Below are 122311 nucleotides of genomic sequence, written 5' to 3' on the forward strand. Positions count from 1 at the left end.
AGGGGGAAAGGAGAGGGTGCAGAATATAGTGTTACAGTCATAGGGTGCAGAGAAAGATCAGCTGAATATATGATAGGTCCATTTAGAAATCTGATGGCAGCAGGGGAGATGATGTTCTGGATGCGGTGGCACAGTGGTTAGCACTGCTGCCTCACAGTGCCAGGGATCTGGGTTCAATTCTGGCCTCGGTTCACTGTCTGTGTGGAGTTTGCACATTCTCCCTGTGTCTGCGTGGGTTTCCTCCGGATGCTCTGGTTTCATCCCACAGTTCAAAGATGCGTGGGTTAGGTTGATTGACTAAGCTAAATTGACCCTATTGTCGGGGGATTAGCAGGGTAAATGTGCTGTGTTACGTGAATAGGGATTTGGGTGGGGTTCTAGTCAGTGTAGACTCGATGGGCCGAATAGCCTCTTTCTGCACTATTGGGATTCTACGCGAGTTGGTTGGTACATGAGCTCGGACTTTTGTACAATTTTTCCCAATGGAAGAAGGTGGAAGAGAGTATTTCCAGGGTGCGTGGGGTCCTTAATTATGTTGGCTGCTTTTCCAAGGCAGCAGGAAGTGTAGGCAGAGTCAATGGCTGGGAGGCTGTTTTGCAGTCTTGGTCAAAGCAGGAGCCGATACTAAGCTGTGATGCAACCGGAAAGGATGCTTTTTATGGTGCATCTGTAAAATGTGGGAGTCATAGCGGACATGCCAAATTTCCTCAGCCTCCTGATAAAGTAAAGACATTGGTGGGCTTTCATAACTACAATGTCAGTGTGGAGGGACCAGGACAAGTTGTTGATGATCTGGACACCTAGAAACTTGAAGCTCTCGACCATTTTTTCCTGTGAAGTTCAGTGTAAGCTTGAGGAACAGCTCCTAATCTTTCGATAGGCACTTTGCAGCCCACCGGACTCAACACTGAATTCAACAATTTCAGGCTGCTCTGTATATCTTACCCCCACTTTGCTTCCTTGTCTTGGCATATTTTGTTTTCTTTCCTCTTATTTTTGCATCGAGACAGCAGCACTACTTTTCCAGGCACGTCTTTTGTTTCTTTTCTTACCCCATGACTTTGGCCCTGTAAGACTGTGTCTATTCAATCTCGATCTTCGGCATTTTCTGTCATCATTTCAAGAACCTTCAAGCCTAGTTAGTAAGAAACAGATACAAGTGGTTTCCACTTACTCATAATCAAGTTCATTATCTTCAAAGTTATCTATTTCCGAGAAGTGAGCCAGATTTAACTCCGTGATTAGTGTGAACTTCCTTATTTATGCAGCAGCATCATTTTTATTTATTAATCAGCTCAAGTTGATTTCACCATCGCAGCAAAAGCCAAAGTCAAAGGAAAATTGCAATAAAGTAGTAAAACAAAAGTATTAAACAAATTAGCAAAAATATATAATACACACACACACACAAACAAACACGGTATTAATATTTTCATAAGAGTTGAAGAGCAACAGACTCATCTGCCTGGTAAGCTTTAAAGTTAGGCGTAAATGTTGATACAAAGCAGATTAAATCCTTGGATTTATAAATAAGGGCATTGTGTAGCGCAAAAAAAAGGTATTGCTAAGTCAAGACAAATCATTTACAACATGGAGATGGGCCAGAACAAATTTGAGAATGAGCATCTTCAGCTGTAATGAGAAACCAAGAAAACTGACTGTTTTCAACTAGTTGATTGGTCGTACAGAACCTGTATTGCTGAAAAAAGAAACACATTATCAAAGTTTATCTTCACCAGGATGGCTCACAAGAAAAGGAAACAATTTATAATGAATGAGAAGAGAGTGCTGATTGGTTGCCAAGTGGACTGTGATGGGTAGAGACATTACCATGGAGAATGTACCTGAGGACAGTTAACTGCCAAGCTTTATGTTCTAATTCAAAGCAAGCAGGTTGACTCTGGTCAAGGCATTGCCATTGGGAATGAACCAGAGAATGGCTGTCCCCAAGCTTTTGTTTGACTGAAAAAGGCACAATGCATGGACATGCTACTTTGCTACTTCTGTCTGCAAAGTACAGAGCACCATGTGTGAATATAAACGTCTTCTTGCATGCATAAGTGAGCCACACTATGAGCCTAAATTAAAATCTAAAATTGGTTCTCAGTGTAATTCTGAGCACAATCAGGATTGTTTAACAAATGGTGTCCAATTGCACAATCACATCTAATATTGGACACTATGGCCACAATTGTACCAGCTTGCCCCGCCCATCGATGGGCAGAGTGAGCCAGTAAAATTGCACGAGAGCCGAGAAATCAGGATCACACCCGATTTCCTGGCTCACACAATCTTACCGGCACCGGATTACCGGAGAGAGGCTGAATATTATTTAAATTCATTCAAATCTTCATTTACATCTGTTTAGCGAGCCTGGAGCGCAATCGTCCGGGCTTGCTCGCCTTTATGGCCTCACCAGGAGATGGCCTCCCCGGCAAGGAAAACACCTGCTCCCCACGAATGGGGCACAGTTGTGTTGGCCTCGCCGGTAGAACCTTTGAGACCCCCTTGGGGTGGTCAAGAGCAAGGGGGTGCCTCTTGGGCTTTGCCAGCCTGGCACCTTGGCAATGTCCACTGGGCAATGCTGGGGATGAGGCCCATTGCCGCTCTGCATTAATATCAATGGGGGGGGGTGAGGTGGAGGGGAGATGGAGGGAGGGGCGTCCCATTGCCACTCTGCCTGCGATCAGTGGGGATGGGGGGGGGCGGCGGGGGGGTTGAGAAGAGGAAGGGGCGTGATCTGTCTGGGCAGTGGGGGCTATACTGTTGGGCAGTGTGCAGCCTGCAACCGACCCTGGGCCCCCGCAATTGCGGGGGCAGGAAGAGGGGGGGCTACTGAGTTGAGGCTGGCTCCAACACCAGAGGCCTGACAGCTCTCTCTATGGGAATGAACCAGAGAACATGTGCAATAGCTCCCTCTGCTGGCTGATCAGGTTGGCTGGTGATTTAAGCCCCGTAAGAAGTTTTACAACACCAGGTTAAAGTCCAACAGGTTTATTTGGTAGCAAAAGCCACACAAGCTTTCGGAGCTCCAAGCCCCTTCTTCAGGTGAGTGGGAATTCTGTTCACAAACAGACAATATACATCTTTTTAGCCTGTCTTGATGCTCTCTCCACTCACGTTGTTTGTATCTTAAAGACTTGATTAGCTGTAAGTATTCACATTCCAACCATTATTCATGTAAATTGAGTCTGTGTCTTTATATGCCCTGTTTGTGAACAGAATTCCCACTCACCTGAAGAAGGGGCTTGGAGCTCCGAAAGTTTGTGTGGCTTTTGCTACCAAATAAACCTGTTGGACTTTAACCTGGTGTTGTTAAACTTCTTACTGTGTTTACCCCAGTCCAACGCCGGCATCTCCACATCATGATTTAAGCCCCACCCACTACCTCTAGAGTGGGTGGTAGAAACAGTCTAGCCCATTTTTAAAAAGTACTATGTGCATAAGATTGGGAGTAAAACCCGTCAAAAAAATGATTCTGCAATTCTCACATTTTCACGCTAGCTGGACACTTAGGCCAGAATGTTACCATCCTGCCCGCCACTGGAATCGACACGGGTGAGGAACAGACCATGGAATAGTCTGTTGGCCGTGGGCAGGATTTTATGCTTTCGGCATGAGCGAAGCCGTAAAATCCCACCCTTAAAATTTTTCTCATAAAATCCCACCCTATGTTTTGAGTTTTGTAAACACAGGCTGGTTAGGTGTGATCAGTGTCTGTTGGGAACAGCTGAAGGGACATGTTATATGATATGATCCACCAGTCATTGGGATATATGGTCCACATACCTGACATCACACTGCACTGAAATTCATACATTACATTACTCATTTGAGAGATAGGCAGAATGTCTTTTTGGCTTGATGGCGACATCTTGTTCACGGAAAATACCTTGTGTTGTTAATCTATTGCTCAAATGTTTGTGACACAACCGTCCAGGTATTCTAAGGTACACTGGGTGGCACAGTGGTTAGCACTGCTGCCTTACGGCGCCAGGGACCTGTGTTCGATTCCGGTCTCGGGCAACTGTCTGTGTGGAGTTTGCACGTTCTCCCCGTGTCTGCGTGGGTTTCATAGAATCCCTACAGTACAGAAAGAAGCCATTCAGTGCATCGAGTCTGTACCGGCCACAATCCCACCCAGACCCTATTCCCGCAACCCCTCACATTTACCCCGCTAATCCCCCGACACTATGGTCAATTTAGAATGCAGTAAGAAGTTTAACAACACCAGGTTAAAGTCCAACAGGTTTATTTGGTAGCAAAAGCCACACAAGCTTTCGGAGCTCCAAGCCCCTTCTTCAGGTGAGTGGGAATTCTGTTCACAAACAGAGCATATAAAGACACAAACTCAATTTACATGAATAATGGTTGGAATGCGAATACTTACAACTAATCAAGTCTTTAAGAAACAAAACAACGTGAGTGGAGAGAGCATCAAGACAGGCTAAAAAGATGTGTATTGTCTCCAGACAAGACAGCCAGTGAAACTCTGTGGGAGTTACAAATAGTGTGACATGAACCCAATATCCCAGTTGAGGCCGTCCTCGTGTGTGCGGAACTTGGCTATCAGTTTCTGCTCAGCAACTCTGCGCCGTCGTGTGTCGCGAAGTCCGCCTTGGAGAACGCTTACCCGAATATCAGAGGCCGAATGCCCGTGATCGCTGAAGTGCTCCCCAACAGGAAGAGAACAGTCTTGCCTGGTGATTGTCGAGCGGTGTTCATTCATCCGTTGTCGCAGCGTTTAGTCGCAATTTAGAATGGCCAATCAAGCTAACCAGCACTTTGGAGTGTGGGAGGAAACTGGAGCACCAGAGGAAACCCACGCAGACACGGGGAGAATGTGCAAATCCCACACAGACAATGACCTGGATCCCTGGCACTGTGAGGCAGCAGTGCTAACCACTGTGCCACCATGCCACCTGTTTCCTCCGGGTGCTCCGGTTTCCTCCCACACTCCAAAGATGTGCTGGTTAGGTGGATTGGCCATGTTAAATTCACCCTGTCAGGGGGATTATCAAGGTAAATACGTGGATTATCAGGGTAAATACATGGGGATATGGGGATAGGGCCTGAGTGGGACTGGTGTTGGTGGAGGCTCGTTGGGCCAAAGAGCCTCCTCCTGCACTGTAGGGATTCTATGACTGGGCACTTTTCAGGAATGAAAGTGGCAGCCTTGGGTTCATTGGAACCTCCAAAGTCTGCGATTTCTTTTTCCAGACAATTGTCCAGGGCAATTGTCCAACCAGAATTTGAACTTCCAGGCCAGTAATCCTAACCTGCGGACGTCCTGGGCGGGGCGGGGGGGGGGGGGGGGCGGATTCCCCAGAACATTTTGGGGTGCTCCCCACTTAAATCAGCCGGAGCTTGAAAGTTACAGGTCATTATATTGCTAATATATTGCTCATGTTTGTCTCCTTCCTGGTTTGAAGTCTACATAAACAAATGGAATAATTAAACTTTTGATCATTCCCCTCACGTACCGTCCTGAAACATAGAGCAGCGCACATGCTTGAGGTTTGGACGGAAAAAGCAAATGCACATACTCGGAGGGTACTGTACAAGATTTGCTGCCACAAGTTCTCAATTTCAGTGATACACTGGATCCCAATATTTCATAGACAACACCAATGCACATTTTTAAGTTTCAGGACATTTTAATAGTTAATTTTAGTCATGCAGATGGATACAAGTTGAATTCAATGGCATGCCACAGTGTTTGTTGACAGGAGAACATTGTAACATGATGTTTAAAAACAAAATCATCATTCACTTGGCCAGTGTTGAGCCTTATTTTGGTTTTATTACAAAACATTTCAGTCTGTTCTAACTAAATGGCAATTGCTACAGTGGAAATAATTTTATTTCACCCTTTATATAAATATAAACATAGTAAAACAAGTATAATTACAGAAAATTCTACATTCTCTTAAAAATGTGACCACTGACCACATGGTTCAGAACAGTCCCTTGCTAAGGTTCATAAGAATCTGGTGTAAATGGGGATTCTCATTTTAGATTAATGTCACTTCCCATTTACAGGTAGGCAATGGACATCTCTCACTTCTGGCACCAAACACATTCAACAAAATTAAAATTATGATACTTATATACAAGACCCTCTTTATTGATAAGAATATACTGCATTGGTATCCATTGTATAACAACTGCATTTACATAGTGCTTTTAACATAAAACATCCCAAGGTGCCACCTAGGGAGATATCGGAACAGATTACCATAAGCTTGGTTGAAGAGGTAGGTTTTGGGGTGGATCTTGAAGGTGGTGGTGATAAGGCAGAAAGGTTTAGGAAGACAATTCTCTGGTAACTAAATTCACAGCCACCGATTGTGAAGAAATTTAAATCAGGGATGCTCAAGAAGCCAGAATTAGATGAGTGCAGATAACTGAGGGCTTTGAGGAGGTCACAGAGATAGGAGGGGTTTGAAATTAAGGATGAGAATTTTAAAGCTGAGGTAAAATTTGGGTGTCAAGTGTATGTGTATCAGCATGGAGAAATGGGCAAGTGGAGATTTAGTCAAGGCTAGAGATAACAAAGGAATGGGTAAGGGTTCAGAGGCAGATAAGCTGAGGCAAGGGAAGAATTGGACAAATGTCATAGAGGTGGAGGTTACCAAAATTAGTGGTGCCGTGGATATGTGGGGGGAGAGTCCATCGCAGTGTCAAAGGACACCAAAGCTGCAAATGATCTGGTTCAACTGCAGATAGTTGCCAGGGAAAGGGACAGAGTCAGTGGCTAGGGAACAAAGTTTGTGACGGGGACTCAAGACAATGGATTCTGTCTTCCCAATATATGGACAGAGAAAAGTTCAACTGATCTAGTATGGATGTCAGGCAGGCACAGAGACCGTGAAGGGGATGAGAGAGGTGGCAGTGAGGTAGAACTGGGTGTCATTAGCATGCAGAAAAACTAACTCTGTTTTCGGTTATGTCACTGAGGGGCAGCAACTACCTGAAAAATAGGAGGGGGGACACGGATGGAGGGGGACATCAGAGGCATATGCGATACACTCAAAAATACACATCAAAAGAGTAGTGCAGCACAGAATCCATTTTTGAAGTGTGTTATTGTGCAGTATTTCCAACACTGAGTAGTTCCTAATGCCTTTAAAAGTCAAAGTTTACACTCCCTGGCTCAGACGAAGAGTCAATTGTTAAATTTAGGTGAGTAGATCAGTACTTGACAAAGGAAGAAGTTGAAGTATCAGTTTGTTCCCAAACTCTGTGTTATATCTCTGGGTGACAACAATTTGAAAAGTTAGCATTCCAAATCATACAAAACTTTCAGTGAACACAAAGAAAGGTCTGACCTCCTGGCACATGGCTGTCGACAGCACAAGTTAACAAAATTCACAGATTGCTGTGGAGGTATTTCCCAGATTAGTTTTTCTGGTCTCCACACATCGCAAGGTCGGGCTTTATTCATGCTAAAGTGGTCAGTCGCTTAGTTCTGAACTCTGAGGGACAAAACATAAGCAACAAATTTACCCAGTTTACTGTAAACTAAAAATCAGAAAAAGTCTGTCAGTGCAACACCACCAGCACTTTGTTCTTAATCACCGGATATTTGCATCTGTAGCTACAAATGCAGCAAAGTTATATTGGCAGAAGTTACCCTGGCAGAAGGTCACCATGCTACATAATAAGGTTACCTCTTTAAAAGAGCTTGATTTGGGCTTGAGGGCACTGTTTTATGGATAATGTGATGTGAATTGCAATCCACATTATAAATATGAAAGTCACAATTAGTAAGGTTTACCCATCATTTGTTACGCCGTTGTTTTGCACTTTATATTTGCTCATGCAGTAGCGCCTGCTGCTGCACATTTCCACCACAAGATGGAACATCGGAAGCTCCCGACCCCTCCAGCACCAACAGTGCATTCGGAGGGAAATTCAATCAGGTTTGAATTCCTGTCGGCAAGACCACTTGACAACCACTGTTTTTTTTTAAAAAAAACCCCATGTAATTAGTAACATGATTGAAAGTCGGAAATTCTGAACGGGCTTGCAGCAGATTGGTTCTCAGACTCATAATTTCCAACCAAGGAAACATTCGAGTCAACCTTGGAAGTCAACTTACACGGAGAATTCAATGGCAGGTTCAGTTAGTCATATTGGTGGTGCTGTGGCGAGATTGATATGACACCATGCTGTTTGTTGCAGCGGTGATTCCAGTCCTGTTTTATGTGCTTGCGCCTTTCCTGACTTCAAAGTGCAGACAGCCAAACAACCCAACAACAAAAAAGATACAATTCCAAGCAGAGTCCAATTACATCAGCTGCTTCATTCACCTCATTTGGCATTGCTGGTTTCCCAGTCTTCCCAACGGCACAATTTATTGCTCCTTCCCTTCCATTAATTGTCACGGAAAACCTATTCCAATAACACAGGTCAGAAACGTTTACAGAACTGAATTGCAAAATATTTAGAAAAGACAGTAAACTTCTTAACCAAGCTCATTAATCTGTCAGAGTAACTCTACTATCTTGGCACCAAACTTACATTTTTTTAAAACTAGTAAAATACAAGTTATTATGGAGAACTTTGCGGTGCAGCACGCCATCATTTCCCTTTATCTCTGGGACAAGGATTCAATTCTGATGGGGTAAAAGTCACTCCTGCTGGATATACGGATCCTTTGTAGCATCCGTTTAGATTTTAATGGAACAAAGCTTGTATAGGTTATATAAAGCACAAGGAATGCCCTCCCTGAGGTGGCCGCAAAAGTGGGAAATTAACCCCATTGTATGTACTCATGCATCAGCACCTCCACAGATAGTTCATTCTGCAACGTCGGAAACGGCGTACCGGGACATCCAGGAGGGTATGCACATAGCATGATGATCAAAGTCCACAAAGCTATCCCTAATATTGCAACACATCTAGAAAACAAATCTAGTTACCTCATCTTCCAATTGCGTGAGCTTCCTCTTTGGAGAATTAAATTTCTTTCTGTTGGAGTTTTGGAGTTTAACAATAAGGAACTTCTTGTCCTTTCCCTCCTGTACCAAAAAACATCTGTATATTATGTGCTGACATGGAATGTTACAAACAGATTAATTTTTGAATTATCTTCCACCAGTGCAAAAGAGCTTGTTTTACCCAGCTGGAGCTCCGGGTCAAATCTAGAACCTTCCAAATTTGTGCTGAAATCTCTCTGTTTAGCTCTGACTGTTACCAGTCACGGAAGCGGCACAGTGGTTAGCACTGCTGCCTCACAGCGCCAGTGACCTGGGTTCGATTCTCGGTTTGGGTCACTGTCTCTGCTTGGAGTTAGCACGTTCTCCCCGTGTCTGCGTGGGTTTCCTCCGGGTGCTCTGGTTTCCCCCCACAGTCCAAAGATGTGCCGGTTAGGTGAATTGGTCATGCTAAATTCTCCCTCAGTGTACAGGCACCGGAGTGTGGCGACCACGGGACTTTCACAGTAACTTCATTGCGATGTGAATGTAAGCCTACTTGTGACTAATGAATAAACTTTATTTTATCAGTGATTTAATTTGTGAGCTAAGTATGAGGCAATCTGATTTTTTAATACAACGATTCAGCGGCAATTCAAATCCAAAACTATTTACAAATTCTGACCAGCATACTCAATGCATTAAAAAGAACATAAAAAGCTTTCAATTGAAATTATAAATTAACTTGGGGAATTATAATTCATAAGGGTTTTAATAGAATCAATAACTATTTCCATTAACAGATGAGTGTTAAGATAGTTGGATAAAGAACCAGAGGGGTACTTAATAAACTGGTAAGATCCTGGCATGCATAGAGGATTGGTTGACTGGCAGAAGGCAGAGAGTGGGGATAAAGGGGTCTTTTTCTGGATGACAGCCGGTGACTAGTGGTGTGCCTCAGGGGGTCGGTGCTGGGACCACAACTTTTCACAATATACATTAACGATTTGGAAGAAGGAACTGAAGGCACTGTTGCTAAGTTTGCAGATGATACAAAGATATGCAGAGGGACAGGTAGTACTGAGGAAGCAGGACTTGGACAGGTTAGGAGAGTGGGCAAAGAAGTGGCAGATGGAATACAATGTGGAAAAGTGTGAGGTTATACACTTTGGAAGGAGGAATGGAGGCATAGACTATTTTCTAAATGGGAAAATGCTTAGGAAATCAGAAACACAAAGGGACTTGGGAGTCATTGGTCATAATTCTCTTAAGGTTAACATGCAGGCTCAGTCGGCAGTTAGGAATGCAAATCCAATGTTAGCATTCATGTGGAGAGGGCTAGAATACAAGAGCGGGGATGTACTTCTGAGGCTGTATTAAGGCTCTGGTCAGACCCCATTTGGAGTATGGTGAGCAGTTTTGGGCCCCGTATCTAAGGAAGGATGTGCTGACCTTGGAAAGGGTCCAGAGGAGCTTCACAAGAATGATCCCTGGAATGAAGAGCTTATCGTATGAGGAACGGTTAAGGACTCTGGGTCTGTACTCGGTGGAGTTTAGAAGGATGAGGGGGGATCTTATTGAAACTTACAGGATACTGCGAGGCCTGGATAGAGTGGATGTGGAGAGGATGTTTCCACTAGTAGAAAAAACGAGAACCAGAGGGTACAACCTCAGGCTAAAGGGACGATCCTTTAAAACAGAGATGAGGAGGAATTTCTTCAGCCAGAGAGTAGCGAATCTGAGGAACTCTTAGTTGCAGTAGGCTGTGGAGGCCAGGTCATTGAGTGTCTTTAAGACAGAGATAGATAGGTTCTTGATTAATAAGGGGATCAGGGGAACAGGCAGGAGAATGGGGATGAGAAAAATATCAGCCATGTTGTTTATGGGCAGCACGGTGGCACAGTGGTAAGCACTGCTGAATAACAGCTCCAGGGGCCTGGGTTCGATTCCCGGCCTGGGTCACTGTCTGTATGGAGTCTGCACGGAGACTGCACATTCTCCTCATGTCTGTGTGGGTTTCCTCCGGGTGCTACGGTTTCCTCCCACAGTCTGAAAGATGTGCTGGTTGGGTGCATTGACCCGAACAGGTGCCGGAGTGTGGAGACTAGGGGAATTTCACAGTCACTTCATTGCAGTGTTAATGTAAGCCTTACTTGTAACATTAATAAATTAACTTTTGATGGAAACAGATTCAATTGTAATTTTCAGCAGAGAATTGGATATATACTTGTGAAGAGATGAATAATCAGGGCTTTGAGGAAATATTGGGGGAGCAGAACCATATAAATAGCTCTTTTAAAGAACTACACAGGACTGAAGAGCTTATCAAATTATCTCCTTAAGATGGACTATACATTCACGTCATAAAACCATGAGTGTTCCATTTTGCAGTATTTCCACATGCTAAATTCAAAATGTTAATGGAAAAGAAACTAAACATGACACCAACAATATAGTGATGAAAGTTTAACGTGGGCAAGTGTGAGGTTAGGTACCAATTGGCAGTTTTGGGCCTCATACCTAAGGAAGGATGTGTTGGCCTTGGAGGAGGTCCAGAGGAGGTTCACAAGAATGATCCCAAGAATGAAGGGTTTGTCATACGAGGAGCGGTTGAGGAGTCTGGGTCTATACTCGATGGAGTTTAGAAGAATGAGGGGAGATTTAATTGGCACTTTAGTAGGAAGAATAGAGGCGTAGACTATTTTCTAAATGGGGAAAGACTTCAGAAATCTGAAGCACAAAGGGACTTGGGAGTCCTGGTTCAGGACTCTCTTAAGGTTAACATGCAGGTTCAGTTGGCAATTAGGAAGGCAAATTCAATGTTAGCATTCATTTCTAGAGGGCTAGAATACAAGAGCATGGTTGTACTGCTGAGCCTGTATAAGGCTCTGGTCAGACCCCATTTGGAATATGTGAGCAGTTTTGGGCCCCATACCTCAGGAAGGATGTGCTGGCCTTTGAGGGGGTCCAGAGGAGGTTCACAAGAATGATCCCAGGAATGAAGGGTTTGTCACACGGGGAGCGGTTGAGGAGTCTGGGTCTATACTTGATGAAGTTTAGAAGGATGAGGGGGGGATCTAATTGAAACTTACAGAATACGGAGAGGCCTAGATAGAGTGGACGTGGAGAGGATGTTCCCACTAGTGGGAGAGACTAGAACTCGAGGGCACAACCTCAGAGTGAAGGGACGCTCCTTTAAAAATGAGATGAGGAGGATTTTTTCAGCCAGAGGGTGGTGAATCTGTGGAACTCATTGCCACAGAGGGTTGTGGAGGCCAGGTTATTGAGTGTCTTTAAGACAGAGATAGATAGGTTCTTGATCAATAAGGGGACGAGAATCATACCAGCCATAATTGAATGGCAGAGCAGACTCAATGGGCCGAATGGCCTCATTCTGCTCCTATATCTTATGGTGTTCTTATCAAGGTTGTTTCTCTACCAATATTGCAGATCTTATTGCCGAGACTTTCTGGCCCGCCTCGGTGGGTATCCCATTGGTTGGTGCGGGGATCCATTTAGATCTTCATTGACTTCGGCAGGACAGCCAGAGAGAGGGGCCGGAAAATCCCGCAGATTGAACGAACAATGTTAACAGTTCCATGTAAATGATTTATACAGGAATTTGATACGAGCTCCGCAATGTTCATTGACAGTCATTTTTAGCATTGTGCTTTTTACTCATTTTTGATTTATTCGTGTTACATGTATTAGCATTTGGTATGCCAAATAAGCAATCACTTTAGTGAAAAGGGGGATTGTCCACATGTATAAAGTAAATAAAACAATTAAAGGTACAAAAATTCGGATACTTACATTAGCGATTTGTTCGGTTAATAATTTAATCACCTTCCTTTGACCGTCAACAACTTGCCAGTGGAAATAAATCACTATCCTGAAAGAAAAGTATAGAATACCAATGTTGACCTTTAACCACAAAACCTGGAAATCATGACACTGGATTCTAATCCATGCAACACATTACGCTGAATATACGGTCTTTAATTTTTTTCACTGGTGCAATAATCAGAAATCACAACAATCTTTTCATTTCAGTACAAATTTATCATGGTGTTGACTCTGCCCAAATTCCACATCTAAAATTATGGCAGTGACTCTCACTTTACTGATAATAAACAGCACAATAAAAATAAATGCCAATTTCTCATCTTTACAAAAAGTTATAAACCGAAGAATTCGTTCACATAACACTTCATCAAATAAACTAATTTGATTAGTTTATCAAATTGATTAAACTAATACTCTAGACAATTTACAGCTTAACAAGGGCAAATTAAAGTGTACTTATTAGTCACAAGTAGGCTTACATTATCACCGCAATTAAGTTACTGTGAAAATCCCCTGGTCGCCACACTCCGGCACCTGTTCGGGTGCACTGAGGGAGAATTTAGCATGGCCAATGCACCTAACCGGCACGTCTTTCAGACTGTGGGGGGGAAACCGGAGCATTCGGAGGAAACCCACGCATACACGGGGAGAATGTGCAAACTCCGCACAGGCAGTGAACCAAGCCGGGAATTGAACCGGGTCCCTGGTGCTATGAGGCAGCAGTGCTAACTATTGTACCACCGTGCTGCCCTTATATCACATTTAAATGACCAGACTGTTCAGCTGTGCTGTATTGAGCAGTTCTGAACACTGCAGTGTGGTGTTGGTTTTCTGGATTTTATAAAATATTCAATGAGCAGATAGGAATTGTGTTTGAAGGGGAAAGATTATTAGTATTATCGGGTTATGCTTAAACCACTTGTCCATCTCCGAGTTATTTGCTTAGTGCACAAAAATCATACACCCCCTGAAATGCTCAATTTATCCATACCCAGCTTTAACAAGAACACCACAGGAAGATGCGATACTAATCTTTACATAGAGTTTGCTTTCAAAGAATATTAATGAGATCTGCTGTTACTATGGCATGTTCTTTTTGCCTGTGGACAAATCAACGATTCACTAACTTTCCTAACTATTAATTTTTCTCTTGCAACCCTCAGATGTTACAGCACCTAAGTAAGCCAGTCAGCCGTCCCTGCACACAAAAAATAGCCTAAATCTTAGTATCCACCCTGTTCCCATACCCGTCACCTCCTTCTCCTTCATCCAGTTATCCAATCTATACTTGAAAGCTGGCAGTTTTTACATTAGCCATGAACCCTGCAACTGAACTCCACAGCCTCACAACCCACCGAGTGAAGAAGTTGTTAAATATCACATTCAACAATGTGTCTATGGCCCCCATCCTAGAGACTTTCTGGGGAATTTTAATGTGGGTGAAATGTATAGGTTCGAGCGCTGGTGAAATACAAGTAAGTTCGAGTGTGCCAGGAAACCAGCTCCAACCCGTCAACTTAACTATAGTATGTTAGGCTATGTGCCACTTTCAATATGTTAATTGCTCAAAAACAGCAATATTAACATGGGTTTTGGTGTTTAACTTTGGCTCCAAATGTTTCCCAGACTTCCTGGATTTCACCAGTCAGTGGTCAGTAGAACTGAACTACAAAACCAAAGGAAATGGGTAAAATTAAATATCACCACTGTCTAGTTATTAGCCCGATCATTGTAGTTGTAACCGGAGTAACTTGTAAAAGGGGGAATTTAGTAAAACCTGCCAAGAGGTTAAACAACAATCAGGAACAAAGGTCAGAAATCAAATATAGATTGAAAGTTGGTGTTTTATTTGAAAAAGTAGCAACTCGTGGTTTAAATACAAACTGCCTCGATTTATGATTGGTGAGGTTGGCATTATTGCAATTTTAAAAAGATTCATTCATGGGACATGAACGTTATTTATTGCTCATCCCTAAATGCCCTGAACTGAGTGGTTTGCTAGACCATTCCAGAGGGCATTTATGAGCCGACCACATTATTGTGGCTTTGGAGTCACATGTAGACCAGGTAAGGATGGCCGATTTCCTTCCCTAAAGGACATTTAGTGAACTGGATGGGTTTTTATGATAATCAACAATGGTCTCATGTCCATCATTAGACTTTTACTTCTGTTTTTTTATTGACTTCAGATTTCACCATCTGTCGTGGTGGGATTCGAACTCGTGGCCCCATAGCATTACCCTGGGTCTCTGGATTACTAGTCCAATGATAATATCATTACACTGCCACCACCACAAATCAGAGATTTTGTGCTGTACAGTAAACCCAAAGAAGAAGAGCGATGCGATCATACTGGCCGTTCATGCCACGCTCCTGCTGCGAGGTCAGAGAACTTGGCGCTCAGCCAAATTTTCATTCACTGCCGCGGATGGAAAAACAGTGGTAACATTCCAGCCGAATGTTTTCCAGTCTTAAGCTGGGTCTAGCAATTTCAACCTTAAATACATCTAGCACATTGAAAGACAATTCAAGGTGCCTGGTAAATATCAATAATTAACACTTTGTACTGCCCTTAAAGTTGTTTCCAACATTGTAAAAATAAACATCAAAATTTAAAGATATTGCTAATATCACTTGAAACAACAGAGACAGTTCATCACCAGTTCTATTCAACACCTGTAAACTTTATCAGCAGTTTTTATAGCTACTGTAGAATATAGAAACCAGAGACGTTGTTAAAATAATTAAACTTACAGTAGGATGCTTGATGCCAAGAGAAAGATGAAAGGATTTCTCACTAAGATCCATGAAAGCTTAAAAAATTTAGAACCATTTTCATCCAGTTGATGGACCCACAGCAATGCAGATTCATACATAGAGTCCAGTGTTCGGAAGGGCCCACAAGTTAATGATGGCTTTATGCTGATTAAAAAAAAAATCAGGCAAACAAAAATTTTGTTTTGTTAATATTCACTGTTGTTAAGTAAATTGCAGTGGAATATGGAAAGTGGGTATTTGGCAGTCATTATACATCATTTTAAATCACATAACAGTTGCATTATTATCGTCCAACTCAACTTGAACAATTTTTTTGTATTTATTAGTGTGACAACTAGGCTTACATTAACACTGCAATGAAGTTACTGTGAAAATCCCCTAGTTGCCACACTCTGGAGCCTGTTCAGGTACACTGAAGGAGAATTTAGCAGGGCCAATGCACCTAACCAGCACGTCTTTCGGACTGTGGGAGGAAACCAGAGCACCCGGGAGCAGATAGGAATTGTGTTTGAAGGGGAAAGATTATTAGTATTATCGGGTTATGCTTAAACCACTTGTCCATCTCCGAGTTATTTGCTTAGTGCACAAAAATCATACACCCCCTGTATGATTTTTGTGCACTAAGGGGAGGATGTGCAGACTCTGCATAGACAGTGACTCAAGCCAGGAATTGAACCCAGGTCCCTGGCACTGTGAGGCAGCAGTGCTAACCATTGTGCCATCATGCTCCCCTACAATAATCATTAATTGAAAATGGGGTTAATGTTGTCTCATATTACATAAGAATTGATCAGAAAAGAAATATGACAGGGACTTCCTCCAAAGGTTCATTGTCTGTAATATCTGATAGGTAAGTTCAGCGAATAAATGGCCTGACAAGTGTTAATTTTACACTGGTAATCAATAGGCCAAAAATATCAACGACCTCTGGGTTAATATCTAACTATATACACAGGGCGAATGCAGCAACTGCAAGTGTTTTGCACCGCAATAACCAACCTTTGCCCTACTGTTCTGAAGCCAGAACACTAAATCAGCAGACCATGGATTCGGACATCTCCAACCCTGGCACCTTTAACCATCCTGTAATTCACCACGGAAAATAGGACATCCTGCAACTTATCAGACAGCCCATACAATTATTTAATTTAGAAGTGTAAAATTCAGCCAAAGCAGGTTTGGACACATTGTGGTATTGATTGCAACAGCATCTTAATGGCTCCACTAAAAATTTAGTTCCTGAATTTATTCCGATGAATTGTGCAAGAACAAAAAATGAATCCACTTTATTCTGCTGAATCATAACTTGCACCCACAAATTTTGATTTGATTTATTACTGTCACATGTATTGAGTTGCAGTGAAAGTATTTTTTTTTGCGCACTGTACAGACAAAGCATACCGTTCATAGAGTCCATAGGGGAGAAAGAAAGGAGAGGGTACAGAAAAGAGTGTTACAGTCATAGCTAGGGTGTAGAGAAAGATCAGTCATCGGTACGGTGGCACAGTGGTTAACACTGCTGTCTCACAGAGCCAGGATCCGGGTTTGATTCCAGCATTGGGTCACTGTCTGTGTGGAGTTTGCAAGTTCTCACTGTGCCACGTGGGTTTCCTCCAAGTGCTCCGGTTTCCTCCCACAGTCCAAAGCTGTCCAGGTTAGGTGGATTGGCCATGCTGCATTGCGCCTTAGTGTCCCAAGATATGTAGATTAAGGGGATTAGAGGGGTAAATGTGTGGGATTACTGGGATATGGCAGGGGATTGGGGTAAGTGAGATGCTTTGCAGGAGAGTCGGTACAAGCTCGATGGACCGAATGGCCTCCTTCTGCACTGTAGGGCTTCTATGATATGGTATGTCCATTCAAAAGTCCGATGGCAGCAGGGAAGAAGTTGTTTTTGAGTCGACTGGTACTTGATCTCAGACTTTTGTATCTTTTTCCCGATGGAAAAAGGTGAAGAGCGTATGTCTCAGAGTATATTTGGCTACAAAATTAACCATGCGTATACTTACTACCATATAGTGTAGGAATAAGCAACAGTGGCTCCAAGGAATGATGGGAAACACAAAAGACTAATAAAGATTGTCATCATATGAGATGCTCGCCAGAAATTATGTGGAGGCTGACAGTTCTTCATCAAGCTTAGCTGAAAGAGACCCGATAACTTGGTTAACATATCTCCGGTATAGTGTACTGCACAGATCAACATTCACTGATTGCACAAGTCACTGAACATTTTGTAACAACTGGGCAAGTTTTGGTTCTGAAGCAACCTGTTAGAAGATATTGCACATTGCCAAAATATGTACAAAAGTTGCCAAGGATGATGCCTATTCTGACTATGAAGGGCAAACACGATCATCATAAATCAACTAATAGCAGAGTGGAGTCAAAATAAACTTAAAACTGAGTTCAGTTGAAACTGAACAACTAATCTATCTCCTGTGCATTCTATAATCTTTAGCCGTTATGAAATGTGAAAATTACCTTTTTAATATAGAAGACAACAAAAAATTTGATTATTTGAATTGCAGGCAGCAGTGGCGCAAATAGAAGGCCCAACCTACAAAATAAACAGAACTGGATTAAAAGGAAGTCATTATAATACTGTTGTCTTTTTTCCTCTCTCTCTTCTCAAGGATAGATGCTTCACGGTTACTGTTGCTCAGGACTAGCGGCTGATTAATATGTTGCCCGAGTACCCATTCATTCCTTTGTGAACCTAGCCAGTGAGTGTCAGAGGGTTATTGCATGTGGGGAGCATCACAGTCAAACCTAACCTGGTGCCAAGCTAGAGACCAGGTTTTCTGGGCAATGAAAAGGACACTACAGTCGGCTTCAGCCAGTACAGCAGCGCTATTGTGCTGGCAAGATCAACTGGCTTATCAGAGACTGACCCAAGCTCGAGTTTGTCCCAATAATGTGGAGTTCACCACCACACCAGCTGCTCCAGTTACCATGAAACCACTGGTGAAGCTTTTCAGTATATGCTGTTTGCTTCAAACATCAAACGTAGCATGATCAAATATGCGATTACCATGTGATAGTCTGTCCAAAGATCAAATCCAACACGTTTCTGGCAATGTCAAACTCAGGCTTTCTTTTCCTTTTCAGCAGTTTAATGCAAATTACTCTGGATAGTGGAGGAAGGAGAAACGATCATTAAAATAATATTGTAGATTATACTCCAACTGTACTGGACTGCTTTCTCTTATACACAAAAGGATCAGATCAATGGAGGAGGGCAAACAGAATGCTGACTGCTGGCTATTCAGACTCGAACTGCAAGGATTGCTCAGGAACTTTTGCCAAGTTTCTCCCAGTAAACAGAAAGGTGGCTAACAGCCAACCACACTCATTATGCAACTGTCTTGCAATCCTTCCTGCAGTGCACAATCTTGAAGTTTAATGCATTTTTTTTTAAAAAAAGGACACATAGTGCTTTGCAGCACAAACAAAGCAGTGGAAATGAGGAAATATATAGTGGAAATAAGGGTAGATCTTCACTCCACTGAGCTCAGTGTCCTGACTCTGAGGGAGCACTGAGCCAGGTCCATAGCAACTCCATTTCCCACTCCCTGGGAGCGAAAGGAGAGAGAGAGATAAAACTGGATAGCAATTCCCCCTTAGAACAATCTTCTACAATGCTTAAAAGCCAAAACAGGAACAGGCTGGACACTGGATAAAAGCAAATTACTGCGGATGCTGGAATCTGAAACCAAAAGAGAAAAAGCTGGAAAATCTCAGCAGGTCTGGCAACATCTGTAAGGAGAGAAAAGAGCTGACGTTGAGTCCAGATTACCCTTTGACAAAGCTTTGCCAAACGGTCATCTGGACTCGAAACATCAGCTCTTTTCTCTCCTTACAGATGTTGCCAGACCTGCTGAGATTTTCCAGCTTTTTCTCTAACAGGCTGGACACACTAGCAGCATTCCGTGGAGAGAGAAATGGAGTTAATGGGTGGAATTATAAGCCCCTCTCTCTCATTCCCATTGGATTCAATGGAGTTTTGAACAGCTCACCACAGTTACAGTCCCGCCCTCATCACCATGGGACCATAAAATTCCATTCAACATTTCAGGCCTGTGACCTTCTATCCGAAGAGTTTTGAAATGCGAATCCTGTTTTTACTCCTCAAATTGCCAGGCATGCTGAGTATTCCCAGCATTTTCTGTTTTCAGTTTGGATTTCCAGCATCTGCAAGCATTTTTCTTTTGTGTAGAATAGACACATTATTCAATTAGATGCAGCTGACTGTGACTCACAGGGAAGAACTTGGAATGGAGGAAAGGATACACACACAAATTTTTCTGTATGAAATTAATCTGTTTGTTTTCAATGTTCGGTTAAATTGGGTGCAACATCTGGGAAAACATGAGACAGCAACATTCTCACAAGTGAGCCTATACCATGACCAAAAGGAACCCGAGTTAGTGATGATCATTTCAGGTTCTTCACACTGTCAGTATCACCTAATTATACCAAAGGAAAGGTCCGACTTGATGAAAGAAAGCAAAAGTCAGTAAGGTGTATTGCCCCAAGCCAGTTCTGCACGCCTCTCAGTGCAAAGACTATGGCCAGAATTCTCCGGCCGTTCACGCTGGCAGGATTCCCTGGTCTTGCTGGCATGGGGTGACGTCAATGGGAATTCCCATTGACAGCGGTGGGACCAGAGAATCCCGCCGCTAGCAAACAAGGTGCCATCTCCCGTCAGTGGGAAATAAGTGCCGGGGGGACGGGACGGGACACCGGAGAATCTCGCCCTATCTGCTTGGTATCAGAATTGGTTAAAAACCAGTGCGGCCTTCAGACTGTTAAAACAACATAAATAAGTCAATAAAATAAACTTCTCATTGCATGAAACTCACCTCCAGACATATTCCCCAAAAACTGTATCCAGTATGATGAATATAAAATCTATCACCTTCAAGCGGTATAATTCTTGTCCTACGAAAGTCTCCCAGCACTGAAGGAAAAAGCAAACAAGGATGATTAAGTGTTTGACATTACATAATATGCAACTCACAATACAAGTGCTGTACCATCCTATCCTCAAATGCAAAAGATTACAAATCAATCATTCCAATGATTGATACTGTCAATATCACACAGAAGGTTATTCAAATTGAAAATGGGTCATCCAGCTATTCTGTTCAAAAGGTGTTCTGTCTAAAAAAAACATCAGCTGAGACAAAAGAGGCAGTAAAGACACACAAGTGGCCTTGGTGCCAACACAAGTTAGCACAGTTTTGGACACTGGTCTTCACTGAAATTCCAGGAGGGAGCTTTAATAAAGCATTACTTTCCTGAAATTAAAGCACCAATTCAATAACAGCATTTCTGTTTTACCTCAGCATTAATTCAAACCAAGCTTTTTAAATAGAGGCAATAATGAAAACCAGATAACTATCATCTCTATGAAGCAGCTGATTTATGACAAATGGGGAGTTGAAATTAAAGTTAAAATGACCAATAACAATTAAGATGTCACCCACATTTCAACATGGCTTTTTAAAAAAATTGCACCATTCTATGACTATAAATAAAGGCAAATTTATGATGTTTTTTAAGATCCAGATGGGTTCCATTGAGTATGATATCTAAATAAAATTACCAGAAGAACAAGTATCTTCTGTATTCTTAGAATTGAAGTGAGTATGTAGAATCCAGAGAATCTCTACAGTGCAGAAGTAGCCCATTCGGCCCACCAAGTGTGCACCAACCACAATCGCACCCGGGCCCTATTCCCATAACCCTACATATTCCCATTACCCTAGCTAGTCCTCCTGAAACTAGAGTCAATTTAGCATGACCAAATCAACGTAACCCGCACATCTTTGGATTGTGGGAGGAAACCGGAGCACCCGAGAGGAAACCCACGCAGACATAGGGAGAATGTGCAAACTTCACACAGACAGTGATCCGAAGCTGGAATTGAACCCGGGTCACTGGCACTATGAGGCAGCAGTGCTAACCACTGTGCCACCCATGCTGCCCCTATATTCAATGAAGACAACCTCAAAATATTCAAGATAAAAGCAAATTACCGCTGATGCTGGAATCTGAAACAAAAACCACAAATGCTGGAAAATCTCAGCAGGTCTGACAGCATTTGTGGAGAGAGAATAGAACTAACATTTCAAGTCTGGATGACCCAAATCCAGACTCAAAACATTGGCTCTGTTCTCTCTCCACAGATGCTGTCAGACCTGCTGAGATTTTCCAGCATTTTCTGTTTGTGTTTCAAAAATATTCAATTTTTATAAACAAGTTGTGTAGGAGCCTCAGTGATATTTTGGGCTAATCCATTCCTGACATTACTTTTTAAACTTACTGGTATTTCTGCTATATTCTTTGAATTTCCAGTTCTTCCTATCCAATGGAAACATAGTACTCCTAAAATGGACATCTTCAACAGCAGATTTCTGTATCAAAAACAAAATCACACAACGCCATTAGAGAGAAGATACAATAATCTATTGCGGACTTCTATACCACAGGGACTATTTTGCTTGCATAATAAGTTTGGACTGGCATTTAGTCTGCATTTGCCACCTTGAATGAATTGCTTCCATTCTACAGACCAATCCATAGCGTAAGTCACAGAAAACATTTTACTGTACATTCTAAATAATAATTACCATTGTGCGTGTGTGTGTGTGCGCATGCACATGTGTGTGTGTGGTGTGTGTGTGTATACGTGTCATGTATCTGGTGGTTAGATTACCAACCTGTACTAGATAAAACGAATGCCACCAAGAGTTGCTGAAAAATAAACCCTTTGAAAGAAGTATATTATCTTGTATTTACCTAACAGCATACATAACCTCAGCCAATACTGTCCTTTTCAAGTGCAGCCACTCTTGTAAAATTTGTACACAGCAAGATTCAGCAAATTGCAATTGGATAAGGGACCAAGCAATGTTGTCTTGGGAGTAATTTGGGTCAGGGCACTAGGAAAACTTCCTTGACCTTCTTTGAATTGTGTCATGGGATCTTTGGAATGCACCATGTGAGAGTACAGGGCCCTTGTTTAATATCTGATCCAAATGGCAGCACCTCCTCCAGTGTGGCACACATTGTTTTCATTGAAGAATCAGCCTAGGTTATGAACTCAGGTTTCTGGAATGGGCCTTAGATCTTCTGCTCGTTCAACTCAGGTTCCCAGGGTAGAAATGTCATTTACTAGAGGACATGGGTTTGAGGTAAATGGGGGAAAGGTTAAAGGAGACGTGAGAGGCAATTATTTTTACAGAGGGTGGTAAGTGTCTGAAATGCGCTGCCAGAAGAGATGCTGGAAGCAGTTACAATATCAATGTTTAAGGGGCATCTTGACAGATAGATGAATAAGTTGGGAATAGAGTGATACGGATTGCGTAGAGGCAAAAAAATGGTCGAGAGCTTCAAGTTTCTAGGTGTCCAGATCACCAACAACCTGTCCTGATCCCTCCATGCCGACGCTATAGGTAAGAAAGCCCACCAATGCCTCTACTTTCTCAGGAGGCTAACGAAATTCAGCATGTCCACTACAACTCTCACCAACTTTTACAGATGCACCAAAGAAAACATCCTTTCTGGTTGCTACACAGCTGGTATGGCTCCTGCTCTGACCAATACCACAAGAAACTACAAAAGGTTATGAACGAAGTCTGGTCCATCACGCAAACCAGCCTCTCATCCATTGACTCCATCTACATGGAGCTTGGTGGGCTAAAGAGCCTCTTTCAGTGTTGGACTGTTCTTTGACAGTTCAAAATTACCAAACTTGCACATTTAACTCAATGAGCTTTCTGATTTCATGTCATTTAGTGATTTCAGTAAGTTTAGTTTTCAGTAAGCTCCCCCTGTAGGTCAACCCCACAGAAAGAGACATCCGTTAAGAACTATTTTTAAATTTGTGACTATAAGAAGTCGAGCAATGACTAACTGTCCATGACAATGTTGCTATAACCTGCAAAACTTTAGGATATCCCTGTAATTTGATTCCGGAGATTTGGAGATGAGGGGGTTGGCTTATGAGGAGAGATTGAGCAGACTGGGCCTGTACTCCTTGGAGTTTAGAAGGTTGCGGGGAGATCTTATAGAGACATATAAGATAATGAAGGGGCTAGACAGGGTAGAAACATAGAGATTGTTTCCACTTACAATGGAAACAAGAACTAGGGGGCATAGCCTCAAAATACGGGGGAGTCAATTTAGAACAGAGTTGAGGAGGAACTTCTTCCCACAGAGGGTAGTGAATCTTTGGAATTCTCTGTCCAATGAAGCGGTAGAGCCTTCCTCATTAAACGTGTTTAAGTCACAGATAGATAGGTTTTTAGCCAATAAGGGAATTAAGGGTTATGGGGAGCGGGCGGGTAAGTGGAACTGAACCCACTATCAGATCAGCCATGATATTAATAAGGTTGAAAGAGTGCACAGAAGGTTTACAAGGATGTTGCCGGGACTTGAGAAACTGAGTTACAGAGAAAGGTTGAATAGGTTAGGACTTTATTCCCTGGAGCGTAGAAGAATGAGGGGAGATTTGATAGAGGTGTATAAAATTATGATGGTTATAGATAGAGTGAATGCAAGCAGGCTTTTTCCACTGAGGCTAGGGGAGAAAAAAAATAGAGGACATGGGTTAAGGGTGAAGGGGAAAAGGTTAAAGGGAATATTAGGGGGGGGCTTCTTCACACAGAGATTGGTGGGAGTGTGGAATGAGCTGCCAGATGAAGTGGTGAATGCAGGCTCACTTTTAACATTTAAGAAAAACTTGGACAGGTACATGGATGAGAGGGGTGTGGAGGGATATGGTCCAGGTGCAGGTCAGCGGGACTAGGCAGAAAAATGGTTCGGCACAGCCAAGAAGGGCCAAAAGGCCTGTTGCTGTGCTGTAATGTTCTATGGTTCTATCTTATTGAATGGCGGAGCAGGCTTGAGGGGCCAGATGGCATACTCCTGCTTCTATTTATGTTCTTATGTTCTCATTCTTGGCTTCCACATAAAGAGCTACTTGCTATTGGTGCAGTTTCACAGAGCAAATAACTAAATTAACACATAACATTCACATTTATATATAAAGCAAGAATATGCAATTCAAACTCAGATTAAATTGGAGCTTTAAATTAAAGTGATGAACGATGCAAATGTGAGAGAGAAAATATGAGGAACTGAGAAGACATTAACCAACATCTTAAAAATAGTCTGTTTTCAGCAAGACCTTTCATCAGAATTACTTTTAACAAAAGGTTCCATGTGAAACATTAATCCACCTTTCCCTTTTGATTGCTGGATACTCTACTGTGCATTTATCAATACTATCAAGTGTTAAAACACAATTTAACAGCAGAGGTCACAGGTAAAGTATACATTTGCGATCATCTTTAGGCCTTCTGTTGGTATTTTATTTGGCAAATGGCAAAACAGTGGATTTTTATTTCACATCTCATGCACTTACTGCTTCAAAGGTGGGCCGGCACCACATGCTGCCCCAACGTGCTGTGCAATGGTGCGGCTTAACGTTGTAGCTTTCTTCACCCACATCTGCATCTAGTGGATTTCCAATCACAATTTACTGGGGAGTGTGCAATATGAAAAAGCAGGCACTTTGTTGTGATGTATGGTACATATAATATGTTGGGGTTTGGGGTGAAAACTGTCCCTTTAAGAGTAAGGGTCAGGTGACCCCTGGACTATTAGCTCCAGTAAGAGTTTTAACAACACCAGGTTAAAGTCCAACAGGTTTATTTGGTAGCAAATAACAACACCCAGCTCCACCCAGTGTGAGACTCTGTTGGGCAGTCTTAGACCTGACTGTGAATCCGTGCACACCTTCAATAAACAGCTCCCAGTACTGAAGTATTCAAGCCTACCTCGTGATTCTTTATGCCCCTTAGTCCACAGGGGCATACATAACATTTATGACACAGACACAGGAATGCACCTGAGCATCCAGGACACATGCAAGAGAATGATACAACTACGGACCTGGGTATCCTTGTCCTCATTTGGATAAATGACTTGCATAACTCAGCAAAAATAAAACACTACGTAAAACACTGCTTGAAATTTTCGGAAGAACAGGCCATCTCCACCATTAGATTGAAAAAAAAAACAAAGGGCAGGATTTTCCAGCTGCGCTCACCCCAAGACTGGAAAATCCTACCCAAGGTCAATGGGTTTTTGCATGGTCCGTGTCCCGCATGCTACAATTCCCGTGGCGGATGGGATGGGAAAATTCCACCCAAAATGTTCATACCTGACAATAGAAACGTAGATCTGTTGCTGAGGGAAGTCATAATATTCCAGTAACCCAATTAGGTTATAAATGTATGGCATCACGAGATTAATAAATGACACAAGCATGGGAAGTGTGAGCAAGCTGCTCTCCATTAGCTTCTTGGGTATTTCCTGTTGGATGTTTTTTGAGTAATCCTAAAACAAAAATAAATTTAATCAGCCTAAATTTAGTCAGACTTCCAAAGAAACAAGTCTTCAAAAGTTAAACTTGTACGATGGCTAAGCTCCATCATATAGTCTGCCTCCTTGAAATTGGAAAACTGACGTGCGAGACCTTGTCAAGGTCACAAATTTCGCAGTGAGAGATTTCCCAAAATGTCAGAGTTTTGTTCATCTGCGTAAATAAATGTTGCAGTCTACATTTCTTGGTAGGACAAGCACAGTTTCCTGATGCTAGTTATTTTAAGAAGAAAAGGAGAAGGAAGAAATTCTCATCTGGCATTGAAACCTCACATTGTAGACTGGTCAATTTAACATAAGGAAAAGTGAAGAGAGTTCAGCAACAGTGAAGTCTTTGAGTAGCGCAAATAACTGATCATATTACAGCATTCGCCCATTTGATTTGATTTATTGCCACATGTATTAAGATACAGTGAAAAGTATTGTTTCTTGTGCGCTATACAAAGCATAACGTTCATAGAGAAGGAAACGAGAGAGTGCAGAATGTAATGTTACAGTCATAGCTAGAGTGTAGAGCAAGATCAACTTAGTGCAAGGCAAGTCCATTCAAAAGTCTGACAGCAGCAGGGAAGAAGCTGTTCTTGAGTCAGTTGGTACATGACCTCAGACTTTTGTATCTTTTTCCCGATGGAAGAAGGTGAAAGAGAGAATATCCGGGATGCATGGGGTCCTTAATTATGCTGGCTGCTTTGCCGAGGCAGCGGGAAGCGTAGGCAGAGTCAATGGATGAGAGACTGGCCAAAAATGTACAATCCCCAGAAATGTTCACTTTGAATTAAAATTTAATAGAGCAAAATAAGTAATTGCAACACACACATGGGGTTAAGGCAGCAGCTGTCAGTCCAGCCATATAATACCAAAGCAATACTCTTCATAAATCACATGTTTGACTTGAAATGTTAATATTTAGATCGAATTGAGAAGTTTGTTTTTTGAAATGAATACTGTTTGGCATGGGCTGTGGATCACAAAGTTACAAAACAATTTCAGACCACAAGATCTTGGAAATCTTTTGACGTTTACACTTGTGGCCTATCACCCACTCAACCCTTTTTTGTGCTATGATCATCTAACTCATTATCCAATGAATGGGCATGAGTTCATGCTCAATAAGATTGCAATAATATTCAAGCTTCGATTTACCACTCGTTACTGGAGTATAAAAGGACATGTAAAGAATAGATTTATTGGATTCAACACATTACAAGATTCAAATTTAAATTTTTTTTCACAGCAACAACTGGAGTGTAAACGATTCTCTTTTATGGCCACGTGTGGTATGTGTGTGGGGCAAAAGGAACTGCACCAGCCCCAGCTTAGATTCCTTTAGCTTCTCCCAAAAAGTATAACCCAGGTCAGACTCTTCACCTAGCAACATGCTTTGATGTGCTGTGATGTTACACATGTGGCCATCTCCAAGTAACACATTCCCCAGGTAAGGAAAAAGAAAACCAAGGAGGGCAGAATAAATTCTTTTTAAAAATTGCACTATTTTTTTTCGACTGCTCAGTTTGCCGTGCCTTAGGAAACATAGGTTGGACTAGGAGATTACAGGGACTGGGAACGTCCGACATGTGGAGTTTTTTCAAGGAGCAGCTACTGCGAGTCTGTGATAGGTATGTCCCTGTCAGGCAAGGAGGAATTGGTAGGGCTAGGGAACCGTGGTGCACCAAAAAAGTTTCTTTGTTGGTTAAAAAGAAAAAGGAGGCTTATGTTCGGATGAGACGTGAGCACTCGGGTAGTGCACTAGAAAGCTTTAGATTGGCTAAGAGGGAGTTGAAGAGCGAGCTTAGAAGGGCTAAAAGGGGACATGAGAAGACTTTGGCGGATAGGGTTAAAGAGAATCCTAAGGCGTTCTATAGGTATGTCAAGAACAGAAGGTTGGTTAGGGCAAGTTTAGGGCCAGTTATAGATGGCAGAGGGAAGTTATGTGTGGAACCGGAGGAGATTGGTGAAGCATTGAACCAATATTTCTCTTCGGTGTTCACGCAAGGGGACATGAATATAGCTGAGGAGGACACTGGGTTGCAAGGGAGTAGAATAGACAGTATTACAGTTGATAAGGAGGATGTGCAGGATATTCTGGAGGGTCTGAAAATAGATAAATCCCCTGGTCCGGATGGGATTTATCCAAGGATTCTCTGGGAGGCAAGAGAAGTGATTGCAGAGCCTCTGGCTCTGATCTTCAGGTCGTCGTTGGCCTCTGGTATAGTACCAGAAGATTGGAGGTTAGCGAATGTTGTCCCATTGTTTAAGAAGGGGAACAGAGACTTCCCCGGGAATTATAGACCGGTGAGTCTCACTTCTGTTGTCGGCAAGATGTTGGAAAAAATTATAAGGGATAGGATTTATAGTTATTTGGAGAGTAATGAATTGATAGGTGATAGTCAGCATGGTTTTGTGGCAGGTAGGTCGTGCCTTACTAACCTTATTGAGTTTTTTGAGAAAGTGACCAAGGAGGTGGATGGGGGCAAGGCAGTGGACGTGGTATATATGGATTTTAGTAAGGCGTTTGATAAGGTTCACCATGGTAGGCTTCTGCAGAAAATGCAGATGTATGGGATTGGGGGTGATCTAGGAAATTGGATCAGGAATTGGCTTGCGGATAGGAAACAGAGGGTGGTGGTTGATAGTAAATATTCATCATGGAGTGCGGTTACAAGTGGTGTACCTCAGGGATCTGTTTTGGGGCCACTGCTGTTTGTAATATTTATTAATGATCTGGATGAGGGTATAGTTGGGTGGATTAGCAAATTTGCTGATGACACCAAAGTCGGTGGTGTGGTAGACAGTGAGGAAGGGTGTCGTAGTTTGCAGGAAGACTTAGACAGGTTGCAAAGTTGGGCCGAGAGGTGGCGGATGGAGTTTAATGCGGAGAAGTGTGAGGTAATTCACTTTGGTAGGAATAACAGATGTGTTGAGTATAGGGCTAACGGGAGGACTTTGAATAGTGTGGAGGAGCAGAGGGATCTAGGTGTATGTGTGCATAGATCCCTGAAAGTTGGGAATCAAGTAGATAAGGTTGTTAAGAAGGCATATGGTGTCTTGGCATTTATTGGTAGGGGGATTGAATTTAGGAGTCGTAGCGTTATGTTGCAACTGTACACAACTCTGGTGCGGCCGCACTTGGAGTACTGTGTGCAGTTCTGGTCCCCACATTACAGGAAGGATGTGGAGGCTTTGGAGAGGGTGCAGAGGAGGTTTACCAGGATGTTGCCTGGTATGGAGGGGAGATCCTATGAGGAGAGGCTGAGGGATTTGGGATTGTTTTCGCTGGAAAGGCGGCGGCTAAGAGGGGATCTTATTGAAACATATAAGATGATTAGAGGTTTAGATAGGGTGGATAGTGATAGCCTTTTTCCTCTGATGGAGAAATCCAGCACGAGGGGGCATGGCTTTAAATTGAGGGGGGGTAGTTATAGAACCGATGTCAGGGGTAGGTTCTTTACCCAGAGGGTGGTGAGGGATTGGAATGCCCTGCCAGCATCAGTAGTAAATGCGCCTAGTTTGGGGGCGTTTAAGAGATCCGTAGATAGGTTCATGGACGAAAAGAAATTGGTTTAGGTTGGAGGGTCACAGTTTTTTGTTTTTTTTAACTGGTCGGTGCAACATCGTGGGCCGAAGGGCCTGTTCTGCGCTGTAATGTTCTATGTTCTATGTTCTATGTTCTCTTCATGAAGTATCGGCCAAGCCCGCTTCCTCTCTCCACTGCTTTTCATTTAATTTTTTCCAACCCAGCAAAAATGCTTTTCTTTTTGTTTTCAATTCTTACGTCGGGACACATTACACCCACAAACTAGCCATTTATTCCTTGCGGATCCTATGCATTTCCTTCAAATGTTTTAGACTTCAAATATTGCTGAGAAACAAATCTTTGCTTCTGGATTCTCATATTTTATCTCCATACACTCCACTATTGACTCTGACATGTTCTGTCACCATAATACATTTAAGATACATCTACGGAATAAGGGAATAGTTGGGATAAAAGGCAAAATACTATGGGTGTTGGAATCTGAAACAAAAACAGAAAATGGTGAAAATTCTCAGCAGGTCTGACAGCATCTGTGGAGAGAGAACAGAGTAAGAAGTCTCACAACACCAGGTTAAAGTCCAACAGGTTTATTTGGTAGCAAATACCATAAGCTTTCGGAGCACTGCTCCTTTGTCAGATGGAGTGGAAATGTGCTCTCAAACAGAGCACAGAGACACAAAATCAAGTTATAGAATACTAATTAGAATGCGAATCCCCACAGCCAGCCAGGTCTTAAAGGTACAGACAATGTGGGTGGAGGGAGCATTAAACACAGGTTAAAGAGATGTGTATTGTCTCCAGACAGAACAGCTAGTGAGATTCTGCAAGTCGGCCAACATTGTCTACCTGATACGCTGCAGGAAAGGATGTCCCGAGGCATGGTACATTGGGGAAACCATGCAGACGCTACGACAATGGATGAATGAACACCGCTCGACAATCACCAGGCAAGACTGTTCTCTTCCTGTGGGGGAGCACTTCAGCAGTCACGGGCATTCAGCCTTGGATCTTCAGGTAAGCGTTCTCCAAGGCGGCCTTCACGACACACGACAGCGCAGAGTCGCTGAGCAGAAACTGATAGCCAAGTTCCGCACACATGAGGACGGCCTAAACCGGGATGTTGGATTTATGTCACATTATCAGTAACCCCCACAGCTTGCCCCCTGGACTTGCAGAATCTCACTAGCTATTCGGTCTGGAGACAATACACATCTCTTTAACCTGTGTTTAATGCTCCCTCCACCCACATTGTCTGTACCTTTAAGACCTGGCTGGCTGTAGGGATTCGCATTCTAATTAGTATTCTGTAACTTGATTTTGTGTTTCTGTGCACTGTTTGAGAGCACATTTCCACTCCATCTGACGAAGGAGCAGCGCTCCGAAAGCTAATGGTATTTGCTACCAAATAAACCTGTTGGACTTTAACCTGGTGTTGTGAGACTTTTTACTGTGTTCACCCCAGTCCAACGCCAGCATCTCCACATGAGAGAGAGCAGAGCCAACGTTTTAAGTCAGTGATGAAGAGTCATCCAGACTTGAAACGTTAGATCTATTCTCTCTCCACAGATGCTGTCAAACCTGCTGAGATTTTCAAGCATTTTATATGTGTGGGTGAAGGAAATAACTGCGGTTGATTACAAGGCAGGGATTTTATCAAGATGCTTATATGATTATGACGCAACACTGAAGTATATCAGAGTCATTTAGAATAATTTTCTAAATTCAAGATATCATTATTCCCTCATTTCACGTCACACCATGAAATACACACTCTGACTTATTCAATGCTTGATTATCTTTTCCATTGTGGCTGCCATGGTCAATAGAAGTTGTCATTACACTTTATCATGCGAGGTTAGCCACAATCTGATGACTGATGATTATTATAAGTAAAATGAGCCATTAGGGGAGGCACTGACAAATCTGAGAGTACGATCTTAACTTTCACATTGCTTGATTATACCCCCCCAAAATGATCAGATTTTTCCACTCGGTAGATAAATTAGTTTACCCTGACTCATGTTTAATGATCACGAATGCACATTTGTGAAAAGTCATTGTTTGACAGAATTACATCAGGTGAACACAAGACCCACCTTCAGCATCCTTTCTGAGTAGTAGTAAACTGCAAAGCTGCATCCAACAACACTCCCCAGGGACAACAGCCAACCCAGAAAATGGATTGACAGATTAAACAATCGCTGAGAAATACTTGCATGAGTTGAACGGAAATTATGTTCAGTAAGATATTCCTAATTGAGAAAAAAAAGTAATATTTTAGCAGGATCATAATGTATACTTATGACAATCCTTAACATAGAAACGTAGAAACTAGAAGCAGGAGTAGGCTATTTGGCCCTTCAAGCCTGCTCCGCCATTCATTTTGATCATGGAATTCAATATCATGATCCTCCCTATGTCCCTTGATACCTTTAGCCCCAAAAACTATATCTAATTTCTTCTTGAGATCAGACAACATTTTGGTCTCAACTACTTTCTGTGGTAGTGAATTCCATACATTCACCACCCTCTGGTGAAGAAATTTCTCACCTCAGTTCTAAAACCTTGCTGGCCACTAATTGGCCAATTCAGTGGAAGTCACTGTCGGGTGAGTGTTTCCTACATAGACTGGGGTGGTGACCCCGATCTGACTCCAACAATCCAAAACCCTGCCTCACATTTCTGCTAAATTTTGCCTTGTAACAAAACGTCCTTGAAGCCCTCAACATAAAATTGTGATATGATAATTTGATTACGTTATTGTTTCCAATTTTTAATAATAAAAATTATGAGAAGGCAACAACAGAGGGTAGCGTTTTGGTAGTTCATCAGGGCAGACGGCAAATTTCTCTGACCAATTAAAGCACCGTCTTGAATGACTGCTACGGCAGAATATCGGACATTTTGACTGCATTGCCCATTATGGATTAAAATGAATGGACAATTAATGGAATCAAATGAGAGAAAAGTGAGGACTTGTGTCATGGACTCTGGAACCCGATAGCTAATCCCAGTCAATCCTCTCCGTCATCTTGTGCAGTCTGCAGTGGAGACTGGAAAACCCTTCTCTGCTTTGTATACAAGTAAATAACAGGTTGATGGAAGGCTTAAAAGAGCTACCTGTCTAGTTGAGACTCAAGCATGCCAAGCTAACAGACCGACAGATGCATGAACATCTGGTTCAACAGCACAACACAATGGTTAGCACAACTCACCTTTAACTGGGTGTTGATGTTCTCGTAATTTGACTCAATTGACTGTTTCTGTGTCACCTTAAAATCCCACGCGCAGAACAATTTTGCCACCAGATTCCCATTGCCGCTGCTCACTCTATAACTCTCTCCAAAAGCTCTGGATAAGCTAAAAAAGGTTAGAATTCTCAAGTTATTTGTAGTTGTCACAAGCTGTGAAACCATTTCTGTACCTAATTAGGAAATGATGTGGAGACGCCGGCGTTGGACTGGGGTAAACACAGTAAGAAGTCGAACAACACCAGGTTAAATTCCAACAGGTTTATTTGGTAGCAAAAGCCACTAGCTTTCGGAACAGGCTGTCCCTTCGTCAGATGGGAGTTCTGATTACAAACAGGGCACAAAGACACAAACTCAATTTACATGAATAATGATTGGAATGTGAGTCTTTACAGCTAATCAAGTCTTAAAGGTACAGACAATGTGAGTGGAGGGATTCCACTTTACATCCTTCTTCTTAGAGTTTCGACTAATTTCAAGCATTGCTAATGGCACCAATTTAGGAAGAAAAAACTGTTTTGGGCCTTATTGACATGATTATCAAACAAAGGAGACCATTCCGGATCCTCCCTCAACTGCACTCTTTTTATTACCAAAGGTAGCAGTTGAACAATCGTTCTGCACATTTTCCCCAAGATCATTTGTGTATAATGATGAACAGTAAGAAGTCTCACAACACCAGGTTAAAGTCCAACAGGTTTATTTGGAATCACGAGCTTTCAGAGCGCTGCTCCTTCATCAGGTGAGTGGAGGTTAGTTCAAACATGGCATTTATAGGCAAAGACACAATTGCAAGATAATTACTGATTGGAATGAGAGTCTAATTATCTCGCAATTGTGTCTTTGTCTATATATGCCATGTTTGTGAACTAACCTCCACTCACCTGATGAAGGAGCAGTGCTCCGAAAGCTCATGATTCCAAATAAACTTGTTGGACATTAACCTGGTTTTGAGACTTCTTACTGTGCCCATTCCAGTCCAACGCTGGCATCTCCACATTGTAATGATGAAGCATGACTAGAGTTTGGGTTAGACCTATATATTATATATATATGGTTAAAGTTTCAATCAGTAGAAGAAAATACACATTAAGTTGTCGATATTTCACTTATTCTCTAAAAAACACAGTGGTATTAGTGTCAAGTAGTGTGTAGATTAAGAAGTGAGGATTTCTATTCTCCAGTAAAATGAAAAAAAAACCACACGATTTGATCTCGACAAATTGTAATCAATTGGTGTGATAACCCCCATGAATTCCATGGGGAATCTCTAATTGATCTCCCTGTGGGCCTCGTTGAATAGGAGTTCAATTGGTAACAGGCAACTGTCTGCCCAAGTGAAACTCACCACCCGAGTCCTTTATAAGGCAGACACTGGGAAGGGTTTGCAGAACTGTTATCCTGGTTGGGACTTGTGTATGTAAACCATGGAGTAATGGCATTAATTTATGTTTCACAATAAATACTGTTCCTTTCCAGTCAGGCTTCCTGAGTTTTTACAATTGGCATTTGACAGTGCTATTTATTCCAGAAAAAGGCCAAACGGTGTGAACAATTCTGGTTCATAAATGCAGAAGAAAATTAAAAATGTGCTGTCCCGAATTTCGTAAACACAAAAAAGGATTAACATGGGGACTTATAGTGCATTTCTACACAGAATCTGTTGCCGACAGCAACTTAAACACCAATGGTAAATTGTGAACATAACCCAACGTTTACTTGTATCACTGAAGACTGTAAACCCCAATGGTAAATTGTGAATATAACTTGTATCACTGGAGACTGTATGCACCATCAAAACCGGAACCTCCACGTCAGGCAACAGCCCAAATGGAGAGCTTAGTACTTTGAGGTACGGTGTGGACACCAGATTATTTAGTGGTTCAGATACAACAAGATTCAATCACTGTTGTCCTGAATGAACATTCTTCAACTACACAGCAAAAGATTATAAGCTCTGCAAAATACCTCACGTTTTTGACTTTCAAGAAACTAATTGTTTTAACACGGATTGAACTGTGTAGAAACTGCCCTGCAATATTACCAAGAGGTTTGCTTTCGACGTTGGGGAGAGTAACAGGCAGAGCACTTCAGCAAGCAGTTATTGAATATGAAGCACAACATCTGGCATTTATAAATATAAACATTAAATGAGGAAGTCGATGGTGATAAAGGCAAAATAAGCAACTCAGGCACCAGTAATCACGAGAGCCCCATGATCCTGCAAGCTGCAGAGACTGCAGGTGCCTGAAACCATTCTGAACAAGGTCTCATGCAGACGGCATTATTTTCCTGCACAGTTTATTTTTACATCACATATAAATCAATGATAAGTGGCTTCTCTGATCTATAGTCCCACCGTTCAAAATCAGTTCTGGCGAAAGCTCATTGACATGAGATGTTAACTCTTATTCTCTCATCATAGATGCTGGCTGAATATTGCCACCATTTTCTGTTCAGGTGATCAAGATCTGCAGAATTTTGCTTTTGTTCAAATTCAAGGTCCCCGGCATGTAAACATATGTAAAGTATAAATGCAACCTCAAAAGCAGCACATTCATCTCCCACAGAAGATGAAAATTTAGAAGTCCACTGATTCGTACAGAGTTTTAGCACAAGTGACAGAAGTGAAGAAAGATATTTTACCAATGGACCAGGATAATGCAGGTGACGAAGAAAGAAGTTCCAAGCGTGTAGATATATGCTATCGGCATATTATACCATATATTAAGAGCACCAACGGTGGATGCCTCACTGCCCGAAATATTCCAATTGCTGTTGGATTTTCCACTGTCCAAAATATTCCAAGAGCTGTTTGTATAATATCCATAGTATAGAACCGTGTCTGTGAAATGACCCTAAACAAGAAAATAAAACACAATTTAAACAGCCTATGGCAACATTTTAAGGATGTTAACCCAGTCAGCTATTTTTTTTGCAGCGAACAGCATTACACTTCCCCTGAACTGTATGTAACTTCTTGGAACATCAAACATCCTCTGCTTTGTTCCTTCAAAGCCATTTCTATTATCAAACTCCTGTAACATTAAACACTGGGGCAGCTCAGAGACCATGTACTGGGTTCCCAAGTTAGGTAACTATGCTCTTTCATTGACAGCAGTGGAGTCTTGATAATACACTTTACAGATATTAAACCAGTGACCATCAAAACATGTTCTCACATCAACACTGACTTTGATTTCTGATACTGTCCACATTTGATCTCGATAGGTATTCCTTTCTCATACAAGGACTAGGCAGGAGTTAACAGGTTTGCTTAACCCCTGTCCCCCCCCCCCCCAACCCACCCTCCCCTATAAAACATGTGGTTTACTTCAGTAATTTTCCCTTTTTGATTGTTCAGCCAAGATCTGGAATGCACTCAAGGAGATTTACAGAAACCAATCTGCAGCCAACTACGATGAGCGTCAAGTTATTACCAAAATCAGGTTTTGCTGTTTCAGGCACATGCTGAAATCTTTATACTCGAACCATCTGAGAAGAAAACTTTGCATCAAATTAAATTCCTCCCTAACCCTTCCATTCATTTCTGGAGTGCTACATCACTGACCAAAGCAAGATTTTTGCTTAAATATCGGTTTCAGGCACAGTTGGAGTGAAGAGGTCTATGATAGCTTTGTCCTCATTCATCCTGTCTGCCCATTTATTCACCCACCCAGTTACATAGACATCTGCAAACTGTCTTTATATTCAGACAAATTTAACATTAACTCTACCAGCTCGTCTGCCACGGAATTGGCGTGGGGGAGGGTCTGACAACGGAAATCTCCGTTGACCTTGGGCAGGAATTTCCGGTCTCCCCTGAGCGAGGCCATAAAATCCCGCCCATTTTGAGCAACTTAATGATGAAGTTTACTACTGTTTGAATAATGTTGCAAAAGAACAAATCATGATAGATAACTTCAGGTTTAATCGTGAAAATAAAAATCCCAAGAACTTCATCAAATTTAATTTTAAAAGGTGTTTTCACTATTACACTTTTCCTTCTGTCTTTGTACACCACATACTAAGTCTTCAAAGGAGAGAGCTGCCTGGCAGGTGACCTACTTTGCAGCCAGAGAACCTTCTGTACTGGAGTCTAAGTTCAAGGGGAGGGAGCAGAGCTGAGAGTGATTTGAGGGGGGGGGGGGGGGGGGGGGGGGGAATGGGAGTGGGAGGGAAGGGGACAGGTGCAATCATCCACGGTTCAGCTGATTAAATACATCTGCGAGGAGCCCGGCCATTCTCACGGCAGGGGTAGGCAAGAAGTCATTGTCACCTCGTGGGGGTCAAAGGGCTGGGCGCCATATTTAAAAAACATCCGGACAGCCTGCATTATCCCATCCACCATTGCCTGGCCATTGTTTCATCCTTCCCACACCAACAAGATGAGCCCGTAGTGAGCATGGCACCTGTTGTTCTTGGTTTATATTCTGCTAAACTAATTGTTAGGATGGTTGAGCAGACCTTGGGCAGCAAATGCACCCGAAGCAAATGTTGGACTGTGTAAACTCTTCATTTTGCCAAGTGCAAAAATGCACGGTAACCTTTCCATCCAGGAAAGCTGGGGAGCAAGGCCATTTCTGGATTTTAGAATTTTGCGAACTATAGAAAAACATTAGATGCCTAACTTGTGACTAAATGTATTTGAGACATAAAACATGCCAAAGATTAAGACAAAGGAGTACATGTTTTTGAATCCATTCATTTGAAAACATTGGCTGAAACACAAACATATATAGAGGTCCAGAATAAAATTGAGACACGCACGCACGCACGCACACACACACACACACACCTTTCCCACATTCGCACAGTATTCAGCCACATGCGAGTGACCGAGTTACAGTTGTCTGTCTCTGCCTGCACCAAATCAGATGTGCAAACATCCAAGGCCCACGCAGCAGCACTCACTGATAACAGTGTTCCCTAAAGTTAAACAGCACTTTGGGCATCCATCCATCCCTTTGACTTCTGGTGGGCATCGATCCAGTGGGTCGAGGGACGTCCTGTCAAAAACTCTGGACCAAGTTGTCCACTCTCCACAGTTTGCATTCCTGCCCAGAGGAGCCGAAACTCATTTCTTTTTATCTCTGTGACCCCCTCAATTTTCCTGGGCAACTAACGTTTCTGGCTTTCTGGATTGGAGAGCTTGGAGTGCAGTAAGAAATGTGCATGCTTAATTATAAAACTAATTTTCACAAAGACCCGTTGAATCACAGGCAGTGGGGGTGGTCCCTAATTTTTTTTTCTATAAGATGGGATCAGGGTCTTGAAGCAAAAGCAGTTCAGAATCGCCCTTCTTTTTATCTCACTTACAATGCCCGTCAGGAGTTCCAGCCCAGAGAAGCTTCCTCTTGTGGTCACAGGAGGGTGAGTGGCTTGGGGAATGACAATGAAGGAAATATTCATGACAAGGTGGAAAGCATTCAGCATCAGCAGCATCTTGAGGAAGATAAAGTATGAAAGCACACCCGTTCCAAAGCGACCACTGATCTGTTTCTGGGCAATCTGCCACAGGTGAAGCGAATGCAGAAAGGAAAGGAATCCATACCAGCATTGCCTGACAGCCTAATAACCAAACACAAAAATGGGGTTAAACAATGTGTGGCAAGAGAATAAGCCATTTAGCTGACGAAAAAAAAACATTTCCTTGACTTACAGGATAATTCTAAAGATAATATTGGTAGGACAGTCATTCACAACAAAATATATTACATGCATCTCTTTGAACACCACATTTGGGGAAACATTTAAAACATTGAGGATGCAATATTTTCTACAGCTGCAGTTTCAGAGATGTTCTCGTTTTTAATTTTAAAAAAAAATCCAAATATTACTTTAATCAACCAAGTGCAAATTGAAGCTTTTGTAAGAGGGACCTGAGCGATTGGACAGAAATTATACCTATTACTGATAAAAATATGATTTAAAATAATTAAAGAACAAATATCTATTGGGCATGACAATTTTTAAATAAAGCTATTTTCAGCTGCTTACAATGATCAGATTGTACTTTGTGCGACTCCAACAGGATAGATGATTCTTTTCTAGCGGGCCACGACTCCAATCTCGAGAGTTTGATGTCATATGCCTGTAGGAACACAGAAACATTAGAGGAATTATAGCCTCTCTAAACAAGTTAAAACAACCAACCTCCACACTTCTTCAAACACCATTTTTTGGTCCACATGTACCCTCTCTTCACATTACTTACTAACACTGAAAGTACAGTCAAGTAACTCGTTTCAACTTGCTGCAAGTGACTTGCTCAAGAACATATTTTGCGTTCTCTTCTTCGATCTTTCAGGTTAAACTTAGAAGCGACACACTAATTTTATTTTTAAGAGTGTGTTGGTGATTTATTTAAGTGCATGGACCTTTTAAATTTCTTTGCATAACAACTGCGGTGAGTGCAGATAACTGAACAGCCATGCAGTTTGGAAGGAACACGACCAAGAACCCCTCCTGTCACCCTTTGGAAACAGTAAGAGTTTTAACAACACCAGGTTAAAGTCCAACAGGTTTATTTGGTAGCAAATATCATTAGCTTTCGGAGCACTGCTCCTTCGTCAGATGGAGTGGAAATGTGCTCTCAAACAGGGCACAGAGACACAAAATCAAGTTACAGAATACTGATTAGAATGCGAATCCCTACAACCAACCAGATCTTAAAGATACAGACAATGTGGGTGGAGGGAGCATTAAGCACAGGTTAAAGAGATGTGTATTGTCTCCAGACAGGACAGCCAGTGAGATTCTGCAAGTCCAGGAGGCAAGCTGTGAGGGTTACTGATAGTGTGACATAAACCCAACATCCCGGTTTAGGCCGTCCTCATGTTTGCGGAACTTGGCTATCAGTTTCTGCTCAGCGACTCTGCGCTGTCATGTGTCGTGAAGCGCAGAGTCGCTGAGCAGAAACTGATAGCCAAGTTCCGCACACATGAGGACGGCCTAAACCGGGATGTTGGGTTTATGTCACACTATCTCCACATCATGACCCTTTGGAAACACAGATGAGACTGAGCATCTATCTGCAAGCTCTATAAAACTGTTCTTCAATAGTAGCACATTATCCTCCCAAAGGTCGAGCTCACCATCATCATTTCTTCCAATAGCTTATTTTTTGTGTCAATTTACTTTTTTGGACATTAGTCAGCCTGGCTTCAGCTGCTCGGCACTTTGGAAGGCAGGAGATCGGTGCAGGTAAGTGGGACATTTGATTCAATTTGTCACCAGAGTTTACATCAGTCACTCTCGGGTACAGAGCAATGTTATAGTTACACTGACCCTGAAGCATGTTCCAGCATCCAAACAATCCCAATACACTGTATATTTTTACACTTCCCTCGCCAGTAATAATTATGTGCTTTTGCATAGCTAGAAATATCTCCGTGCCTGTATCAAAACCACAAAGTCACATGCACATTATCATAGAATCCCTACAGAGGCCATTTGGCCCATCTAGCCTGCATGGACTCCCTGACAGAGCATTCCATCCAGGCCCTATCCATGTAACCCCACATATTTACCATGCTAATCCCCCAAATTTACACATCTTGGGACACAGCGGACAATTTGCCATGTCCAATCCACCTAACCTGCACGTCTTTGGACAGTGGAAGGAAACCGGAGCACCCGGAGGAAACCCACACAGACACAGGGAGAATGTGCAACCTTCACACAGACAGTCACCCAAGCCGGAATTGAACCTGGGTCCATGGAACTGTGAGGCAGCAGTGCTAACCACTGTGCCACCATGCCACCACTGATCTTGTCAGTGATAAGTGCAATTTATGAAAGAATTTCTGTTGGAGACAATTTGAGACTTGTTTTTTGCTGTACATCCACAGACATTATGAATTGGGTCAAATTATCGAAACTTATAAAGTCGTAAGTGTTTTACAGCACAGAAAGAGACTCTTTGCCCATTGTCTGCAATGGCCATCCAGCACCTATCTATTCTAATTGCATTTTCCAGCACTTTTGTCCATAGCCTTGTATGCTATGGCATTTCAAGTACTCATCTAAATACTTCTTAAATGTTGAGGGTTCCCACCTCTACCACTCACTCAGGCGGTGAGTTCCAGATTCCCACCCCCCCTCTGGATGAAAAAGGGTTTCCTCAAATCCCCTCTAAATCTCCTGCCCCTTACCTTAAATCTATACCCCCTGATTATTGACCCCTTTACCAAGTGGAAATGTATGTTTCGTCCTATCAACGTCCTTTGTACATCTCAATCAGGTCCCCCCTCAGCCTTAGTGATGGAAAGGGATAGGCATGAACCTCGGGCCAGTGGTTTTAGCTGGGGGAAGGGTAATTATGAGGCTATTAGGAGAGAATTAGGAAACATAGGTTGGACTAGGAGATTACAGGGACTGGGAACGTCCGACATGTGGAGTTTTTTCAAGGAGCAGCTACTGCGAGTCTGTGATAGGTATGTCCCTGTCAGGCAAGGAGGAATTGGTAGGGCTAGGGAACCGTGGTGCACCAAAAAAGTTTCTTTGTTGGTTAAAAAGAAAAAGGAGGCTTATGTTCGGATGAGACGTGAGCACTCGGGTAGTGCACTAGAAAGCTTTAGATTGGCTAAGAGGGAGTTGAAGAGCGAGCTTAGAAGGGCTAAAAGGGGACATGAGAAGACTTTGGCGGATAGGGTTAAAGAGAATCCTAAGGCGTTCTATAGGTATGTCAAGAACAGAAGGTTGGTTAGGGCAAGTTTAGGGCCAGTTATAGATGGCAGAGGGAAGTTATGTGTGGAACCGGAGGAGATTGGTGAAGCATTGAACCAATATTTCTCTTCGGTGTTCACGCAAGGGGACATGAATATAGCTGAGGAGGACACTGGGTTGCAAGGGAGTAGAATAGACAGTATTACAGTTGATAAGGAGGATGTGCAGGATATTCTGGAGGGTCTGAAAATAGATAAATCCCCTGGTCCGGATGGGATTTATCCAAGGATTCTCTGGGAGGCAAGAGAAGTGATTGCAGAGCCTCTGGCTCTGATCTTCAGGTCGTCGTTGGCCTCTGGTATAGTACCAGAAGATTGGAGGTTAGCGAATGTTGTCCCATTGTTTAAGAAGGGGAACAGAGACTTCCCCGGGAATTATAGACCGGTGAGTCTCACTTCTGTTGTCGGCAAGATGTTGGAAAAAATTATAAGGGATAGGATTTATAGTTATTTGGAGAGTAATGAATTGATAGGTGATAGTCAGCATGGTTTTGTGGCAGGTAGGTCGTGCCTTACTAACCTTATTGAGTTTTTTGAGAAAGTGACCAAGGAGGTGGATGGGGGCAAGGCAGTGGACGTGGTATATATGGATTTTAGTAAGGCGTTTGATAAGGTTCACCATGGTAGGCTTCTGCAGAAAATGCAGATGTATGGGATTGGGGGTGATCTAGGAAATTGGATCAGGAATTGGCTAGCGGATAGGAAACAGAGGGTGGTGGTTGATAGTAAATATTCATCATGGAGTGCGGTTACAAGTGGTGTACCTCAGGGATCTGTTTTGGGGCCACTGCTGTTTGTAATATTTATTAATGATCTGGATGAGGGTATAGTTGGGTGGATTAGCAAATTTGCTGATGACACCAAAGTCGGTGGTGTGGTAGACAGTGAGGAAGGGTGTCGTAGTTTGCAGGAAGACTTAGACAGGTTGCAAAGTTGGGCCGAGAGGTGGCGGATGGAGTTTAATGCGGAGAAGTGTGAGGTAATTCACTTTGGTAGGAATAACAGATGTGTTGAGTATAGGGCTAACGGGAGGACTTTGAATAGTGTGGAGGAGCAGAGGGATCTAGGTGTATGTGTGCATAGATCCCTGAAAGTTGGGAATCAAGTAGATAAGGTTGTTAAGAAGGCATATGGTGTCTTGGCGTTTATTGGTAGGGGGATTGAATTTAGGAGTCGTAGCGTTATGTTGCAACTGTACACAACTCTGGTGCGGCCGCACTTGGAGTACTGTGTGCAGTTCTGGTCCCCACATTACAGGAAGGATGTGGAGGCTTTGGAGAGGGTGCAGAGGAGGTTTACCAGGATGTTGCCTGGTATGGAGGGGAGATCCTATGAGGAGAGGCTGAGGGATTTGGGATTGTTTTCGCTGGAAAGGCGGCGGCTAAGAGGGGATCTTATTGAAACATATAAGATGATTAGAGGTTTAGATAGGGTGGATAGTGATAGCCTTTTTCCTCTGATGGAGAAATCCAGCACGAGGGGGCATGGCTTTAAATTGAGGGGGGGTAGTTATAGAACCGATGTCAGGGGTAGGTTCTTTACCCAGAGGGTGGTGAGGGATTGGAATGCCCTGCCAGCATCAGTAGTAAATGCGCCTAGTTTGGGGGCGTTTAAGAGATCCGTAGATAGGTTCATGGACGAAAAGAAATTGGTTTAGGTTGGAGGGTCACAGTTTTTTTTTTTAACTGGTCGGTGCAACATCGTGGGCCGAAGGGCCTGTTCTGCGCTGTAATGTTCTATGTTCTATGTTCTATGTTCTCTGCTCTAAGGAAAACAACTCCAGCCTAACCAGCCTCTCTTCATAGCTGAAACGTTCCAGCCTAGGCAACATTCTGGTGAATCTCCTCTGCACCCTTTCTAGCAATCACATCCTTCCTGTCACGTGGTGACCAGAACTGCACACTGTTTTTACATAGAACATTTGCAGCTTGAACACGAATTCAAACCTAACTTAGTTACATGAAATCAGAGTCCAAGCTAAGACTGCAGAAGCAACACGGAAGACAATATTCTATTGATTCTTACATTCTGTTAAAGCATTAAAAATTTGGTTCTTAAGAGCCTGTCGGAATGCTATATGCTGAGCAGAGAAAATTCTTAATGTGGTGAGTAGTTCTGAGGATGATGAGCATTTCTTTTTGACAGTACAATTGACCTACCAGCATTAAACTGAAAATTCATCTGATAAATGAAGGCCCAAAACTAAACCAGTTCCAGTTCAAGAAGAAATTAGATATTGCCCTTGTGGCTAAAGGGATCAATGGATATGGGGGGGAAGGCAGGATCAGGATATTGAATATGATCAGCTATGATCAAAATGAATGGCGGAGCAGGCTCGAAGGGCCGAATGGTCTCCTCCTGCTTCTATTTTCTATGTCTGAAGGAAGAGGATTTTTAAAAGGACACATTGTAAAGGGCCATACAGTGAGAGGATGGATCACCATGACCATAAAGGTTCGTACCTTTAACACAGTAAAAAGTTTTTAAAGTTTTAAGGTTTAAAGCTTACATTAACACCGCAATGAAGTGACTGTGAAATTCCCCTAGTCGCCACACTCCGGCGCCTGTTCGGGTCAATGCGCCTAACCAGTACGTCTTTCACTCTGTGGGAGGAATCCAGAGCACCCGGAGGAAACCCATGCAGACACGGGGAGAACGTAAAGCATCCAAAGATGATTTGCAGGAGGGTTTCCAAACAAAATTCGACAATGAGCTGCATAGTGAGATACAAGGACAGATGACCAAAAGCATGGTCAAAAAGATAGATTTTTACTGGAGTGTCTTAAAAGGAAGAAAAGTGAGGTAGAGAGAGGGAGAGGGTTTAGAGGGAATTCCAAAGCTTGAGGCTGAAAGCACAGTCACCAATGCTGGAGAGATTAGAATGGAGGATGCTTAAGAGACCAGAACTGGAGCAACACTGATACCTCAAGAGGAGATAGCAGAGATTGAGGGGCAGGCCACAGGGTATGCCATGGAAAGATTTGAAAATAAAAGAGGAGAATTTTAAAATGAAGGCATTTCTTAACACAATGAGTCCAGATCAACCCTGGGTCATTTGAACACCTGCATACAGTAAGTGTGGATCCAGAGAAAGGAAAGGGTGTGTCAAACAATCATGGAATGTTTGTAGGAACTAGTTGAAAAGTAACCACATTTCTACATCTTTTTAAAAACTAGGTGGCTTGCAGAGTGGAAATAGTCACTGCTCCAACATCACCTTTGCTTTTCTGGTGGTGACATTCCACCTAGTACCTTCTTGACATTTTGCTATCTCACAGTTTCATGCCTGTGTGTGCTTACAGATTATCCGTGAAGCGGAGGACATGTCTACAAAGGAAAGCCACATTACACTACGAATACCTTTAAATACCTGGGGCAGCACAGTGCTACAGTGGTTAGCACTGCTGCCTCACAGTGCCAGGGACCCAGGTTCAGTTCTGGCCTTTGGTGACTGTGCGGAGATTACATGTTCTCCCTGTTTCTGCGTGGGTTTCCTCTGGGTACTCCAGTTTCTTCCCACAGTCCAAAGATGTGCAGGTTAGGTGGATTGGCCATGCTAAATTGCCCCTTAGTGTTCCAAGACGTGTAGGTTAGGGGGATTAACAGGGTAAATACTTGGGGTTGTGGGCAAGGGCCTGGGTGGGATCCTCCATTGGAGAGGCGGTGCAGACTCAAATGGGCTGAATGGCCTCCTTCTGCACTGTTGGGCTTCTATGATTCTCTTCTATGATCTTCCCAACAAGCCAGAGTCAACAGTGATTACATAACTGGAATCTTGGGGTTAACCTAAAGTAGACCGTTGATTTCCAAAAGGTTCAGTCTTTTGTGAACTCAGAAGATGCATTCTATTTTGTTAAATCAATCATAATATGTGCATATACCACGCATTGATTAGATTTTAATGTCAATTTTTTAATGTATTAATAATAAAGTTTAAAAAAAAATAAAACCAAGATTTGTGCCTGAAGTTTCTTTGAGGACAGTCATAGAATAGAATCCCCGCAGTACTGGAGGCCGCCATTTGGCCCATCCTACCCAGGCCCTATTCTACCCATATTTACCCTGCTAATCCCCCTGACACTAAGGGACAATTTAGCATGGCCAATCAACCTAACCCACACATCTTTGGACTGTGGGAGGAACCAGAGCACCCGGAGGAAACCCACGCAAACACGGGGAGGAAGTGCAAACTCCGAACAGATAGTGAACCAAGGCTAGAATTGAACCCAGGTCCCTGGCGCTGCGAGGTAGCAGTGCTAATCACTGTGCCACCCAGTCCATTAAGTTAATATAAATAAATCTTAAAGACAAGCTGATTCCTCATATTGAAGTTTAAAACCATTTTGCGCCTTTTTGCTCTTCCAACATTATTAGCTTTTTATAATGTGGCTGAAAGATTAATAGTTCGGGATGGACCAGGAGAAGGCTTCAATTGCATTTAAATCACTCCCCTCATTTTCTTGTACCCTGTCCTGGAGGTGTACAGGTATTGACAGTTTGGGATTTTGCCTAAGAAATCGTTTCCTTTTGGAGTTGAATTGTATTATGATTAAGCATACTTTATATAAGCAAGTACTTCATGTCGCCTCACATGCTTTTTTAGCAGAATTGTCAGGAATCCTTTCAAGGCTAATTGTTTCTTTTTGCTTCAGCCTAGATTCTGGAGTCGTTTCTGGTAATTTTATTTCCAGAAAATGGTTGTTGGAGGTGAGCAATCTCAGCTCCAGGACATTACTGCAGGAGTTCCTCAAGGTAGTGGCTTCAGCCCAACCATCTTCAGCAGCTTTGCCAATGACCTTCCTTCCATCATAAGGTCAGAAGTGGGGATGTTCGCTGATAATTGCACAATGTTGAGCACGTTCATGATCTCCTTAGATACTAAGCAGTCCGTGTCCAAATCCAGAAAGACTTGGACAATATCCAGGCTTGGGCTGGCAAATGGAAGATAACATTCACACCATGCAAGTGCTAGATAATGACCATCTCCAACAAGAGAGAATCTAACCATCACCCTTTGACATTCAAGGGCATTACCATGGCTGAATTCTCAACTGTCAACATTCTGGGGGTTACCATTGACCAGAACCTGAATGGACTAGCCATATAAATATGTTGCTACAAGAGCAAATCAGAAGTTAGTGATCCTGTGGCGAGTAGCTCACCGCCTGAGGAAAGTAACCCACCTCCTGACGCCCCAAAGCTTGTCCACCATTTACAAGGCACAGATCAGAAGTGTGATGGCTATTCCCTCCCTTTGCGTGGATGAGTGCAGCTCCAACAACACTCAAGATGTTCAACCATCTGGGACAAAGCTGCCCTCTTCATGGGCACCCCACCCACAAACATCCACTCCCTCCATCATTGACACAATGGCAGCAATGTGCACTGCAGGAACTTACAACGCATCGTCCAAATGCACGAGCACCACCATCGAGAAACACAAGGGCAGCAGGTACATGGGAAAACCATTGCCTGGAAGTTCCCCCCCCAAACCACTCACCATCCTGACTTGGAAATATAATCGCTGCTCCTTCGCTGTCGCTGAGTCAAATCCTGGAACTCCCTCCCTAACAGCAAAATGGGTGTACCTACACCACAGGAATTGCAGCAGTTCAAAAAGGCAGCTCACCACCAGCTTCTCAAGGGAAATTAGGGATGGGCAATAAATGCTGGGCCTAGCCAGCGATGCCCACTTCCTGGGAATCAATTTTTAAAAAAATTGATCTCAAATCTGAGTCATGTTGGGAGAATTTAGATCATTTTTCTTGGGGTATTTGGGGGTGAAAAATTTTACATTTGAATGTTTTATTTTAAACATTTTTTGAAAAGACAGAAATGAATCATAGAATCCCACATTGCAGGAGGTGGCCATTCGGCTCATGGGAGGTCAGTTAGGAAAATGAAGTGGTTTCCTCATCAACTTGAAAACAATACACAATTTGTTAACCTGCCTTGATAATCAATAATGATCTCACATGGTCTCCCTCTTGGAAGGTGTCTAGTCGTGAGCATTCAATAAGAGCTGCCTAGCATAGGCCAACCTTTCTGCCACCGAGCATAGCAGCTCAAAGCAGTAGAAGGGCCATGCACCAATGATCCAGTTTTTAAACAAAGTTACAAGAAAAACATTTCACCAATCTCAGATTGAAATGTGGGGAAGTTGTCAGAAATTACTTTAAGTCATGTAAAATCATAGAATCATAAATGTCCCGACAGTGCGGAAGAAGGCCATTCGACTCATCAGGTCTGCACAGACTCTTACCCAGGCTTACCCATGTATTTACCCTGCTAATCCCCCTAACCTATACATCTTGGGACACTAAGGACAAATTTAGCATGGCCAATCCACTTAAAGTGCACATCTTTGGACTGTGGGAGGAAACCGCAGAACCCAGGGGAAACCCACGTGGACACGGGGAGAAGGAGCAAACCCCACACAGACAGTCACCCAAGACCGGAATTGAGCCAGGGTCCCTGGAGCTGTGAGACAGCAGTACTAACCACAAACGACTGATAGAAGAATTTAACTTGTTCCTTATTTTGCTTTGCTGTGTCAAGAGTGAACTAAGTGAGACCGATACTGTTGTGCTGTACTTGCTGTAGAATAAAGCAGTGCGTGAATTCATATCTGACTACATCTTAGCAAACGTTTCCTAGCTCTGACTTTGAAAAGACTGGAAAACACATGCAAAAGAGTTGAATGTCCAAGTTAGGTGATGAGACAATGTTATTGTTATACCCCTACATTACATTGTTTTACTGTTACAGACGGTGAATATGCTTACCCCCCATAGTACAATAAAATTGTTAATGGGAGTGACACGCATCACTGTACTTGAAAGCATATCAGATTTAAGACTTAGCTTATACAATGTTTCTTTCGTTTTTAACAAATAATGCAGTTTCACAATATACACTGTTTTAAGCTTAAAGTATTAAATAGATGTATTAAACTATCAAAAAATACAAGTGATGCAATATTATATATGTACAATATTATATATGTACAAAATTTATCTTCTGGGAGATGATAAAATAAGAAAAAGATTATGGTTCTGGAGCATTAAACGGGACCTTTGTCAAACAACTTTGGAATCCGAATCTAAACAAAATTTCAAATAGATTCCAGCATCCAGCAGATTTGCACTTCTTATATTACTGGGTCTTCCTCAATTTTGAATACGTGACCACCAAATGTAATAAGGAACTCTTGAAGAAAAACTGAATCAATCACGCAGCACTGTTAAAGTCTAAACTATTCCTCCCTCAAGTTTGCACCCAATAAGCTTTGCAACATCACATCCAAGTACGGTTGACATAGGAATCTGAATTATATACTTCTTTTAAAAATCTTAAAAAGCACCCATGTGAAAACCACCCATGCACTAAACTTAAAGAAACAGTAACCAAAATAAAATTAGACACAGGTTTTGTCATAGCTTTCTTCTGTTGACTGAAACAGTATAAATAAAAGAATAGAGACAGGAAAAGTACACCAGTTTAGTACGGCACATCAAATTATCCATCTGACCTGAGTTCCCGTTTCATAGAGAGGTTCAGTGGCATATTCCGCAATGTCTTAGTGCATTCACTCCCTGTCAATTGCTGCAACTCAGCCAATAATTTTTTCTTTTCTGGAATATAGAATCAAACGTGACACAGCCATTTCTTGGACTTTTTGCAGCAACACAGCAATCAATACATACCAATCCAAGACATGGAAAATCCTCAATTCTGAGGAATTAAAGTGTTTTCCTGCTTTTAAAAGATATATTGCAATTCTTCTCAAACACAACTGCTGAACATTAGTTTACAAATTCTCAGTGTTCAGAGTTTGGTGGAGGAATGGGCTCACAACAAATGATACTGGGGCCTTCCTGCATAATGATAACACTTGGGGACAAAACGTATTTCTCTCTCTGGGAACTCTGTCAGAAAAAATGCTTATTTTTATTCCATTGAGAAACCACATCATTGAATACTGAGTTTTGAAGTGAAAAAATCATTTCGCCAAGCCAAGTGAACGAGGGTCTTATTTTAAGAGATGGCAAAAAATTAAATTGGGTTATATCAGGCTTCGCTTTTGCAAGATTGCTGCACAGTGGTTGGCACTGCTGCCTCACAGCGCCAGGAACTCAGGTTCAAATCCAGCCTCGGGTCAGTGTCTGTGTGGAGTTTGCACATTCTCCCCGTGTCTGCGTGGGTTTCCTCCGGGTGCTCTGGCTTCCTCCCACAGTCTGAAAGACGTGCGGGCTAGGTGGATTGGTCACGCTAAATTGTCCTTCAGTGTCAAGGGAATTATCAGGGTAAATACAGGGGGTTAAAGAATGGGGCCTGGGTGAGATTGTACTTGGTGCAGGCTCGATAGGCCGAATGGCCTCCTTCTGCACTGTAGGGATTCTATGGATTCTATGAATTCAATATTGCGTTCCAGAGTAATGCAAGGCAACCAATCTGAATTTGGGACCTTCAGAGGAGTCAAATTCAGATGTCTTTGATTTTCTAATTGCCACAATTATAAATAGACAGCTGAGCATGTCTAAAGAGATTAGCTTTGAGCAACTGTTAATCATTTTGACGTAATTCTGAACTTTATTTTTTTTTAAAAAGGGAAAGACAGCTGTAAATTCTATGAACCACTTTGCTCTTTCATGAAAGTGAACCATAAATATAAATGATACTAGCACATTGTTGCACCAATTATCAAAGGTGCCAAGATCAACATTATATAATAGGACATTTCTTTGGGCAGAAAAAACAAGAAACAGATGACAAAATCCCTGACGAAGCTTTTAAAACAAAACAAGAGAAAAGCCGTGAGGAAGTACAATGTTTCAACACAGTCAGAGATTTTAGGATCACAAATGCTGCTTTGCCAAGTGAAACCTAAAGGATCTCTTTATTCTAACTACAATGGCGCTCCTTCACATTTTTCATAAATGAAGAGGCTTATTGGACAGCAAGAACATAAGGCTGATAGCTCAATAATCATATTGTTGCTTTGTTCTTTTAGAGTCTAACAGACCACCCTTTGTGCAGCAGGTTGTTGTTTAAAAGTCAAGAAAAAGCAAAGGCAATTACTCTTGGTACCTACATTTTTTCTGATCATTTCCATTGTTCCCATCACTCCTCTTTTCTACACATACTTTGAGCTGAGTATGTCTCCCTGGCTAAAGGACAAGATAAATAACACACTTGGCAGATAGTCATTGCTGTCATGTGCGTAACTGAAAAGTGAACAGCAGCAGCAAATCAGGGCAATTTGTCTTCCTTCTCATTTACCCTCCCTTTCTTTGGAGTCACACCCAGCCTCTTGTCGGTGATGCAGCCAGGTTTAAAATTTCACACTGGAGACACAAACTTGCGTCACACTGCTCTGCCACAACCAAAATTAAAATAGGACAGCATGGCTCAGAACTTCCAACCTCCAGATGGTCCTAGTCCAGGAGTACCCCGCAAGATGTGCTCTGGGACCTCTGGATTGTGCATTAAGTTTGGACTTCCAATGGTCAATTCTCACGTGTCTGGAAAACACTGAAAAGTCTCCAATGCTGAATTAAAGTTAGAGACCTAGGGTAGTTCCAGCTTATTTAACTGGAGAGTTACTCAGGAAACGTTAGACAGAAAAAAAATTTCTAACTGCTGGGTACATCCCTGAAAAGACTACACATCTCACCTCCCGACGCACCCCTCCCCTAACCCTTCGACTTGCAATCCTGACCAAATCCAACTCAACCTCATCACCCTGTCACCTACCATCCTACTTCCTGCTGCCACACCACCCAGATGTCGCCCTACCAATGTAACCTCACTCACACTCAAAAACTAACGCACTGCAAAGGTACTTAAATGTCCCAGAGCTTTTCAACGCATTAGTGAATGAAGACTTAGCAGAATCCGGCAGCTAGTGCCAGGAAAAGGTGGCTTCCCTGATGATCCTGCACTATGAGGAAGGACTCAGGGACACTTCATGCTTCTGAGGTGGCCCAGCTCCAGTGCTGTGTTAAAAAAAAGAGCGGAGTGGCAATCCAGTGGTGATTGCCACTCCTTGGATAGGCCCATTGTGCGCCAAATTTGATCCAATCATCTGTGTGCTACTACCAAAATATGAATTATTCTCCGAGAGCGCTGTACCACCATGTAACAAGTGGGTAAGATAAGCATTGGCATTAATTAAGAAGATAGTTCATAATTCTCAACAAAGATAAATCCCATTGAGGGCAAAAGGCTCAATGGCAAGGATGCCCCATTGGTGACTGACTGGGGATCACAGAATACTACATCGCAGAAGAGATCCTTTGGCCCATAGAGTCTGCACCAACGCATGAAAGGCCCTGACCTTCCCACCTATGGATGTTCAGTACAGAATCAAATTGAAAGGAAAGATATACAATATAGCAAAGATTAGTGGTAGAGCAGAAGTTTGAGAAAATTTTAGAAACCAGCAAAGAATGGTTAAAAAAAAAAATACATGAGAACACAGATGAGAGTCAAAAGTAACCAAAAAAGGAAAAGATTCTGCAGGTATATACAGGATGAGACAGAGAATTTAATAATAGAAAATGTCATTTGCCTTGAGGGTATAATTAAATCTACCTTCGTGGTAGAAAATACCATTCTCAAGATTGGTAGAAAATCAAGGTTGAGGGACGGAATGAGGTACAATTTGCACAACAAAATTAGTATACTGTATCACTCAAATCAAGATTTCTTCTATAATCTCCGTACAACTTCACTCTTGCACTCATACTTGCCTACTTCTTCTTCACAATTCTCATCCAATGCAGCTACATCTCGGATGCTGGGTCTCATTGATCGAGTCATGTCGCTCAGAGCAGGCCGTGTCCTTTTTCTCCGTAATCTTAGTGTGCGGTTACAGTACTCGGAGATAACTGCGCCTCGGGAACGACCTGCAGTGACATGAAATCCAGTTGCTAACATTGTCCTGGTGCTTTCATTGGCTTTGCAAAATAAGAACATTAGCCTTGATAAGCAAACATTTGTACTAATTCCTCATAGCCTTCTGGCTCACACACTCTGGTCTTGGTCTGAGGGGTAAGAGAGATGGTAGAGTTTTTGTTAAGACAGCCTGAACCACACTCCTTCCCTCCACCAAAAAAAAAGTGTTGTGGTCCCGGCTATCTATAAAGCAAAGTGGGGGTGGAGATGAATTCTATAACAAATGTGTTTTTGTATATTTTTTTCATTTCAGGTCATTTCTTTTCAGTACAATGACTGGGGAAGAATCCAAGTGGGGGTGTGATCAGTCTTCTTTTCTCTGTATACCAACCTCAAAAAGCCACTTCTTACAGTGTTAACTGTATCATTTTTGAATTTCCGATGATTTACTGAGGTATTTGTAGAAGTACAAAGTTGGCATTGTGTACTCTCACCACCAGGAACTAGTACGTTTCTCCTGGGTGGAGATCTGAATCAAAACATTCAAAATTTGGCCTCTTGTCTATGAATTTTCTCCACTTTTTACTGCCAGATGATTCAAGTCGAGATCTTTTTTAAGAAGTGCGATGAATTATAAATATGGCAACCTTTTCTTTTGCTTCCTTTTTTTTTTAATTAGCAAGGTGAAATCTCTGAAGTGCGCGTATAATTGACCTCAGAATTGGTTCTGAAGAGTAAAACGCTGGAACCAGAGGCTGGATTTTCCTGACCTCCCCTGGAGTCAGAAATGTGGTCAGGAATTCCCAAAATTTTTGTATATTTTACAGCACATTTAAATTTCACATCTAAAGATGGGCCAACATGATCATCCCATTGGCAGGAAGAGGTTTGAGTTAAGAGTTGGGTCACAACCCTGCGTGCATGCCCTCGAACATCAGGGTCGCCACTGACAGCCCTCAGGGAAAATCGAATTGCCCTTTTCCCCATTAATTTTGTTGAAATGGGGGCAGGTGATTTTGAAAGACTTCGGAAAACCTGCTTTGTTTGAGAGTTCATGAACATCGGGGGAAGCTTGCCGATGGGTTGTAAATATTCTGACGTGTAATTGTTAATTTCAGATGACGTTATTAGATGCTGTCTTAGAAGTTAGATTTTCTTTTAGTGCAGTAATTGATCATAGGACTACTTCAGTGATTGATCATAGGGCCATGTTCTGCAAAAGTAAGTTGACATTGATCAGTATTATTTAAGTTGTGAGATGTGTTAGAGTACTTTTCCCATTTGGAAAAGTGCTATTTTGTATTCAAATCTGAAGAAAACAATGCTTGGGAACTCTTGTGTCATGATTTGAAGTGACACAAATGTCCACAGTGGTTTAAATTTGGAAAACAATTGGTCTGCAGCTTTCACTTAGGAAAACAAACAGCCATCCTGGACAGCTTTGATTGACAAAAAACAGCCATCCTGGACAGCTTTAATTGACAGGTCATCCGGTGTGGTTTAGAAAAAAAAACCAAGCCATCTATTTTTCCAGGTTTTAACAGGCTCTATTGTTTGGAGCTGTAATAGTTTGTTTTGACAACTGAGCCTATTATGGCTATTTTGCCGAGTTCCAAAAGCTTCAAACCACACATCTCAGAAAGGTGAATTTGATTACAGCTTCAAGAGGTTATTATGTAATATCTGTCTTTAACGTGGTTACTGAATACTTTTTTTAAACAACTGAATGACTACTTGAGAGATTTAAGATTTTTTCATTGGGTCTGGAGTTTTATTTTCTGTACGAATAGTCATGCTTTCGCGTGACAGTTGTATTAGATTTTTTTTTCTTTTTAAACTTTTTTTTCCCCCCCACATTCATTTCAAATACATCTTATTGCTATAACATGGCTCCAGAGGTCTGTGCATAGCAAATACTGGGTGAGTGGTTATTGAAGGTACATGGAAGGGCATGTGGGATATAAGGCGACAATGGAGGATATGAGGGGACATGGAAAGCATCATTAATACAATAGTCGAGAAAAATACAATGTTCTTCCTAATTCAAAAAAAGTCAATGTGCCAGTCATATTCTATTGGCATTGGTGGTGTGATGGAAGCACAAAGAAATATTGCACCTTGCGGCACCTTCCACCCATGTGGCACAGTGGTTAACACTGCTGCCTCACAGCACCAGGGACCTGGGTTCAATTCCTGGCTTGGGTCGTTGTCTGTGTGGAGTCTGCACGTTCTCCCCGTGTCTGCGTGGGTTTCCTCCGGGTGCTCTGGTTTCCTCCCACAGTCTGAAAGACGTGCTGGTTCGGTGCATTGACCCGAACAGGCGCTGGAATGTGGCGACTAGGGGAATTTCACAGTAACTTTATTGCAATGTTAATGTAAGGCTTACTTGTGACTAATAAATAAACTTTACTTTACCATGTGTATTTATATGAAGTGATACAGAATATAGTTCATGCAAATAAACAAGTACAATAAAAAATATTAAACATCACCTATAGTTCTGCTGGGCATGAAGGAGAGCACCCTCAAGGTAGCTGCATCATAGTCATCACTGGGCATGCATTGTGCACGAGGAGGTGATCTGATATAACCTACATTTTCTGAACAAAATCGGAACACAAATCATTTGCAGCAGTCAACATAATCAGCACTTGTTTTATTTTCTTTTGTAACTTCCACATTCTCTCCATCACAATGTATGTGTCACAAACATCACATATTTCCACCTCCAATATTGCCTACTTCCATCTACGTCTTAGCCCATTGTCAGCTCAAACCTTGTCTATTACAATACCCTGGAGATTGGACTCCCATCCTCTCTATAGTATTAAAAGCTATTTGACTTGTTGCCTATTGGGTTCACCCATCACTGTTGTCATTGCTGATTTGCATTAATTCTCAGGCCCCGTGTCTCAAATGTACAATTTCAATCTTCATATTAAAATCTTTTCATGACCTGGTCTTCCCCTGTTCTCCAAAACATCCTCTAGCCCTCCAACTCTCCAAGAGTTCACTATTTCTTGGACTCTGGCAACTTGAGCATCCATCCATTCCTTTGCCCCATTTTAGGGGAGGCAGTGCCATTGTGGTATTGGCACTGGACTAGTATTCCACAGACCCAATGTAATGCTCTGGGGACACAGGTTCAAATCCCACCATGGCAGATGGTGAAATTTGAATTGAATAAAATAAATCTGTAATTAAATATCCAATGATGACAATGAAACCATTGTCAATTGATGGCACGGTGGCACAGTGGTTAGCACTGCTACCTCAACACCAGGGACCCGGGTAAGATTCCAGCCTTGGGTGACTGTCTGTGTGAAGTTTGCACATTCTCCCCATGTCTGCGTGGGTTTCCTCTGGGTGTTCCGGTTTCCTCCCACAGCCCAAAGATGGGCAGGTTGGGTGAATTGGCCATGCTAAATTGCCCCTTAGTGTCCCAAGGTGTGTGTGTTAGGCGGATTAGCCTTAGTAAATGCGTGGGGTTACGGGGATAGGGCAGGGTGGTGGGCCTGGGCAAGACGCTCTTTTGGAGAGTTGGTGCACACTGGATGGGCTGAATGGCCTCCTTCTGCACTGTAGAGATTCTATGGAAAAACTCATCTGATTCACTAATGCCTTTTAGGGAAGGAAATCTGCTGTCCTTACCTGGTGTGGCCTACATGAGACTAGAGATCCACGGTAATGTGGTTGAGTCCTTAAATGCCCCCCCAAGGGCAATTAGGGATGGGCAATAAATGCTGGCCCAGCCTGAGACATCCACATCCCATGAAAGAATAAAGAAACCACAACATCAGACTGAGGAGTCAGATGGAATTGCTGGAATTCTCCTCCAGGAATTATTTGCGGAAACCCCTCTGAACCTCCCAATCCTCCTTTAAGACCCTCCTTAAAATCCACCTCGTTGGTCAAAATGTTAGTCATCTCTCCGAATATCCACTACTTTGGCTCAGTAAGTAATTTTCCATGATTACATCCATGTGAAGCACACACATTTCCATAATAAAAGGTGCTATGTAAATTCAAGTTCTTAATGGAGCAAATCTGGACTATATACAAAATAAGTGTTCATTGCAAAAGCAGTAGAACGCAACTCTAATTATAATCATTCGGCTTGTGAATACATACAAGAAAGAGGAAATTATTGCTTTATAATACACAAACAACATTGAAATTTTCTGAATCTCGTTACCTATCCCTGCACCCGACTGATCCTCCAGCTCAATCATCACTGACAATTCAGATGCTGCAGCACTCTGTTCAGAGATAAGATCAGCAAAGGAATGGTGGACAATATCTTCTTCAAAGCAGGAAACCGGAGAAGCAGGATCACAGTCACTGGAGGAAAAAAAAACATTTTTCATTGGAAGAACCACCCCTCTTGGATTCTCAAAATAATAAGAATGTTTAATCATTTCTCCTTAAGAAACAGCAGGTCTTCTCATGCCCAAAAGCAGAAAATTGGATATGTGAGATTTGTTTGTGAAGTAATCCGGAACATCATGGCTTGGACAAATCTTGGACACATTTATGGATTCATAATACATGCTTAGGAGTTTTTAAGTATTGCCTCCTGTGGTTTATAAAATGAGTATCGATAAAACCAGGCATTATCATAATGGACTAATGTGCCAAACGCACATTTATGAGTTTTAACAGAAGCAAGCTTTAAGTGAGAATTATTGGAGGCAGTCCAAATAAGACAACTTGGAACCATTTTATGAAATGGCTAACAGATAAACCAATTCAGTTGGTTGAATTTCCTTGCAGAACTCCTTTTCTAAAGAAAACCACACAAGCACTCTTTGAATGTGGGGGGCAGCTACGAAATTCTCGTCAGTTCACATATTTCTCAGAATTACTGATGCTCCTGTTCAGGAACTTTGTCACATAGTTGAATCTGGCAGCAGGTTAAATACAGTTTTCACTAGAATGCAGTGACTAACACTATTGCCTCATAGCACCAGGGACCCAGGTTCGATTCCCGGCTTGGGTGACTGTCTGTGTGGAGTTTGCACATTCTCCCCGTGCTACGTGGGTTTCCTCCGGGTTCTCCGGTTTCCTCCCACAGTCCAAAGATGTGCGGGTTAGGTGCATTCACTATGCTAAATTGCCCCTTAGTGTCCTGAGATGCGTAGGTTAGAGGGATTAGTGGGATAAATATGTGGATTACGGGGATAGGCCCTGGGTGGGATTGTTGTTATGGGCGGCATGGTAGCACAGTGGTTAACACTGCTGCTTCACAGCTCCAGGGTCCTGGGTTCGATTCCCGGCTTGGGTCACTGTCTGTGTGGAGTTTGCACATTCTCCTCGTGTCTGCGTGGGTCTCCTCTGGGTGCTCCGGTTTCCTCCCACAGTCCAAAAGATGTGCGGGTTAGGTTGATTGGCCATGCTAAAATTGCCCCTTAATATCCTGAGATGCATGAATTAGTGGATAAAATATGTAGGGATAAGGGAGTAGGGCCTGGGTGGGATTGTGGTCAGTGCAGACTCGATGGGCCAAATGGCCTCTTTCTGCACTGTAGGGTTTCTATGATTCTATGATCTATCCTGCAGACTTGATGGGCCGAATGGCCTCCTTCTGCACTGTATGGATTCTATGCCAAAAATAGGTTTTGGATTGCTCTGTCTATAAAATCCAGACTCGCCTTCGAGAGGTCAGTCTGCCAGACAGTGATAACTCATTCAAGCAGCAGATGGCAAGCTTTCCAATAGAACCACAAAAAGGATGCCGACTGCCACCTTTGGTGCTCGTCTAGACTTGTTTTCATCGGGAGTGCCTTAGTTAAATTATATTTATAGCTAATTATTTCTCCAATACAGCTGCTTCGCATCAAGTGGCCTGGATTCTTACACACTTCACACACACATTGAAGAATCAAAACCATTTCCTCAGCATGCAGTTCCAGAAGTCATTCCGAGGGTGGTAAATTTCTTAAAACAACCCAATTTTAAGCCAAAATGTAGACAAAAAAATAATCCAACTCCTTGTTGGAAAGTTATTTGTTGGTATGAATATTGCAAGCATAGTACACGTCCTCTTTCACGCAAGCATGAGCCAAGAACATTGTAATTGTCATTTCCAGGACAGTCAAAACAAGCTGTAATTCCATCCTCGCCAAAATTCAAGTACAAAAATCAAAAATTCCAAAATTCAATGAAGCAAAAATGCATTCACGTTTTTGACCTGAAAGATCGGAGAAGCACTGACCACAATAAAATAAGAACACTACAAAGCATTTGTTTGTGGAACGTAAACAGCATAGGGATCCCCCAGTGGACAAGCTTTCTTCTCTGCCAAGACAGTGCCATACTTACAGTTCAAGTCTGCACTTCTTATTTGGGCAGACGAGGGAAGGGTGGGGAGGAGGACTGAGAACCAACATGGCGTGCAAACGTTCAAGGATCATTCATTAAAAGACTACAAGATCAACAGACACATTCAATTAATTAATCCCAGTTCTTACAAAGAAAACAAATTTAAAAAACTGTGAATAGAGTTTAAAGCAATTAATGTCAAAATATCATTTGTCTGCAGAGAATGTCTAACTGCTGTGACATACTGTTACCCTCAACACGTCGAGACCAAAGGGCTTGGGGTCTAGCAGACAGAATTCCCCCCTCTTATCTGATTAATAACGATCTATTTTAAGGAAAGTAGTCTTCCCTTTGATCCAAATTATTCACAACTGAACATTGGTTGGGAATTACAGTCCCATTTATATTCATTACAATATCTAAAAAGGAACCATTTAAAAAAGGGTGGGGGCGGTCCTGCAATTTCTCGTGGAGCAGGTAGTAACTCTCCAGAAGAATAAATTACTCACCTAATTCCTGTGATAGTATCATCTGCATCGAGGTAAAAGTTCACACTGTGGGCCATGGTGTTTAAGTGAACCCTTTAAAGGTTTACAAATTGGACAAGGTTAATGCTTTCTCAATCAGCTTCTGTCACCTCTTTCAATGAGCCACTTCATAGCTTTATTCCCAGTTTTATTGCCACCTAATGGAAGAAGGTTGAAAAAAAGATGAGTTATTATACTTACGCAGGTCCTTTCATGATGTACCACTGGATTAAAAAGTCACTTCAGTCAATTATTCTCCAACAAATAAAATAATAAATTGAGTTGCACCTTGCTCCTATATGGGTGCGCTTGATGTTGGAAAAAATCCTGCAGTTCTTCAGAGGCATAATCAGATAAAATGGGTGCTGAACTTGAAATTAAATGGCAATTACAGACCCACTGAAATCAACATCCAAGCTGTTGGTTGTTTCCACATTTCAACGTGCCAGAAAATGCTTCAGTGAAGAATTGGTGATATCCGCATCAATCACCTGTATGTCTCAATGAAGCACCATCTTAGCATCTAGGGTATTTCAGACAATTAAATGTTCGACAACAAACTGAACAAGAGTAGTGTGAAAATTTCTCTTTTCCTCATGAAGAACGATTCTCAAAGCAACGCTGTACCAGAATTAAAAATGAAATTATTTTTAATAGAGGCAATAGTCAGATTTTGCTGTAGGAACAAGAAAAAGGTTATCAGCATTCAGTAATTAACACACAAATCGGATAGCAACTTGTGGTGACAGCACACTTGCAATTCAATTTGGGAACTGGGGAAGCGAACGAGCCACCTCACTCCTTCTGAAGCTTCACTACAAGAATCTCTCTAGAGATTCTGCATTGAAATATATGGAACCACGTGAAGTTGGAGTCCTTAGGTGATTGATACTCAATAGCCTCGTCTCATTCCAATGGAAGTAGTGTTTTTTTAAAGAGCTCTCAATTAATACCAACCTCTCTAGTTGAAAATTAACTTCGACAAATTGGGAATTGTAATCCTTCAGATTTTAATTGTTGGGAGATTTTTTTATAAAATACGGAATTGATTTTGTCACTTTTTCTTTGTCTTATCTTTTTATCTTAATCCCATCTTTCTTTCCCTCTCTATTTGCCTTTCTGTATCTTGAATTGAAGTATTCAAACTGATACTCCTGGTTTTAGACTACGCTGCTCATCAACAATTGTCCAATCTGATCAGTTAACAAGATACATGTTCACTCCATGTACTGGGACCGGGTCATGGACCATAGCACAGGTCATGGATCTTCTGTCGATGGCATTGCGCTATTCTGCCTCTCAAATTCTAATTTTATCAGATATGAAAACTGCACTCAAGAATGTCTATTTAGTACTAAAGAGCCAAATTACTTTAAAGACTGTTAGCTATGGTTCAGTGCAAACAAAATATGTGGGAAGACCTCGCACAAAAATATTTTCAAATCATTCCTCAAGCTAGGGCAGTCCTGTAAGAATAAACTCCATTCCAGCAACCAGAAATTAATCTGCCCTTCTTAGCATGGTTTGTGTTTTTATTATTATACTTTTATAAATTATATTTAGAATCCCAACAGTGCAGAAAGAGGCCATTCAGCCCATCAAGTCTGTACCGGCTTTCCAACAGATCATCCCACCCAGGCGCTATCACGTAGCCCCATGTATTTGCCCCACTAATCCCCCTAACCTACACGTCTTTGGACGTGAAGGAGCAATTCAGCATGGCCAATCCACCTAACCCGCAGATCTTTGGAGTGTGGGAGGAAACAGGAGCACCTGGAGCAAACCCGCGCAAACACAGGGAGAATGTGCAAACTCCATGCAGACAGTGATCCAAGGCTGGAATTGAACCCGGGGTCACTGGTGCTGTGAGGCAGCAGTGCTAACCACTGTGCTTCCCAAAGCTCAGAGGTTTCAAAACCATACCATGCTACTTTTAGCAGAAAATAACGCTTAGTGCCAACTCAATGAGGAAGTAACAAAGCCAATAGAGTATCTTCACTATTCAACAGTTGGGTTGCAAATATAAAAGGCAAGAGTAATCAGCTTGAACTTGTACTTACTGTCCAACATGAAGGCATTACTCAGCTGACGTAAATAAGATGGGGATTGATTGAACATTCAATTGTTTGCAGTATTCAATGGAGTGGAGGCATCAGGGGTGCAGAAACCAAATAACTACTAAAAACTGGAACGGAAATCCTCATCAGCTGCAGGAAAGTAACTAACTATGTTACTTCCTGCTGATATCGGCTGTTTACCTTTCTCAGTAGCTACGTATACATGAGTTCTTACAAACCTTTGTGGAATTTCTCTTCTGATCTTATATTTGAAATTGGTTATATTTGCTTCTGTCTGGACATTAGTTGCCACTATCCATGTATCATACTGTGTTTAGACCAAGTAATCAACAGGTCCTTCCTCCAAGCTGTGATAATCTGAAGTCAAAGCACCAATAATAACTACACTGGATCAACTCTGAAAATATTTTTTTAATTCTTTAAGGAAGGTAGCTTTTTTTATCCAATGGTGGAACATGGGCGTCGCTGGCTGGCCAGCATTTATTGTAAGAAGTTTAACAACACCAGGTTAAAGTCCAACAGGTTTATTTGGTAGCAAAAGCCACACAAGCTTTCTCAATATGGCGCTAGACTCATTGATCAACAGTTCCAACGCGCCACAGCGAAAAACCGCACCGACCTCCTCAGAAGACAAACACGGGACACAGTGGACAGAGTACCCTTCGTTGTCCAGTACTTCCCCGGAGCGGAGAAGCTACGGCATCTCCTCCGGAGCCTTCAACATGTCATTGATGAAGACGAACATCTCGCCAAGGCCATCCCCACACCCCCACTTCTTGCCTTCAAACAACCGCACAACCTCAAACAGACCATTGTCCGCAGCAAACTACCCAGCCTTCAGGAGAACAGTGACCAAGACACCACACAACCCTGCCACAGCAACCTCTGCAAGACGTGCCGGATCATCGACACAGATGCCACCATCTCACGTGAGAACACCATCCACCAGGTACACGGTACATACTCTTGCAACTCGGCCAACGTTGTCTACCTGATACGCTGCAAGAAAGGATGTCCCGAGGCATGGTACATTGGGGAAACTATGCAGACGCTGCGACAACGGATGAATGAACACCGCTCGACAATCACCAGGCAAGACTGTTCTCTTCCTGTTGGGGAGCACTTCAGCGGTCACGGGCATTCGGCCTCTGATATTCGGGTAAGCGTTCTCCAAGGCGGCCTTCGCGACACACGACAGCGCAGAGTCGCGGAGCAGAAACTGATAGCCAGGTTCCACACACACAAGGACGGCCTCAACCGGGATATTGGGTTTATGTCACACTATTTCACATAAATATTTCTGCTTTTTTCCTCCTGAGTCTTTATCATGCGATCCTAGAATCAGAATTTATGTCACACTATTTGTAACTCCCACAGTTGCGTGGACCTGCAGAGTTTCACTGGCTGTCTTGTCTGGAGACAATACACATCTTTTTAGCCTGTCTTGATGCTCTCTCCACTCCCATTGTTTTGTTTCTTAAAGACTGGATTAGTTGTAAGTATTCGCATTCCAACCATTATTCATGTAAATTGAGTCTGTGTCTTATAAGTTCTGTTTGTGAACAGAATTCCCACTCACCTGAAGAAGGGGCTCAGAGCCTCGAAAGCTTGTGTGGCTTTTGCTACCAAATAAACCTGTTGGACTTTAACCTGGTGTTGTTAAACTTCTTACTGTGTTTACCCCAGTCCAACGCCGGCATCTCCACAGCATTTATTGCCCATCCCCAGATGATCCCTAACTCCAAGAACATTTAAAAATAATTAGCATTAAGATGCCATGGGCACAAAACCTAATCGTGATTGTCCCCTGTGCTTTTCTCAATAATAATTTAGAAGCCCATTTCTTTTTGTCTCCTATAAAAGACAAAGCAGGAGCTCTGAATAATGCACATGCATGGAATGATGCACTAAACCAGATTACTAACCTGATAGCAATAGATCTCACACACACACACAGACGCAAATATTTAACTCTGAATCCAAGGAAGGTGTACAGCTTTGACTCAGTGACATCACCCAAAAGGTTCTACTTAAAAATAATCAAACCATAAAACTACAGCCTGTGTAAAGTTCAGATTTCAATGTGACGTCAGTAATAAGTAACAATGGACAACACTTGACCCTCCTCACATTGAGAAAGGAATGCATCATAATGAACTGCATTCAGATTGGAGACCTGCTCTTTGCATCTTGTGTGCAGAATCTCCATAAGTACTTACTTGTGTTTCTTTAAAAAAAACAGCTGGATGTTCAATATCATTCTGGACTGTGGCGGCTATGTCGAAAATAAATCATCTTGAGCAACCTCTGATGCAATTTGAGGCAATTATTCCGCAGACAAATTAGTCAGAATAATTCCAGACAACACAAGAGTCAGACTGAACCCAGAAAGGAGTTCCTTTCAGACTTCCCAATTGGTACAGCAATTCATTTTGTAAATGTTGTGCTTGCACTCCAGAACCTGCTTGACAAGTAAAACAGAAAATGCTGGGTGAACTCAACTGGTCTGACAGCACCTGTGGAGAGAAACAAGAGTTAACGTTTGGGTCTAAAATAACCCTTCAGCAGAACATTGGACTCGAAACGATAACTGTGTTCCTCTTTCCACAGATGCTGCCAGACCTGCTGAGTTTATCCAGCATTTTCTGCTTTTATTTCAGATTTCCAGCATCTGCAGTATTTTACTTTGATTACAAGTGAAATGCCTGCTTCATTTGATAAATAGCAGTGACTCAGTGCAGGACTTGGTGTTCTATGATTAACAAACACTCTATTCCTTCACCTTTTGTATCTGGATTCTCTCCACCGACTGTCAAAGTCTGATCAGAAATAAATTTGTGCAATCTCAACTAAGCTCCAAAGGGAGGTGACGGTGACAGTGTTATTGTCACTGGACTAGAGGCTCAGGTTAATGCTCTGAGAAGGAGGGCCTTGAGTGACTGTGTGGAGTTCACATGTTCTCCCTGTGTCTGTGTCGGTTTCCTCCGGGTGCTCCGGTTTTGTCCCACAGTCCAAAGATGTGCGCGTTAGGTTGATTTGGCCATGCTAAATTGTTCCTTAGTGTCAGGGTGATTAGCAGAGTAAATACGTGGGGTTGCGGGGATAGGGCCTGGGCGGGATGATTGTCGGTGCAGACTCGATGGGCTGAATGACCTCCTTCTGCACTGTAGGGATTCTGCGATTCTAAAATGGTTTCGAATCCCATCACGTCAGCCAGTGGAATTTGAATTCAAATAATAAATCTGGAATTGAAAACGTTTCAGTAATGGTGACCAAGACAACTTTCACTGATGGTTGCAAAAACCCACCTGGTCAACTAAAAAGCCCTTTAGGGAAGGAGAACTGCCATCCAAATCCACGATCAATACCATCTAGAAGGACAAGAGCAGCAGATACCTCAGGACACCTGGAAGTTCCCCTCCAGGTCACTCACCACCCTAACTTGGAAATATATCACCGTTCTTTCACTGTCGCTTGGTCAAAATCCTGGAACACCCTCCCGTACAGCACTGTGGGTGTACCTACACTGCAGACTGCATGGTTCAAGATGGCAGCTCACTATCACCTTCTCGAAGGCAACTAGGGATGGGCAATAAACACTGGTCTAGCCAGCAACGTCTGCATCTAATAAAATGAATTTTTAAAAAACTATAAGGGATATGGAAACAGGGAAAGGACAACATGTTGGATTAAGAACTGGTTAGAAGGAAAGGAACACAAGAATATTCATTAAGGATAGTTGGACCTAGGTAGGAGATCACCACAGAGTCCTGCTCTGGAAACCTTTCTCCCAACTTCACACCAATGATTCACGTACAGGATCAGAGGAAGTGATGTTGAAAGCTACAGTTGATACTAAAATAAAAATCAAAGCAAATAACTCCAGGTGCAAAGGGCAAAGTAGTAGCAGATGGAACTCACTGTATACAGATTGGTGCATTTTGACTTAAAGAAAACTAGCAATGAGAACGTGTACGAGATGGAACAGCAAAGATATTCGGGTTCAAATTCAACTCAAATGAAGCCATTAAAAAACGAATGTCTCACTGGGTTCTACAGCAAGTGGTATAGATTAGTTAAGTCGAGATGTAATGTTAAATTTACACAAAACTTTATTAAGACCGCGGCTGGAGTAATGTACACCATTTTAGACTCTGCACTGACATCCATTTATCATGGGAGATTTTTCTGGTTGGCGATCAGTGACTAGTGGGTGTGCCTCAGGGATCAGTGTTGGGACCGCAATGGTTTACAATTTACATAGATGATTTAGAAACATAGAAAAACTACAGCACAAAACAGGCCCTTCGGCCCCACAAGTTGTGCCGAACATATCCCTATCCTTTAGGCCTACCTATAACCCTCCATCCTATTAAGTCCCATGTACTCATCCAGGAGTCTCTTAAAAGAGCTTATTGAGTTTGCCCCCACCACCACTGATGGCAGCCGATTCCACTCGCCCACCACCCTGTGTGTGAAAAACTTCCCCCTAACATTTCCCCTGTACCTACCCCCCAGCACCTTAAACCTGCGCCCTCTCGTAGCAGACATTTCCACCCTGGGAAAAAGCCTCTGAGAGTCCACCCAATCTATGCCTCTCAACATCTTATATACCTCTATTAGGTCTCCTCTCATCCTACGTCTCTCCAAGGAGAAAAGACCGAGCTCCCTCAGCCTATCCTCATAAGGCATGCCACTCAATCCAGGCAACATCCTTGTAAATCTCCTCTGCACCCTTTCAATCTTTTCCACATCCTTCCTGTAATGAGGCGACCAGAACTGAGCACAGCACTCCGAATGGGGTCTGACGACGGTCTTATATAGCTGCATCATTATCCCCGGACTCCTAAACTCAATTCCTCGATTGATAAAGGCCAGCACACCATACGCCTTCTTAACCACCTCCTCCACCTGTGGGGCCGATTTTAGAGTCCTATGGACCTGGACCCCAAGGTCCTTCTGATCCTCTACAGTACTAAGAGTCTTTCCCTTAATATTGTACTCCTTCATCCCATTTGATTTGGAGTTGGGGACCAAGTGCAGTGTGTCAAAATTCGCAGATGACACCAAGATGGGTGGAAGAGCAAAGTGTGCAGAGGAGGCTGAAAGTCTGCAAAGGGATATAGATAATCTAAGTGAGTGGGCGAGAGTCTGGCAGATGGAGAACAATGTTGGTAAATGTGAGGTCATCCATTTTGGTAGGAATAACAGCAAAATGGACTATTATTTAAATGGTAAAAAATTGCAGCAAGCTGCTGTGCAGAGGGACCTGGGTGTCCTTGTGCAGGAATCTCAAGGAGTTGGTTTGCAGGTGCAGCAGGTAATTAAGAAGGCAAAAGGAATTTTGTCCTTCATTGCTAGAGGGACGGTGTTTAAAAACAGGGAGATTATGTTGCAGCTGTATAAGATGCTGGTGAGGCCACACCTGGAATACTGTGTACAGTTTTGGTCTCCTTACTTGAGAAAGGATATACTGGCACTGGAAGGAGTGCAGAGGAGATTCACTAGGTTGACTCCGGAGTTTGAGAGGGTTGGCTTATGAGGAGAGACTGAGTAGACTGGGGCTATACTCATTGGAATTCAGAATTGAGGGGGAGATCTTATAGAAAGATATAAGATTATAAAGGGAATAGGTAAGATAGAAGCAGGGAAGTTGTTTCCACTGGCGGGTGAAACTAGAACTAGGGGGCATAGCCTCAAAATAAGGGGAAGCAGATTTAGGACTGAGTTGAGGAGGAACTTCTTCACACAAAGGGTTGTGAATCTGTGGAATTCCTTGCCTAGCGAAGCAGTTGAAGCTACCTCATTGAGTGTTTTTAAGGCAAGGATAGATGCATTTTTGAACAGCAAAGTAATCAAGGGTTATGGTGAGTGGGTGGGTAAGGGGAGCTGAGTCCACAAAGATCAGCCATGACCTTATTGAATGGTGGAGCAGACTCAAGGGGCCAGATGGCCTACTCCTGCTCCTAGTTCTTATGTTCCCAGAGTATATGCCACTTCTGGATTGAATATCATCTGCTGTGCCTGTAGGGACTGATTCAAGAGCGACATTCCTTTCTGCAGCTGGCTCCAAGTTGATAGATGCTTGTTTCCTTCCAGCAGCCTCTCTTTTCGGCCATCTAATAATTTTTTTTCTGTCCTCTGCTTTTTCCACACCCTTCCTGACTGTTCATCTCCAGGCACTCCAGTCTGAGAGGGCTTCCCATGGATTGACTCTGATTACTTGCAGACATCCTCGTATCCCTGATGTAGAAACATGGAAGATAGGAGCAGGAAGAGGCCATTTGGCCCTTCGAGCCTGCTCCGTCATTCACCATGATCATGGCTGATCGTCCAACTCAATAGCCTAATCCTGCTTTCACCCCATAACCTTTGATCCCATTCACCCCCTGTGCTATATCCAGCCGCCTTTTAAATACATTCAATGTTTTAGCATCAAGTATTTCCTGTGGTAATTCCACAGGCGACATGTTGGTCTAATGCCAATAGCTAGCTCACCATGGAGCACGTCTTTGAGGTTGCAGCCAATATTCATTTGACTCATAACAACACAGAAATGATATCACTGCATATTCACTGTGATGCTGCCGAGTAGGAGCATGTACAAATACCTAGGCATACTTAAAAAAAAACAATCGTGCATGTTTGCACTAGATTAGGGCTAGTTACTGGATGATTTGATAGAGGTGTGTACTTGTATGAAGGAATGGGTCAGAGCAAATTCAAACAATTGCTTCCAATGGTCTAGAATAAGGAATTAATCAATTGTGTGATAATTAGAACAGAGGTTAGGTGAAATTCTTTTTTTGGTAGCAAGTTTGAGGCTGTGAAATGTAACACTGAAATGCACCACAAGCTATGTTGATATTTAAGAACAGGTTAGACATTTAACATTTAAGAACAGGCTGAAGGAAAGGAATGTGGGATCAGAGGATCCAAACAAAGTTTAGCGACTGCGCAGCCCAACAGGCCAGTTTCTGAGTTGTAAGCGGACAAAAATAACAAAACAGATAAAGAGGAAACATTACTAAAAGTTTGATTAAAGAGATAGTTTTAAGGAGGGCCTCAGAAAAGGACACATTTTAGCAGGTGAAGGATGTATAAAAGGGCCAGTTCAGCTGAAGGGAAGAGTTCAGAGAGTGTTGGAATCATAGAATCCCTACAGTGCAGAAGGAGGCTATTCAGCCCACTGAGCCTGCACCGATCACAATCCCACCCAGGCCCTATCCTCGCAACTCCATATATTTACCCTGCTAATCCCCTGACACTTGGGTCAATTAAACATGGCCAAACAACCTAACCCGCACATCTTTGGGAGGAAATCGGAGCACACGGAGGAAACCCACGCAGACACGGGGAGAGTGTGCAAACTCCACACAGACAGTGACCCGAGGCTGGAATTGAACCTGGGTCCCTGGCACTGTGAAGCAGCAGTGCTAACCACTGTGCCACCGTGGAGCGTACGGATGAAGGCTGCAAAGATAGGAATGGATGCGACCTCAAAAGGGATTAAAACTGGAGGGTGGGAATTTTCCAAATTGAAAGCTTTGGGAATGGTAACCTTGATGTATTTCCCCACCTCAATCAGAAGCGCACCTATTACCGTTCTTGCTGAGTGGTCCACACAGGTCAAGGGTTAAACCTGGGATATGCCTTGGTCAGCCACTCATTGGAAAAACTCAAATCAAAGCTACAGGCAGTTCCGAAGAGACTAATTAAGTTTAATCATTGCATCAGTCATACTTTTATGGGCAAGTATTAGTTTCTATGTTAAAAGCCACTTTTTTCCAAAATATATAATTTTGCAGTAGCTACCTACTGCCAATGGTTGAAAATGTGGAAACGTCCATTTTAATTTCAAGCCAAATTGGCAAATCATTTTGCATCTCACTTTTTAAAGATCGGCCTTATTATTTTAAGTCCAAACCATTACTTCTGAATAATCCTTGCTTCCCTGCGATGAGCTAGAAAGAACATATCAACACCTGTAATATAGCTATTGTCTCTCTGTCTGATGGTATTGAACGTGGCTTTATAGTAATGCAAATGATGCCAACAAGTTACAAGTTTCAGTCCATCTTTGAAGTCATTCTTCACATCAGCAATGTGAAATCCCATAGGAAGTTTGCCTGGGAATGTCCCAATTGTAATCCCCGTTTGCAATTTCTAGAAACGTGTAATTGCAGACAGGTCAAGTGACTTGTGGCAGCCATCTTAAGCCAGTGTCTTTGTTTGGCAGAAGTCCTTTTAAAGAAGAAGTTTGATACATGTCTGACCAACCAGTGAAATTAAAGATTAACATTCCACATGACCATGACACATCATCATGACTGGAGGTTGTGTTTTAATTGGTTTTCAAATATGTACTATGATGACTTAAAATGTGTAGACCTAATTGCACTATACGCAGTTGGCTTCATGAAGACAAGGAAGGCCAAACTGATATTAATTCCATGTATCATGAAAATGCTACATCGGTATAATTTTCCAAGCACTTTAACAAATTCCAATGCATTATTGAATTGGGACCAGTTACAATAGTAATGGGAATAAACAAGTAGAGTACCTGAGAAACACATTCATTGCCAGTTCCAAAGTGAGTGTTCTACATATTTATTGCACATGTGGACTTTGTACAATTTTGTTGAAAAGACGGCTACAACATTAAGTTTTGTGCATACATACAAGGATATTTTAACTTAAACCCCTAAAAAACAAAACAGAACCAATGTACTTTGGGCTGTACAAAATACCCGAGTAATAATACATTAAGAGCAGTGCTAATGCTATATTGGGTATCCTTTGCATTCATCACTCCACAAGTAGCACTATACTTTCAGCTGCCTGGATCCTTAGTTCTGGAATATTTCCCCAGAATCTCTTTGCCTCATCCTCCTATTTTCAAAACACTCTTAAATCTACCTCTTTGACCCAGCTTGGTCATCAATCCTTATCTACTAATGCGCCTTGGTTTCAAATTTTGTTTGACAACACCCTCCCCCCGAATTGTCTTGGAACATTTAACTATGTTAAAGTTGCTGGATAATTGCAAGACATTGATTCCGAAAAGAAAAGTCACAAATGATTGATCAGATTTTTGTATTTTTCTCTTTTCGGATATAAATGAATTTTAGAAACAGCCTGAGTTTAATGAGACAGGAGTCTTAACCCCAACTTCTTTACTCTCAGTAAATGCCTTCCTTCCTTGTGTGTCTGGGCATGTCAAGGCGTGGCCTGTTTCATGTATTTTGTTTTTATCAATATCTGTTTTCAGGATGCAAATATGATGAAAAGTACATGTTAGACAGGGTTGTGATTAGTCAATACATACCTTCTGGTATTTGTCAGTCTGAGTGTTTATGACTTTAACATACCATCTACATTGGTCAGATTACAGCTGTTGGTTAGCTGAGACTTCCTGCTGATATAGGGAACAAGAGATGCGGTTGCTGTTATATGCATTGTGTGCATGGTGTATGTGCACACAAGGTATGTGCATGGTGTGTATATAATGATTTCAGTAACAAATGTGAACTGGATGGAGATTTGTTTAAATAAGATTTTGGTCTGTCCACTAACCAACTCAGTGCTTGCTTAAAAGTCACTTGTCTCAAACATCATTCAGTGCTAATGAGAAATTGTTAACTCGAAACATTCACCCTTGTTTTTTATTTGCATGGATACTACCTGATCAGAATGTTTACAGCATTTTCTGTTCTTATTTTAACAAAACTGAAGTCAAGAATAACTGTTTCACTCAAACCAATAAATCTGTGGAATGCAATATGAGACACATTCAAAAGATAGCTAGGAGCCATGGTGGGAGAGTAACGGTACTAAATGGATGGGTACTGATGGCCCAAAAGAGGTTGTTCTCATAACGGATTTTCCTCACGTTAACATATTAATCACAGCTCATATTTGGTTCAACAGGACATTTGCTACAAGATGATGCATTGATAACAGAGAGACTGCAGAGCATTCAAAGCAAACTTTCAAACAGACCGGGATGAGAACAAGTATTTGTCTCCATCGCTTTAGAAGAATTTAATTTTACGGCAGTTTCATATCCTGATCGTACTTCCTGTATGTAACAAACTTTTATCTTGTTTTCCTGTTTAACATGAAAGTACAAATGTAACAGAAACACGTATAAAAAAAGTTTTCACCTGTTTTCACATTTTGACTGAAGAATTTAGCAAAAATTTCAACTTTTCCCCTTTGCTTATCTGTGCCTTTTTATGGTTTCTCCATTCTATTCAATTTTATCTTTGTTACAATTCTTCCATTTCTACATTCTAGATGTCACATTGCCATTGATTTATTGTCATGCAGCTTTATTGGTCTAATAGCCAGTAAGATACTTTGGAAGGCGGTGACAGAATAAGCCTGCCAGCTTCCTTCCCCTTCATGCTCCATGAATACATCTCTGTCTACATCAGAACAAAGAATATAAAAGTCTAGACTGAGAATAAAGGCCAATGTCCATCCAGTCAACCCTCACCCAGACCAGATGTCCAATTACGTATGGTGGGTTCTGCTTCCCATTGATTATCTAGTTTATGAAAAATGCTATTTCTTCCTGGACTGCTTGGGAGAGTGGAGAAATAAATCAAGCAGCTCTGTTAATATATTGATGACGCTTGAATTTCCAAGTCCTCCCCATTCAAAAATTTAAGAATTTAAGTGGTAGTTATAAAATCTGTGAATTTTTGTTTGCGGAACAAGTGGCGTTATATTGCTCCTTAATCTGCCACTTATATAATCTTAATGGCAAATAAATCAGTCATGTTGAAAGTAGACCCAGCTACAAGAGGAACTTTAGAAAGGTACAGACTGGGTTCCTGGAAGTTAGTGGTTTGAAAGAGAGGTAGACAGACAGATTTGCATTTATAAGGGTGCATTTCACAGCAGCAGACATCTCTAAACACCTTACAACCAATAAGGTACTTTTTGAAGTGTAGTCTCTATTGCAATGTGGGAAATGCAGCAGCCAATTTATGCACAGTAAGCTCCCACAAACAGTGGGATGATCTGCATTTGTGATGTCGATTGAGGGATTGGCCGGGACACCAGAGATAACTTCCCTGCTCTTCTCTGAAAGAGTGCCATCCACCCGAACAAGCAGATGAGGACTCATTCAAATGACAGCACCTCTGATAGTGCAGCACTCGCTAAGTACTCCTTGAACTTTGTGCTCTAGCCCTGGAGTGGAACTACCTGGACCTTGTGACTTGAGACAAGAGTGCCCCAAACTAAGCCACGACTAACACGTGTCTGGAAAAGCTTTGAACAAAAAGCAAATCTTCTGACATTCGTAACTGCAGTATAAATTGTAATTTATAACGCATTTTTTAATTGAACAGTGGTGACATTGCTCACCCACCTGCATGATTCAATGCCATACGCTCTTGGTCTCAGTGTGGCATACAAGTCTTGAGTTGGAACCCCACTGACACCAAAAAAAGCAACTACACTCAACACAGCAAATCAGGGAAGCAGGGAAGAATAGGGAATAGTTTAGAGACAGAGACATCAGGATGGGGGTGGGTTGAATCAGTTTGATACTCAAATATTTCAGCGAATAAAATAGGGGCCATTCAATTTGAATTGAGATCTACGCGGAATGTGTAATGAGGAACCACATGAAATTATCCAGTTCAATGCACGTTTAAGACAGATTTTACTAACTCTACGCATCTTCCATTTTAGAGTGCAGAATTACGGGAAATAAGGATATATTGAATTGGTTGCAATAGGAAAAAACCAATTGGACTTTTCAGCCTTTTCAAAAAGATTCCAAAAAGCAACAATGCTGTTAATTAAATACAGCTGGATTTAATATTTTTTTGCTGACAAATGTAAAAGCATAAAGTTACATAAGTATTTCCAGGAACATCAGCAAGGCTCTCTAGAGCATTTATCTTAGTTCATTTACTGTTATTAATCCAACTGTTGATAAACTATAGGAACAATATTCTGGGTTGTTTTTTTAAAAACCTAAACTACAAAAATACAGTACTATGCACCAATGCAAATATTTGGCCAAATGAGTAACAGGAAATTTCTGACATTAGGAACATTTCTGCAACTCCCATAATTAACTGTGCAGGACACAACCACCTCCTTTATTTCAGATTAAATTAAATACAGCAGGTTTATATTGGAACATTAGCTGCAATATGGTGGATGAACCCGCTCCACGTACGTCCCCACCTTCCCCTCCCCCCACCCCCAGCCCCGGCGGCACAGTGATTAGCACTGCTGCCCTCAAAGCGCCAGAGACCCGGATTCAATTCCAGCCTTGGGTCACTGTCTGCGTGGAGTTTGCACATTCTCCCCGCGTCTGCGTGGGTTTCCTCCGGGTGCTCCGGTTTCCTCCCACAGTCCAAAAGGTGTGTGGGTTAGGTTGATTGGCCATGTTAAATTGCCCCTTAGCGTCAGGGGGATTAGCAGGGCAAATGCATGGGGTTATGGGGATAGTGGTCGACGCAGACTCGATAGGCCGAATGGCCTCCCGCACTGTAGGGATTCTATGATTCTAAATGAAACAACTGAGACGACTCAAGCCATCCTTATTTGTCTCATATAGGCCCTTAATCCATTACAGGACAAAAACTTTAAGTGCAAACTAGTCAAACTGAAGGTGCCACAACAAGATACTGTACCGACAAGACCTTTTAAAATAAGGACTCAGTTTTGGAGGAACCTTCATCTTGATAACAAGATGTCAGTTATGAGTCAGTGATCATTATCTGCTGTGGGCAGAGTGTTACTGGAACAGACATATTGTGGTAGAAAAACTCATTATTCATACAGATACTGTCACAAGGAAACAATCCCGTTTCCTACTTAAATGAAATATTGTATATTTCGTGTAAGGAAACATGTCTTCATAGATATGTAAACCAAAGCAAAAAAAAAATCAACTGTCTTCGCTGCTCCCAAAGTGGTGTCCTCTACATTGGGGAGACTAAATGCAGTCTGGGTGATCACTTTGAGGAACACCTTCGCTTCATCTGCAAGCATGATTCCAACCTTCCAGTTGCTTGCCATTTTAACTCAGCATCTTTCTCTCATGCCCACATGTCCACCCTCAGCCTGCTGCAACACTCCAATGAAGTCCAATGCAAACTGGAAGAACAACACCTCATCTTCTGGTTCGGCACATTACAACCTTCTGGACTCGATGTGGAGTTCAACAAGTATAGACTGTGAACTTGCCCCTCCATCTCGACTTCCTCTCCTTTTTGTTTTCTGTTATTTGGTTCCCTTGGCTTTTCCCAACATAACCCCATCTATCCCCCACATGTCTACCTGTCCCTTGTTGTTCAGTTTTGCTCCCTCTGAGCACTGACCTCTGTTTCCTTTTAACACATTCCGTCATCAGAGTTTTGCCACTATTAACACTCTTCAATCCTAATGGCACCATTAACAGCCCCTTCATCTCACGTCTATGACCTCTTTATCAATCTCTCCTTAACTCTGAATTATCACTGACTTTCTATTCTGCCCACCTCCCTCTCCAAGTATATAATCCATCATATTTCTATCCCTCTTCAGTTCTGTAGAACAGTCATATGGACTTGAAACAACTCTGTTTCTCTCTCCACAGATGCTGCCAGATGTGCTGAGTTTAGCCAGTGTTTTCTGGTTTTATTTCAGATTGCCAGCCTCCACGGTATTTTGCTTTTATTAAAGAAATTAACAAACTTGATTTTGCTCTTACTATAGTCATTTTTAGAGACTTGCTGCCTCCTCTCTCATGTGCAGGCACAATATTCACTTTTCCCTTTCAACAGCCCATTATTCTAAAATAGTGCTTCAAATGTTCAAATTAAATTGCCTAATAAATAATCCTTCAGTATAAAACAAGCTGAATCAGCCTAATCAGCCCTGGTATTGGCATTCAAATGTTTGCCCTCAAAGTGTCATAAATTAATGTCACAGTTCAACTCAGCGGATGACATTTTACATTTCCAAATATTCAGTTTAACCTGATTCTATGTGCTTTTTCCACTTAAGCAGCATTTTTAACAGTTGTGGTTATGGTTTCTTTTTTAAATGTTAGACCATAAGATATAGGAGCAGAATTAGGCCACTCGGCCCATCGAGTCTGCTCCACCATTCAATCATGGCAGATATTTTTCTCATCCTCATTCTCCTGCCTTTTCCCCGTAACCCCTGATCCCCTTATTAATCAAGAACCCATCTATCTCTGTCTTAAATACACTCAATGACTTGGCCTCCACAGTCTTCTGTCAGAGTTTTGCCACCATTAAACACACTTCAGTGCCCAATGGCACCGTTAACAGCCCCTTCGTCTCATAACTATGACCTCATTATCAATCGCTCCTTAACTCTGAATTATCACTGACTTTCTATTTTGTCCAACCCCCCTCTCCAAGTATATAATCCATCATATTTCTCTCCCTCTTCAGTTCTGTAGAATGGTCATATGGATTTGAAACAACTGTTTTACTCCTTTCTTAAAGTTACCAAGCCAATGTGCAGAGTGGATCTATCTCCTTGCTTGATCCACAAACCAATTCAAACTCACATTGAATCCAATTCATGGTCCCCACAAAAAAGACAAGCAAGATCCAAGCTGACAAGAACAGGCATCGCACCCCATCCTGGGCTTGAACTTGGCCAAAAAGCAGAGAGGCATTTTAGTTTTAACAGACTTAAAATATCTCCATTCTTTCCAACTGTTGTTAATCTTGTTAATTCTGTAGGACAAGACTATTTATGAAATACATAAACTTGTTAATTGTGATTTTTTTAATTGCATGCACCTTCACCATTTCACATGCAGTGTGCTGTTCAATGTGGCCTCGCTGAAAAGAATGGTCTCTCTAATTTTCACACTGGTGTCTCTGTGTTGTAGGGATCATCACTTACGCCTAACATGCGCAGGAGTTCCTGGTTCGAGACCAGACAGAAACAGTATGTAAAAGTCAGAGTGAGAAAAGGATCAATAATTCACATTCATAAATTGAAAAAAGGGAACACAATTCTCACAACACTTTTTGGCAAACGGGTGCACTTTGAAAGTTACCAGGAAGTGCTACTTGGCAAAAAAGAGGGTTAATTCCAAATAAAATATCCTGCGGAGAGCTCTCGGAAGTTCTGAACGAGCTGACTTTTCCAAATTCCTTGGCCATCCTGAAAGATCGGTCAGAGCCCAGGCCGGTGGTAACTCTGACACAGATGCCCCAAAGCCGTGACAAAGAAGTCCCAGCAGAACATGCTACCAGCTCACCATCCTGCTGTGCTGCACAGGGAGGTAAAAGCCCTGCAACATTGAAGAGACTCAATGCAATTTACAGAGCTACGTACAAGGAGAAAGCAATTCAGTAAGCTGGATCAGTCTGGGGGTGACTCTCACCAACTGACCAAAACAGAGGAGAGCTACAGGGCTAACTCCTGTATAATGCAGCTTGGGAAGGCAATGCTTCTTCTGTGCACAAAGAGTCTGTCAAGTGATAACGGAATATAGTTAGAAATGGTCTTTCTCGCATAAATATTTTTTTCATTTTTGGGTACAGTTTTAAACAAGCAATGTAAATGTGGAACTTTTTCAAAGCGTTGCCTGCTGTTTTTGGATCCTGTTTGCAACTAAGGAGATGGAAGATGTGGATATTTTAAATAAAGAAAAGTTGCTATTACCACTTTTGAGAGGAATTTTCCCAGCGCATACTTCCACATTGCAGCGCAGTGTGCTTTGGAACTGCAGTATGATGCTTTCTACCACTAAGCCCACCACCCTCCTCTGGATGTCTTCCAGAAGGAACAGCCCTCTTGAACACTGAACCCTCTATGTAGAAGTTAAAAATGCACTGCTAACCATTATTTATTACAGAAAAGCAAAAGGATGTGAAGAGAGTTCAGCAGTGGGACAAAAGTGATTCCATCACTAGCACAGAAAAGTTCATGCCACATCATTATTTTCTATTTTCCCCAGCTGTAACCTAATAGACACTGGCATGAAACAACAAGGAGTCATACTTAATTGTAAGGAACTCAACTTTTCTGGTTAAACAATAACATTCGCAGAGATCACAGCCCAGAGCTCTGCAAAGAGTTTCAACAACAATTGCCACCTTATTTTCAGCTGTATTGTGCCTCCATATCGGTAACCTAACGCAGCCTTGATATGGTTTTAGAAGGTGAGGTTGCCTCAACAACCACCTCTCGACCTGGTGGGCTGCTAACCCAGAGGAATGACAAAAGCCTGTATATTTGGGGCCAAGTCAGTTGCAGGAGTTGCCAGAAGGTTCCAACTTGAGGGAAACACCAATCAGTCTATCTGTAACTTTGTCAAAATTATCTTATATTTGAGATTGAAAGGATTAATGCTGAAAAAAGAGAAAAGGGAACATTTTTCTAATTACCAGCAGGTCTGGCAGCATCTATGGAGAGGGAAACAAATGTTTGAGGTCAATGACCTTTGGTCATTTTTTTCTTTCCATAGATGTTGCTAGACCAGCATTTTCTATTTTTATTTCATATTGCAATACTTTGCTTTTGTACTTTTCTCAGTCCCTTCTATTTAAGGAGGGGAAATCAAAGTCACTGTCATTTTACTGAGGTTAACAGTCGTTACACTTTCCCCATTAGCTTTCCCAACGCTACTTCTTTTCTGATAATGATATTTCTGGGTCCTCACCTGCCATAGCTTTCTTGTCATCAATTCTTGGCATGCTACTTGTGTCTTCCACTGTGAAGAACGACACAAAATACCGGTTCAATGCCTCAGCCATTTCCTCATTTCCCGTTATTAAATCCCCCTTCTCATCCAAATGTTTTCCTTAGCCACTCTTTATTTTTTATATATTTGTAGACACTTTTGCAATCTGTTTTTATATTCTGAGCTAGTTTACTCTCATAATCAATCTTACTTTTCTTTATAGCTTTTTTAGTGGCTTTAAAGATTTCCCAATCCTCTAGTTTCCCACTTTGTATGCATTTTCTTTCAATTTGATACCCTTCTTTATTTCCTTAGATATCCATGGCTGGTTATCCCCTTTTTCTACAGTCACTGGTATATATTTTTGCTGAGCACTGTGAAAAATTGCTTTGAAAGTCCTCCGTTGTTCCTCCATTGTCCCATCATAAAGAATTTGCTCCCAGTCTACCTTGGCCAACTCCTCCCTCATCCCATTGTAGTCTCCTTTGTTTAAGCACAAAACACTGGTACTGGATTTTACTTTCTCATGCTTCATCTGCATTTTAAATTCAATCCTTCCGAGAGGATCCATAACTGTGAGATCATTAATTATTCCTGTCTCATTACACAGGAAGAAGTCTGAGACTTCTTACTGTGTTTACCCCAGTCCAACGCTGGCATCTCCACACCATCATTACACAGGACCAGATTTAGGATAGCTTGCTCCCTCATATGTTCCATTACATACTGTTCGAGGAAACTATCGCAGATACATTCCATGAACTCCTCTGAAGGCTGCCTTGACTGACCTGGTTTGACCAAGCGACATGTAGATTCAAGTCCCCCATGATAATTGCCATACCATTTTTACATGCAACAGTTGTTTCCTTGTTTTTGCCTCGATGTGATGTTCTTATTTGGCTGCCTATAGACTATGCCTATTAGTGACTTTTTCTCCTTACAACTTCTAATTTCCACCCAAATGGATTCAACGTTTTTCTCCATAAGAGAATGTTCTGACCAATGAAACCAAACATGCTGAATGCCTTCTTCACCACCCTATCCATCTGTGACTCCATTTTAAAGGAGCTATGAACCTGTACCCCTAGATCTCTTTGTTCTATAATTCTCCCCAACACCCAACCATTAACTGAGTAAGTCCTGCCCTGGTTCGATCTACCAAAATGCAAATGAAAGTGCGGTGGAAGCCCAAGGTTAGCCATGATCATACTGAATGGTGGAACAGGCTGACTCCTATTTCTAATGTTCTTCGAAATGTCTCAGATCAAGAAGATGAGAGGCAAACTAGTTAGCCAACAACGGGGCCTTGGGGGGTGTGCAGGCCACAACGGAGTACCCAAGGAGAATAAAAGTGGCACAAGCTCCAGAAATATAACAAACCATGCTCATACATACAGTTATCCAATAGAGTGGATTTTTAATGCTATTAATATGTCAACTAGAGAGAGGTTTAACCCTAAAATAACCTCACCATTGTAACAATCACATACTATGATTGCTAGTATAATATTCATAGAACCATTGAATCCCTACAGTGCAGAAGGAGGCCATTTGGCCTGTCGAGCCTGCACCGACAACAATCCCACCCAGGCCCTATCCCCGTAACTCCACATTGTACCCCACTGATCCCCCTAACCCGTACATCTTTGGACTGTGCGAGGAAACCAGAGCACCCAGAGGAAATTCATGCAGACAAGGGGAGAACATGTAAACACCACACAGATAGTTACCCGAGTCCGGAATTGAACCCGGGTCCCTGGTGCTGTGAGGCTGTAATGCTAACCACTGTGCCACCATGCTGCTCCATTCATGCTGTTACCCTGAAGTGCTGTGTGACCTGTTACTAATTTTCGATATTACACTCTCTATTAATAATTTCCTGCACAAATTGTTATAGGACTTTTATCGCATCTATTTATATTTTGCAAGTCATTGCAGTGTTTAACTTTTAATTGTGATTTTTTTTCAATAAATTTGCTGATCCATGAGTTGTGGTTTGACTTAGTCTGTGATGAATTGGCAATTTGCTTCCATCCGAACTGGTTAACTGAAGGACAGTTCAACATGTTAACTGAGGCATCACTCACTCCCAAGCCTAAAAACTAGATGCTAAAATTCCAGACAGCCAGCCCCTCAGTGAGGAGTAAAGTGAGGGAGGGAACGGTTCATCTACTTACTGCAATGCATTTGTCAGGATACAGGAACTCAATTCTGTAAAATCCTCTGTTTTCTGGTATTACGTTTAAAATTCCAGATCTGCAATTGTCATATCCTTTCCTTTTTCAAATTCTCCTACATTCCCAGTGCGCTCTCAGTGTTAGCCATTTTGTCATTTTTTTCCAGGTCTATTGCCTGTCAAATATATCCAGCAACCACCCATATTTCTTCCAAGCATATACACTTCTGCTTTACGAATACAGAATCCATTTGCTGGCTATTTCCTCTCCCACATTTTTTTTGCCTGACTCCATTTTATCTTCAATTCTGAGTAAGAGTCTCACAGCTAAAACGGTTAAATGCCTTTTGGATCTCAGAAGTGTAACAACTGACCTGTTTGTTGATTTGACTAGATTTCCGATTTGTTTTAAACTTACACTATTGGTAGTTTATTTTCCTTTCCTTAAATTTCTATTGTAAATATACCTTCAGGATGTCAGTATGTTGTTCAAACATTCACAAAGTAGCATAAATATATTCACAAACAAAATTAAAAGTATTTTCTGATGCTAAAACAGAAAATGTTGGAAGGACTCAGCTGGTCAGACAGCATCTGTGGAGAGAGATTGGCAGCATTCATAGTATTCTGCTTTTTGAGATGTGTTTTCTCACTTCCCACTTTCAAAGTAGCATTGCCCTCTGACGCTGTAAACTCAGTAAAATGTCTCACAACACCAGGTTAAAGTCCAACAGGTTTATTTGGAACCATGACTTTCAGAGCGCTGCTCCTTCATCAGGTGAGACATCAAGGAGCAGCACTCTGAAAGCTCATAATTCCAAATAAACCTGTTGGACTTTAACCTGGTGTTGAGAGACTTCTTACTGTGCCCACTCCAGTCCAATGCCGGCATCTCCACATCATGACTGTGAACTCAGAATATGACTTGGAACTAGATATGTTACATCAAAGCCATCTGTTCAGTTGTTAATGTCATATTGAACTCAAATTTCTATTGCTACAGTATCTTGAGATTTTTATACATTTATCTCGATATTCAGGAGTATATCAAACATCAAAAGGACATTAAAACATTTGATACATAAACAATCACTGAATAATTGCTATTATCAAAATTAAAAACAAAGATTTTTTTATTGGTAGAACAAGGACAAGAATTACAAAGAAAGAGACTTGCATTTAGATATTACCTTACACAAGTCAGAACATCACAAATGCTTTACAGATGGGGAAATATTATTGAAGTGTAGACACTATTGTAATGCAGGAACACAGCAGCCAATTTGCACACAGCAAACTCCGATGAACAGCAATGTGTAATGACCAGAGATGTTGAGTGAGGGATAAATATTGGCCAGAATAATGGGGATAACTCGACTGCTCTTCGAAATATTTTCATAGACTTGTTTGCATCCACTTGAGCAGCATTTAAGGACTTGGTTTAATATCTCATTCAAAAAAAAACATCTCCAACATTGCAGCACTCTTTCAGTACTGTACTGCAGAATCAGACTTGATTTTGTGCTCACTTTCTGGAGTGGGACTTGAATCCACAGCCTTGCAACTCTGGTGAGAGTTTGACCATCTGTGCTGCATTTGACATTCAATATAATGTTCGGATTCAGGCAATGTGCACCAAGACATCTCTTTTAAAAGTACTGCAGACACATGGAAAACAGAGTGCCACAAAGCTCAATATAATATCCAACTAAAAAGTATTCTGGTTCATAGCTGCTTTTCCATTCTGCAAAAATTCAAGTACTGTGATGGGGCTCGCAACATAGAAACATTCTTGAGAATGTTTAAGAAGTTTTTTTTGTTTGAATTCCTAATATTAAAGTACAATGATGAGAATTTTGGTTAATTGTAATTATTGGAACATTTAAAGTCAAGGATAAAGTCAAAGTTTGGATGGTCTGAAGAACAAAGGCTCACAGCCGATGCAATTTCACTTTAATTTAATAATTTCAGGGTGACGCATCATTTACAAAGTTACCATATCCTAGCTCCAAAAACACTCATCAATCTGGATGTTGCGAATGAAATGCAACTCTAAACATACAAGTTTCTTGGCTTTCAAATCTGTAACTCAAGCTTGTTAATGATTTTTAAAATTTAAATACTGCATTAGATTAACATCCAAAGTTAAATCAAGATGTAAATATGTATGCTCCCAACCATGAGGTTGGAAGGAGTTGCTTTGAAATTCAGATCTTCAGAGGAACAGGAAAAATAGTTGCTTCAAATCATCTCATATTGCAAATCAAGCCACCGTTTTACTTAGACAATTGACAAGATCCAATGAAATACCAACCCTGTAAAATATATCTGAGCAGAGATGACCATTTCTCTGGTGTGGACTCTAAACTTAACAGAAGGATTTTCTATTGATATACAACGGAGTTGAATTGCAACTACAGATAGAACTGGTTTAGATATGTAACAAGAGATGTTGCTGTAAAACTTTGACACAAAAACACTTGCCACTGTGTTGGAAAACAAAGTAAGAAGTCTCACATCACCAGGTGAAAGTCCAACAGGTTTATTTGGTAGCAAAAGCCACTAGCTACCAAATTTTGCTACCAAATAAACCTGTTGGACTTTAACCTGGTGTTGTGAGACTTCTTACTGTGTTTACCCCAGTCCAACGCCGGCATCTCCACATTTGGAAAACAAAAACATATTTAATTCATTTAAACAGGAACCTTAAAACTGAACTGGTCACTTTCCACTGCAGTGAGGATTGATCAGTAGAAATTAGTATGAAGAAATTGACATAACAGGGTGCAGGCAGTAATAACAGTAACAAGGGCAGATACCTTACAGAGTTAACTTTCAATGTTATTGGAGAACAATTAATATTGGAGAATTTAAGCCTAATAGTTGAGAAGAAAGACCAGTACTTCCCTGTGATCCAAAACTCCTGAGTCAGCCATGCACAAGAACTTTGATGAGCGATGGTCTGATGTGATGGGACAACATTGGGAGAGGCTTCCACAAGCACAAGTTGTGCACATTTGAACATAACATTTGACTCTTCGTTCAGGAGCTGCAACCTGAAAGTCATGTCTGATCAAGGGATATGCAGATTGGATGGAAATGTGAAGTTAAGGTTGAAGATCAATCATGATCTTGTTGAATGTGTGGGGTTACGGAGATAGGGAGGGGGAGGGGGCCTGGGAAAAATACTCTGTCAGAGAGTTGGTGCAGACTCAATGAGCCGAATGGCCTCCTTCTGAAATGTAGAGATTCTATGATGCTTAAAGTTAAAGTTTATTTATTAGTCACAAGTAGAGTTACATTCACACTGTAATGAAGTTACTGTGAAAATCCCCTAGTTGCCACACTCTGGTGCCTGTTCGGGTACACGGAGGGAGAATTTTGAATGGCCAATGCCCCGAACCAGCACATCTTTGGACTGTGGGAGGAAACTGGAGCACCCGGAGGAAACCCACGCAGACACGGAGAGAACATGCAAACTCCACACAGACAGTGACACAAGCCGGGAATCGAACCCGGGTCCCTTGCGGTGTGCAGTAGTAGTGCTAACCACTGTGCCACCATGCCGCCCCATTATGAATGGCAAAGCAGGTTCAAGAGCTGCATGCCCTAATCCCGCTCCTACTTCTTATGTTCTTTATTAAAATTAATTCATAGGATGTGAGTGATAATGGCCAGCATTTATTATCCATGGTGTACGTGTTTGCCAAGTGGGTGGAGAACTACATTCTGGAATAGGGCTGAATGGTTTGCTCTGCCAGTTGGCAAGAGGAGTTCAGAGTGGATCACATTGCCATAGGTCTCGAGTCAAAGATAGAGCAGACTGGGTAAGGGCAGAAGATTTCCTTCTGCAAAAGCACATGCGAGAACCAAATTGGTTTCTAAAATAACCCAGATTCAAAGAACAAAGAAAATTACAGCACAGGAACAGGCCCTTCGGTCCTCCAACCCTGCACCGACCATGCTGTCCGACTGAACTAAACCCCCCTACCGTTCCGGGGACCATATCCCTCTATTCCCATCCTATTCATGTATTTGTCCAGACACCCTTTAAAACTCACTATCGTATCAGCTTCCACTACCTCCCCCGGCAGCGAGTTCCAGGTACCCACCACCCTCTGTGTAAAAAAATCTTGCCTCGAAATTCTCTGTTAAACCTTGCCCCTCGCACCTTAAAACTATGCCCCCCTAGTAATTGGCTCTTCCACCCTGGGAAAAAGCTTTTGACTATCCATGCCCCTTATAACCTTGTAGACTTCTATCAGGTTGCCCCTCAACCTCCATTGTTCCAGTGAGAACAAACCAAGTTTCTTCAACCTCTCCTCATAGCTAATGCCCTCCATGCCACGCAACATCCTGGTAAATCTTTTCTGTACCCTCTCCAAAGCCTCCACATCCTTCTGGTCATGTGGCGACCAGAATTGAACACCATATTCCAAGTGCTGCCTAACTAAGGTTCCATAAAGCTGCAACATGACTTGCCAATTTTTAAACTCAATGCGCCGTCCGATGAAGGCAAGCATGCCGTATGTCTTCTTGACTACCTTCTCCACCTGCATTGTCACTTTCAGTGACCTGTGTACCTGTACACCCAGATCCCTTTGCCTATCAATACTTTTAAGAGTTCTGCCATTTACTGTATATTTCTTATCTTTATTAGACCTTGCAAAATGCATTACCTCACGGGCGGCACGGTAGCACAGTGGTTAGCACTGCTGCTTCACAGCTCCAGGGTCCCGGGTTCGATTCCCGGCTCGGGTCACTGTCTGTGTGGAGTTTGCACATTCTCCTCGTGTCTGCGTGGGTTTCCTCCGGGTGCTCCGGTTTCCTCCCACAGTCCAAAGATGTGCGGGTTAGGTTGATTGGCCAGGTTAAAAAAAAAATTGCCCTTAGAGTCCTGGGATGTGTAGGTTAGAGGGATTAGCAGGTAAATATGTGGGGGTAGGGCCTGGGTGGGATTGTGGTCGGTGCAGACTCGATGGGCCGAATGGCCTCCTTCTGCACTGTAGGGTTTCTATGATTCTATGATTTGGCTGGATTAAACTCCATCTGCCATCTTTCCACCCAAGTTTCTAACCGATCTATATCCTGCTGTATCCTCTGATAGTCCTCATCGCTATCTGCAAATCCACCAACCTTTGTGTCATCTGCAACTTACTAATCAAACCAGTTACATTTTCCTCCAAATCATGTACATATATTACGAACAGCAAAGGTCCCAGCACTGATCCCTGAAGAACGCCACTTGCCGCAGCCCTCCATTCAGAAACACACCCTTCCACTGCTACCCTCTGTCTATGACCAAGCCAGTTTTGTATCCACCTTGCCAGCTCACCTTGATCCATGCGACTTCACCTTCTGCACCAGTCTACCATGAGGGACCTTGTCAAAGGCCTTACTGAAATCCATGTAGACAACATCCACTGCCCTACCTCATCAATCCTCTTCGTCACTTCCTTGAAAAACTCGATCAAGTTAGTGAGACATGACCTCCCCTTCACAAAACCATGTTGCCTCTCGCTAATACGTCCACTTATTTCCAAGTGGGAGTAAATCCTGTCTCGAAGAATCCTCTCCAATAATTTCCCTACCACTGACGTAAGGCTCACTAGCCTGTAATTACCTGGATTATTCTTGCCACCCTTCTTAAACGAAGGAACAACAATGCCTATTCTCCAATCCGCTGGGACCTCCCCTGTAGCCAGTGAGGATACAAAGATTTCTCTCAAGGCCCCAGCAATTTCCTCCCTTGCTTCTTTCAGAATTTTGGGATATATCCCATCAGGCCCTGGGGACTTGTCTATCTTAATGTTTCTCAAGAACCCCAATACCTCCTCCTTTTTGATCTCAACATGACTCAATCTATCTGCAGACCCTTTCCGAGATTCATCATCCACCAAGTCCTTCTCTTTGGTGAGTACTGATGCAAAGTACTCATTTAATACCTCGCCCATTTCCTCTGGCTCCATGCATACATTCCCTCCCCTGCCCTTGAGTGGGCCAACCCTCTTACTCTTTATATATGTCCAAAAAGCCTTGGGATTTTCCTTAATCCTGCTGGCCAATGATTTTTCATGACCCCTCTTAGCCCTCCTTACTTCTTGCTTAGGTTTCTTTCTACTTTCCTTGTATTCCACACTTGCTTCATGTGTTCCCAGCCTCCTAGTCTTGACAACTGCTTCCTTTTTCTCTTTGACTAGGCTCACAATATCTCTCATTATCCAAGGTTCCCGAAACTTGCCATACTTATCCTTCATCCTTACAGGAATGTGCCGGTCCTGAATCCCTATCAACTTACACTTGAAAGCCTCCCACATGCCAGATGTTGATTTGCCCTCGAACATCTGCCCCCAATCTACATTCTTCAGTTCCTGTCTAATATTGTTGTAATTAGCCTTCTCCCAGTTTAGCACCTTAACTTGAAGACTACACTTTTCTTTATCCATCAGTACTTTAAAGCTCACTGAATTGTGGTCACTGTTCCCGAACTGCTCCCCTACTGAAACATCGACCACCTGGCCAGGGTCATTCCCCAATACCAGGTCCAGTATGGCCCCTTCCCTAGTTGGACTATCTACTTACTGTTTCAAGAAGCCCTCCTGGATGCTCCTTACAAACTCTGCCCTATCCACGCCCCTAGCACTAAGTGAGTCCCAGTCAACATAGGGGAAGTTAAAATCTCCCACCACAACAACCCTGTTACTTTTACAAGACCAAAATCCGCCTACACATCTGTTCCTCTATCTCCCGCTGGCTGTTGGGTGGCCTACCGTAAATCCCCAACATTGTGACTACACCCTTCCTATTCCTGAGCTCTACCCATATTGCCTCGCTATATGAGTGCTCCGAGGTCCCCTCCCGCAGTACAGTTGTGGGAGGACACCTACTATTGCAGATTCATGAAGCCAATTGAACTGAAGATCCCTCGTGGCCATTGTGGTATTTGAACTCTTGCCTCTGGATCATTAGTCCAGTTATATAACAACTATGCTACAATACAACCACATGTTCTTATATCTGGTGGACAAAAGAAAACTGGAAAATAGAAAAACAAGATACTCAGTAACTGTTCTCAAAGTTAATTACCTGTACATTCGTTAGCTGAACAAGTAGAATGGACTCGAGCAACAAAAATTCAAACATTTTCTGATTTTAAAAGAATAATGGGGTTAACTGCAAGCCAAGGACAGATCCTGAGAAAAGGCACACCCTGTGAGAAGCTGGAGTAAAAATGTATTTCCTATTTGGTAATTTTGTGGAGGCTTGCCAAGACTTTAAGCATGTGGTTTCTGCTTTTCTGTGTTTTCTCTTGAAGGAACACTGTCACCATGGGACTCAGAACCTTTCCCACATCTTGTTGACTTGAGGCACACAAAGCATGTGTTTTGTCTGTTTCTGTGGATTTTCCTGGAACAGGTTGCCAGCCCACCCCCACAGCCAATAGCTAGAGGAGCACCATTCTGCATCAATCGTAGCTGACCAGAAGATTCTCCCACTATTACCGCCTGCCACACATGAATCAGAAGGATTTACAGGTTGACCTGTTTGGCCATGTTGTGAATGCACTTTCCATGGCTAGGAAATCCTGAAGTAGGGCTTGAACCCAGAGCCTCTGCCTCAAAGGTAGGAACAGAGTAGAACCCCAGGACCTTCCTGACACCATGGCAAAACATTAAAGGATTTTTTTGTATAGAGCCAGGCACAATATGATTGTCGCTACAATTATCCTACATTTATATTTTCCTTGGATATTAAGAAATCAGAGGAAAACTGCACTGAAAATATTTATGACCCTGTGAACTAGTTGTAGCAGTTCATATGCAGCTCCTACTGCTTATTAACACAAACTGCACCTTTAACTAACATTTGCATTGTAACAAGATCAGACTTTTGTTCCACAGCATTCTTAAATAACAGACCCAGCTAGAATATATAGGCAGATGAGAGCGAACTCCTGAATACTGTTTACAGCATCAAGGTGAGCTCTGCACAAAGTGAGGCATATTTAGTTTTGAAACCTACATTCGCGAATGGTCAAGATAGAGCAAAGAGCAAATAGTACACTTTTCCCACACTTTTCTCAATAATACGCCTCAATGCCACCCAAACATACCTTACTGGACAACTCCCAAGTCATGAAGAACATTCAACCAAAAGAGAAAACGCTGGAAAATCTCAGGTCTGGCAGCATCTGTAAGGAGAGAAAAGAGCTGACGTTTCAAGTCCAGATGACCCTTTGTCAAAGCTAGCCATGTTTCTGATATAGCCCCAAACTGGGATGGATCAGCACAGGGAGATCTTATTTGGAGCCCTCGGAGTCAGGATCAAAGTCCCCTTTATGATTTTAAAAAAACTTTTGTTCACAGGATGTGATCTTTGCTGGCAAGGCCAACATTTATTACCCACCAATGATTTCACTTGAGAAGGTTGAGTAGGTGCACAAGGTGACTAACTGAACCCCTTAAAGAAACTACAGACTTGAGGATCAACTAGCTACAGTAGAAGATACTTTTCACAATTGGATCATTACTGACATTCAGAACAATAGCAGAAAAATGACTAGGGCACATCAACAATTGGATTTTTTTTTCACACTCACACAGTTTTTCACTTTGGGGAATAGTGGAGGAGGTTTGGAAGGATTCCCAAGTTGATTATCTGCCAGTTGAATCACATTATGAATGCTCCTTCCATGGCCAACAAGTTCTGATATTGATCTTGAACCTGGAGTTTCTGGTCCAGCGGTAGGGGCACTACAACTGCCCCACAAGACCTCCTAGACATAAACATGTGGAACTAATGAAATCCGGCTAAAGGACGAAAGGCACCCAGAAAGAAGCAAAAACTGGCGTGGAATCAGTGTGGGTGGATCTTGATGGCAGAAAATTAAAATGTTACAGGTTATCTCCAATTAAACCTAAGGTGAATGTAACTGCTGTAAAAGGAAGAAGTCATAAAAAGTGAGCTGGCTTAATATTGTGTCAAATTACAAATTACATTGTTACGGTTTGTTAATCACATCGTTATGGTTAAGAGGTGATGTGTATTAATTGTCTTTGAACGCAAATAAATCAATTGTCAGGAATGACATTATAATTCAGTTAGGCAAGTTTCCTTTGACATTTTGTTTTAGTTACAGTGCCCCACCAGAGACTGCCAGCCACTCATTTTTTTTAAGTTATTGATCATTTATTTAATTAAGAGGATAGATAGGGAATGTGCCCCTTTCAGAAATGTCACCTTTGTTAATAGTTTATTAGATAGTTACTGGTTCATTAAAAGAGCAGACGAATAGAAGGAGAGCTGTGAGATTGCACAAATGAATACATTCTCTTAACGTAGGAAGGCTGTGTCTTGGTTTCTTAGAATCATAGAAACCCTACAATGCAGAAAGAGGCCATTTGGCCCATCGAGTCCGTGCTGACCACAATCCCACCCAGGCCCTACCCCCATATCCCCACACACTTACCCGCTAATCCCTCTAACCTACGCATCTCAGGACACTAAGGGGCAATTTTAGCATGGCCAATCAACCTAACCTGCACATCTTTGGACTGTGGGAAGAAACCGGAGCACCTGGAGAAAACCCACGCAGACACGAGGAGAATGTGCAAACTCCACACAGACAGTGACCCAAGCCGGGAATCTTCTTCATCATCCAGCTTGGATCCTATTAACAACCTATGCCAAAGTCTCAGTTACAAAGGAATGTGACCTACATAAAAATACAGAAATAATCACTTCAGTAAACAGCTAGCTGGTAGGAGAAAAAGGATATATTTTCATAATTTTCCAACTTCTCTTACTCTCAAGCGAGAAGAAGAAATGGTTTCCTCCCCCACTGCCTGGGGGAGACCATAACCAAGGGCAGTCAAAACTTGGAAATAAATGGATCATGCAATTCCAGTTTTAATAGAGTCATAGAGGTTTACAGCATGGAAACAGGCCCTTCGGCCCAACTTGTCCATGCCGCCCCTTTTTTAAAAAAAACATCTAAGCCAGTTCCAATTGCCCACGTTTGGTCCATATCCCTCTATACCCATCTTACCCATGTAACTGTCTAAATGCTTTTTAAAAGACAAAATTGTACCCGCCTCTACTACTACCTCTGGCAGCTTGTTCCAGACACTCACCATCCTGTGTGAAAAAATTGCCCCTCTGGACTGTTGAAGTGAAACTTTGAACAACTTAGTCACTTATTTTGATACTTTTCATGCCTCTCTTCTTGTGCCACTATAATATTTAAGCAGATCAGTTTTCCAAAATTGAATACAGGAATTGGGACGTCTTTTTGAAGTTCTACAAGACATTGGTACAGCCACACTTGGAATACTGTGTACAGTTCTCCCCTCTCACCTTAAACCTATGCCCGCTAGTTTTAGACTCCCTTACCTTTGGGAAAAGATATCAGCTATCTAGTTGATCTATGCCCCTCATTATTTTATAGACCTCTATAAGATCACCCCTAAGCCTCCTACGTTCCAGAGGAAAAAGTCCCAGTCTATCCAGCCTCTCCTTATAATTCAAACCATCAAGTCCTGGTAGCGTCCTAATAATTTTTTTCTGAATTCTTTCTGGTTTAATAATATCCTTTCTATAATAGGGTGACCAGAACTGTACACAGTATTCCAAGTGTGGCCGTACCAATATCTTGTACAACTTCAACAAGATGTCCCAATTCCTGTATTCAATGTTGGAAAACTGGTCTGCTTAAACATTATAGTGGCACAAGAAGAGAGGCACGAAACGCATCAAAATAAGTGACAAAGCTGTTCAAAGTCTGATCTCAGATGTCTTCTTTCTGTCTCTTTATACCGTTCTTGTAACTCCAGTTTTTCTGGCTAAGTTTTTAAAAGCCATCACAGAAGTCGTAAAAACTTTAAAGTCTGAAAGTACTCTCAAATCTTTTGAAGTGTACTAAGGAATTGTTCAGAAAACTCGTATCTGCACATCCACCTTAACAAGTTAACAGTCTGACAAATACAGGAAGGGCATTCCTGCTATTGCGCAATACTGTGGCATAACCACTCTGATAATGAATGACTATAGACTGAGACACTGTCACACCTTTTTGAGTAATTCGAAAGGAAATAGTGATATCATTTTCTCAGTTATAATGCTTAATCTTTGAATACTTGAGAACAAGTAGAAGGACCCAAATCAATTATACTTTGATCCAAAAATACTGTGACTGCAAGAAGACTACAACGAAGCATAGTTGAAGCAGCTAGCAGTTAAGAGGAAGCGAGATAAACACAAGGGGAAAAGGAATAGAAAAATACATTGATGGGGCTAATGAAGATTGGTGGGGGAGGGTGTAGAAAGAGGAGGCTTGTGTAGAACATAGACGTCAAAATGGATTTGATCCAAATGACTTGATTCTGGGTGCTAAATGCTTTATATCTGTAAATGCAACACTTTTGCATTGCCAGTGCCCATATCATAAAAATACAGTATGCATATGTGCAAAACTCAAAGTGGTGCGATTGTAATTCAAGTTGGACAGAATTTTATGAGCTACACTGCGCACCCTATAGTTATTGATCCCAAATTAACAGAGTAGCAAGCCCCTCTTCCTTGGTACACTTCCTCAACAAGTGTCACTGTGGCGTGCACAATTCAACATTTCCTCAGGCCTCACTTATTTTAAATCCTTACTTACACAAGTGCATCTCCTATTCCAGACACCAATAAAATCATCCTCTGTATTTTCTGTAATGAACATGTTATGAAATGTAATTTTATAATTCATGAATATTAACTACATTTGTGGGTAAAAATATTTCTCCCAATTAGGAATCAACAATATTTAGTTTCAAAGTTAAAAAACAGGGCACTTTAATGAATTAGCAATCTAGAGGCATGCACTGACAATCCAGGTAATGTGAGCTGAAATCCCACCATGGCAGTTTAGGAATTGGAATTTAATCTAACAATACCTGAAAGTAATTGCTGAGTTGTGCGCATCATGGTGACAGTTGTTGAGGAAATGCATCAGGTAGAGTTGCCTTACTACATGCACTGAAAATTGGAATTTCATCTAAAAAGAAATATTTGATGCACCAAAAGCATCTCAACTGACTTTATCACTGAGGACATATTTGTCTATCCCCACCCGTCTCCCTCCACCTCTTAATAAAATAGCCCAAGGTGAAGGTAAAATGTTTGATTCCTGGCTAGTGCAAGTTGCCAGATCTCAAACAAAGCCATCATGGTCAGCTTCACATTTTATAGGCCATATATATCAGCATTCTCTCTCCCAAACGCTATCCAATGTGTGGAAACGGAGGCGTTTTTAGGGCAGATCAGAATTAGCCAACACTCACTAGTTTGTTCGATAATCTTTCAGCAGTTGGTTTCACATCTCTCGCAAAAACTGTTGATTCATTATTTCCTATTTTAGATTATTGCACAAAGGAAAAACTACCCCCGTTATGAGTTTTTTTCCTCTGGATCAAAAGATGCTGTAAAGGCAATTTCAAAGTTTGCAAATGACACAAAACTTGGAGTTATTGTAAACTGTGGGAAGGACAATGTAGAATTTCAAAAGGACACATTGTTCAATGTGAAAAAGTGTAAGAGGATGCATTTCAGTCAGAACATGGAGAGACAATATAAAATAAGGGGTAATTTTTTTTAAAGGGGTACAGGAGTAGAGGGGCCTGGTTGTATATGTGTATAGACAATTGATGGTTGCAGGACATGTGGAGAGAGCAGTTAATAAAACATATAATACTCTGGGCTTCAAGAGGAAGAAGGTTACACTGAACTTATACAAGACACTAGTTAGACCTCAGCTGGAATAGTGTGGACAGTTCTGGGTCCCACACTATAGGAAGGCTGTGAACACATTGGAGAGAGTGCAGAAGATGTTTACAAGAATCGTGCCAGGGATGAAAAACTTCAGTTCTGAGGATAGTTTAGAGAGGTTGGGACTGTTATCCTTGGAGAGGAGATGGCAAAGAAGAGATTTGATAGAGATGTTCAAAATCATGAGGAAGCTGGACAGAGTTGATAGGGAGAAACTGTTCCTGCTCATAAAAGGATCAAGAACGAGAGGACACAGATTCAAAGTGATTTGCAAAAGAAGCAAATGTGATTTGAGAAAGAACCTTTTCACACAATGAGTGGTTCGGGTCGGGAAGTGTGGTGGAGACAGGTACAATCGAGGAATTCAAGTGGGAATTAGAGATTATCTGAATAGAAACAATGTGCAGAGGTTTGGGGAAAAGGCAGGAGAATGGCACTAAGTCACGATGTTCGCTTGGAGAGCCGGTGCTGACACGATGGGCCAAATGACCTTCTTCCTTTACCGTAACAATTCTGCGATTGTGCAAGTTATGAGGCTCAGACATGAAAAGTGCTGCAGGGGTATCGAGTCCCCTTCGGTCCACGTAATGCAGATGCTGGACATATTGTACCCCAATCTGAGACACTGGGGGAATTCTCTGGCCTGCCAGCCGTATGTTTCTCGGTCGCAGGAGGTGGCATGCTGTTCACTGGCGGCGGGATTCTCTGGTCCCGCTGCTGTCAATGGGATTTCCCGCTGATGTCACCCCATGCCGCTGTGAAACCCGTGGGAGGGGGTGCGCTGCCAGTGGGACCAGAGAATCTACCCAGTGCCTTAAGCGGAGATAGAAAGGCAAATTGGGAATTAGTTACCATCCTCAATAACAAATGCTGCTTAAATTAACCGTGACACTGGTTAGTTGCCACAACACACTTGGACAATTTCTCACAGTTGCCCCACAACCCACGTCTGTGTGAGTTTCCTCCGGGTGCTCTGGTTTCCTCCCACAATCCAAAGATGTGCGGGTTAGGTGGATTGGCCATGCTAAATTGCGTCTTAGTATCAGGGATTAGCGGGGTAAATACATGGGGTTACGGGGATAGGGCCTGGGTGGGATTGTCGTCGGTGCAATCTCTATGGGCCAAATGGCCTTCTTCTGCACTGTAGAAATTCTATGAATCCCCAAATTTCCAGCATCATCAAAACCTCATTTCCATGAGAGACGCTTGCAGCATGTGTGTGAATTGGAGATTGTAGAATTACAATATATTTCAGCATGCCTGAATTCAAAATTACTAAAACGAACCCAGAAGTGAAAATGACAGTGTTTAAACAAACTGAATCAACCAGATTTTTTAAATGTTGGGAAATCTCTGCTAATTACATTTCTTCTCTGATTCTAGTGATCAGCTCAATTAATTACAACATTAAAAAAAATTAATTGAAAGGATGCGAGTGTCGCTCGCAAGATCAATGGTTATCCATCCCCAATTGCTCGAGAAGGTTGTTGTGAGCCAATCTTATTGAACAACTTCAGTCCTTATGGTGCAGGTACTCCCCCCATTGCTGTTAGGTGGGGAGTTCTAGGATTTAGACCCAGCAACAATGAAGGAATGACAACAGGGCTCCAGGTCAGAATGGTGTGTGACTTGGGAACATGTCCAAGCTCCCCTCCAGGAGCCCGTGGTAGAGCTCACGGGTTTGGAAGGTGCCAAAGAAACCTTGGTGAGTTGCTCCAGTGAATCATACAGTGGTACACATTCCAGCCAAAATGCACCATCTTGTTGACGATACTTGTGAGGTGTGAGTGTTACTTGTCATTTATCAAGCGTCAATGTCATCTCATGCCTTGATGCATGTGGCCATAGCATGCTTAATTGTCTCAGAAATTGCAAGGGGCGGGCGGCACAGTGGTTAGCACTGCTGCCTCTCAGTGCCCCAAGGGACCCAGGTTCAATTCCTGGCATGGGTCACTGTCTGTTTGGAGTTTGCACGTTCTCCCCGTGTCTGCGTGAGTTTCCTCCGGGTGCTCCGGTTTCCTCCCACAGTCCGAAAGACATGCTGGTTAGGTGTATTGGCCATGCTAAATTCTCCCTCAGTGCACCCGAACAGTCGCCGGAGTGTGACGACTAGGGGATTTTCACAGTAACTTCATTGCAGAGTTAATGTAAGCCTACTTGTGACACTAAAAAATAAAATGAAACTTAAGTCGTAGAGAAATTCTCACCTTTTGATACAGGGATGGTCATTAGTCAGCTGAGAATAGCTAGAACACGAGGTAGAGAAATTCCTGCGGCTCAGATGATTGTCTTCCAAAGACTACAACCATCTTCCTTTGTGCTATTTATGACGCCAACCAGTGACATTTTGTCTGTCCCACTTTTTGTGGCCAGGACATAACATGGGGCAATTTTCCACATCAGCAAATAGATGCCACTGCTGTAGCTAAACTGGAATAGCTTGGCCAAGGGTGACTAATTGGAGCACAAAGTGGACTACAGCTAGGATGTTGTGGCAGGATCCATAGCCTTTGTTGTATCCAGTGTACTTAGCCATTGCATAAGCTTGCCGTTTAACATTTATGTTTCCTCACTTTGACTAAGGGACCTGAGCTTTCAGTACTTTGTGAATACAGGAACTTTTACCTAAGTTCATGGTTCCTGTTTATACACTCAAACCATTTTGCACACTTGTAATGTTCCTTATTTACTTGTTCACATAACATGGCTCTATTGCAAACATTTCTGTAAAACCTGCAATTTTCTTCTGTATTTTACTGATTACATTATTTCCCCCCCACAGACATTTCCTGATATGGTGCTGGACATGTGCTCAGTTGATGTAAAGAAAGAAATTGCTGTCATAACATGTTCCGGACATTCCGATACGCTTCATAGCCAATTAATTGTTCTTGAAATGTGATAAAACATGGTATCCATTTAGGTACAATGCCCTTTAATGAGTAATGAGCTGATTGACCAGTCAGCCTGTTTTTGTGGAGTCAGTTAACAGATGAATGTTGGCCAAGGCAGCAGAAGATACTTGAACATACTCCACTGAAGTGATCGCCGAGGTTAAGTGCTCGAGTTCCTGCAGCAACTTTTAGCTGCCAAGCTTCTGACTCAAGGCAGGAATGCTGCCAATGTGTCAACTGCTAGTGTCACGATCACCTTTCATATTTTTTGCACACTTCTTGATTTATGTACAAAACACCCAGAGATCTGACCAGATCAAAACCTCTGCAAGATAATTTCCATGCCTGAAACCAAATTTAAAAGGAAGCGCCTACAGAGTCGTTTTATTCGTCACAGTTCGAAGAAATTGTAAGAACAGGACACTTCTGAGAAACACGCAACAATGAAACAGCAGGTTTTAGTTGCAAGGAGGATCACACCATGGATACCATGTGAGCCAGGCGAAAAATCAATATCATTATGCTCTTAATAAAAGGGTAACAACACCCCTAGAAAGCTCAACACTTTTTCACAACAAGGCTTGCACAAGGACTTGAAGGTTCATTCCTGACAAGAATATCACTACAAAAAAAAAACAAAAACACGTTTGCTCTGGAAAGAAAACTCAAATTTAAGTTTCAGCTTTATTCCCTTTGCTAACTGACAAAGATTTGGCTCTGCCCTGTAGGAACCTTTTACCATGTTCTCCAGTCACTAAGAAGGGCATCAATGCATTTTTCCTAATGATTACCCAGTGATTATAAGCAACTTGGACCAGTTTTAATGAAGATGTTGCACTGATTGACTGTAATGTTTGCATCATACAGATGCAGATTGTGTAGCACTTTTACACTCTATCAATTCACGCCAAGTCAATATCCTGTCAATGATCTGATAACACTTGGGCTTCACAACAACTGCAGTTTGTCAGCGTTTTTAAAACCTGAAGATTTTAATTGACAAAAGCACACCAACAGTGTTTCTCACCATTCTCTCAGTTCTTTTCTCAACCAATACTCGAGTGCCACAGAACTCTGCCCTGAGCAGACTACAATGTGAAAGGGGCAGTACAACTCAGTGCTCATAGTGACATCAAGCCTCAACTGTAGCTGCATCAATTAGTAAACCTACCAATGCAGTAAAACTTATAGACTCAAAACCATCTTATATTGCACACTGTATAACATTTCAAATCCAATTATAAGCACATTATTAAATCAAGTGCAGGAAACAGTCTGTTCACTCAGAAGGACATTGAGCCGTGCAAGATAAAAATAGAGGGTTTTGCTTTAAGAAAGGCACTAACTAATAAGTGATTGCTTACACAAGATCTTATCTCAGCTAAACACAGACTTATTTTTAGGAAATATTGCTCAAATGAAACATGACAAATGAAACATGACAGTCTTTATCCTGGAGGTCTCCATTTACACCATTGTTAGATTTTTGATAGCATGTCCAAATTATGGTCAATGAGTTTTTATCTTGCTCCGGTGTGACTACTCAGCGCCAACTCCCGCTGCACAATCAGATCAATGGAATATTGATGCAGAACACAAATGGAGCATTAGCAATCTAGTAAAGGTGAATAGGATTTGAAATAGGAATTTTTGCCCCTAAGATCCAATGTTGCCTTTTTCTCACATGTTACAACGCATTGCAACATTACAAATGTAGATGGGCTCTCAGTGTACACTGTTAATGGGAGTATTTTGCATTGCATTTGATCCGTTTTGGGTTTTGTGGACATTGCACGAGAGATTGATTCCTGGGTCAAGATGGTTGTCTTATCAGAAGAGATCGAGTAGAATGGACCTAAACTTTCTGGAATTTAGAAGAACGAGGTGTGATTGCATAGAAAGAGAGATAAGATTCCGAGTGGCTTTTTTCTCCATTGATGGAGAGTCTGGAACTACAGGGAATAGTCTCAAGATAAAGTTTTGGCCATTTAGGATTGAGAGGAGCAGATATTTAGTCACTCAGAGTTGCGAATCTTAGGAATTCCCTTACCACAAAGGCTGCTGATACTCAGTTGTATAGTCATAGGGGTTTACAGCATTAAAAAAAAGGCCCTTCGGCCCAACTTGTCCATGCTACCCCCTTTTTAAAAACTAAGCTACCTCTAATTGAACGCATTTGGCCCATATCCCTCTATACCCATCTTACCCATGTAACTAAATGCTTTTTAAAAGACAAAATTTTACCCGCCACTACTGCTACCTCTGGCAGCTTGTTCCAGACACTCACCACCCTCTGTGTGAAAAGATTGCCCCTCTGGATCCTTTTGTATTTCTCCCTTCTCACCTTAAACCCAAGCCCTCTAGTTTTAGACTCCCCTATCTTTGGGAAAAGATATTGACTATCTAGCTGATCTATGCCCCTCATTATTTTATAGACCTCTATAAGATCACCCCCAAGTCTCCTACGCTCCAGAGAAAAAAGTCTCAGTCTATCCAGCCTCTCCTTTTAACACAAACCATCAAGTCCCGGTAGCATCCTAGTAAATCTTTTCTGCACTCTTTCTAGTTTAATAATATCCTTTCTATAATAGGGTGACCAGAACTGCACACAGTATTCCAAGTGTGGCCTTACCAATATCTTGTACAACTTCAACAAGACGTCCCAACTCCTGTAGTCAATGTTCTGGTCAATGAAACTAAGCACGCCGAATGCCTTCTTCCCCACTCTGTCCACCTGTGACTCCACTTTCAAGGAGCTATGAACCTGTACCCCTAGATCACTTTGTTCTATAACTCTCCCCAACGCCTCGCCATTATTAGGGCCTGCCCCGCTTCGATCTATCAAAATGCATCATCTCACATTGATCCAAATTAAACCCCATTTGCTATTTGTCAGCTATCAAGAATAAATGAGAGTTCTGATCAAGTTGAGGTTGAAGTTCAACTGCGAACAATCTCACTGAACGGTAGAATGGATTGAGGGTGTCAGATGGCCTGCCAATTTCTCATCTTCTTCAGTGGGTTTTTTATTTACATGAAAAATAAGCTGTTAACAGGATAAGTTAAATATAAGAGCAGCAATGCCCCTATTTTACCCAAAATAATTCTTAGTTAAGTAGAATTCGATGCATTTTGCAACGAGGCGCATTTGGAAAACATGCACAAACAAAACTGTAAAACAAAAGAGACATTTGTAATGAGTATATATCCAATGATGAAAAGCAATGATATTTTGGGTTTTTTCGTATCAATGTGAAGCAGAAGCTGAGGTCATGATAGAATACTGTATATAACATGGTGTTCAAAACCACGCAAAGGAAATTAAAGCCATTGAGTATGGCGCACGGTGGCACAGTGGTTAGCACTGCTGCCTCACAGCACCTGGGACCAGGATTCGATTCTCAGCTTGGGTCACTGTCTGTGCAGAGTCTGCATGTTCTCCCTGTGTCTGCGCGGATTTCCTCTGGGTGCTCCAATTTCCTCCCACAATCCGAAAGATGTGGGTTGGGTGCATGGGCTAGGCTAAATTCTCCCTTGGTGTACCCATAGAGACGCTGGAGTGTGGCAACTAGAGGATTTTTACAGTAACTTCACTGCAGTGTTAATGTAAGCCTACTTGTGACACTAATAAACTTAAAACTTATACAGTATAGACTCACTATGCTGATATCGGGCTCGAGACACTATAGTCATCAAAAAGGACCTGTGATACAGGGACTACTTCCAATTTCACAGCATCCCTACAGTGCAGAGAGAGGCCATTCAACCCACCCAGTCTGCACTGACTCTCTGAAAGAGCATCTCACTCAGGCCTCCTCCACCCCCCCCCCCCCCCCCCCCCCCACCACCCACCACTTTATCCCCATAATCCCACACATTTACCATGGCTAACCCACCTAACCTACACATCTTTGGACCGTGGGGGGAAACCCGGAGCACCCGGAAGAAACCTACGCAGACATGGGGAGAAAATGCAGACTCCAAACAGACAGTCACCCAAGGCCAGGTCTCTGGTGCTGTAAGGCAGCAGCACTAACTACTGTGCTTCATGGTTTTTGATGATCAAGTTTTGTTTTATATTAAGGATTTAGGCGGCTGACCCTGCTGGAGTGAAGCAGAAGGCCAGCGATCGGGGGGGGGGGGTGGTTTGCAGGGCTGGCCAGCGATTGGCATTGCAGGGCCACTGCAAATGCACCAATCTCCGCGCTGACAGATCAGCGCACGCGCAGTGGCCCGCTCAGTGCTAAGCTGCCGGCCTTTCCAGCGGGAATAGGCCCCACCCCCTGATTTTCAGAGGGAATCCCGCTAGGGCACTCTGTGATGCACAACAGTATGGGAGATTCAATCTGTAAATCGCGCTAAAAAAAACAAATCGGCAGAACTTACTCCCGTTTTCATATGAATTAGGGACTTCTAGTTTTTTTGGGAAAATCCCGGCCCTGGTTTCTTCCAGTTGTGGGTGTGAACATCAATTTAAATAATTACTTTGATAACAAGAAAGTTTAGGAGAAATTTCATTCCGCAGAGGTTTTTGGAGCATAGAATGCACACCCACATTGAGCAGCTGAGAGTACATTTCAAGTGAAGAGCAGATAAACAGTTGAGGCAGAGAAAATAACAGGGCTGTTAGAAAAGAGCAGGGCAAATAGGGTTAGTTTTGAATTGATCTAGGAAAGAGCTATCTGAATAGGAGCCACCTTCTGAGCTGTAAAGTTGTATAATCTGTATACTGACACAATATTTCACAGAACACTACAGTGCAGAAGAGGCCCTTCGGCCCATCGAGTCTGCACTGACGCATGAAAGGCCCTGACCTGCCCACCTAATCCCACTTGCCAGCACTTGACCCATAGCCTTGAATGTTATGACGTGCCAAGTATTCACCCAGGTACTTTTTAAAGGATGTGAGACAAAGAACAAAGAACAGTACAGCACAGGAAACAGGCCCTTCGGCCCTCCAAGCCTGTGCCGCTCCTTGGTCCAACTAGACCAATCGTTTGTATCCCTCCATTCCCAGGCTGCTCATGTGACTATCCAGGTAAGTCTTAAACGATGTCAGCGTGCCTGCCTCCACCACCCTACTTGGCAGTGCATTCCAGGCCCCCACCACCCTCTGTGTAAAAAACGTCCCTCTGATGTCTGAGTTATACTTCGCCCCTCTCAGCTTGAGCCCGTGACCCCTCGTGATCCTCACCTCCGACCTGGGAAAAAGCTTCCTACCGTTCACCCTATCTATACCCTTCATAATCTTGTATACCTCTATTAGATCTCCCCTCATTCTCCGTCTTTCCAAGGAGAACAACCCCAGTCTACCCAATCTCTCCTCATAGCTAAGACCCTCCATACCAGGCAACATCCTGGTAAACCTTCTCTGCACTCTCTCCAATGCCTCCACGTCCTTCTGGTAGTGCGGCGACCAGAACTGGACGCAGTACTCCAAATGTGGCCTAACCAGCGTTCTATACAGCTGCATCATCAGACTCCAGCTTTTATACTCTATACCCCGTCCTATAAAGGCAAGCATACCATATGCCTTCTTCACCACCTTCTCCACCTGTGTTGCCACCTTCAAGGATTTGTGGACTTGCACACCTAGGTCCCTCTGTGTTTCTATACTCCTGATGACTCTGCCATTTATTGTATAACTCCTCCCTACATTATTTCTTCCAAAATGCATCACTTCGCATTTATCCGGATTAAACTCCATCTGCCACCTCTCCGCCCAATTTTCCAGCCTATCTATATCCTGCTGTATTGCCCGACAATGCTCTTCGCTATCCGCAATTCCAGCCATCTTCGTGTCATCCGCAAACTTGCTGATTACACCAGTTACACCTTCTTCCAAATCATTTATATATATCACAAATAGCAGAGGTCCCAGTACAGAGCCCTGCGGAACACCACTGGTCACAGACCTCCAGCCGGAAAAAGACCCTTCGACCACTACCCTCTGTCTCCTATGGCCAAGCCAGTTCTCCACCCATCTAGCCACTTCTCCTTGTATCCCAAGGATACAAGGAGACATCCTGCCTCCACCACTCTCCCAGGCAGTACGTTCTAGACCGTCACCACCCTCTGGGCAAAACAGTTTTTCCTCAAATTCCCCCCCTAACCCTCCAAGCCGTCACTTTTAACTTGTGTCCCCTTGTAACTGACCCTTCAACTCAGGGGAACAGCTGCTCCCTATCTATCCACCCTGTCCATGGCCCTCTGATTTACTGATTTTAATATTCTAGACTTTTCCCTTGAGTTAAAATCTGCTGGAGTTCATGTTTAAAATTAATCATGTACTATTGTGATTGTGGAAGCCACTTTATTTGGCAACCAATACTTATTCCAGATGTTCTAAGTGTTTGCAGCAAAAAAAAATCAGCTTTTAGATTGATAAACTATCACATGCCAGGCTTAGTTCAACACATGCACTGTATATACCTGTGGAAAAGTTGACCACACTTGAAAGTCAACCTTAGTTTGTCCAGGGATCAAAACACAAAAAATTCAAAACCGAGTATAATCTTAAGAATCACATCAAAAACCCCAATTCATTACTCATTTAAAACAATGATGCAATAAATTAACACCTCCGGCTCAAGTCGTCAACTATCGCCCTCAGCTTTCCTGGGGAGGGCAGTTTGTTGGGGGGGGGGGGGGGGGGGCGGCTTGTAAAAGCCAACTCACTGCAATCCCCCTACACCCAAGCTTCAATCCAGGGCTGGGGGCCACCAGTGTGACATTTAACAGTGTGACCCTTGCCTTCCCCCAGCCTCTAAGCAGCATTGAAACACAGGTAGTAGTGCCATTGGCTCAGCCTATCTGGAGTGGGTGGTGGGGAGGGGGGAGGAACTGTTCACATAGACCGAGGGCATACCTTACCCATTCCTCTCTGTAACCTACCATTACCCGAAAATAATAAAGCCCATGTTGACAGGTTGAGGCTGGAATTGGCTGAGACACCCCAGGGCCTCCCCAACCTCACAGGAAATGGTGGGCTGGGCGAGGGGGTAGTTGGATGTTCTTTCGTAAAAACAGTGAGAGAGAGAAAGACAAACAATGGATAGTTGATGTGGGTGCTCCTTCCCCTGTTACTGGTGGGTTACATTGAGAGTCATGTCAAGCTGTTGTATTTTAATGGAAAGTGAGCCTTTGTACAACTTTGTACTTTTTAGTTGATGGAACAATGGTCTTTTTTTGGACTTCACTCATGATTTTAAGTGAATCTTTGTTTCAACTTTTGTGGGCCCAAGTCAAGCACACATCAACCACAGGAAAACATTTGTTTAAAACTTGACAGCCTTGATCTCAAAAATGCGAATTTTACACGGGTACTTGCCGTATTCACCAGACACAAAGCTCAATTCCAATTGAAGGCAATATTTAGGCCATAAAATAATTTTGTATTTCATAAGGGAAGTTATTATGATCGATCTGATAGACTAATTGCTGTTATTTCCAGATATTTTCCACCTTGTGAACCAAAGAATGAAACTTTCTTGACTATTAGTTAGAATGCTGAATACTATGTGGTCCATTTTCTTGTTCTATCCTGTGTACTGAGTGCTAAGCAAAAAGCCGATGCTTGTTCGGTTTCGCTGACATGAATCTGCCTGTATTTGTAGTTTCAGGTCAATAGCACAGACCCAAAGCACTGCAGGCACAGACTCATCCTCTAACAGGGCCTTGCAGGTAGGAGAGGGAAGAAAAGGCCAATGCCTGCTGTAATCCCGAGAAGACTGAAGCAGCAGCAAAATTTTCTGCCATTCAAATGGAGTGGGAGTAAAATAAAACCTTGCATGCTGAAAAAAAACAGGAAGCTATCAGCTTTGGTTCTCTGGTCTCCATTGCCTGTACACCTCTGAAACTCGATATCCTGTATTTCTTTTTAAATAATTTTCAAAATGATCACCCGTTCAAGCATTGGGGGCAGTGGGCAGAAAATAAGGAAGACCGGCCACATCCCCTCCCGCCTCACATCTTTCGCAGAGACAGGCACTTTCCCCATAGGAACCTCCCTCGTACCACCTCACTACCCCCCCAATCCACCCCGCCCCCACCCCATCCCGCCCCCACCCCACCCTTCTATTTCTTTAACTCAAACGTAATACCTCAATCTCTCAGCATGTTGAGAGAATGAGGTACTTCACCGGGCTTAGTGCCTGGGAACTGGGCATTCCCCACATGCACTGGACTGGAAAAATTGGTTCTGATCATTCATGCGGGCTCAGGCTATCAGAGTGGAAGGCACTGACATCCCACCCCACTTGTGGATTTTGTATGCAATAGAGAAACTACGAGCAGCTTTATGCCACTTCTAAATGTGGAATAGGTGTCAAATTTACTGCAGTCTGTGAATTCTGCAATGTTCAGTATCCCAAGTAGACACCTCTCTGAATCAACTACAAAGTGCAGCTACCATTGACAAGTATTATCTTCATTGATTTTCCCCTTGTTGTATGGTGCAAGCACTGATATCACTGGAGTAGGTACAGATTCTGAATTAAGTAAACATGCACAAGTTTCACATTTTCACAGAACTCTTCTAAGAAAGAGGACTTGCTACTTCATTTCATGAAAGATGCGGCACCAAGTAAAACCATTCTAAGTAGACGTGGGGTCTAGGTCCATTTTCGTGCAAGAAAGGACTTTACACTTCTGATACAAGATGATAATGAAACTAGACACTAGCAAGAGTGCAGGGATGTAAAATTCAATGCTCAGTTCAACAAACCAGATAATCTCTGGTTGTCATAATGACATTGCCACTCTTAATGTGGTGTTTTACACAATGCTAGCAAGAAGGTTCACACTCAAGAGTGAACAAGTTAGACAATGCCATTGGAGTGCAGGTTGAGAAGATCAGGCTGTCTTTCTGAACCTCTTCACAACTAGTCATAGAATCCTACAGTGCAGAAGGCCATTCAGCCCATCGAGTCTGTACCAACCACAATCCCGCACATTTACCCTAGCTAGTCCGCCTGACACTAAAGGGCAGTTTAGCATGGCCAATCCACCTAACATGCACATACTTGGACTGTGGGAGGAAACCGGAGCACCCAGAGGAAATCCATGCAGACATGGGGAGAATGTGCAAACTCCACACAGTGACCCAAGCTGGGAATCGAACCTGGATCCCTGGCGCTGTGAGGCAGCAATGCTAACCACTGCACTGTGCCACCGTGCCCCCCCAAACGATGGGATCAGACGGAAAATAGGTAGTAGGTCAAACATTGGGCCTCTACATCAGGAAATTGTGTTTGCTGTGTGACAAAAATGAAACAAAGACAGGTTACTTCACTTCTAATTTTGTAGAACGGTTTTTTATTTCAACAGCTGTTGGCTTGGATATCATCTGACTGACGCTGTTTACAAGTCAGCTGAAAGAAAACGACATTTCCCTTCAGAATGACATGTAATTGTGGTTTTACTTTACAGCAAGTGATTATGGACAACACTGCTTTGGACTGTGGACAACCGGGCTGATTCAGTCCTTTCAATTTTGTTCAACCAACAGAGGGAAATTGGATTCATGTCTGCTTCTTAATGAACACCACCCTAAAAATGAAGCCATATTCAGGCAAATCAATTAATGGGCCAACTGTATCGTGGGTATTGATTTCTGGAACTGTGAAAGCAGAAAACAATTAAACGTCACCCGAAGTTATACTGTCTAGTTCTGATCAAAGTTGTAAATTTTAAAGTAAAGTTTATTGATTAGTCACAAGTAGGCTTATATTAACACTGCACTGAAGTTACTGTAAAAAAAATCCACAAACTGAACCATTTTACATGATGGAAAAAGAAGTTTTACGATCAACTGTTAATAATGCGGCATTGTACAGCTATTTAACAAACTGCCAGTGACTTAAATCTGCAACCAGTACAAGCTAAGGTGTCAGCACAACAGCTAATCAGCAACAATATAGATTTGAGGCAAGAATTGATTTTTAAAAAAACATTTATTAACAAAATGGCAATGAGTTCATAAAAACCACAGAGTATGGCAATTGCCCAAAATTCATATTTACGATCTTGTTTTTGTCACAAAGACCAACTAGTTTAGATCGGCGGCAAGGTGGTACAGTGGTTAGCATTGCTGCCTCACAGCGTCAGGGACCCGGGTTCGATTACCGGCTTGGGTCACTGCCTGTGTGGAGTTTGCACATTCTCCCCACGTCTGCGTGTCTTTCCTCCGGGTGCTCCAGTTTCCTCCTACACTCCAAAGATGTGTGGGTTAGGTGGATTGGCCATGCTAAATTGCCCCTTCGTGTCATGGGGACTAACTGGGGTAAATGCATAGGGTTGTGGGGATAGGCCCTGGGTGGGATAGGCCCTGGGTGGGATTGTGGTCAGTGCAGACTCGATGGGCCAAATGGCCTCCTTCTGCACTGTAGGGTTCTATGATTCTGTTCCAAATTTGTCCTTCAGGTTAAAAGGGCCATCAAAAGTTGGTACTTTTCAATCAACCTCGCATTCATAGGTTAAATATAAATTAGTTTATATTGCAAAAGCAGAACAATGGTCACAAAACTTTAAAAAATATTTTTAAAAATGTCAATCTAACTTCGTTGATGGGTCACGAGTCTTATGAAGAAAATATTAATTTTTCCCTTCTCAAATGCCAACAGATTTGCAATGTAGCTCCAGCATTTTTGTTTGAGGCTTCCCATTTCTTTCCCTTAAAATATAAACCATGTTCCCACAGTGGGTCATGCGTAAATTTCTGATCTGTTAGAGAACCAAGCCATGTAGATAAAAAAGGATTCACGGTTGAGTCTCATTACACTGAGTTAGTTAATCTCAGTTGCTGCAGCAAGGACACACACCATTTGCCTCAGCATTCTCCAAGAAGTAGGTTAGGCTGGGGGAAAAAATTACTTAACATTTAAACAGCACTCTTCAGATGTCTCAAAGCACTTTGCAGCCAATGCGTACCTCTGAAGCGTAGTCACTGTTGCAATGCAGGTGTTCCCTGTTATCATTGCAACAATGCAGATGCGAGAGCTTTGGGATGGACCTCCTGCTGAAACATAGAAAGAAACATAGAAACCCTACAGTGCAGAAGGAGGCCATTCGGCCCATCGAGTCTGCACCGACCACAATCCCACCCAGGCCCTACCCCCACATATTTTACCCGCTAATCCCTCTAACCTACGCATCTCAGGACTCTAAGGGGCAATTTTTAACCTGGCCAATCAACCTACCCGCACATCTTTGGACTGTGGGAGGAAACCGGAGCACCCGGAGGAAACCCACGCAAACACGAGGAGAATGTGCAAACTCCACACAGACAGTGACCCAAGCCGGGAATTGAACCCAGGTCCCTGGAGCTGTGAAGCAGCAGTGCTAACCACTGTGCTACCGTGCCGCCCATGCTGAGGTCATGATTAAATGTCCCCACTGACCCTGTCTGGAAATGCTCACACACACAGATTAGACTCGGGCAAAATAAAGCACATTAAGCAAACTCTGCGCCTTTTGGAGATAAAACAAAATTGAGGGGGTCAGGAGGAACTTGAATTTATGGAACCACTTGAAGTTTCAGATACTGGATGCAGTTATCCTCACTGTTGGACTATAAACCCATTATGTACTGGGCATGTAGTTTTGATTGCAATAATATTACATCTCACGTGTATAATTTTCCAAGCACCGTTATTATAGCATTACGTGTTGTATCATGAATGCTATTGTCAAATTGCATTGGTTTTATTACTGAATAAAACCGAAGTTCTAATTCACACTGTACATAGAACCAAATGCTTAAGAGTTGATAAAGTAATGAAGGAAATTCTTGAATTTATGTGAGCATCTTGTCAGTTACATATGATCAGTGCTGCCAAGAACCGGGTCCAGATGTGGTCTGCTGGGGTCCTGTTATCAACAACATTTTCCCGAACTGACAGTCTTGTACTTCTTCATCTTACCCCCCTCCATCACTTCCCTCCCCCTATAGACCCCTCTACGCCTCACACAGAAAGCAGGTACAGACATGGCTGAAACCAATTGTCCCTTTTGATTAAACTTGTCATTAAGAAAGAGGGTGGAAACTGCAAATAGCTGAGGCCTGACATCATCGCCACCCAAAACTAAGACCAATAATCCACTTCAGTGGTGTCGGAAGCAAGTTCCATTTTATAACACACAGAACATATGGGCCCTGGGGGAACTTCAGGCAGTAGACAGTACAGCATTCAAATGTTCACTGTGATTAGGGCAACATAGTGGCACAGTGGTGCCAGATGGAAGTGTTGTCACAGGGCCCTGGGGGAACTTCAGGCAGTAGACAGTACAGCATTCAAATGTTCACTGTGATTAGGGCAACATAGTGGCACAGTGGTTAGCACTGCTGTCTCACAGTGCCAGGGACCCGGGTTCAATTCCAGCCTCGGGTCACTGTTTGTGTGGAGTTTGCACATTCTCCCCGTGTCTGCGTGGGTTTCCTCCGGGTGCTCCGGTTTCCCCCCACAATCCAAAGATGTGCAGGTTAGGTTGATTGACATTAAGGTCAATTTAGCATGACCAGGGGATTGGCAGGATAAATATGTGGGGTTAAGGGAATAGGGTTTGGGTGGGATTATGGTCAGTGCAGACTCGATGGGCCGAATGGCCTCCTTCTGCATTTTAGGGATTCTATGATTACCTGACACATTTCAGATATTAGCTAAGTACAGGTCCATGACTAACATTGTATGTTTATGGGTCTACTAGCAATCTGTGTGACGACTTTGAAAAGAGTAAGGAACACTGTTTTAAGAACTTGTGAATATTTTAAAAACAATTTTTGTAATTACATGTAATCCATCTTTTAATTTGTAATGGTTTTAGCAAAGCAAGCTGGCAGAATACTGTTTTAAAGTCCTCACACAGATGTTTGTTCTTGTCATGAACATTTGTTTATGTGATAAACATTGTACTTTAATGCTTTCAGAGCAACAATGTGACATGCTTGCCTAAGACAAGTACAGTCATGCAACGTGAAATTGGAAAGAAAACAAATCCTACTGCTTTTGGCTGGTTTTGTTAATTCAACTTCATTGGCCAATGAGCAGTTTATGATGACATAGGGACTGGCCAGCTGCCAGACTTGACAGAGCATTATTCTTTCAGACCAAAGTCACTCCATGAATGAACTGCAAACACTTTTGTGTAAGTATGCATGTATGTATTTTTTTTCAAATGCCATCCAAAACAATAAACACAATGAGGGCAGGATGTGCTTTAATATTCAATAGGCCACATGAACCATGTCTCATAACCCTCTGGTAGCAAGTAGCCAATCATACTTGTATTTAAATTGTGACTAAATATTACATAAGCTTAATATCTTTGGAAAAGAACAAGATAACGATCTCATTAGATCAAGGATTAATGGTTATAAAAATGCTGAAACATCACCTTTAACAATATAATTCTTGAATTACTAGTGATTAAAAAACATCATTTCAATTAAACATAGAAAATAGGAGCAGGTGGCGGCCATTTGGCCCTTCGAGCCTGCTCTGCCATTCATTAAGATCATGGCTGATCATCCAACTCAATAGCCTAATCCTGCTTTCTCCCCATAACCTTTGATCCCATTTGCCCCAAGTGCTATATCTAGCCACCTCTTGAATACATTCAATGTTTTGGCATCAACTACTTCCTGTGGTAATGAATTCCACAGGCTCACCATTCTTTGGGTGAAGAAATGTCTCCTCACCTCCCTCCTAAATGGTCTACCCTGAATCCTCAGACTACCCTGGTTCTGGACTCCACCACCATCGGGAACATCCTCCCTGCATTCACCCTGTCTAGTCCTGTTAGAATTTTATAAGTCTCTTTGAGATCCCACCCCCCCCCCCTCCCCCCTCCCCTCCCCTCCTCTCCCCTCCTCCTCTCCTCATTCATCTGAGCTCCAGCGAAAACAATGCTAATCTCTTCTCATACATCAGTCCCTCCATCCACAAAATCAGCCTGGCAAACCTTCGCTGCACTCCCTCGAGAGCAAGAACATCCTTCCTCAGAAAAGGAGACCAAAACTGCTTTAAAACTAAGGTGAACATCATTAAAAATGCAATGTCAATTATTCTGGACTTTCACTCAGACATGTTCAAGTGTAAGAAGCTTTCGAGAATGATTACTCAGCAATTAAACAAGTTTCTCAGTCAGGGGAAGGGAGAGGGGTTCTTATCCTTCTGGGTGGGACAAGGTACCTGCGAGAGATCTTAGAGGGAATGTGAGAGAAGAACCAGGCAGCTTGCTTTTTGGCACTCAAGAATGTTTGCGGAATTGGGTGGAGAGTTTTCCATACAACATTCAAAATAATGGCATGAAACATAGCAGGGCCAACTGTAAAAACAGGGTTTTTTTTTTACAACAGATGTTATTCTTTATAATAACCACACTTATACACACTGTCAATGAACAGATGAAAAGCAAAAGGGCCAATCTAGACTTCTCCCCTCTAATTTGGGAGCACATAACATCACAAAACATGCTAGTGGTTTATTCAATCGCCACTGGGCAGCAGCTCAATTTGTTCTGACATGCCTATCAATCTCCCTCCCCCATCCTTCTGTGCATCAATATTTTACAATTAGTTCTGGTTTCCTGCCAAGAATAAAAACTAACATAGCTGCCATGCACCCAGATACCAAGCATCTTGCTCAGAAGCTCCTTTACCCCCTCTGTGTGTGTATCCAGGAAGCCCATGTATCGATTCTAAACAAGTTTTAACTCAATGGCTGAAGCTATGGAGCTTCCAAACGTGAAGTGGTTATTTGGTAAAAAAAAACCTAAAACAAATGAGAACTTAACGATGCAGGATTACATTTGGCCGGGGTGGGGGGGGGGGGAATTGGAATAAAGAAGCTTCCGAAATGTGCCCCCCTCTCCTGTTAGGGTTTGAAAGGCAACTTTTTTGTCTGGAATCTTCTCGGGCTTGAGGTAACCGGACGGCAGGGAAACAAATGAAACACTCGTCCCTGACGGCAAGACTTTCCAAGTTCCTGAGCGAAGTGGTCGATTCTGTCCCAGTTTGTTAAGCAACTCGCCAACCAAATGCAACCTCGAAACATTGTATGTAAAAGAAAGCAGCTCTTACCTGAGGGAAGGTGTGAGAGTGTCTGCCCGCTCTCTCTCTCTCTCGCCTCTTGCTGCTACTTTTGTTCCACTGTCTCCCCGCCAGTGAGCGCCAGCACAGCTCCGCCTCAGCCTGCTGGGAGATGTAGTTCACCTTCCCTTTGACAACCGGTCCCCATCGAACACTAACACTTCAATTCCATCAAACTTTTCCCCGCCTCATCAAATCGGACCCTTCTAATCTGCGACTAACTGACTGCTTGCCTGCTCTTCATTTCACATCCAAAAGAAAGATTTGCATTATTAAAGCGCCGCCTCATGACGTCCCAAGTTGCACTTTGCCACCAATTAAATACAGTGCATTGTTTTTATTGAGTGTAATCGTTGTCGAACTGAAACCTGACTCTCGCTTGTGTTGCTTTACAGTCGTTGTGAGTTGTTTGCAATCTTGGAAGGCCTGTTGTGGATAACTCACAATGCTTACTCGCTGTTTTGCTGCTGTAAGAAGTCTCACAACACCAGGCATCTCCACATCTTTGCTACTGTGTTATGTTGTTTGTGCTATTGTATTAAAAATTGCATGTTTGTTGTGTTATATCGGGCTTTATCTCTATAATTTATTATTAGGAAATGGTATTGTATTCTGGTTTGTAATTTGAAAGTGTAATGTATTTTGTATTTGTAAACTGTTTGATAAATAAAAAGATTGACTCTTGCTTATGACGGGTCAGCGACCTTTCAGCTAAGCCTTCATTTATTCACTCTAATTTAAGGTTTTGGGTGCCAGTGATATGTCTCCAAATGTATTAACTCCAACATCCCCTTCAACCTCTCCCACCATCCCCTCCCCCAACTCCCCACGTCCACCACTCCCTCACCACCTCCCCAAACTCCCTCCCCACCCTCCCTCCCCACCTCCCCACCCTCCCTCCCCACCTCCCCACACTCCCTCCCCACCTCCCCACACTCCCTCCCCACCCACTCCCAAAGATCCCCTTCACCCAACTCCACCTCCCCCACCATCACCTCCCCCAACTCCCCACTCCCATCACCCCCTCTCCATCCCCCTAACACCCCCTGCTCATGCATCCCCCCAAAGACCCCCTTCACCCAATTCCACTTCCCCACCATCACCTCCCCCTAACTCCCACCACCCCTTTGCCATTTGCCCAACACCTCTTCCCCACCCACCCCCACTCAAAGGTCCTCTTCACCCAACTGCTCCACCATCCCCTCCCCCAACTCCCAACATCCCTCTCCATCCCCCAATCTCCCCACCCACCCCCCAAAGATCTCCATTCAGCAAATTCCTGCTCCCCCACCACCCCCCTCCCCCTAATTCCCCACTCCCACCTACCCCTCCTCCCCACCCCCCAAAGATCCCCTTTACCCATCTCCACCTCCCTTATTACCCCTTCCCCCTAATTCCCCACTCCCACCATCCCCTCTCCATCAATAAAAGCAAAACACTGCAGATGCTGGAATCGGAAACAAAAACAGAAAATGCTGGAAAATCTCAGCAGATCTGACAGCATCTTTTAAAGTTAATTTATTAGTCACAAGTAAGGCTTATATTAACACTGCAATGAAGTTACTGTGAAAATCCCCTAGTCACCACACTCCAGTGCCTATTCAGGTCAATGCATCTAACCCACACATCTTTGGACTGTCGGAGGAAACTGGAGCACCCAGAGAAAACCCACACAGACACAGGGAGAACATGCAAGCTCCACACAGACAGTGACCCAAGCCGGGAATCGAACCCAGGTCCCTGGCGCTGTGAGGCAGCAATGCTAACCACCGTGCCACCGTGCTGCTCTGTGGGGAGAGAATTGAGCCAACATTTTGAGTCTAGATGACCCTTTGTCAGAGCTCTTCATCCCCTGGCTGCTCAGAGTGGATGGGCCATCTTGCTGAAAATCATCTTGCATGCCACCTTCAGCAGGTATGGCATTAGTTGCCAACCCGATTATGGAATATCAGATGGACGTAAGTTTCCTCCAGTGAATGGGAGAATGTCTTGTGGTGGTAATGTCACTCGTCCAATAATCCAGAGGTCCAGCCTACACCCCTTGGGCATGGGTTCAAATGGCAGCTGGTGGAATTTAAATTCCATTAATTAATAATTTCAGTTAATTAATAAAACATTTGGAATTGGAAGTAATGGTGCCATAAACTATAATTGGCTTTTGTAACATGCCATCTAGTTCACTAATGACCTTTAGAGAAACTGCCGCCCTCCTCTTGTCTGCCTTACATGTGACTCCAAGAGGTTGACTTTTCACTGCCCTCTGAAGTTGCTGAGCAAGTCACTCAGTTCAAGGGCAATTTGGGATGGACAACAAATGCCTGTGACACATGTCTCGCATGACAGAATCAAAGAAAAGTTGAACATTGGAGAAATCGGAGCCCTGGTGCATGGTCACTACCACAAACTCCGCTCCCTCGCCATCAATGCCATCACCTTTCTGGCCACTGTCTCAAACTGTTTGCAACTTCGATATTCTATTTGTCCCTATGCGATTTGACCACAATCGCTTTGTCACAATCATTACCTACTTCCGCCTCAATAATATTGCAGCTCTCTGCCCTTCCCTCAGCTGTTGAAACCCTCATCCATGTTACTGTTCCCTCCTTACTCAACTGCTGCAATGCACTCCTGAATCCTCCACTTCAAATAACTTAATTTCATCCAAAACCTTTGCATCTTATCTCAAAGCAATTTCCATTCCTCTTTCACCCCCATGCTCACCAGTTTACATGGGCCCTTCGCCCACCAATGCCTCGAATTTAAAATTTTCAATCTTATATTTAACATTTCTCCATGCACTTGTTCCCCCCCCCCCCCCCACCCCTCCTTCTCCATCTCTGTAACTTCCGCCAACCCTCCGAGAACTTGATTTCCTTCATTGGTGACTGTGCCTTCCACAATCTAGGTTGTAAACTCGAGAATTCTTTCCATCTATCTCTGTCTTTAAGACGCTTCCTAAAACCGACACAAGTACTATCTCCTCTGTCTCCATGTTGGGTTTTTTTGCCATCTGATTATATGTCATGGGATATTTGATTATGCTAGAGGTGCTATAGAAATACAAGCTGTAGTTTAGAATACATAACTAATCAGAACTTCTTGTTAGAAATAGTAGTAGTTTTGTAAGCAACTTGGAGTATTTTATTTGAAATGTTCTGTTTGATTTGTGTTGGGTTAGCCTGAGTCCAGATTTCATGAGAAAGTTCAGTCATTTGTCCCTTAATTTCAGCTTGAGTGGCTGAGGGCCAAATGTAAAGAATAACAGTGTGCATAAAACAATTCTGAAAATTCAGCAAAAATCTTCTCATTCTTCTTTAACGGCTGGCAAAAACTTACCATGCCGCAGGTTTCCTGTTCAAACTTTTGAAGTTTAAGTCTTAGTGTCATAAGTAGGCTTACATTAACACTGCAATGAAGTTACTGTGAAAATCCCCTAGTCGCCACACTCCGGCGCCTGTTCGGGTACACTGAAGGAGAATTTAACATGGCCAATGCACCTAACCAGCACATCTTTCAGATTGTGGGAGGAAACCGGAGCACCCAGAGGAAATCCACGCAGACACGGGGAGAACATACAAACTCCACACAGACAGTGACCCAAGCCAGGAATCGAACCTGGGTCCCTAGCACTGTGAGGCAGCAATGCTAACCATTGTGCCACTGTGCTGACCCTTTTCAGTCAGAAGGTTTTCTCAAATTTCAATCCAGCTGCCTGTTATAAACAATTCAGATTTAAATTTTTCCAGTTTGTCGGATTTTATAAAGCAGGAATGATGATAGCAAGGTGCTATCCACATGGGGCGATTCTCCCAAAAAATCTTTAAGTGTTGGATTTGTGTGAAAACTGGAGTAACTTAGTGTGATTTGCAGAATGAATCTCCCACACGCTGAGCACTGCAGAGTGCACTAGCGAGATTCACACTGAAAATCAGTCTATTCCCGCTGGAGAGGCTGGCACCAATCTGTCAGAGCGGAGATCAGCACATGTGCAGTGTCCCGTACCACTGGCTTCCCGATCGCTGGCCAGCCCCACAATCCTGCATCGCTGCCCCTCCGACCCCCCCATGCCCTGATCGCTGGCCTCCTGGACTTCTCTGGGCCAGCTTTACCTCCCCCCAGCCCACGTTGATCTCCCCACCCTCCCCCGGCAGTCCCGACCCCCCCACCCCCCAGCAACACCAAACCCCCTGCAGTCCTGACACCCAGGCAGCCAAGAACCGCACCCCCCCCAACCCCAATGGCCCAGCTCCAATCATCCCTCTTCCCTCCCTCAGCCACTGATCCCTGTGCAGACTGGCAGCAGGAACCCCCCACCAATCGTCCCAGCCCCCCATAGGCCGTGCCCCCTCTGGCGCTGCCCCCTTGGCACTGCCTGATGCCTGGTGGGCAGTGCCAAGGTGCCCCTTGGGCAGTGCCAGTGGGCCAGGCTGGCACTTCCCAAGGGGCACCCCCCCCTTATTCCTGACCCTCTGTGGGGCCTCCATGGCCTCTGTTCCCTCCAGCGGGGTCAGCTGCCAGTTTCCCCGTTCATGGGGAGCTGTTGTAAGCCCCACTACTGGGAAGGGGAGAGGGTAGCAGGCCTGGAGACTTCTGTCCCGGACCCACTAATGAGGTGTAAATACAAATTTAAATATTGAAATCAATTCCACGCCGGAAATCGGCCCAGAACTGGTGACTCCAAAAAACGTGGAGCTGGAGACACGTGGGAGCCCTGGCACCAGCAGGGAGCCTGCTAAATGGCCTCTGCTGATATCTCCCAGTCCGTTGTAGAGCAACGCAACGGGCTGGGAGAATCACTCCTCCTACCATTTTTAAAAACTCAGTCACGGGATGCCTGGCAAGAGTAGCACCTATTCCCTATTCTAATTCCCCTGAGCAGATGGTGGGTGAGCTGTTTCTTGAGTACCATGGAGTGGCTTGCTAGGCAACTTCAGGGGACAGTTAAAAGTCAACAATGTTGTTGTGGGTCTGGAATCACATGTCGACCAGACAGACCTCTTTCTCCAATGGACATTAGTGAAGCAGATAACAACCTCATAGATTCATGGTCACCTTCACAGATACTCGCCTTTTTAATGAAGTGCATTTAAATTCCCCAGTTGTCTTTATAGAATTTTAACTCACATGACTATTCCAGGCCACTGGACTATTAGTCCCTTAACATAACTGCAATCGGTCGTCTTCCTGTAATGGCTACATTTCAACAGGCCTCTCAATACATTTGTTTACTGCGATCTATTTTTAATCAGTACACTGGAAATAATTCATATGCTCAAATAAGTTTGCAGCAAATGCTGATTGCGTGTATCAGTTTTTGACTCAGCAAGCCAAACCTCTGAGACGGATGGTTGTGGTTTCAAGGTTAAAAGGCAGAATCTATACGAATGCTGTTTACTGAGATAGTTCTGCACACCCGGTCTTTCAGTTGCGGAACAAAACCTTTTCTTTGGTATTCGTTGACCTAAAAGATTCCATGGCATTCTGGAGCCTTGGCCAACATTTATCCTTAAATCGAAACAAATATATAATGGATTCTGATCCTTCATCTGTATGCAGGATTTTGTTTTGTGCCAATTAGAAACATAGAAAGAAACATAGAAAAACTACAGCACAAACAGGCCCTTCGGCCCACAAGTTGTGCCGAACACATCCCTCCCTTCTAGACCTACCTCTAACCCTCCATCCTATTAAGCTCCATGTACTCATCCAGGAGTCTCTTAAAAGACCCTATTGAGTTCGTCTCTACCACCACTGACGGCAGCCGATTCCACTCGCCCACCACCCTCTGTGTGAAAAACTTCCCCCGAACATCTCCCCTGTACCTACCCCCCAGCACCTTAAACCTGTGTCCTCTCGTAGCAGACATTTCTACCCTGGGAAAAAGCCTCTGAGAGTCCACCCGATCTATGCCTCTCAACATCTTATATACCTCTCTTAGGTCTCCTCTCATCCTTCGTCTCTCCAAGGAGAAAAGACCGAGCTCCCTCAGCCTATCCTCATAAGGCATGCCACTCAATCCAGGCAACATCCTTGTAAATCTCCTCTGCACCCTTTCAATCTTTTCCACATCCTTCCTATAGTGAGGCGACCAGAACTGAGCACAGTACTCCAAGTGGGGTCTGACGAGGGTCTTATATAGCTGCATCATTATCCCCGGACTCCTGAACTCAATCCCTCGATTGATAAAGGCCAGCACATCATACGCCTTCTTAACCACCTCCTCCACCTGCGGGGCCAATTTTAGAGTCCTATGGACCCGGACTCCAAGGTCCTTCTGATCCTCTACCGTACTAAGAGTCTTTCCCTTTATATTGTCTCCTGTGCTTTCTTACAGTAAAACACTGACTACACTTTGAAAGTATTTCATTGGCTGTGAAACCCTGAAGCCCTTTGCAATGCTCCGAGAATATGATGGTCGCTATATAAATGCAGGTTTCTTTTCTTTAACATTTCTTCAGTGTTGCCAGATCTGCATCCTCAGTATAGTAAGTTGCTCCACTTGATTGCTGGTTTTGTCTTGTTACGTGTGGGCCATAAAAGATTTGACCAACATGCTTGAGTAATGGAAAGTTTTCAACTATTCCATATCAACACAAAGCAGAGCTGGATATATTTACAGAGAAATTAAACTCAGAAATTCAATGAAAGATAAAAATGCTTGCAGTGTGTTGAAGTATGTGTCCAACCTCATTCATTTTTTTGTAGAAAATACGATAATAAAATTGCTGTTTCTGTATCAACTATGGGTCCATTTCAGAAAAGTATCACATAGAGAGCTCAGCTAGGGAACTGTAGGAGTTCACACTGACTATCGAGAGACGTCACCAGCAATTACTTCAATTGGTTCAAATGATCCAAAGGTTGAACCCAAAGGTAACCAGATATAAATGAAGACAGCAGATTCTTCAGATAGCAAGCCATGTCATTTAATGCAGACATTTTTACCTGAGCAATGATTTGCAATGTTATTTTAGATATTTTATGAATAAAGGGATGGCACCGTGGCACAGTGGTTAGCACTGCTGCCTCACAGTGCTAGGGACCCAGGTTCAATTCCAACCTTGGGTAACTGTCTGTGTGGAGTTTGCACATTCTCCCCGTGTCTGCGCGGGTTTCCTCCGGGTGCCCCGGTTTCTCGGGTAAGTTTGAAAACTGGAACAAGGTAGAGTGGACAGGCTCCTTCTTTCTTTTTCAAGTTACTGTAGTTTTTAAAATTCATTCATGGGACATGGGTGTCGTTGGCCGGCCAGCATTTATTGCCCATCTCTAGTTGCCCAAGGGCAGTTGAGAGTCAACCACATTGCTGTGGCTCTGGAGTCACATGTAGGCCAGACCAAGTAAGGACGGCAGATCTCTTTCCCTAAAGGACATTAGTGAACCAGATGGGTTTTTCCGACAATGGTTTCATGGTAGGGTCTTAATTCCAGATATTTTTTCATTGAATTCAACTTCCACCATCTGCCGTGGCGGGATTCGAACATGGGCCCCCAAAATAGTCTAGCGATAATACCACTAGGCCATCGCCTCCCCAAGTAAGGCACTTTAGCTGCTCAATTGACTATACCAATCCAATGGCTTTGCTTGTGCTGGGCTCATCTCTCCCTCTCTCTCTCTAATGGAATTAAATCCATCTCTGAATACGGCTCTCTGAAAAACAGTTTGAATTTTCTTTGCAATATCTTCAGCAGAGAGCCAAGATGGCCACTGTAATATGTGACGTCACATCAGCATTGAGTCATAGTCCAAATAGGCCATTCTGGTAATCCCATAGGGCAGTTGGACCCTTCTCCCACCTGGGGTTTCAGTACAGCAAAATCTTTTGTTTCCTGAAAAGGCAAATTTGTATTTTTATAATGAAGGTGTCAGTGGGGTTTGTTTATATCCCGGCCTGACAATGAGCCAATGGCAGAAACGGAGCCCTCTTTGCTCTCTCAGGAATCAAGATAAGTATTAAAATCCACTGAAGGAGTCAGGCGATCATCAGGATCCATTTTGATTTAGGGCGTGATTTTCCGCGCACTCTTGCGACATGTATCGCAATGGTGGAGGTGGCCCATCATTGGCCGGCGGTGGCCGTCAATGGTATTTCCCACTCTATGCACCCCCTGCCACGGGGAAATCCGTGGTGGGGGGTCGCCATCAGCCGGACCAGACGATACTGCCAGCGAGAATGGCCGGAAAACTCCAACCTCAGTCTTTTTAAAGGGTAGCTTTTGTTTCAGAAATAAAACTTCTTTAAAGAGTCATGATATCAACATGTCAGTACAGCCATGACAATGACCGCAACTGTCCTGGGTAGGAGACCTGAAAGAGACACAACTTCAAAATCCTGACCAGGATCAAAGGTGTGTGATAACCCCCCTACTATTTGCAATCTACCTGACAGTGACTATTCGCCTCATGAAAGATCAATTGTCCTCTGGTGTCAGAATGAAACACTGCTCAGATGGAAAACTTTTTCACCTCAGTTTCCTCCATGCCTAAACTAAACTGACAACCATCAGCCTGCATGATCGACAGTTTGTGGGCGACTGCAGTGTCATTGTCCCCTCTGCACCAGATTTGTAAGTCAATTTTGATCTCTCAATTCTGCATAAAAGATACAGTAAGAAGTCCCACAACATCTGGTTGAAGTCCAACAGGTTATTTGGAATCACAAGCTTTCAGAGCGCTGTTCCTTCATAGATTCATAGAACCCTATAGTGCAGAAAGAGGCCAATCGGCCCATCGGGTCTGCACCGACCACAATCCCACCCAGGCCCTACCCCCATATCCCTACATATTTTACCCGCTAATCCCTCTAACCTACTCATCTCAGGACACTAAGGGGCAATTTTAGCATGGCCAATCAACCTAACCCGCACATCTTTGGACTGTGGGAGGAAACCCACGCAAACACGAGGAGAATTTGCAAACTCCACACAGACAGTGACCCGAGCTGGGAATCGAACCCAGGTCCCTGGAGCTGTGAAGCAGCAGTGCTAACCACTGTGCTACCGTCATCAGGTGAATCCAGCGCTCCGAAAGCTCGTGATTCCAAATAAACCTGTTGGACTTTAACCTGGTGTTGTGAGACTTCTTACTGTGCCCACCCCTGTCCAACGCCGGCATCTCCACATCCTGAATAAAAGAAACATGGCCTGTCTTTGAACATTGTCATGACACAATTCAGATATAAACCCATACCTGTTCAGTCATATATGGTGAAGGGAAAGACTCTGGAATATATTGAAAATTTCCCAACCTTAGCAGCCACCTCCGTCAAAAGGCAAGCATTGGCAAGGAGTTCCAACACTGGACTAGCTGTGCCAATTCAGCCATCTACAGACTATTAAAGTGAGTGTTAGTCAACAAATACCTCTGCATGTCAACACACATACTTGGTGTACAGAGCAGTTACCATCACCATACTCCTGCACTGCAGTGTATCGGACTGTGTATCAGAAACATACAACAGCACCGGATTAACTCCATCAGCAACGCCTGTGTTACAATCCTCTGGATTCAACTGAGGACCGTCAAACAAGCAGCGGTGTGTTTTCTTGATGCTGATTCCACAAACATTCAGGAAAAACACTTGCAAAGTCAACTTTGACGAACTGGATACTGACCGGATGGTGGAAAATCATCTCCCCCACCAAATCCTGATTTTTCAGCTGTGAAATGGTCAGCATTCCAGGGGAAGACAAAGAAGGTGCTTCAACCACAGTCTGAGGCTCCACTCGAACTGCAGCAGCACTTACATAATGACTGGGAGGAGCTTGCTCCCAATTATTCAAAATGGTCACAACCTATCCACCAAACTGCATCGCGCTTTGATTCTGGACCTGCATATCTTTGGGAATATGGGGGCAGTGGGGCAGTGGGATCTAGGATGCAGGATTTGTTTCCCTTTCCTTTCTTTGCTGCCACTCTGCCTCAACATCACTCAAAGCGCGATGCAGTTTGGTGGGTGTGGCCATTTTGAATAATTGATAGCAAGCTCCTCGCAGTCATTATGTAAATGCTGCTGCACTTCAGAGTGTTTTTGAAGTGTTTTCTTTGTCCTTCCCTGGGATGTTGGCCAATTCATAGTTGACAAAAGGGCGGGGTGAGGGGGAGGTAGTTTTTAGCTATCCAAACACTGTCTAGTTCATCAAAGTTGACTTTGCAGGCCTTTTGCCTGAATGCTTGTTCAGTCACATGAAGAGCCCAGAAATTACAGAAATTTGCAATCCTAAATAGATGATAAGGAAATTTGGCATGTCAGCTATGATTCTCACCAACTTTTACAGATGCACCATAGAAAGCATTCTTTCTGGTTGTATCACAGCTTGGTATGGCTCCTGCTCTGCCCAAGACCACAAGAAACTACAAAAGATCGTGAATGTAGCCCAATCCATCACGCACACCAGCCTCCCATCCATTGACTCTGTCCACACTTCCCACTGCCTCAGCAAAGCAACCAGCATAATTAAGGATCCCACGCACCCTGGGCACACTCTCTTCCATCTTCTTCTGTCAGGAAAAAGATACAAAAGTCTGAGGTCACATACCAACTGATTCAAGAACAGCTTCTTCCCTGCTGCCTGAATGGACCTACCTTACATTAAGCTGATCTTTCTCTACACCCTAGCTATGACTGTAACACTACATTCTGCACCCTCTCCTTTCCTTCTCTATGAACGGTATGCTTTGTCTGTATAGCGCGCAAGAAACAATACTTTTCACTATATGCTAATACATGTGACAATAATAAATCAAACCAAATCAAATGTAATCGTTGAATCGAGGGACAGCCCACGAGGTCAGCAAGTAGGATTTCAGCAGAAAACTGAAGCTGTTTACCACAAGAGGTTTTGAAATCCCCCTGCTGGGCAAGTCAGATTTGCTGTACATCACTCAATGAAATGTACGTCGCACAAAATGTCATAATTTGCACCACAGCAAAGTGAGTTTTATTTTACAGAAAAGGGTAAAAATAAATATTTTATCATTGGCTGCATCTCCTCATAAATACACGAGCAAGCAAATTTTTTTTTGCACACAAAATCACAGATCTTATGGCCAAGGAATTGGGCAGCATCTGAATCAGCGCACTCAGAGATTGCAAAACATTGCAGACCAATTGTGTGAATAGACCTCAACCAAGTATTTAGTCCCTATTTGCACATGCAAAAATCACACTAACTGTTTCAGGCATGCATCTTGGACACCAGTGGAAGAGCTGCAACCAAAATGCAGAGCGGTGCTCTTTCAGTGTAGAATAAGCACATCTGCCACCTGCTTTACTGGGCCTTCAGATGCTTTTTTTGCCTGTAAAGCTTT

General features: G+C 42.7%; 1 protein-coding gene across 2 annotated transcripts; it reads right to left on the minus strand.

The window, feature by feature from the left end:
- Nucleotides 1–5642: 5642 nt before the first annotated feature.
- On the minus strand, nt 5643–111257 carry tmc6b (transmembrane channel-like 6b). 2 transcript variants are annotated; one of them, XM_078225638.1, is made up of 22 exons: nt 110996–111052; nt 88326–88403; nt 59248–59423; nt 56613–56758; nt 54910–55017; nt 52273–52428; nt 49050–49152; nt 38790–38883; nt 38109–38360; nt 35436–35647; nt 32754–32898; nt 31635–31790; nt 25783–25958; nt 21877–21967; nt 20411–20508; nt 18580–18675; nt 18030–18105; nt 17555–17688; nt 15522–15689; nt 12735–12813; nt 8928–9026; nt 5643–8397 (listed from the first exon to the last, which is right to left on the minus strand). In XM_078225638.1, the coding sequence occupies exons 3-22, from the start codon at nt 59301–59303 to the stop codon at nt 8380–8382; spliced, it is 2463 nt and encodes an 820-aa protein (XP_078081764.1). In that variant the 5' UTR covers nt 59304–59423; nt 88326–88403; nt 110996–111052; the 3' UTR covers nt 5643–8379. The 2 variants fall into 2 exon arrangements, with proteins under 2 accessions (XP_078081764.1, XP_078081763.1); XM_078225637.1 differs by lacking the exon at nt 88326–88403 and having other exon boundaries at nt 110996–111257.
- Nucleotides 111258–122311: the final 11054 nt, after the last annotated feature.

Source organism: Mustelus asterias, chromosome 12 (assembly GCF_964213995.1).
Source record: "Mustelus asterias chromosome 12, sMusAst1.hap1.1, whole genome shotgun sequence".
Classification (NCBI taxonomy): domain Eukaryota; kingdom Metazoa; phylum Chordata; class Chondrichthyes; order Carcharhiniformes; family Triakidae; genus Mustelus; species Mustelus asterias.

What these genes read in the sequence shown, in the direction of transcription:
- tmc6b (XM_078225637.1), bottom strand. Translation starts at nt 59,303, where the DNA reads ATGGCCCACAGTGTGAACTTTTACCTCGATGCAGATGATACTATCACA. An exon ending in CAAAGTACAATCTGATCATT is followed by an intron (nt 38,361 to 38,789) that starts GTAAGCAGCTGA and finishes TTTGGTTATTAG; the next exon opens with GCTGTCAGGCAATGCTGGTA. An exon ending in AGAATATAGCAGAAATACCA is followed by an intron (nt 20,509 to 21,876) that starts GTAAGTTTAAAA and finishes TTTTTCCTTCAG; the next exon opens with TGCTGGGAGACTTTCGTAGG.